At 42.1% G+C, this 144,179-nt stretch overlaps 1 protein-coding gene and 1 pseudogene across 5 annotated transcripts; both read left to right on the top strand.

Annotated features, from left to right (window-relative positions):
* The first annotated feature begins 11,427 nt into the window (after positions 1-11,427).
* Positions 11,428-120,208, top strand: LOC148011501 (histone acetyltransferase GCN5-like). Of its 5 annotated transcripts, none has more exons than XR_015689301.1 (16): positions 11,428-12,355; positions 36,274-36,338; positions 36,422-36,502; positions 37,789-37,860; positions 39,229-39,397; positions 59,365-59,408; positions 61,683-61,782; positions 87,579-87,647; positions 89,289-89,477; positions 115,522-115,576; positions 115,693-115,811; positions 115,897-115,990; positions 116,556-116,697; positions 116,784-119,028; positions 119,291-119,454; positions 119,556-120,207. XR_015689301.1 is itself a non-coding variant. In XM_087670174.1 (14 exons), exons 1-14 carry the CDS (start codon positions 11,579-11,581, stop codon positions 116,842-116,844), a joined length of 2,037 nt encoding a protein of 678 aa, XP_087526300.1. In that variant the 5' UTR covers positions 11,428-11,578; the 3' UTR covers positions 116,845-120,208. The 5 variants fall into 5 exon arrangements, 1 of the variants encoding a protein (XP_087526300.1); XR_015689302.1 differs by having other exon boundaries at positions 119,334-119,454; XR_015689300.1 differs by having other exon boundaries at positions 116,784-119,454; positions 119,556-120,208.
* Positions 66,561-69,014, top strand: LOC148011502 (uncharacterized; annotated as a pseudogene).
* Positions 120,209-144,179: the final 23,971 nt, after the last annotated feature.

Genomic DNA, 144,179 nt, shown 5'->3' on the forward strand with positions numbered 1-144,179 from the left:
AAGTAAGGAATGTATGGTACAACCCATCGATTATCTAGGATATTACTCTTCACATTAAGTTTATTTCCATCATCTCATCGTTTATACATAGGATAACCAATATTATCAATTGTAGTTGAATAGACATATTTCTTTGGATATGCTTTTGTACATTGACCATCCCTCATGCATGGACTTTTTCCATTAAATACCCCACATGGACCATGTATGTTGCATTTAGTGATAGTTTGATATAAAGATGAAAATTTGTCTTTGTTTGGAAGCTCAACACATTCTAATCTATCATAGTACTTTGGTTTTGTGGGCTTAAAGTGTGGCTCTAATATCAATAGTGTGTGTGAATGAGGTAATCCCCTCTTTTGGAACTCTATCACAAAAGCATATCTAGCAATCTTGCCAAAGAGTTGCTTTTTCATTATTAATTACATCATATCTTTATGTTTATCATGGAAAACCCAAGTAGTAAGATCCGAGCAATCGTATGCAATTTTGTAAAAGGAAGGAGTCTAAGAGGGAGAGAATGAGGGGAAGAAGAGGAGAGAGAAATGCTAGGAGAAGAGAGAGAAATATAGGAAGAAGAGAGAGAATGCCAAGAAGAGGAGAGAGAAGGGAGAGGAAGTCATGAAAGCTAAAGCAAAAGAAGATGAAGATGAAAGGGTAATTGTATTAACTTATGGTGTAAAAATGAAACCCCATACACCTTATATACTTGGCTGTGTAGCCAATATTTTTCCCTTTTACATTTTATCTCGACTCCAAAGGTGTTTGCCCTCAAAAACAAAAAGATGACTTATTGGTGTGGCTCACATGGGGGTTGTAAAGTACTACTCTATTCAACATTTCAAAGGATAATATATGTGTGGGGAAGTATGATCTCATGTGGAATTGGAGTGTACATATGTATAAAGGATGTATATAACATGTGCAAGCTGAGTGTATGAGTTTGGCCACCAATTCTTAACAATTAGGGGCTAACAAACTAGCAACAACATGCTATCCAAAACATGCATGTTGGAGAAAACCAGCCATAACTTTCTATGGGTAGCTCTGATTGAGGCATGTGACATGTCAAATTGAAGTCATGAAGCATACTTTTAGCCCATATAAGTGATACTTGACTATCATTAATGTATCGTAACAAAATTTCTAAAATAATGTGCTATCTACAAGCAATTTGCAATCCAAACTAGGGTAAAGTTAGCTAATCCTTAGTCAAAATTGCATCCTTGAAGTAGGGGGATGCACTGGTGAAATGCTGATTGAGGTAGGGCTTTTCCAAACATTCCTTTCCCCAGGATCAAATGGATGACCTACATGGTAGGCATTAGGGGCATAGAGATCATCCAGACAAATGTGGGTGTCTACATTGCCACCAGGGTCAAAAGGATAATTGTGATCCAATACACCCATTGTATCATAGAAGTGATCCATGGTGCCATTCTCAAGCACTAATTGTGGTGCAAGAACCTTAATGACCAACATGGTAGCATGCACTGGCTCTTCCATAAACTCATCAGGAACCACTATGCCATGTAGGATTGGAGTAGATGAGGCTACAATCACCACTACATTTATTGCATCAACCCCTACGTGTTGCATATTCATGACCACTACATTCTTGGCTACTACTGAACATTCAAAGTCGAGAGCCTTGGACTAAAGGGTCTCCTTCTCATGAAGAGTGAGATGCTCTCATCACATGGCATCACCCACGAGGCTCATAAGGCTACTCATTGGTCATAGTAATGATTAAGTGGCTAATGATATTGATCACTCCATTGTTGATAATGATGTTGCTTACAGTGTACATTCTCATGATGCTGCCCATGTAAATAAGGCTCCTGGATGGTTGTCCATGCTCCATGCTCATGACCATAATGCATCTCATAAGAACATGCATAGTTATTAGCTGCAGGCTGCTCATAATATGCAAAATCATCATATGCATGTTGACCATAAGTCAGTTGGTAGCATTAATAGCCACTTCTGGCTAATTGAATCATTGCATTGGAATCAAGCTTAATTGGCATCAACAAGATGCTCTACGTGAGAAAAAGACTTGAGTCTAGATACAAGAGTTGCTACAAGGCATCCAATGGCTAGAGAATCTAGGCTTTAAATGACCAAAGGTGGATTGCACCTGTCCCAATCGTGTCTACAACTTATCTAGATCAAAAACCTCTACTAGAGGACAAGTTTAAAGCCTTTTGGAAAAAAAAATGTCATTCACTAAAGAAGCTCAAGGAAAGAGTGTTGGCTACAGGTAGGGGTACATACATAGCTTTACTATCTGGCCAAACCACACAGCTTACTATTTGAACCAAGGGCTAATGATCATAGGGCACAAGAGTTAAGTCTACATCATATGACTTCTGTGACTGCACAACTTCTTTCCAATCTATTTCATCGCAACCCAATTGCAGCATATGTCATGTCAAAAATCTATCAATCAATTAGACCAAATGAAACTTCTACACGTAGTCTTCTAATCTTGCTTGTTAATGTGAAATTCGAGGCTGCAGCTCTCCCAACAATGCTCTTGCTTTCCAAGTTCCATATCTTCACAAAATGGGTTTAATATGTTGCCAAACAACACATTCACCAGAATGGACATCCATGGAGTGTGCATTATCCTTAGATCACCTTATTCTCAGAGTTTTATTCACATTTGATACATAAGGGGGTTGCAAGATAGTTGTTTGCATATATGGAAGGGATGCACAAGGTCCATGAAGCTACAAGTGCAAATCTGCCTCTACTCTAAGCTTGGCACAAAGTTTGTTGTACAATACTAATGGTATCAAATCATGATTTACTAAGAACCTGCAAGAAACTCTTTGAGCTTTCTCAAGCAAGTTGGAGCAGCCCCCCATAGCACTCACCCTGTTGGTGTAGCATCACATTAGAGAGAGAGAGAGAGAGAGAGAGAGAGAGAGAGAGAGAGAGAGAGAGAGAGAGAGAGAGAGAGAGAGAGAGAGGCTAATTGCAACAAAGCTTCGTCATGTCAATAGTAGAGAGACTTCTACACGGATCGTTGTGTGTCTTGAGGAATTCCCAAGTCATATTCTTATGCAAGGATTCTATCTCAGACTGCATAGCCCTCTCCCAGGAGTGATTGTCACCCTTGCGCATAGCCTTATCATAGGTGAGAGGCTCTCCTACATTTGCAACTAAGACATAGGGCATGGAGGGCTCAAATCTCTTGGGTGGGCGTCTATCTCTTGTAGAATGCCATAGTGTAGGTTGGTAAATAGTATGAAGGCAGCTACACATCCAGATCCATGCAAAATACTTGTATGGAGAACTCTATAGGGATGCTATTGGTCCCTACGATAATGATATTGGTCTTTGAAAATATGCAACCTTAGTGTCTAGAGCTCCAACTAGGAAAATGGCTATGGTAGCCATCACAATATCTCAGAGCTAAGGCTAGCTTAGCTACCACAGCTCAATGATTGCTTGGGGAGCACTAACCAACTATAGAAAGTATCCTAGAGATGAGCAAAATATAACTAGCTAATTGAATGATTCTGTCCATCGGCTATTGTATCAATAGATACCTTTACATTGCAACCTTAGTAATCCCAAGCTTAAGGTGGGAGATGCGTTATAAGCCATCCTCTGATCATGAGCTCATAGACATTAGCTGGGAGTGAATCAATGGTGTGTGCAATGAAACCAAGATGGGTTCGATTGTTGATCAAAAGCATATGAAATTAAATAGAGAGGATGTTAATAGAGACTAGTCTTCTTCATTAGCGGCCCAACAACCCTCAAGAATGAGTATGTGCATGTGAACAGAAAGTAGATCCCTCAAATTGTGGTGGGGGTTGGTTATACTTCAAAGATAAAGTAGATAGCTTCCACTCAACCTTAAAGGGTAGCTACCATGTCTAATTCTTGTTGGGTTTTAGAGGAAATGGATGTAACAATTGGAGAATAAGTTGATTACAATATCCATTTTGAAAACTACAGCAGCTCTGAGATAGTCCTAGAGTATTTGACTAATGGGATGCTCTTGCGGGAAGCAATGATGGACCCCTTTCTCCACTACATCTTCATCATGATCTAGCAGGCCTTCTCTGCCTTTCACGAGCCTACGCATACCACTTCTTGGCCTTCTCGTTGACATTCATGCTCTTTCCTTTAGCTTTACATATAGAGGGTTAGAGGAAACAAGGCAAGTGATTGGTGCTAGAGGAAACAAGGCAAGGCCATTAGAAAAGGCCAAGCATGCCTCCTATGGGTGTGTATAGAGTCCATGCATGGACATAGAAACAATGAGAGATTTCTTGTTGTAGCTTCCATGGAAGCTCTCAAGAATGAAGGAGGAGAACCTTTTTCTTTTTCTTTTTTGAAAAAGTAACTATAGTTAAAACTCTCTCCAAGTCCTATACCCCTAAAACTTTACCTCAAAGTTGAAAACGAGCTACTAAATTTGACGTGAGTACATCCCAATTTGGCCATTGCTCTTGTGAGATCTCCAAAAAAGGCTACTAGCATCCTGTGGTACCCCATCTTGCTCTTACAGCTCTTGTCCTCGTTGTACCTATCTAAACTAGGGTTTTTTTTGTAAAATGTAAATGGATATGAGGAAAGAGAAAGAAGAGAAGATCAAAGACTGAGGCTCTGATACCAACTGTAATGAAGGAGACTGAGAGGAGAGAGAATGAGGAGAAGAGAGAATGAGGGGAAGAAGAGGAGAGAGAAATACTAAGAGAAGAGAGAGAAATACAAGAAGCATGAGAATGCCAAGAAGAGGAGAGTCTAAGGGAGAGGAAGCCATGAAAGCTGAAGAAGAAGATTATGAAGATGAAAGGGTAACTGTATTACTTGATGGTGCAAAAATGAAACCCCATACATCTTATATACTTGGTCATGTACCCGATATTTTTCCCTTTTACAAGTTTGACCAAGTAACAAAGCATCTATGATTTCTGTCCACTTAGGATTACATGACATGATTACAAATAGATCTGGTTTTTCCTTGCTCCATACAAGGGCCATAACATCTTGATATAGTTGGTGCATGAAGCTTGGTCCATCTGTAAAGGAAGATGATAATACTATTATTTTTCCTACGATAGTCCCACTAACATGATTTTCTCATGTATCCATTGCCTTGACCATATCTATCAATCCTCTATATAATTCAGTTTGCAAACTTGCTTGATTATGACGACACCAGGCTAATTCGCATTGCTCAATGCTACAATAAGCATCAACAATGTATTTTTGTAGCAAACGGCCACCATGCAAGAGACATGTGTTAGTATCATCACGAACTTGAAGTCGAAAAGCATAAAACTATAACTAAGTAACACAATCCTTGTTTTGAAGCTAATTGGGATTTATATCTAACATGCCATCCATCCTCTCCATTTGGAAAGAGAGAAGAACATATAGCATAGGCATACATGCTTGATGTAAGTTAGATATGGTAACACAATGTCCTTGGCGAGTGTAAACATGAATATTACGATGATTGATTGTATAATTACCTTGCCCATATATGATTGTAGCAACCTCACTTGTAGTTGGAACAAAATATTGTCTAGAGTGGCCCAACTCTCAAAAATAGCCATTCTTAAATCCATAGATGGATTGGCTTGCAAACATGCAACCACTTATCCAAATGCTCTTGCATAAACATTCAATATCATCAATATAAAACTGTGCAAAATTTGGCCTTTCATTTTCAATCACATTCAGTAAGAGAGAACCGGTGCGATGACATATTGATTCATGAACTTGAAAAGTATAACCACTTCCATACTAAGGTAAAATCTCATCTATTCTTGCACCCATTGAAACTAATGTTAAAGCACTATTGTAAGCACGTATGTTTTTTCTGAAATCTCTATTGTGTGGATTTAATCCACCTAATAAATCACATAAAGGTTGTGGTGGTAGCTATAAAGATGGTAAAAGTACCTTTCCACATCTACAAGAATGTTTTCCTATCAAAACAAAGTGTACACTCTTTGTTTTTTAGTGCCACATCTTAGCCATGCAAAGCTCACAAACCTCACATAGTATTCCAATATTATGTATGGTTGGTTTTTGATATAGAAGATGGTTGCTCATGGATGGAATTCCAAGCTTGGCAATTCATGAAGAATATTACAAAATCCACCATTTTCAAGAAGAAACACAACATAGTTATTTCTACATTGCTCATCCATCACATCAACATCAATATTACTTGTATTTACATAAGTCCTTTGACCAGTGTCAAGTGCATTGTATTCATCGACAAGAGCTGGATGCACTTCTAAAGCTAGCATTTCATGGACAATAGAAGAAAATCCTCCATTTTGAAAAACAACTAAAAGATTAGCTTCACACAGTACATCTACCCTTTGAACATCCAAAGCATTCACATTCACAGTGTCTTCTTGATTGATATCATGTCCATTATCTCCATTGATAGTTGACAATGCATGATAATTTGCATTTTACTAAGAAGTTTCATTCATGGTCCCAATCGCAACTTGTAAGTTGAAATTTATTGTGCAACCACCATGCTTTGATCATAAACCAAGCCCATGCTTGTACCCAAAGGTAATAAAGACATAGAATGACCTTGTATATTGAGGATGGCATTGTATTTATGTCTATCTCTTGCAAGTATAGATACATGCATATTCTATATGCAAGAATTAGCTACATGTAGCTAGCACAATTGTGTTCTTAATCTTGCATTGTGTCTGTGTCTACATCTAGTAAGATTGAGAATGTGTCTATGCACATTTAAGGCACAATCCATATGTAAAGCATGTACTTGGAGCACCATTGTTGTGGAGGAAAACCTAAGAGAATATATGGTACAAACCAAATCAGGATGATAATTTATCACCTTATCCTAATAAAAGAAAAAAAAAAGCAAACAAAAAAACATGTGTATGAATGGGAGCCATATTATGACTTATCAAGGTATGAAACTACAAACAAAAAACATGATTGGAATATCAAGAGTTTGTATGAACAAAAGCTAAGAAAATACATTAAGCAAAACATAACATATTGAGAGCATTATACATCAAATCTAAGAGAAAACATGAAGAGAATACATATTATAATATTTTTGCAATATGAGGTGTATTAATCTCACTACTGTATCAAGCTATGCTAAAGACAAAATTAGTTGAACATATTAACAAATTTCAAAATTCAATTAGAGTTTTAAATCCTTCTGCATGATTGTTCATGAAAATGAAGAGGAAGATTAAAAATGACTGCTAAATTATGGCCTTGAGGATGAAGCCATGTTATGATTCATCTGGGTTAACATGACTGAAAATCTATTGAGATAAACCTTTAATAATGCAACTTATGTATCAAGGGAAACACTCTCTAATCCAAGCAAGTTGACATATGTGTGAGCAAGCAACTCACATATTCCATCCTTGATACAGATAATCCTTATGGCTAGTGGAAATAGCTTCTCCTCATGATCTCCAAAAGTTTCTCTTGGCTAGTTTTTAAATGTGCTTACACATTTCTCCTATGTGCCCCATTATTTCTTCCATCCCACTATATAAACATGCTACATCAGCTAACTTGCCATAATCTTTCTCTTGCAATATTTTTCCAACTTGCCACAAATGATCATCAAAGTATTTAAAAAAATAGATTAAAGCACTTTGATTTTTGGACAATTTATTTAATCCATTTTTTATGACACTCAAGCAATGTAAGATCCTTAAGGATCCAACATTATTGTGATGTCCTCTAACATGTTTGACAACATGACTACTTGATTTATTCCTTGCCATATCCTTCATTTTATGCACATTAATCCAAGCATTAGTAGTGCGAAGTACAATATCTGGGTTAAAGCCATGGTCTCTCACATCAGATGACTCATTGTGCTCCGTAGTGCGTAAAATATATGTTAGAAATAGTAAAATACATATCAACTTAACACAATTCAAAAAATGATAGACAATTTATCACATGTCTATTCAAATCATCCTTATCTCACTATAAGATACATACCTCATATTGACGTTCAAAGCGACATAAATATTCATCAAAAGCCCTCGCCATTACTAAAAGCATCGGTATAAGTGTCTCTACAAATTCATTGCAGAAGACATTACTATTTGTGCTACTCATACCGATGCATGCAATAAATTAGCGATGCAAATAACAATGATTACACAGGGAAAACAAATTGTGGCAAGGAAGCAACCTGCCTTGCCACCCATAGCACGTGCTGTATAATATTCTGCAAAGCAATTACACATTGGATATGCAATCGTTGTCAAGATAGGTGTAAAAACTACTTAAAAATCACAAGATTGATAACTCATAGAATAAGTATGAGACTAGCAATGCCAACTCGTGAAATTACATGGAACCATGGAGAGGAGAGCCAAAACAAATATGAAATCTATATGTAAATATCGCAAAGTGTGATTTTATACAAAGGATAATAAGTGCATCAAAGGAATGCTACACGGGAGAGGCCTGCACATATCACAAGACCAAAAAAGAAGATGATTTGCATTCCATGAATCCAAGCGCATGCTATAGATCCTCGCCATTTGAAAGCTCATCTTCCCGATACAAAGGAGCGTGAACGGACTCTACAAAATGAACAAAAAGACATTAGTCCACTATATACAATGCATCATAAAAAAACCGGTGACTACCAACAAGAAAGAGGATTGACTTACTGGGTCACCATGTGCATACAATCTATCAATAAGTGTAGTGAGACTATGTCTCTCCACATATCGAGTCTCCAAACCTATGGGATCACAGTTTGTGATGGAGTTTGTGATGTAGTGCTGCAAAGAAAATAGAATAGCATTGTTAGAAACACGATTGTTAGTATAAGTGATATTTCAAATAAGAAAGTGAGAATAACCAAAATAAAACTTACAAAATCCTCCAAATAAGTCCTGTGGCTATCGCTCCCCAGATGATGCATGACCCTTGCCTCTAATCATGCCCTTGCTGCTTCTTGTTGCTTCTACCATCGTCCTGGAGAATTTGTAGCCTCCTCCCTAAGTCTCTACAAATCCTTTGCGTCTAGCCACTCGGGCTCTGAGGCACCATTCTTATTGCCTTGCATGCGTCTAATTGTTTGTGTGACATGTATGCAAGCATACACTCCATCATCCACCTAGTGGAAAACCTCTTTGCAGGTACCGGAAACTCCTCATGCAAAGATACCACTAAATAGTCCTTGCTCCCCTCGGGTATATTCTTCCTATGGTCTAGAACGTTGTGCCTAAATACTTTTTGACACAAATCCCTCGTGCAAGACATCACCCTCCTTCGCTCATCATTCATGATTACAACGCATATCCTGTCATCTATGAGGTAGCCGTATCCTACTAAGCTATGTCTAAGGTGTGTTTTCTCCCACCTGCGACCACGCTCCTGGGTATAACTAAGAGAGCCGTGTATGCCTGGCATGCTTGTAGGGGTAGTATCTCTCGGAGTAGCATCCATAGGGGTGCCACTTGTGGACGATTGAGCAAAACCCAAAGTCACGAGTGTAAATGTCCCTACAGGCATGACAAATCCTAGAGGTGACAAATATCCCCACCAAATCGACGAGACAAAAACACTGCATTGGTGCCTCCACATCACCCACTTGAGCCACCCTCTCTCTGGAACTAGGAACTAGTGTGAGAGCAAGGAGTAGCAATCCTTCTGGAATCAACCGCAAGCTCATAGCATCCACATCTCTGTGCACCCTTGAGAACTGTTTCCTCCATCTGGGGCTAGTCTAAAGCATCGACCTCGTCTATTGGAAATCAAAGTTGATGAGTGTGCCGAAGTAAACCTCACACAATGGCATGATGATGCCTTGACAACTCCTGGTTTGCCATATCTTTAAATCAAGCCATTTGATTTGGAGACATATATGTGAATATCTCTTACAACTCCTCATCAGTCATCCCTCAACTCATCCTACTCCATGGGTATTGTCAAAGGTAACCTGCATAGATAGAAAATGATATTTAGATAAAGCACGATAATATAACTCTAAAAAAATGATGCTAATCATAACGCATATACTAAAGTACCCTTAAAAGCGAATCAGCAACAAATTAAGCAAGAGGATGAAAATATGACCTGGCCTATGGCCCCATGTCAATTTCCTGGAACAACTCGGCATACACATTGGAAGGTCTATAGATAGGTCACCATAGAAAGAGGAGTCCACTTCATTCTCAAATAATAATTGGCCTCTTGTCTTTTCGTCCATGTTACTCGTGCATGTCTCCTCTGCATGCTCCAAGCCCTTTTTGCCCTCCACCCTTTGCAATATCAACCCCTCCACATGTATACTCTCCTTGTCTATGTTGGGAATATTGCTTTCATCATACATTCATGTACTCTGAGGAGTTGACAACACAACATACCACCATCAAGGTTGTTGAGGATTTGAATGGAAGATTACCTGTTCAATATCACATATGAGAGTGAATTAATATTTGTGATTGTTTCGTGTTGTGGAAATTTTTTAAAAATAGGTCATGCACTTGTTCACAATGACTTGACAAAACAAATGTGTTACGCAGATTCGTCCATCTTTTCCTGGAATCTATTTCCATAAATCCAGATGGACCTTGCCAAATAGCTGTCCCATCTTCTTCCAACACCACTTTAAACCACTATACGCCAAATATGGAAATGTTGCCTTTGCCATTCATAATAATTAGACCTTCACCTTTGGCCCTTTGTATAATAATTAAAGCTTTTCTTTTCTTTATTTTCAAAATGTTATTTTATTTGACATATGAATATTTGTGTGTCTTTTTAGGTTCGGACGGAGGTTTGGCAGTTTGGTTGGGGGCCGCCAATCCAAACCCTTTGATAATATACATAAAAGAATTTGAGATTTATATTCCAGCTTGGCAGTTGCCCTTTGGAGTTATCAAAATTCAAGTTCTTGCTAGGAAACGTCACATTTGCCCTTTACAATAATTAGACCTTCATCCCTGGCTCTTTGTATAATAATTAAAGCTTTTCGTTTCTTTATTTTCAAGTATTATTTTATTTGACATATGAATATTTGTGAGTGTCTTTTTAGGTTCGGGCGAAGGTTAGGCCGTTTGGTTGGGGACCACCAAACCAAACCCTTTAATAATATACTGAAAAGAATTGGAGATTTATATTCCAACTTGGTGGTGGCCCTTTGGAATTATCAAAATTCAAGATCTTGCTAAGAGACGTCACCCTTGGCCCTTTGTACAATAATTAAATATTCATGATAAAGAAAAGACATTTATTCTCTTTATTTCCAAACGGTATATTATTTGACATATGAATATTTGTGAGCGTATTTTCAGGTTCGGGCGGAGGTTGCGGTTTGCTTGCGACCACCAAACCAAACCCTTATTCGGTGACCCTGCCCGTGTCTTGTACATATAAGATCTCCCCCCCTTTTTCTCTCTTTCTCTCTCTCTCTCTCGCACACATGAACGTTGAACATCGAATCGGCTACTGAACTGAACCGAAGCTCTAGTCTTGCCTTGCGGGCATCGGGGAGATCAAATCAGACACCGGAGGGGCTGTGTTGAACGCAATTCTGGGCAAGATAGGCAAGAAAATGGAGGGCTTCTCAGGCCCTCCAGCCCCTGCCAGCTTGGGCCCTGGCTTCTCCATCAGCTCGCAGTCCCCCACGCCTTCCCCGTCTCCCTCCCACTCCCACTCCGCCTCCGCATCCCTCACCGGCTCTGGCCAGAAGCGCAAGCGCGGCGATGACCACGCATCCTCCCTAGGGTTTGCAGGAAACCACTCGGCCCCAGGAGCTCACCACCCGCACACCTTCTCCAACCTCCACCCCTCTGCCGCGCACTCCTCCCTCCCCTCGTCCGTCTCCCATGAGAGCCGCGACGGGCCTGCCACCTCCTTGGAGGAAGACGAGGAGAATGCCACCGGCGGCGATGAGAGCGGTGGAGGGCCAAACCATTCACAGCTCGACAGCATCAGTGCTGGCGACCCCGACGGCCGTGAGGAGTACGAGGAGGAGGAGGAGGATGACGATGGTGGCAATGAGGATGACGGTGAACAGGACGATGAGGATGCTGAGGAGGATGGCGATGATGATGAAGAGGATGCAATGCGGACATTTACTGCAGCCCGCTTGGATGCCAATAGTGCTCGGCCGGTTGTTGTGAAGACGGAAGGCCTTCAAACTATGTCCAATGTGAAAGTAGAGGCAACGGGTGATGCAACAAAGGATTCCGCCCCTGCACAGTTAGCTTCTAATGCTCTGCAATCGGGTGCTGGTGCAGTGAAGGATGAACCTAACAAACTTGCCACAGCTGATACCATTCAGACCAGTGGTGCTTATTGTTCAAGGGAAGAGAATTTTAAACGAGAGGTACCAGTGATTTTGTAATGGAAAAAGCTGTTATAGAAACACATGCTGCAAAGTATAACTGGGAAATTTGTCAGTTACACCCATGTGTTGGGTGGGCTTTAATGGTTTGTAGTGAATGGCTGGTGATTCTTTTGCATTGATCATGGCCAGCTTGTCATTTTCCGTTGAACCTGGAATCCAAAATCCCCTAATTTTGGACTGTGAACTCAACAATCACATCCAAATTTGAGAATGAGAGCAAACAGATGTAAATATGAGCATTTGAGGTCCAATGTTTTGGTTGTAAAACCGAGTCTGGGAAGAAAATCATCGTGATGAAGGTAAATACTGTAAATGACACACCTCATACCCTCAAGCAATGACACTTTTGTGCTGCTCTGTTTCTCCTTGGGTATCCAAGTGCTTAGAAGGTGCTTTTCACATCCATTTGATAAATCGGCTAACCATGGGATGTAAGAGCTTATACTAGGTGGATAGTAGTCATGTGAGTGAATGGAGCAAATGTCTCAATGTACTGCAGCATGCTTCATGTAGAAAGAAGACCCTCCGTTCTTTCAGGCAGAAATTTGGTTTGGAGTGTCGAGGACCACCTTAGACTGAACAAGCTGAGTGTTGTTGGAGTCTTTGTGTGTGCTCTCATAACCCACAGAGATAGAGCTCATTGAGGGAGGGAGGGATGGATGGATTAATGAGGTGTGGGTGTAGTAGAAGTTGGTGTGGTAGGTTGGACTAAATGAACAGGGGAGAAATGTTGTGTGAGGAGAGGACCACCTTGTCTTGTGAGGATGTTGGAGGAGTGGAGGTTGCAAGTTAGCCCCCTTTGGAGGGTGCTTACTGAAAATGACACCTATTTATAACAAATATGAAAAATATGCAATATGAGAGGGAAGGTGTAGCCGGCTTGTTCACTGGGAAGGGCGGTAGTGTACAATCAAAATACATAAATGCTTTCACCCAATTTACAGTCGTCCACTTTACTTGAACTTAAAGACATAGAATCAAGAAGAAAAACAGGAAGCTAAAATGCTCCCGTTGCAACACAGACACCCTGTTGGCCCCTAAGCTAGGCTCCCCTTGCGGTATTTCTTTATTTTTAAAAAGAGAGAGAGAGTACAATGGGCTGTCTTTCACCTATTCTGGGTAAAATTTGGTAGCATAACAGTACAATTACTGACCCAAAACAAACCGACCAGGAGGGGAAACTCTGCCCAAGTCTGAATCTTCTGGTTGGAGTGCAGAATTGACCAGTTCAGTTTGCTGTAATTACTGTTTCAGACCTGTTCTGAGACCTGTTTACAACACATACTGTTCCCTGTACTGTTCTACCCACTGTAATTACTGGTTCAGACCTGTTCTGACAACTGTTCTCAGCTCATATTGTTCCCTATACTGTCCTGCATCATCTGGGCCCAGTGCCCCTTGCTTCTGACATCAATTGGGCTCTGAAATGACCTTTGAACAGTCCAGAATCAGTACTGATTTAGTGTTGTTACGGACACTTGCTTGGTGAGGTTACCACCCTCATCTGTTCCTGCTTGTGGGCAGCAAACAACTGCTCCTGTTCCTGAAGAAAGGAGGCTCTTGTCTCATGCAAAATCAACATATTCCACACAGCTGTACCTGAATCAAAAGAAAGACCCTTGATTCTGCAGCATAACCATACTGTCAGGGAGAGAAAGAGAGAGAGTAGGAAGTAAGCTCAGCCCTCTGTGCATCATAGACAAGGTAGACCAGCTCTCGAGCTCTCCATCTGCAGCAATCCATCTCCCTTTCACAAAAATGAGCCCCCCATGCATTGAAACTCGTTTTTGTGCTGCCCTCTCTCTCTCTTTTGGGAATTTATGTCCAAATTGTGACACATGGCATACATGTAACAATTTTCCTGTTTAAACCTTTCGGTCTAAAATTCTCTCTTCTCGATTCAAAATTTGACCTCGGCACAAACCAGAGGATTAATCCTAGTACAAAAACGAAGATAATGACGCGAACAGATTTTGGGGTCCAAAAATAGTAACTCCCAAAATTTTAGGAGTCCATTGCATCCCCACTAGTCTTCTGACCATCTTTGCAGACTATGGCTACATCCAAATTTGTAATGTAGCTCAACTGAAAGTGAATTTCCATTGATGACCCCACATGGACTAATCTCTCGAAGATTTGTCCATCTTCACTTTGAACTAGTCTCTTCCAGGCTAGTTTTTCAACACACTTGTCCATATACACTTTCACAAGTCTCTTCCAGGCTTGTCAATCTACAGTGCCATCAGTCTCTTCCAGACTTGTACTGGACCTTAACTGTCCAGTCTTGACTCACTGAACATTCTTGTCCGTTTCACATACTGGCCATGCAACTCGGGCGTTTAGATTTTAAGAGGGATCCTTCCAAAAAGAAAAACCAAATAAAATATGTAATAAAGAAATCAACAAAAAGGTAATAGTTGTCACAGTCTTGTGACAGAAGGCAATATAGTTATATGGATGGATTGATGTTCATTGAGGTGGGAGTAGGATTGGGGTGTTGAGCTGTACTACAATGGCAATAAGCATTGTCAATAATGATTGCTAAACTTGTCTCATGCAACCTAGGTCGAGCCACCTTGACCACTATTTACTTTTTTTGCTCAACAACTTTGTTTTTTTCACAACCATATGAAACAAAGAACTAATGTCTGTTGCCTCTCTCCTTGCGTAATGATCAGAAATGGTGCTTGATGAGTTGGTTGCGCTAGATCTACCGAACCTATTTGTCCATATTGGTCTCAAGACAAGGATACCTCTTAATGCCCTATGATGAGACACTTCTTAAGAGAGGATCCTTGTCCTCTTCATTGATTGTTGGTGCAATCATTAGGAAGCTTGAGCATAGTACTAGACATAGTCATGCTGACTTCTTAGAGTTGATATTGGTTATATACAATTGCTGATAGTGTATGGATAATCATTCGTTTGCTCATGCTTTTCAGATATATTTGTAGTCTATTTTGTGTTTTGTGATGTTATGTGTGCCCACTAGCACTTGGCCCATGTGAACATGCCTAGATAGGTGGAGTGCCAAAGGCATTATTGCTCATCCTTCTAGATAGACTAGCCCCATTGTTCTCAAGGGAAGGGTATCTCTTAATGCACCATGATGAGGCACTTGTCCTTTTCCTCTTCATTGATTGTTGGCACAATCATTAGGAAGCTTGAACATAGTGCTAGACATAGTCATGGTGACTTCTTAGAGTTGACATTGGTTATATACATTTGCTGATAGTATATGTATAATCATTCATTTGCTCATGCTTTTCAAACATATTTGTAGGCTATTTTGTGCTTTGTGATGTTATGTGCGCCCATTGGCACTTGGCCCATGTGAACATGTCTAGATAGGTGGAGTGCTAAAGGCCTTACTGCTCATCCTTCTAGGTAGACTAGCCCCATTGTTCATTCTGCTGGCAAGCTATTTGATTTGTACAAAGAAAAAATACCAGTATGGTCCTTGCTTGTTCTTTACGATGCTCAATACAATAAATATACTATGAAGAGTGAATACCAAACCTCAAACGCCTGTGTCTTTGAAAGAATGTTGGCAAAGAGATGAATTGGAGTGTGTCATACTCTGAATGGATCTCGAAATGCAAGAGGAAGCCTTGAAATAGTGACCAGCTGCAGTAAATGGCGAAGAATAGCTATGCAGGTTTCACTGTCCCAAAACATAGGGCTGAGGATGTGGACAACTGATTTGGCAGTGAGTATAGCAGCTTATGAACAACTGATAGCCCCTGGAGACATTGGGCAGGTAGGGCAGCAGCTGTACACTGAAAATGCAGCAGAGGTAGCGCCAGCTGGTTGATGACATGGCAGTAGTGTGAGTAGCCTGGCGACAAACATAGCTTGTCTTTATGGAAACAGGCTGCAAAGAGGCTGGCAATGACTGAAGAGGCTGGCAATGACTGATCAATAGCAAACATAGGCTGGATGAAGGTTGGATGTAGGTGCTTGGCTGGTGGACAGCAGCATGAACTGAAGTATCTGCATGGGAAGGGGTCTAGAGAGCAGTAGACAAGGCGCCGACAACAAGATGGGCTGAGTGGAAGTGCAGCCTTCTAATTATACATGTGTGGATCCTCCCAAATCGGGGTTTGGTTCATGGAACACAGTTTCCGGGAAAGTTTGGTAATCTAATGAAAAGTTTGATAATAACATGTTGTGGTGCTGTTTTAAAGAGCTAATTGAATGTTTTAAGTTTGGAATGCATTTTTTTGCTAAACATCTCCTTTTAGGCGCAAAACTAGAACCCAGAAGGGATTGCTATGCATAGCTCAGCCTATAGTACCTTGAGACATCCCACTTGAAAGCAGCCAAGCCATTGGATCAAGGGTGTAGGAGGTTGGAGAGACCATTTTGGGCAGTGTGGGAGAGGAGGAGAGTAGGTCAGCTGCTGTACCCAGCCAATTTGGAGCAACTGCACCCAACTGAATCCTCCAAGACAAGGGGCGACTTGATTAGGAGCCCTATTTACTGCAGGTGACAGCTTGGAGATGCTGCCTACAGCTGGGCAACAGCATTTTGAGCAAGCAACATCATTTTGGGTCCTCTGTAGTAGGTGACATCATTTATGGCTGTTATTGATTAGTGCATCTGCTGACTTGATCAGATTTTAGCATTAGACATCAGATTTTTCTCTATCTTCGGCACTCATGCAAATTCTAAGCCATTTTCAGACCATGGTGAAGAGTAGCTGCGTGTTTGTTACTACAAATCCTATTCCATAGTAAAATTTAGGGTTTACTAGTCACCTTGGGTCCCATGCCAAAGAATTAAAGGCCTAGGACTTGAAATCGGTAGCTAGAAATTGGGCATTTTTAGAGATTTTGAGAGGCCAGCCCATTCTAATTGAACTTGGGGTTAGATTTGATTAGGCAAGGGTCAGTTGATGGCCAATCCCTTGTCAAATCAAGGGGTAAATTTGTTTGAAGGTTCGCTCATCATATATGACAGTAACGTGCATTGTATTTCAAAGGAGATTGGAGCCATCTCAATGTGCTCTTTCTATTATAAGTTAAAAAAATACCGCAAGGGGCACCAATTCTGGGGCCAATGGGTAGTGTACTAACTAGGATTAATCGGTAACATTTGTATTTCAGTTTGCGTGAATTTTTGGCTTGCTGTAATTAGTGTATAATAAGATCATTCACCACCCTTTTGGAGAAGGAAGACTGATTTCACATATGAATAAGTACACTTAATATATCTCAACACGTGAAAACAAGCAATCCAACGAGACATTTTTGATGCATTGAAAGACATAAGAGAGCTAACGATCATTTCAAAGGTAAAGTAGAGTCTGGCCTTTATATTTGCAATGGTCGCAGAATTTGAGCCTATCAATGAATCATCAATGCATATATAGTTAACCCCCTCTGAAGTTTATTCTACATATAAGTTTGGGTCATAAAGGGTGAAACGGTAATCATGAGTTTGAAGGAACTCATCCATCTTGTGGAACTTGGATCACAGTGCTTACTTCAGCCTATAAAGGGCTTTTTGTAAGTGAAAGACCTTATCTTTGTAGTCAAGAAGAGAAAATCCAAGAGACTACTCCATTTAAACTCTTCTCTAAATAACAATTTAAGAAGGCACTTTTGACTTCATTTGATAGATTGGTCAGCCATGATGAGTAGCTAGTATGACCAACAAATGAAATGATGTCAATTGTGTAGTTGGAGCAAAAGTTTCTTCATAGTCAATACCTTGCTTCTATTGAAACCCTTGTACCACAAGGCGAGCCTTGTACTTATTGAAGGTCCCATATGCTTTCATTTTGGTCCTAAAAATCCATTTTGTCCCAAACTCCAATGACCTTGTGACTTGGATGATACACCAAAATTAGGTTTCATTTTGGTCAATGCTCTCAAGCTTCTTTTCCATGGCCTCTCGCCATTGGGGATGCTTTAGAGCGTCTTGCCAAGTGTGTAGCTCAGAGTGCGCTATGTAATTTGTCATAAAAACAAATACTAATGTGGTAGTAGGTGTGAGCCTAGAAATCTTTTGGTTCTCTAGGATAGAATCTGGTGGAAGGATCCTTGAGTCTTACATGGATGATGATGGTCTACTGGTATCAATAAGATAATGGGTCCTTGGGAGGGGGCCTAGGAGTTGAAGTCTCCATCGATGGGTTGACTAGGCTCACATGACACAATCTTAAGTAATGTAGGTTGAGGAATTGGCTTGAAAGTCGATGTAGAGGGTTGCATGATATCCCTCTCATCAAATATAACATCTCTCGGAGTAATAGCATGCCTGGTTCTAGGTCAAACAACTGGGTGGTATGCTTTAGCCTTAAAAGAGTAGCCCACAAAAATCAAGAGCTATGCTTAGGGTATGAGCTTTGCTATTTTGTCGTCAAGAGAGTATGTGTATATGCATGACTCCCAAAGTTTCTAAGATGAGAGAGAATAAGTCGAGAGCCAAAGAGTTCATCCTGGAGATTCTATAAGGGACAGTTGTTGTCAAGCACTGGTTGAGGATGTATACTAAAGTGTTAAAATCCGTAGTACATAGGCACTTTGGAAGCTTTGTTTGAACAACATAGAGCTTGTCATGTTGATCATTGCTCATTGTCTCTATATGGACACCCATTTGACTTTGCACAAGATGCACTTGTGTGGAGATCTATGTGAAGGCATTGGTTTATTCTTTAAGAAATAGACCCACATATATATCGAGAAGTCAATGCACTAGTAGAAAGATGCAAAGCAAACCATTAATGATTGTTGTGGATGGTGGCTCACAAAGATCAATGTGACTCAACCTAAGAGGCTCCTCAATTGTATGTGTTGCTTCCGACCATCCATTGGCATAACAACTTGTAAAGAGAGTCATACCCAAGGTGTTGAAAGCCGAAATACCGGAGACACTCGTTGCTCATAGGTGTAAAGAAATACTTGTCTATAGATAGCAAACACAATCATACGACAAAGTACAAATTGATAAAGAACATAGTTGGGGTTAGGCTACCTTATAGACAACGAACATTGAATATGACTAATGAATGTTGAATATATACAATGCTCAATGCAGCAGATACACTATGCAAAGTGAAGATACCCCTGAACTCCAATGTCTCCAGGATTGGGACAAAGAGTATGAGCTATAGAGAGTGTCATCCTTTGTACAAATTCCAAAATGGAGCAGGTAGCCTTGAGGGTCCAAATGCAATCAACAACTGCAAATGTAGATTTGTAGAGTTTGGATAAGGCTCAACTCACAATGGCAACATGGAATAGTGTCAAGGAAATGAATTCTATTGCTGTAGAAAGCAAACATAATTGTTAGAATGCTCTAGAAGGGGTGGTGTCAGCTGTATGCTACAAACGTAGATGGTAGATGGTTAAGTTCAATAAACACAAATAGCTGAAGGGTCACAGGTTGTAGGCAATGGTTGGGAATAGGTGTTTGCAATTTGGAAACTATTGCCAACATCAAACACAATGTCTGGAAGGTTGTAGATTGATTGCCAAGTCTTGATGGAAGGCCATCACCACAAATTGAGATATCCACCATGGAGGGTTTTAGACAACAGTGGAGATGTCGGTGCTAGGTGGTGGAGGACCTGCAATGGCGAGATCGGGGGTTGAGAGAGGGGAAACTTGTCTTTTTATAGAAGTGTGGATTCTTTGAAATTAGGGTTTGGCTTTTGGGACACAAATACTCTCTGGAAATGTGCACCATCTAATGAAGCCTTAGTAATAATTGTGTTTTAGAGTTGTAATAAAGAGCTAATTTATACTCCTCCTCAGGCTTAAAATTGAAACTAGGAATTGAGTGTCGAGATAGCTCAAGCCCATTTTTACCCCAAGGCGTCCTACGAGTGATGATTATCTGAGCAAGGGAGCCTAATTAGTCACCCTAGAGGGGTCGAGGCTTCAGACAAAGGGTGTTCATCGGTGTGCCCACACCTACAAAGGTAGATCGAACCACTTTGAATCCTTTTTTTCCCATTTTTTGAAGTAATGGTTTGCGTCCTATTTAAGTAATTGTGCCCTTGGGAAGAGTGAAAATGGATGGTTAGATCCAACACAATACAAAATAGACAAGCTATCTTGATCATCCTTTGGTGTTGATGAAGAGGAAAAATATGGGGCGTATGTGTAGAAGCTGATAAGAAAGACTGCGACTATGGTGGATTTAGAGGTGACCAATATGTGATTGAAAAGGGATAAATGTACACAATTGCATGTTAATAAGAATAAAATATCAATGTATGGGGTAAAACAAAGAACAGTGCAAGATGTCATGCTCATGTAAAATGCCATGCAATGGTGTCACTTGGATAGTGCCCTTGCAAGGGAATTGTTCACTTGTCCAAGCACCCTTATACAATCATGATTATCATGAGGATATGGATAATGAAACAAAGTACGATAATGATAATGTCTCTAAGGTAATCAAAATCCTATAGACACCAAGAGAAAAAGACCGCCCCTTCTCATGGTTGGATGGTGGAAGGAGACATAAGTACCCTCCCTATCATGAGGATGTGAAATTTGATTGCTTTGCTTAGCATTTGATCAAAAGCTAATCAAATGTATAAATGTGACTTGCATATGTGTGATATGAATAATGATACAAAGTACAATAATGATAATGTCTCTAAGGTAATCAAAATCCTGTAGACACCAAGAGAAAAAGACCGCCCCTTCTCATGGTTGGATGGTGGAAGGAGACGTAAGTACCCTCCCTATCATGAGGATGTGAAATTTGATTGCTTTGCTTAGCATTTGATCAAAAGCTAATCAAATGTACAAATGTGACTTGCATATGTGAGGTGCACATCAATTATTTCATAGCATGGGACCCAAGACCTTGAGTTATTAGTTTGCTGCTAGAGGCAAAAGTTGTAATAAGTGATGCTTGATAGGTACTAGGTGGTACTTGATGTCAAATTTGAACCTAGCCCAATTTATTGGCCATTAATATTGATTGTGATATTGGTGACTAGGCATTAATTAATTAATTAATACCAATCTAAGTGTCAATAACTGCTCAAGGATATTTTGGAGGCAAATTGACCTAGCCAATTTAATTATTGGTTGGTGAAATTAATTTTGTGAGCTTTAGATTAATTATTAAATTAAATTTTAAAATATAATAATTAATTTTTAGAGTTAATACTTTGAAAATTTATTTAATAAGTTGGATAATGCTGAAAAATGAAATTGGAAGGCTGCCACATGGCAAAACTTACCCATGTAAGTGGGAAAAATGCTTTTAGGGGCTGATGAAAGTTTGAATTTTTCTCTCTCTTCAGCATTCTCTCGCATCCTCCAACCATCTCGCAAGTTATCTTAGCAAAATCTAGTCATTTGAGTCATTGGAGGTGGAGATTTTGGTTAATTTGTGTTGAAAACCCTCATTTATAATACAAATTAGGGTTTGACAGCTGCTGTAGAATGCATTCAGAAAATTGAGGGTCTAGAACTTGAATTTCAGAAGTTGAAATTAAAGAATTTTAAGGACATTCAATAGGCTAGTCAGCTAGTCTCAATTTGGAGTTAAATTTGTCTCACAAGGAGTAGGGTGAAGGCCAATTTCCCAAGCAAACCAAGGGAGAAATTGACTTAAAGGCTTGCTCGTCATTAATGGTAGGAAATAGCACTTGGATTAACGGAGGAGATCGATAAATCTCGATTGTACTCCATCCATTTGCAATAAAAGTTAAATAAATATTAAAAGGGGGACTTTAGTTTTGGGACCAATAGGTTGTGCATTGTTCAAGATTCTAGTGGCAAGTATGCATCTTCAATTTATGTGAACTAATTACTTGTAGTTGCTAATAAATCAGGTTCTTACCACCCTATTTGAGGAGGAAGGTTGATTTCACCTCCTCTCTCAAGATGTCGATGTTGATGGGGAAAAGGAGTTGCCAAAGAAGAAGAGTGAACTCTTTTTCAAGTTGAAAACTTGTGAAATGAATAGTCTCCAAGGTTCCGTTAAGGAAAGCAAGAATTCGGCCACGGGAGGAAAAGACTCCTTGTTAGTCTAGAGTGCAAAGCCAGTGCCAACCTAAAAAGACAAGTTAGGAGCAAAACTACCACATAAGACCATAAAACATGCATATCTCAACTTCAATGAAAAAGTGCTTATGAGTGCAATGTGTTGGGTTTGGAGATGGTCTTGTTGAGAACCCTTCACCCTTCACTCGTAGTTTGCATTTTTACGTTTTGCGTTTAGGGTTGTAGTCCCAAGAAGGGGTGCCGTCCTTGCTAGACTAACTGTGCCTATTTATAGGCTACTCTCTCATTCATTCCTCACGGCTTATTCATTCAGTCCGTCACCTCCCACTACCCTCACATCCCTTTAGGAGAACCTTGTTCCCTTGTATCACATTCACTCCATGATTCAAAACTTCATCATTCCATTCTTCAGAGTTTCTTTTCATGTTTTCCACTGTGTTCACTCCGTGTGGCATGCTAAAGAGGTAGGAAAGTGAGAGAAAAAAAAAAGTAATGGAAGAGAGAAGCTAGACTAGAGCATGCCTTGCAAGAATCAACAAATATGCCGGTAGGAGATGTGGTAGGTTTGTGGTTAGTATTGCTAACATTTGAACTGAAAGAAGGCTTGATGATCCATTGTATTAGTTGATAGCTAGGAAAAGTGAGCTCAATTCTTGCTAGTTGTGTATTTGATGTAGAGGGCAACTTAGAAAGAGATAGGGAATCATCAAGTCTATCCTCAAGGGAGATGAGGAGTGCTTGAGAACCAACGTTCGAAGTAGTGGCATTGGCAGACCAATTAGATAAGCCCTTTGGTGAAGTGGGGGTAGATGGTTCGATTGCCATGTGAGTAGTGGATTTATCTTGTTGAGGTGGAGGATGAGCCCCTCACGGTTGTGGAGGTTGTGCTAAAGTGCCCTTGCTTGATGGACTTGAGTTCTTAGGTGGGAATTCGTTGGACTGCCTTTGGCCTTGGAGCGACACTTGCTGTCAAAATGGTTGGCCTTTTGCCAATGCTAATAGCACCTTTTTTTTAGGGGACATTTTGCCAAGCCGTTTTCAATCTTGGAGGGGAGTTACTTTGCTCCTCGTTACCAAACTTAGTCATGGTATTGTTCTTTCCACCACCTTGCTTCACCTTTTGGGAAGTCAAGGCCTCCTTTGAATATTGGGGTTATTGAAGGATGAGCCCCTCTCGACTGTGGAGGTTGTACTAAAGTGCCCTTGCCTGATGGGCTTGAGTTCCTAGGTGGGAATTTGGTGGACTGCCCTTGGCCTTGGAGCGACACTTGTCAAAATGGTCGGCCTTTTGGCAAATGCTAATAGCACCTTTTTTTTGGGGGACATTTTGCCAAGTTTTCAATCTTGGAGGGGAGTTACTTTGCTCCTCGTTACCGAACTCAATCTTGGCACTGTTCTTTCCACCACCTTGCTTCGCCTTTTGGGAAGTCAAGGCCCCCTTTGAATATTGGGGTTTCTTATGAAATTGATCAAATAGCCGAGCGCAATGCAATAACTAAGACTCAAATTCATAGAAGGTGGGTAACTTGGGTTGTGAGATGACTTGTTGAATGAAATTGAAATATCTCAGTGGCAAATTTATTGATGAATAAAGTGACTTATCATTAGTTGACTTGGGTAAGCTAGTGGTGGCAAATTCAGCGAGAGCAATCATCTCTCTTAGGGATTTTGAACTCTTGGAGCTCATGATTAAGGTTGATATGTTAGTCTAGTTGTTGTGTCCAAGTTTAGAGGCAAGGTCAAAGTGTTGGAGTGAGAGTGAAATTCAGGTATAATGCCTTGCATCAACTCGACTATAGCTATGGCATGTTTGCTCTTCCAAGGGCGAACCACCTCATATGAGAACCAATGGGGGTTAGGTTGGGTTTTGTGCTCCCAAACAAGTTCCCACAAGCCTTGGGAACCCAAGACATGCCACATGAGATTTGACCAAGCGGTAAAGTTAAGACCTGTTGAAATGAGATTTATTAGTTATGCATTCTTGGTTGATGGAGATGGATGGATGGCTTGATGAGGAGGGGAATAGGTGGGTAGCATAGGATAGAAATGAGGGTAACTAGGTGCTACACGAAGCATTGAAGTGCTTGGAATGGTGAATCTAGAGTTGTGCCCCAAAGGAGGTGACTGACTTTCTAGGTGGTCGACATGCTGAAAAGGTATAGGAAGGCCCACTAGGTATTGCCATGTTGACAAATTGTTTGGCCACTCGAGAGATGGGAGAATAGGGTGGGCTTGAGACACGTGGGGAGGATACCCATGTGTATAGGTCCCCATGGATGGTTGGGTTGGGGGATAAACCCCCACCACCGGTGCATCACCACCTAGTTGTGCAAAAGCAAAGGACCTAAATGGATAGGATGTGCCAATGTTTGAAGATCCCCCCAATGTGGTGTGTGGTTGTATAGGTGGAATGGTGAATGGTGTATGAAAACTGGTGTAAATGTTGATGTGGGTGCAACGGAAAAAAAGGGTGGGATGGATGGGATTGGAAATTTTGGTGTTGATAGAATAGAAGTGAATGGAAATTCATTTTTAGGAAAATGAAAATTAGATGATGATGCGCTGGCTTCATTATGACTTTGAGAAACAAAATGTGAAGAAGGAAAATTTGAGTTTTTCTCATATGTAGCTCTTCTTGAAGTAGAAACATTAAAAGTGAGATTAGAAGAAAACAGTTGTGCACTTGGCACTTGAGTGGAAGGAGGGGAAGAATATAAAGGTTTGTACCCTGTGTTTGCTTCTCCAACAAGATGGCCAGTCCCATATGGAGGTTCCACCCTTCTTGCCAAATCATTAGACCCATGTGTGAAATCTAAGGGTGAATAAACAATATAACCTTCCAGTTGTTGTTCAGCTTGATGCATGATCAAGTCGTAGTTTGTTTGTGAGATCTCATAGGGTCTATAGACACCATGATAGTTAGATGCCTTTCCAGAAGTGTCAGAACCTCATTGGGCAAGCTATGAAGCCCACTCTTGCTTGGTTCTTGGCATAGGACTTTTTGGAGACATCGACAGACTACTTCGATGGAATTTGACACTCTTGTTTCTCTTGGATCCATTCTGTCCTCTTTGGCCTTTAGCCACATCCAGGATTTGAGAGGGGGGTGTTAGTAGACATTTTTATCATGCACAATCTCCTATATGTGGGCTTGAGTCTGAGTTAGATGAGGACATGAGGTCATTTCATGTGTTTTGATGAAGGCGAGATGTCCTTTCATTAGTATGCATTTTAGTCCATTTTAGTTTTTGTGTCTTCACATTGGCTGTTTAGTGGTCCAGCTCAGCACATTTCTATTTTAGGTCTTTACATTGGCTGTTTAGTGATCCAGCGCAGCATGTTTCTATTTTAGGTTGCTAGAGGCTGTGTTCACTCTGCGTCGCTTTGTCATGGTCTGGCAATCAGCATTTTGCCTAGTCTAGCTGCATTAAATTCAGTGCTTGATGCTGGTCAGCCATATTTTTGGCATATTTTGTCAGCAGTTAGTGAGTTTGTGGGCATATGAAGTCTAATTTTCAGCTTATTACCATAAAGCAACTCAAGGACTATAAAAAGCGCTCTCAGATCTTCATATTACACATGAATAAAGAGGCAGCCAGTTCAAGAATTCAGTTGTTAATTCAACATTGGAAGCTCTTCTTGAGGAGTACGGTGATTTGTTTCAGGTGCCTATAACACCGCCTCCCAAGAGAGCAGTTGATCATTCTATTGATTTGGAGCCTCACTCCCAGCTAGTCAATAAGTCGCCCTATAGATTATCAAAATAGGAGTGTAAGAGAGTTGCCAAGCATATCAAGGAGCTATTAGAGATGGGTTTCATCGAGCCTAGTTCTTCATCATACGCTTCATTGGCCTTGTTAGTAAAGAAGAACTCTTCCCTATTTATAGCAGCCCCTTCCTACAATGTCAGCCATTTTATTTTGCAGATCTTTAGCATTCTTTACCAGTGATTTCCTTTGTCATTCAGTGCTTTTTGCTTCATCATCCTCATCTAGTGGCCTTGCTGATGCTTTGGATTGCATGCAGGGAGGGCTGATCAGTCCGCTTTGTTTTCAACATTCTTTTGAGTTTAGTGCAGATTTTTTCTTTCACTCTTTGCTTTCATTTCAGTCTCTCTCTTCCCCTCTCTCCATGTGTTTGTGTCCTTCCATTGTGCACTCTCACAACCTCTATATTTGACAAAGCCTCAACCGTTTCTATTCAATCATTCTCTTTAATGATGATTAAAAACCTTTCAAGTATGCTTTTTAAAGTTTATTTAAAAAAATAATAGAAATGTATTTGGAATTAGACATTGGCCATGTTGATGTATGCGTTAAGACCTTTTCAAATATATGAAATGTGTAGGACATTTTGCCAGGGTTTTTATTTGAAAAGATTTGTATCTTTTATTCTTTATGATTCTATTAGAAGTTATATTTTAGTGGGGTTTGGAACCACTTTTTTCATGGCCTGTGGGTGGAGTGTGAGAGCCATGTCTAAATATCGGGCCCCCAATAATGTGCACAATGCCTCTTAGCCAGGTTGGCTTTTGATGTGGCCTCTCAAGTATGCATATGCACCAACCATGCTTTACTTTGGATCCTTGAGCTTATTACTAGACCATGTCATGATCTAGCTCTAGTCGCATCTTTCTCACTTATGTATGTCGTCTCTAGAATCTCTTGTATGAGATTAGACATTGCCTCTATTGAGATAAGACCTAACCATGATCTTTTTTTAATGTTTTGTGTCATAGGTTCAATCACCCATGATTTGAAGGGTGGTTTCTTAGTTATTCTTATTCGTTACCTTTGTGTATGTATTGCTATGTGCTAGCATGTGAACACGCCTCAATACTTGTAAGTTTAGGGTTGGGGTTTGGGGAATCTCAAGGCTATAAAGTGAACCCCAAAGCTTGTAGTTTTATATAAATCAACTATCACCTCAATCTATTCAGCTTGATGTTCGTGCAGAATGTTAAGCTTAAAAAGGTTCATTACACATTAATCCTTCATTATCTCATCAAACAACCCCAAAACTCAAATGCACTTAGTGTGTTTTAGTGTCCCATAATTAAACTTCCCACTTTTTAGTTGGTTTCTCATCTATAAATAGTGTGCGCTAGGTCACTTGCATCCCAACCTATCCCTAGTTTATCATGTGGCTGCCACCTTCTCTTGTTGCTGCTGTCCACTCATTCATCATCACCTCTTGTTGCCATCAACACCACCCTATGCTTTTGCTGTTTGAGTGATACTTGAGTGCCGACAATCATAAACCCGCAAGTCGTTTTTGTGTTTTCAATTGGTGGTTACTACACTTGGGATCTATCCTCGAAGGACAACACACATCGACACCTCCCTCAACTTGCTCCCACGAGAGCCACTAGCTATTGGACAGCTCCCCTTAGGCATTTCATAAATTTTCATTCATTATTTAGTTCTCTTCATTTTGTGTTTTTGGATTTTTGTATTTTTTGCATTGCTATTTGGGATCATTGTGTTTAGTTGTGGTTGTACACTTTTTGTTTTCTTCTTTTGAAAACCCTAGCATTTCTTCACACATAGTGCTATCTCTCTCTCTCTCTTTTCTCTGTTCTCCATGGAGCTACATTCACCATAGCTCCTCTCGTCTTGTGGTGCGCAACCCAACAATTCCAAGGTCGAGGGTATTTTACCTTCCCAAAATCCTTTTAGAAATCCTTTTCAAAAGCCTTCTCAGCCCTTGAGTATACCAAGGGATAATCAAGCCAATCTTCTTAGAAATGTAGCTCCTGGACAACTCTGCCAACCAAGACCTTTTGGGACTCTTAAGGGCTTGTTTGATTGATCTACTAGTTCTTCTATGGGCTTTGATGTATTCTTCTTTTAATCAAATTTCCACTTATATTCTATTATATCAAAATCAAACTTTGTTGGGTCTATATTGGATCTACAAGAACTTGCAAAGAGCTTGGAGGGCAATTATGACATGAAAGATGAGAGTGTCCAAGATTCTTTCTCATTTACTTCCTACTCCAGAGAGGAGGCCTTGATTTGAACTTTGAAGGGCAATTAGGAGGTGTTTTTGAGCAATCAAAGTCATTATTTGCATCAGCAAATAATTGTACTAAATTAATTTCTAATTTTGTTAATAGCCCCAGAAACACTTTATTTGTATCATTTGGTATTTATTGTGCAAGGTAAGTCGAATTCCCAAAATTTGCCTATAAAATTATTTATTTTCATCGTACCATCGGGGGGTTAACCATTATCTTTTTCTCCCTTCTATGTTCCCTTTTCAAGTTTGACACTTTGGTGCTATGCCTTCACCAAAGGTAGAAGCTTGAACCATGGGGTGCATCTATTGCAGCAAGAATGTGTTAGAAGTGGTTATATCATAGGTTCACGGGCTCACGTGGCCTAATTTATGGGCATTCTCTTTATTATTATTTATTTGGTGATTGACTAGCCTATTTTGTGGCAAGACATGTCATGAGGACATGTATTTTTGAAACCTCACTTAATATGCGAATTAATTTTTAATCACATGATTAAGTAAATGTTGTGCATGTGAGATGCAATCAGGGTTAGAGTAAATTTACAAGCCTGGGACCCGAGAAAATCACAAGATGTTAAAGGCAAAAGTTGCTATAAGTTATGTTGTATATGTACTTGGTGGTATTTGGTGTCAATTGTTGGCCTAGGTCATTCATTTAGCCATAAGTGTGAGTTGATGACACTACAGATGTGGCGTTTAATGGTACCTAATGCCAATCTAATGGTCAAAGATGGTACAGAGAGACTTGGGAGTAGAAGATGCCTAGCAAATTTAATTATTGGCCAGTCAAATTATTATTTTTGGGTATCGAAATAATTATTAGATTAATTTTCAGCAATTAAAGACTGAATATTAATATTTAATGATGTATAATGTTGGAAAAACCATTTGGGAAGGCTGCCACTTGGCAAACTCGCCCATACAGGCTGGTAAAAAGCTGAAGAAGAGGAAAAACGAGATCATTCTTGTTGTAGCAAATGTGGGAGAGCTATGAGTAGCCATGGCCAGCCTATTTTCAGCCAGCCACAAGTGAGTTTTGAGGAGGTGATTGCAGATCCGGATCCTCCATAGCTAGGCGAGTGCATCCAGATACAAGGTGACAACTAATTTGGATGTTTTAGCTGTAGGCAACATCATTTAACGCTGTTGTGGCAGGGCAGCAGCTGCATTTGATTGATTTTCAGTCATTCACTGCGTTTTCAGCATTCAAGTGTGAGTAGGTGGGCTATGCATCAGCGCATCAGAACAAGGCTGAGGTGAGTGTGGGCGTGCGAGAAAAGAGAAGATTTGCTGAAGATGTTGGTGTTTTTTTGTTGTTAGAGAAGGAAGAAGATAGTGTTTTTGGCCTTCAAGTGCAGATTTTACCTTTTCATCGCCTCTGGCGGCTGAAGAAGGTTCAGGACATAGAGACAAGAGCCCTAGTAGGTTGCGTTTTCACAGTCAGAGGGGGTTTCTTTTGTGTTTGTGCAGGCATTGTAGGAGAAGATGTCTACAGAGACTAACGTGGAGTTCCAAGCGATCATGGACCGGAAGGTGCGTGTCTTATCGGCTCTTCCATCAGATCAAAAGCTTGATGGTGGCAATTGTTGAGCTAAAACATGCATTACTTGCTGATTAGCCTCTTAAACAACCCCAAAACACACTAAAAAATGCTCTTTTAGAGTAAGAACCCTAAAACGGGGAGTGGTTCGAGAGAGTTTAGTGGGAGGCTCTAATCCACATCTATGAATAGACAGGCTGCTCACCATTTAGTCTTATCCTTGTTTGTAGGTTACACTAGCCCACACACCCTTTGCTACTGTTGGTGCCCGATTTCCAGCTTGCAGCCCGCCTCCATCTGTTGTCCAGCCATCGTCGATTGTAGCCACATTATCTTCAGTGGCAATAGCTCCCAGCTTCTGGCGGTTCCTTCAGATTGCTGTTCAGCCTGCTGTCCATCATCGCCAGGGTCAGCCAGCTTGCATTTTCAGCATTGCAGGCCATGATATTCTTTGACACACCTTCTCCGTCTGTCGCCTTGCTGTTTACAGCGCCTCTGCACAGTTTCCAGCATCCGATCGGTGGTACACTGTTGCGTTCACCAGTTTCCAGCATCCGATTGGTGGTACACTGTTGCGTTCACCAGTTTCCAGCCTCCACACTACTGCATTTTGGTGACCAGCCTAGTACCATTCACTATTCAACGCTCGTACAGCTTCGATTGGTGGTTTAAGCACTCGGGATCCGCCTCCGATGGATGTCACTCTCTAACACTTTTCAGCTCTGCTCTTGAGCACACTGTACACTCTTACATTCATTTACAGCATTCATTCAATTCAGAGTTGTGTTCTCTCTCTCCCTTCTTCTGTTTGTGTTTGCGTTTTAAGTTTGGCGTTTAGGGTTTGAGTTTTGCTCTCTGTGTCTACGTTTGTCTCTTGTGTTTCTGTCATGGTCGTACACTCTGTGTCCTCAGTGCAAACCCTAGCAGTTTTCTTCACAACAATTACCACATATGGCATGTGATGATGTTGGCCATATTGGAGTCTTATTATTTGGTGGAGCTTGTGATGGAGAAGATAAACCGGCCTTCGGTGAGAGATAAGTCCAAACTCTCTTCCAGTGCTCGTGCGGAGTTGACCAAAGCCCATTCTCATTGGGACAAACTAAATGCCAGGATTCGTTCTTTTCTTTTATGTCTTGTATAACAGCCATGATAGCCCATATAGAGCACTCGATAGTTGCTTGAGAGATATGGTTGGAACTTGACCAGATGTACAATTGGATGACTCTTATGAAGAGGTTTTCATTGGAGGTGCAAATGCGGATCTTGTTCGTGAATAAGTCTTCTTCGCTTCAGGAATATATAAATAAGCTTTGATAGCTTTAGATGTAGGTTTAAAATGCGGGGAAGTCCATTTCTTCCGAAGACATGTCAATCACTTTATTGTCCCAATTGCTGCCACGGTTCAATACTTTTTATTCCGCGCTTATTGCTTTAGGACGGGAGTTGACTCTTCGATGGGAAGAGTTGGTTTCTATGGTCTTGGATCAAGGGGAACAATTGAAGGGATAGAATGCTTCCAAATCGGAGGCATCGATTGGTCAAGCCTCTCAGAAGAAGGGGAAGGACCAAAAGAAGAAGGAGGACAACAAATCCAAGAAGGATAAAGAGAAAGAATTGATATGCCATATTTGTGGTAAGATGGCCATTGGAAGAAGGATTGCCCCGACAAGGACAAGAAGGACACTAAGAAGAAGAACACGAAGGATTCTAGAGCGGTGGTTGCATCCTCGTCAACTGCTTTCCTACACTTAGCGGTCATTGAGGACTCTTCACTAAAAATTTCTGATACTGCGATGATAGCTCCCTAGGCTTGAGAGTGGATCGTGGACAGTGGTGCCTCCCAGCACATGACTCCTTCAACAGTTGGTGTTACCCATTTGCGACCCCCGTGTGGGCAGATTCTCATAGGAGACAACTCTTTAATGTCTATTGCAGCACGGGGTGAGATGCAATTGAGTCCAGATGGAAGTGGTGGTACTCACACTTTCGAGGTGTTGCATGTGCCAGGTTTAGGTTATCTTTTGCTTTCGGTCCATAAGATTTGTTCTCTTGGTCTCTTGGTGGAGTTTGACAGTGAGGTTGTTTGAGTTCTTGATCGTGGATCAAGGAAGGTTCTCTCTTTAGGGTATGAGGAGAATGATATCTACAAATTGAAGTCTTCTTCCACTCTTACCTCTCTTCTTTTTACCTCTCAGACACAGTCCGAGCTATGGCATGATCGGTTTAGCCACCTAAACTATGAGTACCTTCGGAAGGCTTCGCGCAGATTGCTTGTTCGAGGTTTGCCGGACATAGTGGTGGGCCAACAGCCATGTGTCTCTTGCATTTGTGGGAAGTAGCATAAGGATGCGATTCCCACCAAAGCTTTGAGGTGGTCTACTTCACCTATGGAGCTTGTATCTAAAGATCTTTGTTACCCGATGAGGAATGAGTCCTTGAAGGGGAGCTTGTACTTCATGTTGATCGTAGATGACTACATTAGGATGACGTGGGTCTACTTCTTGACGTTTAAGTCGGAGGCTTTCTCCCACTTCAAGGATTGGCTTCTCTTTGAGGAGAATCGATTAGGTCGGCGATTGAAGACCTTGCGATCAGACAAGGGTGGTGAATTCGTTTCTAATGAGTTTGCTCCTTTTTGTGCAGATAGGGGCATTCACTAGGAATTTGCTAACACCAACACTCCTCAAGAGAATGACATTTTGGAGCGGAAGAACCGAAGCGTGATCGAGATGGTGCACACCATGATGGAGCACTGACAGACACCTCAGTTTTTGTGGGCCGAGGCAGTGGCTACGGCAGTCCATATCCTAAACTGATCTCCCGCTTTGGCTATTGACAGGATGACACCTTTTGAGGCTTACTTGGGGTCTAAGCCTGATGTCTCTTATTTTAGGATATTTGGATGTGACAAGTTTGAGGCGGCTTTCCGACGTCAGGTCTTTGTTGGCTACAGCTCCTAGTCCCAAGGTTATCACTTGTATGATCCCGTAAAGCGGGATGTCTACATGAGCCAAGATGTGCAGTTCGTGGAAGTTCTGGCCACAAAGGGGGGTGAGGAGCATCCCGTACTCGGAGATCCAGGGGAGAGTTGGGCTCCCGAGACAATTCCTTTGGAGCCAGAGCCTCTTGATGGAGATTCTTCTTCAGATTCTGAGTCTTCTCTTCCATCGGCCCCCCCAATGGAGATCTCGCTAGTGGATGTACCCAAGTCTATAATAGATGGAGAACTTGGAGGAGAGGTCCAGTCTCCTCCTCGTTGGGCCTGTGACACCCTCCGTGATTCAGGGATCGAGGGACTCCCTGAGGAGTGGGAATTGCAGGATGGACCGCGGAGGTCATGACAACACCAGACACATACTATGGAGCTTGTTTGCTCTAACTACTATTTGATGTCCCGTGTTATGCAGAATAGAGAGCCTACATTAGTGAAGGAGACTTTATAGTCTGATCATTGGCAGAAGGCGATCGAAGCTCAGTTGGAGAATATTGAGCGGAATGGCACTTGGTTCCTTGTGCCTCGTCCCTCTCATAAGAAGGTGATTGTTGTCAAATGGGTCTTCAAGACCAAGTACCATAGTGATGGCTCTTTGGACAAGCCCAAGGCTCCCCTTGTTGCTAAAGGTTTTGCACTACGTCCAAGTGTTGACTTTCATGATACTTTTGCCCCCACAGCTCTCATGGCGACTATTTGTGCTATTCTTGCCTTGACTGGTCATCGGAGATGGCCCGTTTTTCAGTTGGATGTGAAGTCAGCCTTCTTGAATGGTGATTTGAAGGAGGAGATCTATGTAGAGCAGCCTCTTGGTTTTGGTTCCTCAGATGGGCAGGTTTATAGGTTAAAGAAGACCTTGTATGGCCTAAAGCAAGCTCCGTGTGCTTGGAACGAGAAGATCTACTCGTTTCTCCGGACCAAGTTGGGATATCGGCGTTCTAGGACCGATCCATGGCTTTATGTGCACACTTTCGAGGGTGGTTGTGTGCTATTTGTTTTGTATGTTGATGACTTGATTATTGTAGGTGCTTATACCTAGAAGGTCGAAGAGATGAAGGCAGCCCTTCACCAGAAGTTCGAGATGATGGATTTACGACTTCTCCACTTCTTTTTGGGCCATGAGGTTTATCAGTCTCAGAGGGGGATTTTCATCTCTCAGTAGAGATATGTACAGGAGCTCTTGGTGACTTTTGAGATCGAGGATTGTCGGTTAATTTCTACTCCTATAGATCTGAACTGGAAGGCCACTTCACACACAGATTCTCCGTTGGTGGATGCTACTTGCTACTATTAGCTGGTTGGCTCATTGATTTGGCTCCTCAACACACGAGTTGATCTATGTTTTGCTGTAGGACTCTTGGCTAGGTTCATGAGTGCGCCTCAATAGGTGCATTGGCAGGCTACTCAGAGGATATTACAGTATGTGAGGGGGACCTCCAACTTAGGGATTCATTATCCAGTAGGTACATGTGCTTCTGATCTTATTCTTGCAAGTTGGAGTGATTTAGATTGGGTTGGTGATGTGGATCACATGTGGTCTTCTATAGGTTATTTTTTTACCTTGGGTGCTGGTGCTATCTCTTGGAGTAGCAAGAAGCAGCCCACGGTAGCCCTATCTTCGACTAAGGCAGAGTATTGGGCTGTGTCTTCTACCACGTCTGAGGCTGTGCAGCTTCGGCGGTTGTTGGAGGAGCTTGACTGCTCCTAGACTCATCCTACTATCTTGCGGTGCGACAATGAGAGTTGCATTGCCTTGGCACAAAATCCCGTATTCCATACTCGAACAAAGCACATTAGGGAGAAGCTTCTGGATGTGACCATTGATGTGAAGTAATGTAAGATTGAGACAATCTTGTAGATTTGTTTATGAAGGCACTTCCCTAGGCTTTACTTCATCGACATTCCAGATCCCTTAGTCTACTGCCTTGTCTAGGATCTGAGAGGGGGTGTTGAGTGTCACCTCTTGCCATGTCAGCAGTGCCACGTGGCAGTAGTCGGACTGTCCGACTGCAGTCGGCTGCATGCCGGCCTGCCTATTTTGGACATTCTTTAGGCATTCTTTCCAGCCTTTTTAAGGCTGAGTTTTAAGCAGATTCTCTATACAAGTTTCTAGCTGTAATGTTTCTTCTACCCCTTCATTAGGTCCTTGAACCACAACAGACTTTTGCTCCTCCACCATCAACTTGATGGTTTGAGAGGAGCTTGCTTTCCCTTAATCCAACTAAGTAGCCTTCCAAGTGATACCCTTGCATTGTGCAGCATGCTTTTCCTCTTTATCTCATGGAGTGAAGACTTGTGTGTGCATTGCTCATGGTCACCGTATAGCTTTCATTTCTTACCTCATCATTCTTCATAGACATCCTTTGGGGGTGGTTTAGCACTATGGTTCCCCTTATACAAGGTTAAGAAAACATAAATATGAGTCAAGTTTTTTTTTTTTTTTGGGGGGGGGGGGGAGTAGTAGTAGTAAGGTATGCAAAAGAGGATATTCATTGCCTCTGTGATCATGGCAGACACTTGGGCAGTCCTTTGGGGCACCCATGGTCAAATGCACGGTCTCTTTCGGGTGGAACCATTTGGGTCAGGCAAAGAGCTTGCTTCCTACCTCCTTGGAATTCTGTTTTGGGCTTGAGAGGGGTGCCATACATTCCTAGAACAATTGGCTCAAAAGTTTTCTTAAAGGGATCCATTGGGTGACCACTCTTTCCACCCTATATTGTTCCATTTATCACCAACATGCATTACTGGTCATCATATTTCAGTTCTAGGTGTCATATTTCTGTCCAAGTTGTCACCTTCCTCGACTAGGTGTCATCTAGACTGCCCATGTTTTGGATGGCTGCTGCTGCATTTTTGCTCTGGCCTAGTCCTTTGTCAGAGAGCTGCTATATTTTGCTCATCTGACTGCACTTGCTCAATGCTTAGCATAGGCGACATCCACACAGTATGGAACTGCTGCATTGAGCAGTTGGTTGTGTTCAGGATCCTCAGACTTTGGTACACTCCTCCAAGCTCCTTCAGCTCTTTGTCACTAGAGAGAGCGGTTGTTGGACAGCACTCTGCTCCATAAGCATTCCTTCTACCATATGCAGCTTGTTCCTGATGCTTATTCTTGCACTCATCATTCATTCTCTCATTCTTCATTTGCATTTTCTGAGTCCTTTTGTTAGTTGTGTTCATGCACCTATCAAACCCTAGTGTATCCTCGCAACATTGCCTATTCTTGTAATGCCAAATTGGTCTTGTATCATTTAAACTGTTGACATGATTAGAAGTATAGGCTGATACAGGTCTATTTGAGATTCTATAGATGACAATGTTCACAATAAGATTGATTCTTTTTGGTGTTTTTGCTCAACAGGAAGATGCAGGCCGGTTGAAGTTCGTTTGTTACTCTAATGATGGTATTGATCAACATATGATTTGGTAAGTCCTGACTCCTTAGACTTCCATTGTATTATTTTCTAGTAATTGCAATCATTAACATTATGCTTGTTTATTCTTTACAGGTTGATAGGTTTGAAGAATATTTTTGCAAGACAACTTCCAAACATGCCAAAGGAGTACATTGTTCGCCTTGTGATGGATAGGTTGTAATGTGCATACCCAGTGCTCACTTAGGCACCAAAAATCCTTAAATTTTTTTCCTGAATGATATTGAGTGGATGGCTAGCAAACATTTAGGATGGTACCTGAAGTATTGTGTTCAAGGTGACAGTAGCATAGAACTGGGTGAGTTTTATAGCAATACTGTAATGCTTAATTTGGATCAGGAGTGAACTTTTAAGGTCAGTGTATAAATATCACACAGGGTAAAAATCGAGTGAGAGCTCTAAGGAATTTATAGTTTCCTAGTAGTTGTAGTGGAAGTGTCACCTTGTAAACGCATTGCAGACCATATATATTTAACAATTAAAGGTAAGCAATGAACAAGAAATTTTCAGAAATAGTATTGACATAGCCAATCCATGATCATGACTTGAAATGAAACTAGTCTAGTCTTCTAAAGTTATTGCCCCAAAAAGGATAAAAAATAGGTATTGATGTACACTTCTTGGTAGACTTACCCTAGCGGATGAGTCAATTTGACGATCAAGTGTTTGTAGCTACTCCAAGTATAATATACAGGGGTTCTGCCCATGTCAAGGTACTCATTTCTTGTGCAAGCCCAGGATCTAGGAAAGGCACTGTCTCCACTTGGTGGATATTTGAAAATGATGTTTTCAAGAATCCTATGTACTCGGGTCATTTTGGTTTCTTCAGGAGCCTATTTACGTTCCTCCCTACGTGTTGAAGGATAAGTTCCATAAATACTTCTTGATTCAGTTATTGAAAATAAGGGTGATTTGTTCACAGAGAACACAAGATTCAAGATTGGATTTTGAATCTTTCTTCCTTGTACAAAGCATGCTACATAGGATGGAGGATTCCCCCCCTTAATAAAATTTTTTCTTATAGCCATCCCCTTAGCCATGATCTTGTACATTACATTTAACGTAGTTAGGGGCCAGCATTGTGACATTTTTATATTTCCACTCCCTTGAGAATGAGTTTGATTAAGTCCCTGTTGCGATTTGAACCCAAACTTCTTATACTATTCAAAAGGCTACAAAAAAACATTGGAGCACACTTCCTATAATGTTTGAAATGGCTTCACAAGCAAACAATAAAGTCTAGGTGACTTACTGACTTTCATCTTGCTAACCTCATACTAGAGCTTCTCTATTGAGAAGGTTCTTTCCAAATAACACCACCATGTCTATAGATATCTCAAAATCAAAAACCATGTCCTGTGTTGCTTTATTTGAGAAGTATGTAACCAATCAATGGAGAAGTTTTTGTAATGATTTGCTAACTGTTTGCAACAATCATGCAGGAGTCACAAGTCAATGATGATAATAAAGCTGAATCAAGTTGTTGGTGGGATAACGTATCGTCCTTATCCAAGGTACTAAAGAACAAGGTGAAATGGAAATCACTCTGATTGCTATCTCTTGAGTCGTCTTGGGATTTGGTAATCTTGATATAGGTATGGTGGTAGGTCTGAAATCATGTATGTTTTAGTGCAAATGCTTTGTAAACCTCACCTGGAAGCTGTCAAAACATCTAGTAGTTGTATAGGAGGAGTGGTGCTTGCTGCCCTTGTATAGTCTGCTGTGGGCTTGTAATAGGAGAATAAATCAACCATTGGTGCTAGAATCACTAGCAGTCCTATAGTCTTGCTGCTCTTATATATAGTCTGCTGTGGACTTTGGATAGGAGACTACATCAGTGGTAGGGTGATAGTCAGTGCTCTTGGCCACTGTAGACTTCAGAGGCAGCTTGTGCAAACTTTTAAAATCTGCCACATTTTGTGTGGTTGCTATACAGCAGTCAACCATCTTGTCATCTGCCTTTGGATAACGAGTATCCATTTCATTTTACATGATTGATACAGAATACTTCTGTGCTCAACACTCGAACCCCAACAACATCAGAAAATAAATATGACACGAGTTCTTTGTAATATACTTGTTCACGCAAAATTGCATTGATTGAAGTCAGTCTAACATTTGCTACGTGAAGTATACAACTTCAACTTGTGCACATATTGTGAGCTGCAGAATCATGTGAATTACAAAGGGAGCTTGAGATGGATCTGTAGAAATATGTGAATTTTGTGCACCTTTTTGGAGCATTTTTATCCAGCGGCATGTTGAGATGGATCTGTAGAAATATGTGAATTTTGTGCACCTTTTTGGAGCATTTTTATCCAGCGGCATGGCAACCTGGTCTTGTGCATCTGATACTCATAAATATGAGAGGGTCAAGTGGGAGTGGCTTTGCCTGTCATTCTCCATGTTGACTGGTTGTATACCTTCCACGGCAGCCAGGAGGTCTTGAATAGATCAATGTGCTGCCTCAACTTAACGCTGTAGTTTTTCTCTCTATTTAACGAGAAAATGCATAAGTCTCTCCATCTCTAGCAAATAGAAGCAGTGTGCTGCAAAGCGATAATGCTGCAACAATGGTGGAAATTATTGTTTACAGTGTACATGCACCGTTGGGTGGTCTGACCTTGAAAGTGGGATTATGATTTCAATCTTGGAGGATAAAACATGCATGCATGCCTGGATGTGCTATAGTAAACATCGTCAGAAAAAATGGTAATGCGTGCTATTTACACTTATTGAGACTTCAGAGTGGAAGTAGAAGTTTCTCCCAACAATGAATGCACAGTGGTTGTTTAATATGCATATGGATGGTTTACAAATTCAAGTTTGCTTTGCTTAGAAGATACTTGATGATGTTTCCTTGTGTGCCATGTGTAATGCAGTCAAAAATTTGGGGAAATTGCATTTTGTGCCATAACAGCTGATGAACAAGTTAAAGGCTATGGAACACGCCTGATGAACCATTTGAAGCAGCATGCGCGAGATGTTGATGGCTTGACTCACTTTCTTACTTATGCTGACAACAATGCTGTTGGCTATTTCATCAAACAAGTAAGTTTTCTCAAGTTGTCGCAGCCTTTCAACCGTGTACTTTATGCATATACTGATCATTTAGCAATCTCTTAGGGGAACTATCTTGAAAACACAGAATAATATCATTCCTATTGGTCTTTGGTTTTTCCCCTAGCTAATTCTTTGCTCCTGTAGCAGCAATCCATGCTATATCTTTCTGTCAGAATGAAGCTCTTTCCAAGTATGGGAAGTTACAAAAGAACCTGCTAAAGTATGAGGTTTTTATCAGAATCGTGGTAGAATACTGTGATATATAGAAGTGGACATCTGTCAGCATAGAAGTGCTATTCAAGGAAGCAGCTGCTATCAGGGTTTTCAGTCTTTGTCCCAATTTATAGATAGTGTCTTGGTTCCTTGAATTTCCACAGGCTGTAATTGAAAATGGCTGCATTGCTGCTGATGCAAGGAATTATCAGCTTGGGCAAGTCACATCAGTTTGAGTGCAACAATGAACATACCAGCTTGGGAAGTTACATTAGGATTGACTGAGTCTTTGTCCCACTTTAGAGAAAGAAAGAAAGACATACTAATGTCTTCTGAGGCCAAAATGGGCCGATGAGACAAAACCATGTATAGTGCTGATCATCACTAGACATCCAAGCGTGATGCCCTAAAAGATGATCAGTCATATACCGTGGAAAGAAACTAAGGCAATGTACAAGACTAAATAATGCCCATGTAGGGATGTAACTGGAGGATGAAGCAGTGCATGTCTAGCTGTGTGGCTGAATGATACACAAATATCTAGTTTCACCTAGTCTAGATTGGTGGGTAGAGTATGTCATATATCCCTGATGAAATAGTATGGGGGTAGCATTTGGACTGATCTCTCAGCTCTTTCAGGTGTTGCTCATGTCACTGGTGGCAAATATCTCCCTCATCTCTCTCCAGTGTAGCATTTGCGTCAGGTACCTTGGTATCTATGGTTGGCGTGTTGCTTTGATCTCCTCAGCTCTTTGGACTGTCACCTCTCTTTGTGTAAGTGATGTGCGAGTGTGGTCATTGTTTGAAAGAAATGGGTGAGTTGAGTGATATTCTCTTCTCTGTATGGTGCTTGTCTGTACTAATGATGTGCAGAGCCTTTGAATCTCAACTAGGAACTGGCCCCAGCAATGCTGGTTTGGGGACTCCATGATTGAGGGAGGTGTCTGATCCAAATAGCGTGGGTTCTCTAGCTCAAACTGTGCTATAGGCTCTATATCTATAGATGTAGCGCTCCTCACTCTCCACTTCCTTTTGGCATAGTTTGCAAATCCTCTTAGCTCAAGGAATGTGGGATGCCCTCTTGGTCTTGATCCCAAGCTGATGAGAGGATACCTTGAGTTGGCCAATGACTATCCTCCTTCTCATGTGGCATGTATACATCTAGGTATCCAAGTCTCTCCATGAAACCATCTATGGTAGTCCTCATAAAGTGGCCCCTGTAGCATGATATCTTTAAGAGAAGGGATTGCTAGGGTGAAGTCCATGTATGCTGTATGTGTAGCTGGTAAAGGTCCTGTTATATGACCAAGTTTCTCTCCATGTGGGAGAGGTTTATGAAGGGGAAGGCCTAGATAGTCTATCTGGTTGAAGCTAATGGTTTGAAAAGAGTCTCCATTATCATGGGGGGTGTAGCTATCATGAGCTTGTGAAATTTTGAGATGTTGTAATCTTACAGATAACATTTAATTAAGATATTAATCAAATGTGCAAGGTTGTTTAGTACGTGATACACATGGCAATTATTTCATGGTAACAGGCCAAGGACCTTGAGGATGCAGTGGGTGCCAAAGGCAAAAGTTGTAATAAGTTATGTTTGATAGGTACTAGGTGGTATCCGGTGCCAGATTTGGACCTAGACCAATTTATTGGCCACCAATGTCAGTGGTGACGTGGTGACATTGGAGACTAGGCATTAATTAATTAATTAATGCCAGTCTAAGGGTCAATAATTGCTCGAGGATAGTTGGAAGACAAATTGGCCTAGCCAATTTAGTTATTGGTAGATGAAATTAATTTTTTGAGGATTATAATAATTATTAAATTAAATTAATAAGCTGGGTAATGTTGGAAAATGGAATAAGAAGGTTGACACATGGAAAAACTTGCCCATGCAAGTGGGAAAAACGTTTTTAAGGACTGGTGGAGTCTATTCCAGTCATTGTGAGAGAAGGAGGTTTAGCAAGGAGAGGTTTGCTGACATGATTTATAGCCACCAAGGATCAGTTCTACACCATGTGAGAGTAATTTAGGGCCCCCCACGAGTAGGTGATAGTGGTCCAAGGTCCTTCTGGTGCAAATGACTGTTAGCATGAATGCACAATGAAGTACGCGACAAAAATGGAGCAGTAGTATTGAGAGCGAGAGTGAGAGTGAGAGTGAGAGAATCCCAAGATGAGTGTACCAGTGAGGGTACACAAAGAATAAAATGCATTTATATGTTAGGGTATAAATAAGGATGTGTTTACACCCATACAAGTTTATGCTCACAGGGATTAAGGGGCTTTACATCTGAAAGGACTTTACATCCAACAACCTTCTACTTTAAGGCACGAAGTGGTACCTTTATGGTAGTATGAGACAAAAATGGAGTAGTAGTGTTGAGAGTGAGAGTGAGAGTGAGAGAATCCCAAGATGAGTGTACCAGTGAGGGTACACAAAGAATAAAATGCATTTATATGTTAGGGTATAAATAAGGATGTGGTTACACCCATACAAGTTTATGCACACAGGGATTAAGGGACTTTACATCTGAAAGGACTTTACATCCAACAACCTCCTACTTTAAGGCACGAAGTGGTACCTTTATGGTAGCATACTTTTACTAATTGGATGCAATGCCCATGCTGAGCCTTTGCAAGACTATTAGTGAGAACATTTGTAGGGTTATCTTGGGTTTTGATCTTAGTCAGTGTGACAAGACTATCATCCAAGTCCTATTGTATGAAGTGGTACTAAATATCTATGCGTTTGGTATGCGCATGGAACATGGCATTCTTAGCTAGACGTACAATACTTTGGCTATCACAACCAAGCATTGGAGTACGTGAAGAAAGACCAAAATCCTTGACCAGACAGCCAAGCCAAATAGCTTCCTTAGAAGCTTCGATGGCTGAAATATATTTAGCCTCTGTAGTACTCAGTCTCATAAATTTTTGCAACCTTGAACACCAAGAGATAGCCCCACCAGCCAAAGTAAAGACATACTTACTGGTAGATTTCCTAGTGTCAATATCTCTTGCCATCTCTGAATCATAGAATTCGTGCATCTCTAGTGTACCCTTTCCATAGCATATACATTTTTCTTTTGTACCTTTCAAGTATCTGAAAATACATTTCACTACTTCCCAATGGCTTGCCAGGGTTAGACATGAATCTACTAACAACTCCCATTGCGTGAGCAATGTCAGGGCGAGTTGCAACCATAGCATACATCAAAGATCCACGAGCTGATGCATAAGGTATGCCCTTCATAGAACTAGCAATTGCATCATCCTTTGGGCAATCTGTAAACGCCCCGAACAACGTAGTATGCTTAACAATTATGATATTCGCTCGTTTTCGAGATTTAATATAAAAGAGAATGAACACTTAAAGCTGAAAATAAAAATTACTCACAAAATTACAGCCATGAAAATGTAAAAGTAATGGAGACAAGATTGAGGGTTGAAGATGCAAACCCCCTCCCCCCCTCCCCCCCCGAAGGAATGTATTTCTACTCAACCCAAGTCCCTTAGGGAAGAGCTCAGTTACAATCAACCTGAGAGTGAGGAGAAGTAATTCTCACTCTCACAAGATCATGCAAAGATGTACAAACACACATGCATTATCTATTATGCAATGATAAGAACTTATTTCTTTACAATATGAGAGAAGAAAGAGGGGAAATCAGCCTTTCTCCATCGTTGATCAACAGTACATGGATAGGGCTTGCATCTTGTTGCTAAAATGGAAGAAAGAGCTCGAGAAGGAGATGCTGTAATGAATTTACAGGCTTGCTGTCCTGTAAAACAGCAGTGATAGAAGAGGGAATATGGAGGAATTTGATAATGGAGAAGTGGGGGATGATGATGGGGATGGATGAGGCCAGTTTCTGGCTATTTGTGGGTGCTGTACATGAGTTTACAGCAAAGAAAAATGATGCGGAATGAAGAAAAACGAGCTCTTATTTATAGGAGAGGAAAGAGCTAGTACCAAAAGGGGAAAGTGGAGTAGCACAAGATAAGTGTCCAGCCGCATGTCATGAGATGTGACAAGTGGTGGGACTCTTGGAAACTTGTGTGACACTTGTCTCTTCTCTATGGCCTTCCTTTTTGGGCTGAATATTATCAAGAATAGAAACAACCAAATTTAGTAAGCACAGTCAGAGTACTGAATGTACTATTTTTAGAATGACATCCCTATTTTTTAGGACTAGTATTTTTAGGCTAATTCGAGGCTCCTAAATTTAGGGACCCCCCAATATGGGTGTCATATGAAAGCTTTTTCCGTGTACATCGCAAAAACGGTATCAGAATCTTCATATGACTTTCCTATGCAAAGAAATGTGCATTTCAAGCTTTCAGTCCACACATGCACATTGTAGAAGCATTTCATGATCATGCCATCTTGTTGATTGTAACTGTCTGTTTTGGCGGATCTAGCCCACGCTTCAAGGCATCAATCCTTTCTGTGTGCGAGTCTAATCTTGATATGCGTGAATTCTGGTCATAGACGCCCAATCGGGCCATATAGGTGGAAGTTTGAACTATCTTTTCTCTAACCCACTGTGTGGGTTCACCATAACCTGTGACCACTCATCAGTGGCCAGCTCCAATGCACTTTTCATTATATCTAATTAGTGCAAAGGAAACAAATTTAATAAATCATTATATAGACAAATTAATGAAAAAGGATACAAATTCTGTTTCTATAGAGTTGTGACAGCCCTGTGGCTTTTATTCACTTGTCCTCAGCTGAAAAGCTTCTTGATATGGCTGAAGAATGTCTGGGTAATCCTTCATGAATTTTTCATCTACCCACTGTGCATCTGTTGTAGGTAGATTCTTGAATTTTAGTAAGAATTTTCGTGTCACAAGGCTACTTCTCGTGGTTCGATCCTTATGAAACAAAATCTATTCAGGTTCCAAGAGTTGCTCTGTTTTTTCAACTTCTGGGGGATCTTCAGTAATGGGTTCCTTTGGTTCTAGTCCTATGTAAGGTTTTAGCAAACTTACATGAAAAACATTGTTTATTTTTCAATGAGCAGGAAGCTCAAGTCGATAAGAAACTTCATTTATTTTCTCAATCACTTTGAAGGGTCCAAAGTATCTACTAGAGAGCTTTGGAAAAGATGAATTTTGATCGGAACCTTGTTTGAGCCTACTTTTATCAAACTTTAGCAAGACATGTTGACCTTTTTCAAAAGCCAAAGGTCTTCTTCGTTTATTTGCTTACTTTTTTTGTCGCTCTTGGGCAAGTTTGATAGTGGCTCGAACTTGATCCATTGTTGTTTTTAAATCTAAAGCAAACTCATCAGCAGCAAAAATATTATCTTTAGTGCGAATAATTGGAGGAGGAATCACTTTACCCTGTAGTATTTCATTTGGAGCTTTCCCTGTGGATGAGTGCTCTGTATTGTTGTAAGCAAACTCCAATAATGGAGGATATTTTTCCCATTGTGACTTGTGTTCACTAACATAAGCTTTCAACATATCCAAAAGAGTGAGATTCATCACCTCTGTTTGGCTGTCAGTTTGAGGATAAAAAGCTGAGAAGAACTTTAAAGTGGTACCCAAATTCTCAAATAAAGCAGGCCAAAAGTTACTTGTGAATTTGGAGTCTCTATCTGAAATGATCTCAGAAGGCATACCTTATAATCTGAAGATATGTTGAATGAAAAGTCTTGCAGCTTGTGTGGATTTCAATGTTTTATGACATGGAATAAAATGTGATTGCTTGCTGAATTGATCAATTATGACCCAAATCATATCATGACCTTGAGGTGTTCTTGGAATACCTGAGATGAAATCCATTGTGATAGATTTCCATGGATCTTTGGGCACTGGAAGAGGTTGCAACAATCCTGGAGTCTTCTGCCTATCATACTTGGATTTTTGGCATACTAGACAAGCCTCAATGAAATTATGTGTATCTCTTCGTAATGTTGGCCAATAAAAGTAGCGCTCAATTGCACTTAGAGTGGCTGTCCTCTCTCTATGCCCTGCATAAGGGGGTTCATAACTTTCTTTAAGCACCTTTTGTCGAACAGGAAGAGTGACACAAAGGCGATTGTTCATGAGAAGGTAACCAACTTTGATGGAATAATCTGGATAAGAACCTCCTTGTTGTAAATTTGACCAAATTGTTGCAAAATCAGTATCTTCATCATAAGTATTCTTCATCGTTTGAAAATCTTCATGATGAGCCACTGTAATAGTTGCAATGCGAGGCACTCTAGAAAGTGCATCAGCAACTACATTTTGTTTCCCTGGAGTGTACATAATTTGAAAATGAAACATAGACAAGAAATTTTTTCATCTTGCATGTTTCTCCTGCAAATGCTTTTGAGTCTTGAAATACTTCAAGCTCTGATGATCAGTTTTAACAAGGAATTCATTGCCTAAAAGATAATGTTTCCATATCTTCAAATCATGAACCACTGCTAAGAGCTGCTTTTCATAAATGTCATACATTTTCTCCACATCATTTAGTCGGCGGCTTTCAAAGGCTACGGCATGGCCTTCTTGATTTAGCACTGCACCAATACAATCACCGCAAGCATCTGCTTCCACCACAAATGGTTTTACCAAATCTGGAATGATAAGAATAGGTCCAGAAGTAAGAGCTGTTTTCAGCCTTGTGAAGGTTGCCTTCTCTTTTTCCTTCCATTGGAAAGAGGTCTTCTTCTTTGTAAGGTCATGAAGTGGAGAAGCCATATGTGTAAAATGCTTGATGAAGCGGCGGTAATAAGAGCATAAGCTAAGAAACGATCGCACCTCATGTACATCATTAAGATGAGGCCATTCTTGGATTATCTTGATCTTTCCAGGATCCATCTGAATCCCTTCAGAAGAGATGACATACCCAAGGTAATTTATTTTATGCATGAAAAATTCACTCTTTTTACCATTTACCAAGAGTTGATTTTGTTGAAGTAATTGTAGAACAATCTCCAAGTGCTGTTGATGCTTCTCTTCATTCTTGCTAAAGACAAGAATATCATCAAAGAAAGTACCGACATATTGTTGATGCTCTCTAAAGATGCGCTCCATCATTCGATTAAAGGTGGCTGGCGCATTGGTTAATCCGAAAGGAACCACCAAGAATTCATAAAGACCGTATGAAGTGCGGAAAGCAGTTTTGTGTACATCTTGTGGTATTACCCTAATTTGATGATAATCACTCTTTAGATCAATGCGGTTGAAAACCTTTGAGCCTCCTAGACGATCCAAAATGTTGTCAATTCTGGGAATCGGAAACCGATTCTTCACAATGATTTTGTTGAGAGCTCGATAATCAATGCACATCTTGAATGTGCCATCTTTCTTTTGAACAAGAAGAACCAGTGAACAAAATGGTGAGCTACTTGGCCTAATTAGCCCACGGTTGAGTAGGTCTTCGACTTGCTTTCTGATTTTTTCTTGTTGAGGACGGCTCACACGGTATGGTGCTATATTAGGAGGAGAACTGCCCGGAATAATATCAATATGATGGTCTTCTGGCTTTTCTGGGGGAAGCTGATAAGGAAGATCCTCCGAAAAACAACCTTTATACTTTTCCAAGAGCTAAAGTCGCTCTTGGTTTTCAGCATTTATATTATCTTTTACATCAGTGACATAAAGCAAACAACATTGAACACAATCCTTAATTGCTCTAGAGACTTGCATATGGCTTACCATAGGTATAGTGTCTCCAGAAACTCCAGCTTGGATCTCGTACTTCTTGCCTTTGTTGGTGAGTTCTACCTTCTTTTTCTGAGAGAAGATGGTTGAATCTACTCTATGATTCCAGGGCATGCCAAGAATCACATCGCAACCATTAAGGTCCCCGATACAGAAGGTATCTTCGTCACTGTAGCCTTGAATTTGAAACTTGAGCTTGCCAATGTAGGGTGTCACAGTCTTCACTGTGTCACCTTCATCGGTATTTAAAGCTTGGCGAACTTTTACCGGAGTGTCCATCTCTTCATTCTTTAATCCAAGCTCTTTAGCTAATTGCAAGGAAATAACAATTTCATTCGCCCCAAGATCTATTAAGAATAGTGCTTGCTTACCTTGCAGCTGTCCACAAACTTTTAATAATTTACGCATCTCTGGAGTGTGAGTTGTGTTTGCAACTATATCACTAATAGCATTGATTTTCATTGGCGACTTAGGCTTGTTGTCAGAAGCCTTGCTTTGTCCTTTGTTTGGACATTGCTTCGCTATGTGGCCTATTTGTCCACATTTAAAGCACTTTCCTTCTTTCATGAAGCGCTGCTTTTCTTCTTCGGAAAGTTGCTTTGCTTGTGGGTATAGATTGGAGCGAAATTGAGGAGCATTAGGAGGTGCATAGGGCTTCATCTTCTTTTGATTTGATGGCTGCTTTTGCCGTTGTTTTTGTCCTTCATTTGGGGCTGAATACTCCTCATCATCAGCTACTCTCTTCGTATCATTCTTTTGGAATGATTTGTTGCCATTGTGCTCGATTTCCCATGTCTCAGCATGGTCAATGAGTTCCCTGAGACTAGAACAATGATAATGATTAAGAGCACTACGAAGTTTAAAATGCAAACCTCCTTGAAACTTCCTAAGCTTTTCCGAACTATTGATCTTCTTGAAATGTTGGACCTTCAAAAGTAGCTCCCAAAATCTCTTGGTATAGTCACCAAGTGACTCATTTTTCCTTTGCCAAAGCCTATCCCATTCCATTTTTACATCTCTTTTGAAATGAGCAGGAAGAAATTGACTTTGTATCATGCGAACAAAAGACCGCCATGATTTTGGGGCAGCATGATCATATTCCAACCCCGTCCACCAAGTATGGGCTAAATCGGTCATATGTAAAGCTGCAAACGTAATCTTTTCTTTTTCTTTATACTTGTCACGGCGATACAAAATTTGAAATTGACGAATAAACTTCAAAAGAAGATCAGGATTTCGGAAACCATCATACATACTGAACTTGATCTTCTTTTCAAATTGAGATAGTGACTTAGTCTTCTTCTTCTTCTTATGCCTTCGTCCATGCTCGGATCTTGAGGTTGAAGATGATGAAGTGCTTGATGGGGATGAAGATAGAGACGAGGGTGAAGAATGTCGACGCCTTTGATGATGATGAGGTCTTCCACGAGAAGGGTGTGACTCTTTGTCACTAGAAGAGGGTCCATCAGAGTAGGCACCAGATGACTTTGAAGAAGAGGATGAGCTTCGACGTGATCTCTTTCTTTGTCTTAAAGTAGAATGGGACTGCCTCTTAGAAGTAGTTGGACTTCTTGATTGGCTCCTTTCATTGGTATGGCTTTGTCTCCTTGAAACAGATGGACTTCTTTCCTTGAATTCTTTGGGATTCTCAACTTTTTCTAGTTTGAGAAGTTGCTCACGAATTTGCTGATTCTCCTCTCTTAAGACTTTGAATGGCTTGAAGGATAGCACTCGACTGATCCATTGAGACTCTAAGAAAAATATGCTTAAGCACTCAATGCAAGGGCTGAAAACAAACAGACTTATAATTGTAAGCACTACCAGTGTTGGGGTGAGGACCGAGCCAAAGCTCTGATACCACTGTAAACGCCCCGAACAACGTAGTATGTTTAACAATTATGATATTCGCTTGTTTTCGAGATTTAATATAAAAGAGAATCAACCTGAGTTGCTGATTAGGTGGCTATTGTTTCAGCAGTTTATTACAGTTTATGTTTACGCTTCCATTGCTGCATCACTTCTGACATGGTATTAGATTTCAGGATTTGTGCTCTTGGTGTGTTTTCTTGCTGATTTCAGGACTGTTTTCACCCTTGCTGATTAGGTGGTGGCTATTGTTCCATATAGGCGACCTGTTTTACCTGTGTTTTCTGTTGATTTGCCATCGCCTGCTGATGACTACAATCCCTTTTGCTTGCGTTTTCAGTTTTCAGGCTGCTGCAACAGTTTGTGGCAGTACTTAGCCTGCGTTTTGGTGTTCTTGACTCCATCTTGGCTGGGTGATTGTATTTTCAGGCCGTTTTTACTGTTTTTGGCAGTTTTTGACTAATTTGTTGAATGTTTGCAGCAACCTTTGTTTTCTTTTGGTCAGGTTTTTTTTTATCAAAACAAGCAAAGCGACCAAGCAAGCAAGACAAGCAAAGCAAGCAAGCAAGCAAGAGTAGGGAAACTGCCTTTAGGAGAACTGCGATGTGTTATGCTACGAATATGGTGGATCCTAGAGTCAACTACTCTAAAAGACCGAAAAGGGATAAATGTGGATAGATGCATGTTGACATGAATAAAATGCCAATGCATAGGGTAATGCAAAGGAAGATGCAAGATGCCATGCTCATGCAATATGCTATTGAACGGTGCCATTGGGACAGTGCCCTCGTAGGGAAAGTGTTCACTTGTCCAAGTGCCCTTTTACAATTAGGTCATCCTGATAGTGCGGATGAAGTTACAAATACCCATAACACAATATAAAAGAATAAGTGAATGTAATGTCTAAAAAACTGTAAATATCATCACTGTCACGATCAAGAGTAGGAGCCGCCCCCTCTCAAACTGGAAGGGAAAGCAAGAGGGAAGCACTCTCTCCCCGTCAAGTTGAAGAAGTAGGGGAGGGTATACCCGAGCCGATCCTGGGTAGCAGGTACTGAGGAACCGGCCAGTTGACTGCTTTGGTCAAGATATTTGCAAAATTATCTGATGAAGGTACAAACTCTAGGCGAATAGAGCCTAGCTCAACCTGCTCTTTGGAAAAGTGGAAGTGGACTCCCACATGCCGTGTCCGTGGTGTGATGATCGAATTGCCCGCAAGGGCAATGGCAGTCTGGTTATTGCAGTAGATAACTGTGGGAGAGTCATATGGAAAATGAAGCACCGCCAGTAAACTCCTCAGATAGATGGCCTCAGTGGTGCCATCGAAGAGAGCTTGGTACTCAGCCTCGGCCGTGGAAGCTGCCATCGTCTCTTGCTTACAGCTGGACCAAGAAATGGGAGCCGTGCCCAAGGTAAAGAGGTAGCCGCCATGGGAATGCCGGGTGTCAGGATGTCTTGTCCAATCAGAATCAGTGTACCTCTACAAACATAAACCAGAACCATATGTCAAGGCATAAGAAAAAGTAGACCGCAAATAACATAACACATGAAGACATGCAATCCAATGTGACATCTTAGGTGTTGTGAAATACTGACTGAGTATGCTAACTGAGTAAGCTCCTTGTAACCCCTTGGTTTGTAGATGCATGCACATTTATTTGAACTTGTTATTATAAGCTTTGTTTTTATCAACTGCTAAATCTGGCTTAGTGTGAATTAACCAAAGAAGTTTCTCTACAACAGATCGATAGGTGTGTGCATAGAAGGGCTGTCCTAAGATATCCTTCGACAAGTGGACAGTAGGATCAAGAGGTGTGGCTACTGGCCGTGTGTACGCACCACACGCAAAGACTCTGAAATGGAAAATAATAGGCCGAGAGCCAAAAAATGCCTCATACGGGGTCTTTTGAGGAAGAGCTGTAGTTGGGCATTGGTTGAGAATGTACACCAAAGTGTTAACAGCCTCGACCCAAAGGCACTCAAGAAGCTTTGCTGCGAACAGCATAGAGCGTGCCATTTCCATGACTATGCGGTTTCTAAGCTCTACGACTTCATTCTGAGAGGGAGAGTTGGTAGAGGTGAGCTGGCGAGAAATACCATGCTTCTGTAGAAACTCGGAAAACTTATGGGGGATAAGCTCACCACCCCTATCACTCATGTACCCAACACGATGACCAGTTTGGTTATGAACTAGGAGTACTCAAGCAGAAAAATATGTGAAAGCATCTGACTTATGCTTGAGGAAGTACACCCACATGTATTGAGAATGATCATCCACTATAAAAAAGAAGTACAGCGTGCCGTTCAAAGCAGCAGTGGATGTCGGCCCACAAAGATCAATGTGAATCAGTCCAAGAGGATCCTCAGCCCTACGTGTAGATTGCTGAGGAAATGGGGTACGGTGGTGCTTCCTGAGCTAACAGGCTTACAGACACCTCGAGCTTGATTCAGGCGTGGAAGGCCCTCAACCAGCTCACGGCGTGACAACTCATAAAGTGAGTCATAACCAAGATGCCCTAAGCGAAAATGCCAAAGACGCTCATTGTGCGTAGGCTCCCGAGATGTGGCTAAGGCCTGGAAGCTATGTAACACGGAGCCTTCGACAGTCGGCTCGATCAGAAAGTGTGTCATGTGGTATAGGCCATTAGGCTATGCCTCACCCCGAGCAATCACTAAACCAGTTAGAGAGTCAAGGACCTTGACTGCGGTCGCTGTAAAGAAAATTGCTCGCCCCAACTGACAAAGCTGCTGAACAGATAACAAGTTCACCCCAAGCTGAGGGACATGATACCGTGAGCAATCGCTAAACCAGTTAGAGAGTCAAGGACCTCGACTGCGGTCGCTGTAAAGAAAATTGCTCGCCCCAATTGGCAAAGCTGTTGAACAGATAACAAGTTCACCCCATGCTGAGAGACATGATATACATTGTCCAACGAAGCCAAATCCGGACCCTTGTTAGTGGCAAAACTGATGCAACCTTGAGCTTGAATCTTGACCGAGGAGTTGTTTTCTACACGGACCTGCTCGACTGCAGGGGCTCGGGTACGAAAATGCCCTCTGTAGGAGTCATGTGATGTGTAGCTCCATTGTCCACAATCCAAATTGGAGCTGAAGTGCTTGGTTGTGATGAGTGGGCCTCTGCAGTAACCTCGTCGAGAGGCAACTCACAGATGTGGACGAGACTCGCATTTGATGTCTCTATGGAGACGATATGGGCCTCTGCAGATCAGTCAGACAAGCCCTCTGGAGTTGAGAATGTTGTCGATTGAGATGACTGTGCGGTGGCAGTGCGAGTCTGACCTTTAAGCTGCCCCTTGCCATTACCTTGCCTCCCCTGCTGGGGGTTGCTTGATTGAGGGGTGGGGGTCTGAGACTTAGGTTTTGATGCTGTGCCTCGTGGCTTTGATCGACACTCGTCGTCAAAATGGCGAGCCTTTTGACAATGTTGACAATACCTATTCTTTTTAGGTACATTCTACCACCTAGGTTTGAGTTGTGACTGAGAGTTTCCTTGAGAATCCCCAGATTGATTTAGGTTTTGAGTTTGATTTTGATTTTGAGTGGAGGTTTGGTTTGGTTTGCCCTTCCCTTGTTGCCCTTTTTGAGAATGAGCAAAAGGAGCCCCCTCTGTAGAGGAATTCATATGAAACTGATCAAACAACCGTGCATAACACAACAGCTGACACTCAAATTCATAGAATGTAGGCATGGTAGACTTTGAAACTATTCCTTCCACAAAATTGAAGTATTTCTTGGGGAGTTTATTTAGGAACAATGTGACCTGATCATCAGAGGACTTGGGAGTCCCCGTAGTGGAGAATTCAGCGAGAAGATGTCGATACTCAGCCAACTTGACTATCAAGTCATCCCGGTCAGTGATTTTGAAAAGCTGAAGCTCATGGTTAAGATTAATACGAGGGGTTCTATCTCGAGCCGCATAGCGGTCAGTCAAGTGTGCCCATCGCTCTGACGCTAAGTCAAAATGTTGAAGTTGAGAATTAAACTCTGGCAATAAGCCTTGCATCAGCTCGACAATAGTGGAGGTATTCCTTGCCTTCCAGGAGCAGACGACCTCGTATGGAACAAATGCGGGATTGGGTTGGTGTTGCAACCCCTGCACTGGATTTCATAGGTTTTGTGAATCAAGGACATGTCTCATCAAATTCGACCAAGTAGTAAAGTTTGACCCGTTAAAACGAGTCTTGTCATTAAATGCATTCTTGGCAGAAGATGAGCGAGAACCATGAGGTGTCGGGTGGGTGGAGTAAGATGACGGTGAGAAAGATGGTGGAGGTGAGAGTCTCTGATAAGAGTAAGAAGGAGGGGGAAGAGGTGGATAGGCAAAAGTAGGCTGCGAGTGTCCAATGAGTGCCGCTTGATGCGGAGGCACTGGAATATGAATGTTTCCATAAGGTACCGGTGTAGGTGGAGGCACTGGGACATAGTAGCCTTGTTTAAAGTAAGGCTGGGACATAGCATTATGACTAGAAGGTCCACTAGGCAATGCCATGGAGGCAAACTATGGAGGCAACTAATCCACACTCGGGATAGACTGATTGGGATACCCAGGCTGCGATGATCGTGAAATTGTGTATGAGGTAGGTGGAACACTACCCGGTTGAGGAAAGGATGAGGTCCTAAAGGATGTGCCTATGTTTCCATAACCCCCCTGGTGTGATGTGCGGTGCAACATGAGGTGTTTGAAGTGGAAATGTAAATGGTGTGAATGGAAGTGGTGAAGCAGCGGAAGAATGTGGTGGGATGGGTGGGTTTTGAAAGTGAGGTTTATGAGGTGCAGATTCTTTTTGTTCATTTTTATCATTTAAAGATTGAAAATGAAACTGTGAAGATGATCCCGAATTCATTTTGATTATGTGAAGTAGACGAAAAAGAACGAAGGATAGAAGAAGAGTTACCTGGCTTTTTTTTATAATCCCCGCGACGTATATTAATATACAAGAATTGGTCCTCTAGAGGAGCTTTTCCGTAGTCAACAGTCTGGACTTTTTCTTCCACATAATCTCTACTAGTATATTGCAAAACAAAAGAGGTAAAAGAAGAAGGCACAAAAGACGAATCAAAAGTACCTTGCACCGGAGAGGACGGAAGAGTCTGAAAAAATGGAACCTACTCCGGATCTTACTCTCCAAGAGGGGAGCCCATCCTTGATGGAGGTCTCGATGGCTCTGCAACATCATCAGACTTACGCGCAACATCTGAAGAGTGAAATCCATGCATACCTTCATTTAGAAGCTTTTCTTGAAGGGCAATCCTTCGGTTGAGCTCCTCAATCTTCTTTTGTCGATAGGCTATGATCAGTTTATATTTCTCAGAGGTTAGCTTGCCTATCTTTTCTTCCATGTACTCAGATGTTTCTCCCACCATGTCGGAACTTTGTGGAGCAAGCTGATTGGCCCACTCTCGCTCGGTTCTCGGCATAGGCTGATCTGGAGATTGAATCGGTGTTGATGTGTTCGAAGTCATTTGAACCTACTGTTGTTCTTGCTTCTTGCGAAGAGCTTTCAGATCAAAGGCCTAGGTTTCTCAGAGAGTACCAGGCTATGATACCATGTAAAGAAAAATACCCTAACATAGAAACATAAATAGAAACCGTACGACAAAGCAAAGATTGATAAAAAGAACACAGTTAGGGTTAGGATTAGAGTAACTTAGAGACAATGAACAGAGTGAATAAATGAAATGATACGACTACTAATAATACGATGCTCATGCAGCAAACACACTATGCAGTGAATGAATACTGAATCTCGAACTCCTGTATCTCTAGGATCAGGGTAGGGCTAATGAGCTGGAGAATGTGTCGTGCTGCGAACGGATCCCAAATTGTAGCAAGGCAGCTCCGGATGTTAAACACTAGCAAACACAGCAGTGAGAAGCTGGATTTGATGCAGACAGTAGTGAGGAGAAAGAAAGATTAAAAACGGAGCTTGCAAGAGAGAGAAAGACTGAAAATATAGGCAACAGTGAGAAGAGAGATAGACTAAAAACGCAGGCAAGACAACTTGCAAGAGAGAGAAAGACTAAAAACGGAGCTTGCAGGAGAGAGAAAGACTGCAGCGACTGCAGATAGGAGAGAGAAAATCTTCAGGGCGGTAGCTGGAGCCTGCAAACGCAGCAGTTTGCTGGCGTGGCAGGCTGTACGACAGCAGTGCAGATGAATAGCAGTCAGTTGCTAGGTAGAAACAATAGCAATCAGCGTGTGGAGGGTTGGAAACAGGCGCCAGACTGTAGGGAACAGTGATGGACAGCAAGGGCTGAGATGTCCTCTGTGACCGGGGTGTGGGCAGCAAGCTGGTAACACTTGAAACCTGCAAAAATGGGATTGTAAAAGAGTGGAGGGCTGGCTGCCAATTTGTAGAAACTTAGGGTTCTAGATCCTCTCCCACTTAACTTTCTCGATCCGCTCCCTGTTTGAGGGTTTTGGCTAAAATAAGCCTAAAATAAGCATGTTTTGGGGCTTTTTAAGTGGCTAAGTGCATTTCTTAGCACAACAGACTTCGTACCTCTTAGTTGGAATGGCAAATGGAGAATCAACCATGGGATATGTAGAACGCCCATACTCAATCTTGGGAGAGGGCTCCAATGCCGACCAAGTGGTAAAGGCAAGCTTGAATCTCAAGCTGGAAAACACTAGGATAGTGGTCCATCATGCAAATAGATTGAATGGATGAAGGTGGAAGACATGATCCTCACCAACTGGATGTGCCTCTACTTGATCTTGGGAGAGGGCTCCAACGTTAACCACGTGTCGTAGGCATGTCTAAGACTCGAACTTGAGAGATGGCTCTGATGCCAACCAAGAATGCGGAGGCCTAACCACCGAAGTAGTAAGTCCACTCGTTGTGAAAAGTAAACAAACTAGTAGTGTAGGAAATGATGGTTAAATGATTAGAACACCTCAACTAAAAGGAAAAAAAGATGAATGTCAAGATAAAGGAAAAGGATGCCTGATCTTGAGATACTATCTCAGTTTGGATGTTGATGGAGGCAATATTCGCCATGGTAGGAATTGAATTATCGAACCTTCAGCTCAGATAGAACTAGTAAAATACCTACAATGTTAGTCCTAATTGAAATAAAACACTTGGCATGAAAGGATCGAGAAAGTTGCCTACCAAATGTTTCATATTGAAATGCTTTGGATGCTTTGTTAAATGTAAAAAATAGCTAAATGAGTATTAGATGCAATGGGATGGAAGAAGGAAGTGTGTAGCGGAAGACTTGAAAAGGTGTAGCTAAGCTTAAAAGAAACTAGTCCTAGGTTCCTAAGGATGACTAGGATGCCTAAGAAACTAGCGTGTAGGAAGATAATGACTGAACTAGTTAGAGATGCCATGAGGCACTCATTGAGAGGGAGATCCAAGATCCATTGCCAAAAGGGGGTTGGAGGAACTATGCTACCTCCTTGGGAAAGACCCCTCTCAACCTCCTTGGAATGGCACTACAACCACTGAAAGGGGTTGACATTGCTTCGGTACATAGTTGCCCGAAATGGCGTTTCGGGCTACTTGTAACGGAAACATTTCGGGACAGGTGTTTCAACAGACAAGGATTTTCAGCTAGTTGCAGGTTGAGCACATCATTTCGCCTTCTTGTGCCTTCCTGTGTGAGCATTCTGCTTTTCTTTCCCCTGCTGTCCCCCCTCGTTTTCTCAGCTAATCACTCTTCCTACTTGCTGTTTGCTTTCCCCCTTTTACATCTACTGCTGTCTACAGCCGTGACACTCCCAGCCCTGAAGCTCCACAGTCCTCATCCTTCAGCTGCCCAATCCCTTTCCTTTCCTGTCCATACTATTTCTAGCTGTTTTCCCGTAGATTTCGTGCTGATTTTCACTGTTTTCAGTGAGTGATCCCTCCCCTCTTCGTCCTTTGCTGTCCACAGTGATTTGAGCAAGTTTCCCCCACTTTTGCTATTGGTTTCCCCTATTTCCAGCAAGGTACAACCTCCTCTTGTTCTATTAGCAACACTAGTGCTCCTGCTAGACTGCTGGTAGCCCTAAGGAGGCCAAGATAGAGATGGCTTTGGATGATGCTAAGTGACTCTTATGAGTCATTATGTGATAGATTATGATATGATGATTCCTAGACTTGTACTGTGTAGACTTGCTGTTAGTTGATCATATAGATTCATGTTTATGGTCTAGTGGCATTTGGATGACTCATGAGATACATCATACATCATAGTTGAATTTCTTTTTCATGCAGTGTTTACTGAGTTACGACTCATGAGTATTCTCTTTTTTGAGTCTATATGACATAATATGAGTTTATGACAGTTCACTTTTGAGCCTTCAATCTTGAGTTTACTATCTGTGACAAGTTATAGTGTACCAGCTTAAATTGAATCATAATTCAGGTATACTTTAAACTTGTCAAATCTCGATTCTCTTCTAAGTTCTAATGTTATATTGTTGAGGAATTTAAGTGTTTTGATGTAGAGGTTCAATTAACAGGTGGTGTTGCCCTATCATATATCTATAGTTATATTTAGGACTATATATATATATATATATTTCTATACCTATATTTTTTGGATTTTCGTTTCCCCATTTCGGATTGGGGCCGAAACTTTGTTTCACGACTCCGAAATGTGTTTTTGTTTTGTTGTTTTTGAAACTCTTGGCAACTATGGTTTGGGAGTGTTGTTTTTCGGATTGAGACGATGATGCCTAAATAGAGCCGCCATTGAAGGAGTAGCTTGAGAAAGCATCAAAGGATTTGAAGATGGAGTAGTGTGAGCCATTGTGAATCATCACGTGATGTATAATGTAATCAAGAACAAAGCAAGCAATCCGCGATAGCCTTAGGTAACTCTTTAGAACAGCACTAGCTCTGATACCATATGGAGATATGCTTGCATTTCAAAAGAAACACTGGGTGTAGGACCAGGACTAACATAAAGAGCTCAAACACAACCACAAAAACGCAAAATGAAAAACAAAAAATGCAAAACATAAATACAAACAGAGGAGAAAGACAACTTTGAAGTGAATGAATGAAAGCTGTAAATGAAGGAAAGAGTGTACAAGATGCTCAAGGGCAAAGCTATCCAACCATCCATAACTCTCGCGGGAGCAGGTTAAGGGAGTAGTTGGAGTGTGATGTCCACCGGATATAGACTCCAAGTGCTGCAACCACTAGTTAGAGCTGAGCTGTTGCAGAAAGTGGAAGGGCAGCAGGCTGGAACCAAAATGCAGCAGTCTTTGGGGTTGGAACTGGTAAACACAGCAAGGTATCCACTTGAAGATGATGGCAGCTGATCACCGACAGCAGTGAGAGGGTAGGTGATGGCTGTAGGAGGATGATCTGATGCAGACTGGGCCTGCACTGCAATAAACGCAAGCTGTATGATTCTCAGGAAGAGGTTGGACAATAGGGCGGCAACAATGGACAGGTTGCTAGCGGCTCTGGTGATGGTGTGGGAGCAGTCACGATTGGCTGGACAGCCCGTGCAGTGAGAGCTGATGATTGAAACCCACAAGACAAGGGATGAGATTGAATGATAGCAGCCTGTGTATTTATAGATGAGTGGATCGCCCCAAATTAGGCTTTGGCTAATGGGACACATACATTCTCTAGGTGTGCATTGTTTAATGAAACTTTGGGTAATTTGCAAATCTTGGGGCTGTTTTAAAGGGCTAATTAGTTTATAATGCATTTTAAGATCAACACTGAGGTGCATGCCTTATAGGCCGTGTGTCAATGTCTTGGTTCCTTGAACCTTCTACAAGGCCTAATTGAAAATGGCTGCATTGCTGATGATGCAAAGAATGATCAGCTTGGGAAAGTTACAAGAGTCTAAGTGAAACAATGTTCAACCTCATGCTTCCATCTTTGGGCCAAAGATTAGGATCTCTAAACGTGTGTCAAGGGCACATGGTGGCATTTGTCATCATGGCATAGTGGTACTGCAAAAGTGCTGTTTGTGGTGTCCAGACAAGGTTTCTCTAGCATTTTGCAGATTCTATTTCTACATAGGGTAAGCATGACATTATTGTATTGTGAGTTCATTGGATCAGTAGTCCATTGTGAAGTATATATAGATGTATGCATGCATGCATTTTGTTGTGCATCCCTATTGGATGCTATGTGAGTGGTATAATTGCATTTATCACATGTGTGTTGCACCATTTATGATTTTGTGATTGTTTGCCAATTTAAAATGCCTGTATGCCTTTGTGTGGTCATGTTTCAGGGTTTCACAATGGACATAAGCATGGAAAAGGAGAGATGGCATGGGTATGACCTTGTTCGTTTATGTAAGTTAGATATAGCACACACGTTTCTTGGATCGAATAGATCTGAAGCTTAAACTTATTTGTTCTAGTTAAGACTTCAAAAATTGTTTTCACTATATTTGTTTATCACATTAAATGGCTCCATGTCTGTTCATGAGAATGCTTTGTAAAAGATGTATCCCCAGTATTCTTGCTCAAAGAATTTCTATTGTTGTACTTTGAAAATGATTGCCATATTCCACCAGCTGTACATATGTACAACTGGTTTGTGTACACTTAACTAGGCACATTTCATCAACTGTACACACATACAACAGATTTGTGGGTATGCACAACTGTGCAATTTCTTTTTCAGGAGGTTTGGTACTTGCTGTACAATCACTTTTCCTATGTTTATCATCTACATTGGCTCTTGTGTATAGTAGTAGCCTTTTCTTCAGCTGCTTGTGTGTGTTGACCTTATGATTGTTTGGAGCCCAAATCTTCTGGGCTTGTGCTGTTCACAAAATTCCCGACTGTATGCCTGATTGCAATTTGGTGTGATACGGCACCGTCTTTCAAGTGCTCACATTTGAGGCATGGTGACTGTGGGGAATCGACTGGCATATTAAACAGTGGTACCCTTTCTGAGTGACATTAGAGATTTTTATAATGTGCATGTAGCCATTTCTCTGATCATAAGTCGATTTCAACCCAAAGGTTGTCTGCCTTGTCACAAACATTCTAGCATTACTTGACATGTGGTGCCAGTTGTGAAATGGTAATTGCTTGGTACTGCTCAGCCATAGGTGATACATGGCTTCATGAATATTTCAATGTTAGACCATTTACTGTCTCCTGCAGTAAGGTTTATACCATTACTCTTTCCATGACTACACATTACCCATCTGAGAACATATTTTCTAATTTATACATAGTCAACTTCCAGTTTTCCTGAGGGTTATCCTTTGCTGGAGGAAATCACTTTTGAACTCAATAATACCAGCTAAAGGGTTTGTAAATGCCATGCATGAATAGGCACAATTTCTTCATCACAATCATAGTCTCCAAGACTGCAGTCGCACTATTTTCTTTTTCCAAAATGGTGACTACTATAAATAGAATGAAAGAGTCTGCACTCCATTGAGCAGCTAGAAAAAAATAAAAAAAGACCAACCTATGTTCTCTGAGGTTGGCCACTCTTAAAAAGAATGATGCCCTTGTTACTAAAAGAGAAATCTGCACTGGTACTACAATGATGTTATTTGGGTAGAAACAAAAAGTAAAACTACTGGTACTACAATGATTCTATCTGGGTAGAAACCAAAAGTAAAACGACACAAGCTAGATGTTCCTAGGTCCACTGGGTCTTTTGGAGAGGTGCATGGCCTGTGAAAAAGAAAAGGGGGGGGGGGGGAACTGCTCAGTGTTAATCTCTCATCATTTGGTCTCACATATGGCGTTTCAAACACAGAAGCCTGCAAGTAGTCCTGACTCCTTAGTCTAGAAAGACATTGCATTATAAAATGCACTCTAGATTGGAGACTAGAGCTTTCAAGTCACATTTGGGACACAGACAGTTCTATTTTTAGTATTCAAATGGAGTTCTATCCTTGCTTATTGTGTGGAGCTTTTTTTGTAGATCTATGATGATGATCAAACTTTTATCCTTGGAACACTGCAACCCTCTTAGTGTTGATGTATTTCCGAAGTAGGATTCCCCTTCTTTGTTGGTCATGACTTAGGTTTCCCTGATCCCTTCCATGACTTGGCCTCACGCATAAACTTTGTTTTGGCAACATATCCAATTATTCTGAACCCTGATCATGGTTCTTCGCCATGGATACTTCAACTCTCAGGGTGTGGGGAATGGTTAAGGGTTCTGTTGACTTGCTTCAAAAAGTTGTCCTCAAGGATAGTCATAGTATTGATGAGGTGTGGAGTTTGAATCTTGAAGCAGCAAGCTTAACTTTTTGACATTCCTTAGTTTCTGAAATTGGTGTCTCTGTTTTAAAAGAAAATTGGAAATCCTGCACTCTGTACTTCTCTAAAGATTAGGTAAAAGTGCCAAGAAAACAGTGTTGTTATGAACCTTATTGCCGTTGATATGGGTTTGATAATAAATATTAAAGTAAAGCTGAAAATCACTTACCATTCTCTGTGTGTTTTCAAAATAGGGATATGAGTACTTCAGAAAGTTGCATATTGAGAATTTGTACAATTTCAGTGCTGGTTAACATGGCATGTTTAGGACCATTGGATTTTGGTCCTAAAGGCGATTAAAATTCTTATGCAGTTATATCAAAGATTATGATGGTGGGACCCTTATGGAGTGCAAAATAGATGCTAAGTTACCTTACATAGATCTTCCTGCCATGATACGGTGCCAAAGACAGGTTGTTAGCCTTCCACTTGTTTATATCATGATGTCCATCATTTGCATGTAAAATCCACTTCTTCTAAAAAATTTGATTGGAAAGGAAAGGAAAATTACATTGTAATAATGTGCCATCTACTGATAACATCAGTGTTTTAGTAGACAGATGACTTCCATTCTTAAAACAAGGAAGTATTTGTGGCTGCATCCTCATATCCTGTGGTTTTGCTGCTGTATGAGCTCTTAATTCAAGGTTTCCTAGATCAAAGCCAACTTTCAGAGTTTAGTTATCAATGCTGATGTCCATCCCTCTCTCTCGAACCTTAGGATAACCATGGTCCAAATGATTTAGGAAACTCATTTTCCTCCTAAGACTTGGCACTTGCATGCCTGGCATTGCCTGTAAAGTGTCAAGCCATGATGAAAGACAAAATCAGTTAGGGGTTTGAAAAATTAGTTTTTTGGTTCTATTCTTTTCATGGTCTTTGGGTGCTTGGAGAAGCTATAGCCAGATAACAGTTTGCAGATTTGCAGCCATCTCTAGAGCTGTATTCTCTCTTCCAGCTGAAGTTTTTTATTGCTCAAAGCACGTCTATTATGAGGAATAGAGATAGATCAATCAGCCATCAGACTTAATTGTGTCAAATGGAAGCCCTCAGCTTTCTCTGCCATCCTTGGATTCCTCAGCCATTCCCTCCATTGTGTAGTTGTAGAAAACCCTAAAATCAGACTTGAAAATTGGAATCTCTGAGCTGACAAACCCTAAATTCTGTGTGCGAAAATGACCCAAATGTTGTTGAAGAAGATTTGAACCCTATCAATTCATCATGAATAGATTGAAGGCAATGGCAGACTTGCAGCAAAGACAGGCTGATATCTTTTGGACAGCCACCAGTATGTGTTCTTGATGGGGGTGCCATTCATCTTAACTTTTGGAAGACTCAATGGGACTAGTCCCTTGTGTAAACATAAGCAAAGGGCCATATGTCAGAGTGCTGGGATGTGGAAGTGGATGCTGTCAAGAAAATGGGTATGCTTTGATATACCATGTTAAGAAACTGACAAAGAGACCAGAGAGACAATAGGGTTTGTGGGGAGAACCAGAGAGTGTGTACAGCAAACATTGAGAGAGAAGGAAACTTAAAAACACAAGAACACAATGATGATACATTAAATCATGCTATGAGAAGAAAAGCTGATATAGCGGCACTAAAGCTCAAAAGATAATTGCACTTTCTTGTTTGAATCAGGCAGCAACACTTGTGGGGAATCTGCACAGTGAAGGGAGTGAAAGGTAGTCCTCCCGGCAGTGGTAATGAAGTAATCACTGGAAGGTTAAGGACAGCTTATCGAGGGAGCGAACCGTAGTTCTCTGATGTCATTAGGGATGAAGAAGATGATCACCAGTTGCAAGGGCCCTCTTTGAAGTTGAAGAAGTAGAAGCCTCCACTAAGGGCAAAGAGAGTATATCCCCCTTTGAATCCCCCTTTGTGAGAGAGAGGGAATCTAAAAACTCATAAATCACGAACTCTGAATCAACTGATGATGAGGGAGTGTTGCCACTTGTTCTGAAGAAGGTATTTGGGGTAACGAAGATGTCGAAGAACTCCTAGAGGTGGCCTCTTGAATCTGAGTAGTCGAGGATGGGGAAAGGCGAGGCTCATGTTGAGGCAAGAGTGGGCAATAATCATTGTCTCTCAGTGGAGTGGATGGTGGAGCAAAGTAATGAAAGGTGTCGGACAGCCATGAAGGAGCAAACTATCAAGGAAACGGTGTCCAACAATCACTGTCTCTCGATGGAGTGGATTATAGAACCGCGGGTTATGGAGGTAGCATTTCTGAAACCATAGAAGAAATAGAAGCAATCTCCGTAGCGCATGGTGGTGGTTGTAAGGAGGTTGTGATAATAGTTGATCCTCTTGTGGCTTGAAAGGGCTTAGTGTGCATCAGATGCAGCTTATTGTCTTGAGCATAAAAATATGAAAGCTAATATAGAATACACTTTGTGGCCTAGAAGGGAGGGGTGGCATGAGTGCATGGGGATAGATGCATATACTTCCGGAGGGGGTGATAGGGAGCAAAGGTCCATGTGAGCAAAGCATCGATGGGGGTTCTAGTGATGTTGGAAGAGGAGCACTTAGTGGTTTGTCCACCTGCGTGTGAAGTCATAGCATCGGAGTGTCAACTTATAAAGGGAGGGTGGGTGGAAGAGGAAGAGAAGGGTATCTCTGTCTCCTGATGATGTAGTGGAAATGAAGGGTCTAATTAGTACATGATACTGAGTCCACAACTTGCCTTTGCCTTATGCAGAGGATTGTTGTGGCTCATTAATCACCTTTGGCTCTGACACCATGTGAAGAAAATGGGTATGCTCTGATACCATGTCAAGAAAATAACAGAGAGACCAAAGAGATAGTAGGATTTGTAGGGAGAAACATAGTGTGTGTACGACAAACATTGAGAGAGAAAAGAGACTTAGAAACACAAGAAGAACATTATCATGATACATTAAATCATGCTATGAGAAGAAAAGTTGATATAGTAGAGTTGATGCTCAAAGGGTAACCATACTGTCCCGTCTAAATTAGGCAGTAGCACTTGTGAGGAATCTGCACAGTGAAGGGAGTGAATCGCAGTCCTCTCGGGGTTGTTGCCATAGTTGCATTTGTACTACAATTGGGCTGGTTTGTTTTGTATGGTTTGCACTATAATGTACGGTACATATCCGTACCAATTCGTACAAAAAAAAGATATTTTTTGCCTATGAAGATTGTGTAATGAAATAATCTAACGCAGAAGCACAAATAACAATCGTACGACAAAGCACAGATTGATAAAAGAACATAGTTAGGGTTAGGGTAACTCAGAGACAATGAACTCAGAAAATAAATTAAGTGATATAACTGCTGAATATACAATGCTCATACATCAAACACACTATGCAATGAATGAATATTGAACCTCGAACTCTTGTATCTCAAGGATCAGGGTAGGGGTAATGAGCCGGAGAGTGTGTCGTAATCCGAACGGATCCGGAATTGCAGCAAGGCAGCCTCTGGATGTCGAACACCAACAAACGTAGTAGTGAGAAACTGGATCTAATGCACACGGCAGTGAGTAGAGAGAATGTGCAGTAAATGCAGACTGATGAGAGAGGAAACAACGAAACACAGACAATAGATGCTAGACGATAGCAGCAGAGAGAAAATCTGTCAAATGCAGGTAGGACACCAAGCGACAGCCTATAGGAGACGGTGCCAACTGGAGGAGAGAGAAAATTGTCAGTACAACAGCTGCAGTAGCAAACACAAAGGCAGTGATGATGTGGCAGGTTGTACGACAGCAGGTTGGGGCAGGAACAACAGTCGCCTGGGATTAGCTCAAAGAGGACGGGGCATTGAACAAAAGGTGCACGTCGGCTGCCCAGTGGCCTATCAAGACCTAGAAAGGCGGATGGAATTAGTTATGGACTTTTTTTTTTTGAGGACTTTGAATTTGACAGATTTAGCATTAAGTAGGGATTCGAAACAGTTTTCGTCCTATTGATTATCTGTGCCCCAAACAGGAGAATGATAGAGGATGGTCGACCCAAGACCTTCACAAAACAAGCATACTATCCCTACCAGTATTGGGTGTCAATGAAGAAGAATAAGGGTAAGGTGGGGATATAGCAAATATGCGACGCAAGCAAGAGAAGCAAAGCAAGCAACGAAAAAACTGCCTTGGAGATTGCCATGGCCAATACCACAATTATGGTGGATCCAGAGTCGACCACTCCAGAAGATCGAAAATGGATAAATGCTCACAGATGCATGTTTACATGAAAAAAATACCAATGCATGGGGTAATGCAAAGGGTGATGCAAGATACCATACTCACGTAAGATGCAATGCAATGGCGCCACTTGGACAATGCCCTCGTAGGGGAATTGTTCACTTGCCCAAGCGCCCTTTTACAATCATGTCATCCTGATAGTGCGGATGAAGTTACAAATGCCCATAATACAATAAACATATGAATGCCAAAAAAGCTGTAAGCATCATCACTGTTAGTGGCAGGAGTAGAAGCCGCTCCCTCTCGAACTTGAAGGGAAAGTAAGTGGGAAGCACCCTCTTCCCGTCAAGCTGAAGAAGTAGGGGAGGATGTACCCAAAACGATCCTTGGTAACAGGTACTTAAAATATTTGCAAAATTGTCGGATGTAGGCAAAAACTCTATGGAAAAATGGAAGTGGACTCCCATATGCCGTATCCGTGGTGTAATGATCGGATTGTCCGCAAGGGCAATGGCACTCTGGTTGTCGTAGTAGACAATGGTGGGAGAGTAACATGGGAAGTAAAGTGCTCAGGTAGATAGCCTTGGTGGTGCCATCGAAGAGAGCCTGGTACTCAGCCCACGGCCATGGAAGTTGCCACCGTCTTTTGAAAGGTTGTAGCTGTACGTACATACGGATCGATATGTACCGTACGGATTGTATTGTACGGATCCATACGCATACGGATCAATCCGTACGTTTTTTTTTTTTTTTTTTGAAAATCCCTTTTTGACCTTCAATATACGAATTTGGGCTTATTTTAAAATTTCACATGCAGCGCTTTGTTTCGCTCTGTCTCTGCACAGTGCAGATTGCAATTAGGTAATTCTCATGCTCTTTCGCGCTCATGGCCTTGGTCCCTCATGATGCATCTCTGTCTCGTACTGTACTCTCTCTCTCTCTCTCTCTCTCTCACAACCGCGAGCGGCCAATGTACTACATGATTAATCTCATCTCTCTCTCGCTCCCTCCCGAGTCCCTCTCCCTCTCTCTCTCTCTCTCTTCCTTTGGAGTATGCTCTAAGCTTTGTCTCTCTCTTTCTTTGTCACACAGCTTCCAGGATCCAATATGCTGAAGCCATGCAACCCCTACTGGCAGGAGCACACCAATGTCATCCATGTTATTGATATGCCGATCCAAGTTGGTTCTGACACGCGTCGTGATACACTTGACAAGTATTGGCACCACCGGCAATTGTGGTGGGTGCAAGCAGGTGCCGCAGGATATTAGAGACAAGCTCATTGCTGAGAATTCATCAACAGCGAAGGGTTCAAAGAAGGTAAGGGGCAGCCAATACACTTAAGATGCACTTCATGATGCGCTTGTGGGGGAGATGGGTGATTTTTCCACACAGGATAGCCAGCCTACAGGGGGTAGAAAGAGGGCCTGTGTCATGCAGGAGGTTGATGAGGATGATGATGCACATGTGTTGAGACAAAGCACTTTGCCTTCACGCATGTGATCTCTTTCGTTGGTGAAAGAGAGACAAAAAGTGGCTGAGATGGAGATTGCTCGCACTCTTGTGGAGTGCAACATCTCCTTCAATGTATTGAGGGCTGATCAATGGAAGAGAATGGTGAGGGCCACAACAGAGGTTGGCCACACCAACTCGTGGTCCGGGGTGGAGTATAACAAAATGCGTACCGGGTGCACCATCATATCTGATGGCTGGAGTGATATGCGTAGACGACACATTATCAATATTTTGGTGTCCTCATGTCTTGGCACATACTTCTTGCGGGCTGTGGATGCAGGAAAGGCAGGAGAATCCATCAGTGCTGAGTTTATTTATCACCACATCAGACAGGGCAATTTTGGATGTTGGACCAGAGCATGTGGCCCAAGTGGTGACAGACAATGCTTCAAATTGCAAGCGTATGGGTGAATTGGTAGAGGTAGAGTTTCCTCGCATTGCTTGGACTCCTTGTGCTGCACATTGCTTGGACCTGCTGATGGAGGATATTGGAAAGTTGCCATGGGTGCAACTTCATGTTGTAGATGCCACAAAGATTACTACAGTTTTTCGAAGAAAACATCAAGCTTTGGTCATCTTCAGGAGCCATAGTGCACTTGATATGGTGCGACCCTCGAAGACTAGGTTTTCTTATATATTCGTGGTCTTGCCCATTATTACAGATTGTGGTGGACCCGAAATGGAGTTTTATGCACCATGTGCAGATAGAGGCCACTAGATACATTCAACAGAAAGTGCTTGACAAGGCCTTTTGGATAGAGGTACAGAGCTTGACAGTGGCATTGCAGCCTATCCATGTTCTCCTCCGAGTCGCAGATATGGAGGGCTCTACTCTTAGATTGGTTTATCATCTCTTCATGGAGATGAAGCGCCATATTGCTGTCTGTACAACATTGACGGAGTCTTGGTGAGTGTACACTTGGATATTGTTCTTGGCTGATTATATTAATATTAAATAATATGCAAATTGCAACAATATGTTTAAAGTTATATTATATAATGACTGTTGGAATGTTGGCTTGTAATTTGTAGCTGGGGGGACATCTTGGCTATTGTAGAACGGCGATGGACGTTTATGAGCTGTCCCATTCATGGGATGGTTGCATTGCTTCATCCCTTTAACAAGAAGCTAGAGTTGTTTAGTGAGAGCACTCTACTCTCGCAGAAAGACCAGTACATCAACATAATGTACGACGAGGATGGGCAACTTGAGGTTGATGCATAGATGGTGAGTTTTATGAACAATCTAGGACCATCCTTTGCTAGAACGGTGTTTTTGAGAGAGGAGGTGACGAAATTTCCTCTCACGTGGTGGCGGAGCTATGGAAGACAAGGTCTTCCAAAGCTGACTCATCTTGCTCTTCGAATCCTCTCGCTGATACTCTTGACTCTTTCACAATGACATCCATCTTTAAAGTTTCATTCATTAAGGGTTTTGACTCCAAAATTGTATTGTGATTCGTGATCGTAGGATTGTTATGCTGGTGCTTGTGAGCGCAATCGAAGCGCCTACTCCTTGGAAGATCCGCAATCGACTTAGTACCGCTCAGTTGGAGCAATTAGTGTATTTCTGAGCTAACACGAAGCTCGTGCGAGATTATCATGCTTTGGGGACATCCAAGCAGGTATATTTAACTGTCCGATGCCATACGTCTTTTGACACATTTCAATATAATTAAGTCATTTCTTGTGGTTCTGACTTGTCAGATTTTGCTTTTCCATAGGTAGATCCGACCCGTGTGAAGATGGTGCTAGTCTCCACTGAGGATGATGTGGAGCAGCGTGTCAGAGACAAGCAGACAGATATTATAAGACTCCTTCATAGAGAGTTAGAGAGCATCGATCGCCGTGTCACGAGGTCACGCTCATGGGCTTTGGTGATACCTTCGTGTGAGGGGGCTGCAGATTCAGAGAGCGCTAGATGGAGAAGCATTCGTCGAGGAAAGTTGCTTGTTCGTACGTAGCGGACTCGGGCGAATGAGGCTGTCACTCTCATTCATACTTCGAGAGAGCCATTAGATGATGATGTAGCACATGGATCTCATGATACATCTTTCGCATCATCACATGTGCCCCTGATGGTGTCAGAGCCTGAGTATGACGATGAGGGCAATGTCCTGATGGATTGAGACTTGCTCTCTTTTGGTGCATTGTGATCATCATAATCTGATGAGGAGTTTTGACTCTTAGATCACGTTTCATTGTGGAGTCTAGACTCTGGTCTAGCCCTTATGGACCTTTTGAGGACATTTCCATGATGTAGTGTTGGAGCTTTCTATGTAGTATGTGCATTGTATTCAGTTTGTTTTGATGCATTTGCAGCCTTTTAACATGGATGAGAGTCAAGACTTTTGGTGTGTAAACACTGATTTCATTAATTAAGCAAGTTTTGGGGTTGTTTAAGTAAAGCTAATGCATTTTTAGCTCAACAAATTGGACTATATAATATCTTCCAACTTCCAAGCGTGATGTTTGCTCAAATTGCCAAGTCTCTCAAACACACAGACACAAGAATGAAGAACCTCTTTGTTCATCCACCCTACACTTCACTTTTTTGTATGATGTGTGATGTATTGTGTTTACAATCCCATCTGTCTACTTGTAGCAGAGTGAGCATCTTGGGCATGCAGTTTTGCCTTATTACCCTCATGTATTCATCCTATTAATTGGAGTCACATTGCTATTTTAGCTCTAAACATGTGTTCTATAATTTGTACTTCAAAATAACCAAGTTTTATTTTCCGTACTGATATCATACCGTACCTTATGAAATCTTGAGGCACCAATTAGTAGTGTATTCTATTGTACCTTAGCGAATCATACCTTTGATACTAGCAACCCTACTTGTTGCAAATAAATACGGAAATGATTTGCTATAAATAAGCAGGAAAATGGACCCTTATGGAGTGTGCTATTACTTGGGAGAATCCATAGATTCATGGCCAAAAGATGTTCTTGGAGCAGATGCATTTGAAATAGAAGATGTGTGACTAGCTGAAGTTAGATGGTGGATGTGATACTTGGAAGCTTGATGGTGTCACAAATGCGAGAGTGTTAATTGTTGGTAAAGGTTGTGCTTGCTGAAGAGAAGGCATGTAGCCTTACATCCTTTACCATGAGTGCTCTTTTCCTCTTAAGAGTGACGTTGGAGTAAAATTGCACCTAATATGTAGTAGTACATTGTTTACCACAAGGTTTCCTCCCCTCTCGGGAGTCACATTGAAGAAAATTGCACCTAATATATTTTATGTGCAAGAAGTGTGATGTATCCTTAGATACCTGAATGGATACTAGTAGTGTTGGTCATACTGTTCATGAAGTGACTTAGTGCGAATTTATTGAGGCCCGAGGGCACTTCTAGGGTTAGGGCAACCGTGTCCAAAGATAGTTAATACCCATTTTGCACCTTAGGCATACTCGGAGGGGTTCAGGTGAGCATCTGCAAAGCGAAATATTACCTGAATGGTTTCTAGAATTGCTACTTGCTCCAATCTGCTCCTTGGATTGTAATCATTAATCAAGAAGGCCATGCTATATTTTGAAAGTTTTCATCTAAATGATGTGGAGAAAATGTATGACAATTATAAAAGGTAGCTCTTAGCTGTGGTTCATGCTTTGAAGATATGAAGACACTAACTTTTAGGCAATGAATTTCTTGTAATAAATAATCACCAAAGGTTGAAGTATTTTTAGATTCAAAAGCATTTACAGGAGAAACATGTAAGATTAGAGAAATTCTTGTTTGTGTTTTATGATCAAATTATCTACACCCCTAAAAAACATAATATGGTTGGTGATGTATTTTTTAGAGTGCCTTGTATCACAATTATGACAATGACTCATCATGAAGATTTTCAAGTGACTATGAATATATATGACCAAGATATTGATTCTATAGCAATTTGGGTAAATTTATAGCACGGAGACTCTCATCCAAATTATTTCATCAAAGACGATTGTTTTTTAATGAATAGTTTCCTTTGTGTCACTCTTCTTGTTCGATAGAGGATACTTAAAGAAAGTCATGATCCTCCTTATGTAGGACATAAAGCAAGGACAACCGCTTAAAGTGCAACTAAACGTTTGTTTTATTGACCAACATATCCATTTTCACCTGGCTTTAGATTTGTGTAATCCCCAAAGGGAATCGCTTTGGTGGTGATCCATGTGCGGTCTCTAATCATGAGATGACAAATCTGATTAACTAAAGAGGACTGAAGGCTCAAACACCTTGCAAGATCCTAGTCCTACCAAGGGCAATCTACCAAGGGCAATCAGAATCAACAATGGAGAAAGGTTAATTTTTCCTCCAACTCTTATGTTGTGAAGAAATCTATTGTTTTTATTGCATAGTAGTTGATGCATATGTGCTTGTACACTTTTCATATGATCTTCTGCGAGTGAGAAAAACTTCTCACTCTTAGACTGCTTGTAACTAAGCTCTTCCCTAAGAGACTTGGATTGAGCAAAATTATATTCCTTGGGAGGGGAGGAGACACCTTCAAACTTGAATTTATGTCCATTTCTTTTAAGTGCTCATGATTATACTTTTTTGAGTAGTTGTCATATTCAAGTTTTAAGTTCTCATTTCTTTGCATTTTCTTGAAATGTCAAGTCTCAAAAACAAGCGAAGTATCCACCTCATTCGCCCAAGACCATTCCTTAGATCTTTTACTTCTTCTGCCATGATGACTACCCATGCAAGAGTGGTAGCCTCATGCTCGGGATGTGGTTGCCATGATGATACTAGGCGGCGATTGGTAGAGAGAGAGAGAGAGAGAGAGAGAGAGAGAGAGAGAGATTAATGTCTACATATGGCCAATGTGGCCTATGAGACAAAATCTAGAGCACACCCATGTTTAACGTCATCTCATCAATGAGATAAAGATAACAGTAAAATAAGTGGCCCATGAAACAATGCTGAGAATAAGTGTGCATCAGGACAATACTAGAGTACAATCATGTCTAGTGTTGTCCCATTGATAGAATGAAAAGGAAGAGTAATTTGACTCTACTATCTATACATAGTTACACAAAACAGCATTTCGGGCTGCCTCAAAACGCATTTCAGGACAGCCGTTTCAGGCAATCAGGGGAATACTAGTATTGGGATGGTCTGGTCATTTCACCTTATTGGTGGTCAGTTTTCGGCCTGTTTCCTCTGCTCTCCACCCTCTCTCTCAGCTGATCACTCTTCCTACTGCTGTCTACAACCTTGCAACCCTAACTTCCTCATCTCTCAGCTGCCCAATACTTTTCCTTTCTTGTCCACACTATTTGCAGCACTTCTCCCTCAGTTTTGGAGCCATTTTTTAGTGTTTCCAGCAAGCAATCCCTCTCCTCTTTTTGTTCTATGCTGTCCACACTGGTTGAAGTTGGTTTTCCCCAACTTTGGTGCTGTTTTCCTCTATTTCCAGCAACGAAAAGCCATGGTGAAGGATACATTTTGGAGCCACATGCGCATCATCAGCAACTATGGAGCTAGCGGTTGCTTGAAGCGGTGGGAATGCAACTATTGCCATGTCATATGCACGGAGAGCATTACACAAGTGAAGGATCATCTTGCTCGTGTTAGTTGTAAGGTTATTCATAATTGCCTTGATGTGCTTGATGATGTGTTTGTTGGTTTAGAGCATTGGAGGCGACAATGCCTTGTGGTTAGTGTGGCAAATGAGGATGATACTCCATGATAAAGTGCACGTGCTACATTTCACCTCCTATCATGGGTGGTAGTGCCCAAAAGAGGTGAGTGTGTATAGATGTTGCTGCTTTTGTTAGTACCAATATCTCTCTGGATGCAGATACAAAGGCGACTTAGGCAAGTGTAGGTGCATTTGTTGAGGGTCTAGTTGCTTCACGGATCCCTTTGCCACATCCTAGGGGTATGCAAGGTGGTAGTAGCTTATCAACAGGTGCACGTACTAGTGGGGCAGCAAGGGGATTATTGGAAAGGACAAGTATTACAACAGCCTTTCAAAAGCAAGCAAAGGCGAAGGCTACTCGTCAGATCATGAAATTATTTATACAGTGCGCCATCCTTTTCCATATTGCACGCCCAAAGAGATGGAAACGGACCATCAGGGCCATCAGTAAGATTGGATATGAGTGGGAGGGCCCCGCACATGTGAGCTTGTTGGAGAGAAATAAGTTGTAGAGCTAGAGATGTAGCATTTGACGACTAGGCAAAAATATGGCTGCACTATCTTTTTCAATGGATGGACAAATGCAATGAGGAGGAATGCGTATAACATCTTGATATCCTCTTGCAAAGGGACCATGTTTTTGCATGCCATAGATTGGTACATATAATGTAGTGCAGGTTATCATTGACAATGGTAGTATGTGTGTGGCTATGGGTGCTTTGTGAGAGAGAGAGTTCTCTAAGATCATGTGGTGCGTCACATTGTTTGGATCTAGTTATGGAGGATTTAGAAAAGGTTGGATAGATAGATGACCTCTTCAAGAGAGCTAGAAACATGGTAAAATTTGTCACAAAGAGGCCTAGAGTGCATGCTATATTTTGGAAAAATAGAGATTTGGATATTTTGAAGGTATACCACTCGTTTTGGTGATATATTTATGGTTGTGGAGAGACTTGTTAGACTCTGTCAAAGCCTCATGAGAATGGTTGTCTCTAGAGAGTGGGCTGCATGGGATGAGAGATATTGGTCAAGGCTTTGATATTTATCAGAAATGTCATGGATGAGGCTTATTGGCAAGATGCTATCGCATTGGCGAAATCTGTGACTTCTATTTACACAATGTTGAGGATCATTGACATGGATGGAAGCACTCTAGGCCTTTTATATCAATATATGGATAAGATTGGAGAGGTGTTAGACAGAAACATCTTCTTCTCTTAAGATAAGTAAGTATATGAATAACCATTTATTCTAATTTGTCTTTTTTAATCATATTTAGAATCTATTGTGATTCATAATTTATATCAATATGGGGGTTAACTTTCATAAATGCCATAGGGTCCATGAGATTCATGGTGTGAAACATGAGATGGAATTGGTTTCACAAACCAATCCTTGCTGTTGCCCATTGCTTACATTCCCTTTGGTGTAGCAAGGATCAATGTGCAAGTAAAGAGGGGTTGTTAGATTACTTTAATAAGTGGACTGATGGAGATGTTTCCATTATTACGTGACTTGAGAATGATCTCCTCAAGTTTCGTAATCATACTCTTTCATTTGCATGCCCCACGGTAGAATTATGTGAGACACAGCTCTAGCTCGTGTCTTGGTGGGAGAAGTACGGAAATTGTGCTCTGGCTTTGCTAAGTAAACAAATTTAATGAACAGAAATAAGTATGCTGAATTTCTTCTAGTTTTTTTGTTTTAGGGCTTGAATTTAGCTAATAATTCTTGAATCTTAAATTTTGATTCTAATTTCTAATCTTATTGGAATTTGGCAAAAAAGAATGGCTATGTGTATTCTCTCACAAGATTGTCATAGTGATCCTGTAAAGAAATTGGAGCACATGGGCTTTGTTTCACACAAAAAAGATAAATAAGTTGAAGATTGCCCAGCTTAAGAGACCGGTTTTTCGCCAGTGTAACTTGCGCTCGATTGAAAATTCAAGTCACGCACTTGTGCCAAAGTAGGTAAATGTAGATCAAATTGATATAGAAAAGGTGAAGGACATTCTTACCATTCCAGAGGAGGAGATAGACATCTATATTATGCTTTATGAGGAGATGTTTGCACCTGTGCATCAGACCCAAAGTCTAGTCATGTGTCATCTAGAGCAAGAGGAGCTTGACTTCGACATGCAGCTGCTCCTACCTCCATAGCTCCAATGGCGACGATGAGGAGGATGATATCTTCTCTTTCCCTAGCAGTAGTACTAGTGCTCTTGCTAGTAGCTTTGAGGAGGATGAGGCAGAGGACATGCCTTTGGATGATGTTGAGTGACTTTCATTAGATGATGGATCATGATTCATAGACTTGCACTTTGTAGACGACTTGTTAGTTGATCATGCTTATGGTTCATTGGCATTTTGATGAGATATTGTGATCACTTGAATCTTGATGCTTATCACTTGTGAATGATATATGATCATTGATACATGATACATCATACTTGTATGTATTTTTAATGCAATGTAGTCTGTTTACCTTGTACTTTGTTTCTTGAGTCTATATGATATAATATGAGTCTATGGCTGTTCATTGTTGAGTCTTGAATCTTGACATATATTCATGGGCCATGGCAATGGGCATATTAAAGTCTTTATATTAGGTTCCAAGTTCTCACTACTAAATCTTGATCTTGAAAGTTTTTAAAACTCATAAATTATGATTTAATAGTCTTTTTCGTCTTAAATCTTTCGTAGAATCATGTATAGTTGTCAAATCTCTTTTAAAGTCACATGTATTCTTTACATTGTTGAGGAATTTAAGTGGTTTTATGTAGATGTTCAATATATAAATGGTATTACCCATTTATATATGTTTAATATTAAAATATTCCTAGAAATAGATGTAAAATCTGTTTCCTTGTTTCGCCATTTCAGCCTCGGGTGAAAACTCTGTTTTGCAACTTCGAAATATGTTTTCTGTTTCGTCATTTTCAAAACTTCGGGCAACTATGTATCTATAGAAAGTATGGCAGAGACTACAAGTTGCAAGTAATCCCTCAAGGTTTGTAGATGATGTCAGCGATGATATGTTCCTAATTGCTTAATTGATGTGCTTAGTAGTGAGTCTCTGGTGTCTCAGTATGATGGCTATCGTCCGGTTGTGCTGCGGTCTCCCTAGTCGTGGTCCTAGTAGACAGGGCTGTCGTGCCTGGCGAAGTGAAATGGCTTTGTTTGATGTGTCTTAGACGAACATCAAATGTAGGGTGCGTGGCATTGTGGCTTTGTCTCTGCTAGGCTCGTAGTATCAGTTAGGTTTGATCTATGAAATAAGTTTGTCATTGTTCTTTGTGTGGGTCCCTCTTTGGGTGAGCTGCCCCTTGTCTTGTAGTAGTGCCATGTGGCACCTCTGGAGTTCTAGGGGAAAGAGTATTTTTGGTCTTTGTAGCACAATGAAGAGGTACAAAACCATCACGAAAGAGTCAATGGTACTGCCCTCATATATCATAGTGTATTGTATATCTACACATGTAGTGCTCATTTGTCTCATGCTGTTGGTCACAAAGCTGAGAAATCCTATCCTTTGTTGGAATATTTTTTAATTTTCCTATCTCCATGTGCAACTTGTGAGAGGAGGTGCGAATCTGTCCAATAGTAGGCCGTATGTTGTTGGGAGAGAGATGTGCCCATGTACAGTGGCTGAATAGTAAATTTATCATCAAAGAGATTCATGAAGTGACTCCCGTTGTAGAAGTTAATCTTAGATCCTCTTGGGAGTTGGTTGGATCCATGTCCTCGCAACCACAATCCTCAAGATATGAGCTATGATCACTTGGTTCAAATTTGATTGGCTGATAGTGCAAGGTTGTAGTCAAAATGTGGGAGACGGTAAATATCCAAACCATGTAGGCTCATTCAAATAGCCATCTTTGAAAACCAATAGTTCTTCTTGCTCTCTGTTGCTAGTTGTCTAGATAAACTTGGTGACAATCTAGAGTATTTGTGGTGAGGTAGCTCCCATAGTTTGTGCCAAAAAGTCACTACCTTGAAGAGTATCTCTGTAAGTACAAGCATTGCCCCTAGCTCTACTTTGACAATTGAATATGGAATGGAGGGCTCACTCCCAATCATATGTGCTATTGTCATGATCAATGGCCTTTCCATCCTAACCCAACCATCATAATGATCTCTCTATGCAATGGTTGAGAGAGAGAGAGAGAGAGAGAGAGAGAGAGAGAGAGAGAGAGAGATGGATATAGTCCATAAGAGTCTTGGATGAGTGATAAATTGAATTGATAACAAAGATGAAGACAATGATGAGCAAGCTAGTAGGAATTGCAGGTTGGACTTTGGAGCTATGGGTGTTAGGTGAAACCAATGTTCCTTCTCGAATAGGGTGGTAAATAATCTGATTAAGTACAAATTTTGGCAAGCATAAAATTCACGTAAATTAAAAATGTTGAAAGACAAATTCAGCCCCAAATCTCATATTGACTAGTTGGCCTCTTGGATCTCCCTGAAATTCCTCAATTTCAACTGCTAGAATTCAAGTCCTAGGCCCTCAATTTTGAGCATGCATCCTAAAGTGATTATCAAACCCTAGTTTTTGTTGTAAATTAGGGTTTATAGTAGAGATTGACTAAAGTCTCTTCCTCGGATGGCTCAAATTGCTGGAAAATGTTGAGATAGTTCAAGAGATGGCTAGGAGATGACAAGGTACGTTGCACGAAGAGAAATTTCAGAGTTTCATCTCATGAAATACTGAAAAATTGCTGGTGTCCTATCCAAACAGTCATGGAAGCTGTCACCTACATGTTAGGACCACCCAAAAAATTGCTGGTGTCCTATCCAAACAGTCATGGAAGCTGTCACCTACATGTTAGGACCACCCAAAAGATTGCTGCTCTCTTCTATATATTGTCATCTGTACGAGAAGGGCCTTGGGCTACTATCACCTACTGCAGGAGGACTCTAAACTGTTGTCACATGTTGTAGAATTGATCCGTGGTAGCTAGGAATCACATCAACACCCTCTTCTTGCTCTTTAACAACCTCTTCTCCCACAATGACTGGAAAACAAGTCCCTAAAAACGTTTTTTTTAATTGCATGGGCAAGTTTTGTGAACTGACAGCCTTCTAATCCCATTCTCAAGTATTGTTGAGCTTAGCAAATTAATTTTCAGGATACTAGTCTTGAAAATTAATTTAATAATTATTCTAGTGCTTAAAAAATCAATTTCACCGGTCGATAATTACATTGGCTAGACCAATTTGTCTTCCAATTATCCCTGAGGAGTTATTGATCCTTACATTGACATTAAACAATTAATTAATGCCTAGTCTCTAATGTTACCATTGACGTTAGTGGCTAATAAATTGATCTAAACCCAAATGTGATACCGGGTAACACCTAGTACTTGTTAAACATAACTTATTACAACTTTTGCCTTTGGCACCAACTGATATCTCGGGGTCTTGGGGCATAGAAACAGAGAACGGCCGTTCCGGCCTGTAGGAACGGCCTTACGCGTTCCAAACCCTCCAAGGAGGTGAAACGGCCAGGGAACGTTCCCTGCCGTTCCCCCTGCCGTTCCCTACCGTTCCCTGTCGTTCCCCCTGCCATTCCCTGTTTGGAACGGCCGTTCCAAGCCTGTTTATTGAAAATTGACGTTTTTTCTTGTTTTTTAAAAAAAAACTTGGGTCATAGTCCTTCTACCACATATTCACCCATCTCCATTGTTTAATGTGCACACACTAATCTCTCTCTCTCTCTCTCTCTCTCTCTCTCTCTCTCTCTCGGGTTGAAGATTCAAAGTGTCAAGACAACCCACAATCTAATTAGGAGTCCATGCAAAGTTCAAATTTGATGCATTATCAACTCTTGCAAATCAGAATCAAATTTCAGCCGATCCTCAATTCCAAGGTATTTATCCATTTATATTGTCTAATTTCAAGGGAAATTGGGATAATTGGGGCAATTCAAGGCAATTTGGAGCTATGGGGGTAATCGAGTCAATGTTGGGACATTTGGGTCAATTTCATGCATTGACGGGTATTGGGGCAATTAGAGGGACATTCTTTGGGGCAGTTTGGGTCATGCAGGGCATATTTGCGGCACTTAAGACATGTGCCGTTCCCCCCGTTCCCATTCCCTGACCTTGGACGTTCCCCCCGTTCCAGGGGGTCCCGTTCCCATTCGCGTTCCCCGTTCCAGGTAACTATGTCTTGGGGTCTTGGGTTCCACACTGTAAAACAGTTAACTTGCACCTTTCATGTGCAAGTCACATTAGCATATTTGATTAACTTTTAATCAAATGCTAAGCAAAGGAATAAAATTTCACATCCTTGTGATCAACCCACCCCTTTGAAATCTTTGCAATCATCCTCGATTGCGTTGCATTTTCAAAGGAAAAGCATACTACATTGGAATTTCCATAAGGCATCACAGTCACAACATTGGCCATTGTTGTTGAACCATGCCATAGGCGCCAAATCTACCGAGCATATATATATAACATAAAACTGAAAATTAGTCTAGAATTGTTGCTAGAAACCCATTGGATGCATCCATAACTCATGTTTCTCAAGAGTTTTGACTTTAGAACCACAGTAAAGCATATTCTCAGCATAAACGATGGCTGAAACTGTGAATGGCGTTTAATAACATTCTACTGTCCATGGAATTAGCTGTAAACCATTGAAAATTGAGCATAAACTGATCACTCGCTGATCTTAGAACTGATCACAAACTGTTGCAAATGTGACCCCAAACTAATCACAAACTGATTGCAAAATCTGATTAGAAACTGATGCAAAACTGATCACAAAAGTGACCATAAATGGTTCTCAAATTGAGCCGAAATTGATCAAAATTTGATCTCAAAATGGAGGCAAGAGCTCATACCCAACTGATCATGAGCTAATTCCAAACTAATGCAGAAGTATAGTCTTAGAGCCGTAGTAACAACCATACTGATCTGCATACATCTCATAGTAACTAGTACATTGAGTAGTGACCTCATGGCAAACATACTGCTAGCACAATATCTTGGATGCATGTTGAATGCATCTAAGATCCACCACATACGAGAGTTGTGCACAATTGGTGGAGTGGAAGTGTTAACTTCCCCTTGAGCACTAGGCAATGTTCTAGATTCCTTCTTTGTTGAACCTAACTGAGCTTGAACTGAAGTTGGCTCTAATTGAAAGGCATCTTGGTAAAGTTGCAACTACTGAGCATGGTCTACAGAGTCATCCTCTTCCATCCACTTTGCATCTATTGGTGAAACAATGCTAAAGCTTCACCAAGAAGTATATGGAAACTTTACCTCTAACTTTATCTGTCTCCAACCTCCACTAGATTATAGGCCTTTCTTTCCCTTAAGCATTGCGATGCTTTATACTTTCATATTGTTGCAATTATAACTTATCTAATATGCAACATTGCATCCAGTTGACTAGCCCCTCGTGTGTACCTAATATGCTAGAAATACCAAATGCATTAGGAAACATTTTTGTTTGCATAGTTTGGACCATTGCAATGTGGCTATGTATGGGAATGTGCATTTTACTAGCCATACCAAGATACATTGTCCCATACATTGCATGCATTAATAGTTGCATTTTCCTCATGACCAACACTATATGGGTCATTTGCATGACCACATTAATATCATGAGTCCTAAACACAGTGATTGTATATATGCATTGCCAAACTTGCCACTTTGTGTCCTAGCATGATGCCAACATTACTCTACATGGGATTATACATATTACTAGCCATACTTGGATACATTGGGCCTTATGTACCATATATTGGTTGTTGCATATGATAAGGAGTTGTGCTATACATCATTATATGTGGTCCTTAACCCACCATAGCATGGAAACTAGTGCTTCCACCAACGTATCATGGCTGCCCCATCATTCCATGCATGCTGTGCTGCCCTAAAAGCATTGGATTGACATTTTCAAGTTGGTCTTGCATATGCATTAATTGCCCCATTGGCATCATTTGCTTATGCTCACTACTCACATTTGAAACATCGTGCTATTGTATTGGCTCTTTCTTCAGTACATCTTGCTATCTTGAAGCTCTTGAAGATGATTTTCTCTTCTTGCCCTTATTGCTCTCCTTTAAGGGGTTCAAAAAGCGCATGAACTAAGGATCATTTGACAATTGCACAAACATTTCAGCAGCTGTTCTTAGATTATCTTTATACTAGTCATCAAATTTCTCTTTCTCTTGCTGACCATTAGCTTCTAAAGGGTTAGAAGGACCCACATTTTGGTCTAAACCAACATTATCAGCTTACTGTCCATGCTGCGTGCCTTGTCCAAGATCTCGCATTGCATTTTTCCTAAGACTTTGTGAATTTTCAGATTAAGAGGCATCATTTTGCTTGATCCCATCTCACTATTTGAAGACATTCTTGCTCTAATGCTCATCTGGATACAATTTCAGCACTAGAGCAAAGCTTTGGACCTTCAATTAATTGCCTCGAGCCCACGAAGTCAATGGAATTGATGGTATCTTGGCAATGGAACCTTGGAACCAGTCTTTCTTCTTGGTTAGGGTGGTAAATAACCAAATTAAACACTAATTATAGCGAGTATAAAATTCATGTAAACTTAAAATTGACATTTTATTGCTTAACCTTGGACATTGGGCACATTGTTGCCTCGAAAACCAGCTCCCCTTGTGATATTTCTTTATCTTATATTGCAAATGGAAGGAGTACAATTGAGATCCTTTAATCTCCTTCCCTAATCGAAGTGCCTCTTACTGTCAAACCTGACCAGTAAGTCTTCAAACCAGTTGTCTCTTGGTTTGCTTGGGGATATGCTTTCAACTTACTCCTTGAAATACAAATTCAAGCCCAAATCTCATATTGACTAGCTGGCCTTTTGAATCTCCCTGAAATTCCTTAATTTCAATTGCACGATTTCAAGTTCTAAGCTCTCAATTCTATGCATGCATCTTGATGTGACTGTCAAACCCTAATTTTTGTTGTAAATTAGGGTTTATAGTAGAGATTGACTGAAATCTCTTCTTCTGATGACTAAACTGTTGGAAAATGCTGAGATAATCTGAGAGATGGTTGGGAGATGAAAAAGAATGATGTAGAGAGAGAAATTTAAGAGTTTCATCGTGAGAAACACTAAAAAATTGCTGTTGTCCTGCCCAAGCAGCCATGGAAGTTGTCACCTACAACTTAGGACTACCCGAAAGACCTTTGCCCCCTTCTGTATGCTCACCTATACTAGGACCTTGGGTTGTTGTCACCTACTCTTGGAGGACTCCAAATTGTTGTCACATGTTGTAGGACTGATCCTTGGTGGCTGCAAATCACATCAGCATCCTTTCTTGCCCTCTAACAGTCTCCTCCTCTCTAACAATGGTTGGAATAGACTTTCATCAGTTGCTAAAAACGTTTCTTCCACTCGCATAGGCAAGTTTTGCCAAGTGGCAGCCTTCTAATCCCAATTTCCAGCATTATTTAGCTTATTAAATTAATTTTCAAAATATTAATTTTAAAAATTAATTTAATAATTATTCTAGTGGTTAGAAAATCAATTTCACCAGCTAATAATTAAATAAGCCAGGCTAATTTGTTTTTCAAGTATCCCTGAGCAATTATCGACTCTTAGATTGACATTAATTAATTGATTAATGCCTAGTCTCTAACATCGTCAGTGACACTAGTTGCCAATAAATTGGTCTATGCCCAAATCTAACAGCGGGTGCCCCACCTAGTACCTAGTAGGCATAACTTATTATAGTTTTCGCCTTTGGTACCAATTGATATCTCAAGATCTTGAGTCCCACACTGTGAAACAATTAACTTGCACCTCACATATGTAAGTCACATTAGCACATTTGATTGACTTTTAATCAAATGCTAAGCAAAGCAATAAACTTTCATGTCCTCATGACATTAGGCACGCGCCATAGAGAGTAGAGATGATGTTGAGTAGAGAAATTGTGTCATGACAAATAAGAGATGATCATATGATGAGACTGAAATAGAGGCAATCCAATGAAGAAGAGAAAAGAAACATAACCTTGTCATGTTAGCAATCACATTGTTAAATTACACCAGTTGGTAGTTGGACCCAATCGTCTTGTTCCCTTCGTCAAATATTGTCACACCACAAGCCACGTTCATCACATTTCGCATTGGTGACATCACATTGTGATGAAGACAAAAGTGACATCACACTCTTTTATTGACGTTGCTTGTGATGTTTTCATCATGGGGACAATCTCGTGATTTTTCCTTTGTTGCTGTTGCATTCTTCATGTGCTCTAGCTTCTTTTTGGTTTTCTCTTACTTGTGCCTACTTATCACTGTAGCCTCTAGGTAGTTATCCTCTTCATTATGGATACTTCTCTTTCGTCTGCTCTAGCTTGTTGCCTCTCTTTCTCTTTATTTAAATTTCTCCCTCCTCTTCTCCTTTCCTCTCTCTTTTTTTTTCGTAAAAAGTAATTGTATTAATTACGAAAAAAGGTACAAGTTTACATGATTACAAGATACACGATGGCTCTAAGGCATCGAGTTACAAAAGTCATGGCAAAGACGTAGAGGAAATTGCCATATGTCAGGGAAGTAAGTCCTCCCGAGGGAGTAAGTCAGAGTGGTGAATGAGATCTATGTGCCAATGTAGGAGATCTTTAAGCCTCGCAGTATGTCCGGGAACATTAGAGGTTGAATAAAAAAGAAAGGCATTCTGAGTGGTCCAATTGTGCCAGTAGCCCCAGTATCTAAGAAAGTGAAACAAGATCTTCATATGCGAGTGTGCCCGTGTGGGGTATTTGGGCCGTACAAAAACCCCAATCAAAATGGCTTAGTGAGAAACCAACCACTGCTCGCCAAACCGCTGACAAGAGTGACCAGATATTCTTAGCGAGAGGGCAAGAAATAAATCGATGACGGGCCGATTCCACACTGGCGGTGCAAAATAAACAATTGCCATTAGAGATTCGATGCTTGGAAAGGGCTGAAGCAAGAGGAAGACCACCAATCATCACCCTCCAAAGAAAGACCTTGCATTTGAAAGGTGTCTTGTTCAACCAACCCTCCATCACAGTTGCCTTTCACCATGACTGATATTTACGCAATCCCCATACAATATTAGCTTTAGTAACCAGCCATTGATGATATTTAATCAGAAGATGATACACCTGGTTAGCTGAGGCCTTTTCCAAATTCAACCGACCTGCAAGTCCCAGTCCTGCCAAGGATCCAAAGCAAGGGCAAGAAACGGTTGTCTGCTCTGGAGCATTAGCAAAAGCTGTTTCTATAAATCACAGTATCCACGAGGGGTTCTGAAAAGCCTCTTAGCTGCAGGAAACGATATCAACACATTGCAAATGGCAAGGGTGGCATCTGCACAACTGAAGTCAAGCCCAAACGTGCCATGCGGTTAAATTTTGGTCTGAGCTCATATTTGCCTTCCCAAGAAAGTAATCGTGAGGCTGCCAACAATTCCAGTTGAAAAGAGTTAGTATGTAAGCGGTCCTTCGTTGGATGCCATCGAGCCTTCTGGAGAACCAATTTCCGAGAGCATACCAAATGAGCAAGCAGGAATGAGGAAGGACTAGAAAACCGAGAGTCTGCATTAAGAACATGCCACCAGGAGTTCCGAATTTGAGTATTACCATGCACAAGCCCGTGATCCTCAAGAAAATAACAGGCTATAACGACCCACGGGTGATGATCCAAGCACATGGCACGAAAAAGAGACCAACGAAGTGCCAGCATATGAGTTTCGGCATCCAAAATAGCTCCACCACCTATGCATTTGGGGGTACATGCATGCGACCAAGAAATCCATGAAATGCTCGCATGCAAGGAGTCCTTCCATAACATGAAACGAATGTACTGAGTAGTAAGAGCATTCAAAGTAGTAGTAGTCCAAGGCAGCAATGGCAAGAAATATATAAGCATTGGCAACATAATTGTCTGAGCCACTTTAAGGTGAACATGGAAGGGCCAAGCCTACGACTTCCAATACAGAAACTTGGCTGCCAGTTTTTGTGAAATCCACTATAGTAGTTGCTTTGGCCAAACATCAACTCCCAAAGGGTACCCAAGATGCCTGGCAATGGAACCACGGGGAACAACCAGTCCTTGCCAGCCCAATGACTGTAAATTTGACTCCGTGCAACTGAGAATGGCTGATTTGAAAGGATTGATATGAAGACCAGACACCTGACCAAAGCGCGTCCAAACATCTAATGCTTTGCGAAGATTATCCTTGTCTGCACGCAAAATCATAAAGTTGTCATCAGCCAAAGATTGACTAATGAAGTGCTGTCCAAAAGAAAGAGACAATCCAGTCAACTGAGTCGAAACTGCCATAGAAGATAACATCGAAAGAACTGGATGAGTCACAAGGGCAAAGAAGAGAGGACTCAAAGGGCAACCCTGTCTCACAGAGCGTGCAAGGACAAATGGCTCGGTAACATTGCTATTTAGCATAACTCGCGAAGAAGCCGCATCACTAATGGTATAGATTAAGCGGGACATCCGAGTACCAAAGCCCATAGTAGACATAAGTTCTGCAATGAAAGACTAGTCTAAATAATCAAAAGCCTTTTCCAGGTCCAATTGAATCAATACCACTTCCTGATTAGAGTGCTTTGCATAGTCAATAGCCATTTGCACATTTAAGATATTATGCAAAATGTTTCGGCCCTTAATGAAACCATATTGAAGAGGATGCATAATGGCTAGAATATGCTTGTGGAGCCGATTCGGCATCACTTTGGAAAAAATTTTATACATCGAATCCATTAAAGAAATTGGTCTCCAATGTTTCAACATTGACGGCGAAGGAACTTTTGGAAGCAGTTTGATAAGACCTTCTTTCCATGAGGAAGGCGTGAACCCCGTTTCCCAAACCTGCTGAAACATAGTCGTCAATGGTTTCACCAGTTGAGTAGCAAAAACTCTCTCTCTCTCTCTCTCTCTCTCTCTCTCTCTCTCTCGGGCATGAGGAGACATGAGGTGAGTCACCCAGGATTAGCCACTACCCAGGGGAGAGGAGATATATGAGCGATGGAAGCAGATGGAGAGACTACTAGTATTGATGATTTCACAGATGATTCGGAGTAAGGCCTCAAAGCAACAGAGTTCGGAGCACCACCCATAGTGACGGAGGCCCTTTTCCACACAATGACTTTCTTGCATAGGCTATGAAACTTGCCAATGCACAAGTTTTCTTGGCTTGCACTAGAGTTATCTAGATAGCTAGCATTATAGGGAGATACCAAGTTTTGGTATGCTCGGACTGCGACATGGTTATGAATACACATGGATCACCTCTCACTAGTACAGTATATATCTTGGATTGCTCTCACTTGGAGCTCAGTTGACAGGAGCTGAACCACATCATCAAGATGGACATTATTCAAATACACATAGCTAGGACATGGGTGACACCTATCAAGGATCTGGGGACGAAGATGGCTTTCTATCAGAAGCATTTTCTACACTTATCCTTTGATGGTTTTGTTATTTGCCTGAGACACAAGGATGCACACTTTTCTCACGGTGTACAATGCACCATTGGATAGCTCCATGCATCCTCATACCGACTACGAATCAAGACAGGTAGATACAACACAAGCTCTCCTCCCCCGGAGGAGAGGATTTACCGACTGTGTCAACTCAAGTCAAAGATAGAGGAGCACTACTTATGGAGATGTCTATGGTATTATGAGATCAAAGGGCACTTCCATTGCCTGTTTAAAGAGAGATTTGGGCTACTATCCAAGGTGATGGATTTTCCGAATTAGGGATGTCTCAAGCTCTTCTTACTGGAGCTACAACATCACAGAGAGCATCTTTTATAGACCCAAGGTAGAGGCATGGAGCCACACACTAGCATACACTCATAAGAGTTCTACAAAACATTGACTACTCCCTCCACTTTTATAGACCCAAGGTAGAGGCATGGAGCCACACACTAGCATACACTCATAAGAGTTCTACAGAACATTGACTACTCCCTCCACTATAGAGCCCTCATTTGATAGTTTGGTGGCTCCAGCAGAGAGAACCACCCTAGAAATGTCCACACCCTGAAAGGAGGCACCATTTGTAGATATAGAGAATGCTACATCATTGGGGGAGCATACCTCACTGCTTCAGCTTCTCTATGCTAGGTAGACCCACGAGAGATATCTTGGATGATAGTTCCTCTTAAGGAGTTCCACATCGTATCTGGCTTAGAGATTATTTTGTACTTATCAACTATGTATTGTTTATTGTTTATTTTCCATATAGTTAGTCATAGGATTAGATGAACTATTTTGGGACTTGGTAAAATTCCTTGACTTTTTAGATGTAACATTCTGGTCTCATAGGCTGATTTAGCCTTTTGTAGACGTTAATATAACTTTCTTTCTTTCTTTCTCTCTAATTTCACTTAAAAAAAATTATATTATGTATGTTCTAATGCCGTCTTGGTCCTCCATGCCCCCTCGCCTCCCCCACTTTTGGCCATCCTTGTCACGGTCATCATCTCTTTCACTTGTGATTATTGTGTTCCACACTCATCAATCTTGCCATATCTAGCAGATGTAAGCTTTTTTTGTTGTTGTTTACTGTTCCTAGCAATATGTTTTGGCTTTCTTTTTTTCAAGGCATGCTTTATTGATTCTACTTGGGATTTATATGAGCTCCTTGTGCTTTAGATTTATATATCTTTTTACTCATAGTTCAATTTGGCCTCTTGCAGACTTCAATACACTTCTTTCTTCTTTCTTTTTTCTCTTTGTCCCCATGTTTAAAGACACCCTTCAAAAAAGGTCATGTAGTGTCTTTTGTATTTGCTATTCTTCTGGTTCCTTTATCATTGCTTGAAACTACCTTACAAGTAGACACAATGGGTTTCATTGGTGTGACTTATTTTGATATGTTTATGATGCAGGCAATAGATGAAAAGATTAGAGAACTATCAAACTGTCATGTTGTATATCCGGGACTTGATATTCCTAAGGTGGGTTTTCATGCACATGTGCATACTTTAACTTGCTTTTTAAAAGCTTCAAATTTTGGAAGTCCTTTAATCAAAATTTTGTGTGTGTGCGTGTGTATACACGTAAAGGGATTGTGTTCAAGATGTTTGAGTGAAAACTATGTGTATCAGCAAAGTTACAGTTATCATGAAGAGATTGGTGTGAAATGTGTCATTTAAATATGAACATTAGAAGTTTGGTTAGTAAGAAAAGTGATTTAGTTTTTATTGAGACTGTCCAAATTTCAAAATACCCATGTCTAAAAGTTTGTGTTAATTGAGACAAAGCGTCTGTGCTCATAGTAGCAAAGATCCGTGTTTCTTTGGTTTAGAAACCTTGAAACCTTTCTAAAAGTAAGAAATGTTTACAAGAGTTTAAAAATGTGTGGTTTTTCTTTGTCTTTTTGAAGTGAAGTATGACTTCATTGAAATGCTGTGTGATGCTGGGGGGACTCCTTCTATTGCTCTATACATGCATGGGCAACAGTTTGCTTCAGCCTATCTTCTTCTAAGCTGCAGCCTTCATCTTCCATTCTGCTTTCTCCTCTCTCTTCTTGGCTCTCCTGTAAGTTCTTCACTCTTCATTCCTATGTTTACCCTCTTTTTCCCTCTTGTGCTCTCTCTTAAATCTCTTTTTCCTTCACTTTCTTCTTCTATGAGCTCTCATTCCCGCTTGACCCATTCCACATTCCACGTGATGTTCTGGAATGAGAATGGTGATGTTGTAGGTTGGCCCATTCTGCATTGCACATGGGCTATGTGTCATGTTCATTTCAATTTTCTTTGTGTGATATGTATGAATCATGATGTCTGTGGTCTGAATCATGCTATAGCTTGTCTAAAGACTAAACTTTGACTCATATATTATCACTTATGCTCAATTGGAATTTTTGTGTTTAAGAGAAAGTTCCATTGAGGTTTAAATCCTCTTCCCTAGTCTAAAATTGTAATCAAACCCTTTATAAGAAAGCATGTACTTCTTATTTTACCCCCTCTTGAAAGAAACTTATGAAGCACATTTCTGATGTTTTTAGCTGCCACATCTGTAGTGTTTATGCATCAATCTCAGTGTTTTACCCTAACCTTTGCACAACCAATAAACAATGTAAGTTCAGACCTGCACTGTTGCATCAACAAAGTAATATTCAATTCATGCTTGAAACCAAGGGGGCAGGCGGAGAGAGAGAGAGGTGCCACTTCCCTGCCGTCGTGTGGACCTGCACGAGACAGAGAGAGTACTGTCCGCTGCTCGTTGTTTTGCTCCACTCAGTTTGTTCGTTGGTGCTCCTGTGTAGGTTGTCAGACAGCTGGCACTGTGGCGCCAATCTCTTGGCACATATCGTTTTTGCACATTGCAGACACAGATTCAGGATGTAGACCAGATTCTGAGCAGGGTGTTTGTACAGTGATGGCGCTCTGCTCTTCTTCTGCTGTGTACAGTGAGAGTGACCTGTTTCTGACCTAGGGTGTATGTATAGACAATGTGTTACTCACAGTTTGACCTTCATATTTGAGCTCCAATCTAGTGGAGATCTGCAGCCATTACTTCAGGCAGTGCTTGTCATGTCTACTATTTTGCGCAGAACTCACAAAGGTTGGGCTTTCATTATGGCTAATGTGCAGGCATCAATTGGTATGGATGTGGCTTTTCTTGACCAGCATATTGGGCATGGGGATGAGAAAGAATCGGTTGGATCAGATGGTGAATCTTTGGCTGAGGATTTTGGTCAGTTGATGGAAGGGGATGAGATGGAAAAACGCCGTAAGATATCAGTTGATGAACGGAGTGTGCTGCGGATTTGCCTCAGCAAGGTATTTTCTTGCTCGTAAGCTGATGAGTCTTTCCAGTTCATGCCTGCCACTGCCAACAATCTTATGTCTGATTATGTTCATGCTAATGAGGGTAAAGCGAGCTCTTTATTGGAAGGGGATCATGTGGTTGCTATCATGGGAACTGACTAATTTTACAGCAGATTGCTGCCTTTCATGAGAGGGCAGCCGCCATCCTTTATTTTACGGGCACGACTGCTTTGATTGCTCAGATTCATGTTTGGCTGCAATCCATGCTTGTGAGTGAGGATGCGTGTCATGATGTTCTTGGGCAAGTGCAAGCTCCTCTCGTGGAAGAGATTTATGATGAACCGAAGTGGTCTTTTGAGGTTCTTTTTCATACTCCGGATGTGTGTGCTCGCATTATGCAATGCATTCCTTTGTTTTTGCATGGTCAGTTGGTCCATATGGTCCCATGGAGGCCTATGGCTGAGTTTCAAGAGTTTCTTAGACAGGCATGCCCAATTTGGGTGGAGGTGGTTAGTGTTCCTGTACATATTTGGAGACTTTTTCCTTTGGTTTTGAGATCCCTCGATGAGATGTTGGTGGAGCCTCATTTGGCCTCCCGTAATAGGAACATGCCTTGTATGCTTTGGGACATTGGGAAACCTCGGCCTACTAAAATTCGTTTTGAGGTCAAATGGGGGACATTTGTTGGACACTACTTTTGATGTGGCCAATTGGGCCATTTTATTTTTGAATGTGATAGTAGCCCCTGAGGATTTGTAGTATTCTTTGGACCTTGACATGGATATGCAAGAGTGTGATCCCTAGCCTTTGACTCAGTAGCAAGATGTTGCTCTTCTTGTGCCTCTTGCCCTGCATGGACATGAAAATGGAAATAAGGATGTTTCCCAAGTTGGTATTGAGCGCGAGTTGCATTCAACTAGTCGAGATCTACCTCCTTAGGATGATTCTTGGGTCACTGTGGTTAGACGCAATGCCCGACAAGAATCTCGTTCCACTCTTATTCACCTATCTCCTCAATCTATTACTCAGACTTTTCAACACAGAGGTAGAGGTTTTTACATGTGAAATCTTAATCTTCGCATGTACCTGCAGTTGGTATGGTTAATAAAAGTGCTTCTCATTTTGCTTTGCGCTTTGATGCCTGTGGGAGGCTTTTGCCCCCTCGGGATATGTTCCATTCTCAGCAAGAGCAATTCCCTTTTTGTGCTTCCATTGCTAGTTTGCAGAGGGCGGATCTTGTGGATGTGATCCGAAGTGAGATGGAGAGATTTCAAGCTGCGAAAGCTATGGATATTAAAGGAAAAGTGGTGATTCAATAGTTCTCTTTCTTTTTGTTTATCATGAGACTTTCTTTATGGAATGTTAAAGGCATTTCTTATGGTAGTAAGCAATATTGGTTGCAGAGAATTGTTTTTGCTAGTAATTGGGATATTTTTTGTGCCGTGGAGCACAAACAACATGCTTTGGCAAGTTCTTCTTATGCATATAAGAATAATACAATGTTTTTTAGTGGACAATTTCCACATAAATCTAGAGTTATGTTGGTTGTTCTATCTTCCTTCCAACCATTCCTTGGTTTCTAAGTATGCTTGTGGCAAATTTTTGATGCTGGAAATCATATATGAGGGAAAGGTTTTGTGGCTGGTGGACATGGATGCTTCTTCTACTACTCGGGAACATTATCAACTTTGGGATGACTTGCTCTGCTTTTCCACAACTCGTCAAGGTTTTGTTAAGGGTGATTTTAATGCATGCGTATTAGCGGATCATGCAACTTCACCTCACTCGGTAATGGATGGTCTTGAGTGTCAGGCTTGGGGTGCATTGATAGTTGTGTCTTTGAAACAAGACAAGTGGACTTGGATGCATCCTTCACAATTTGGATATACTTATTGCTCTCTTCAACATCCAGATACTTGGGCCAGGCTTGATAGGATATACATTTGTCAGAGCGATTCTTTTCTTCTAGCAATGATTGATATGTAGGTGGAGCGACAACATGTCCTGTCAGACTACTATCCTTTGGTTTTCGAATTGACTCATAGGCCGGTTCATGCCAAAGGCTTTGCTTACCCGTTTGCCTTTGCATTTCAATCAATCTTTTCTCTTGCAAAATCAGTTTTTGGAGTGTATCGAGCAATTGATTGCTTCTTTTAGCTTGAGGATTCTATTTGGGGGTATGGAAGCATGGGTTGTTTTTAGGTATAATGCACGTGCGTTGTCCCAGCAATATGGTATTCAACATGCTTCTTCTTTTTGAGCTGAATTGCAGCATTCACAAACTTTGTTGACTCACTCATTCTCTTTGTATTAGTTAGAGGATACTACTGATGATGACTAGGTTGTGTGCCTTGAATGGTTGAAATGTAGAGTTCAATCTCTTCAAGAGGAGGAATGTGTCAAATACAAATTGTTGGCCCGAGCGAAAGCTTTGCATGATCATAACTGTGAATCTCATCAGTTCTTTGCTCGTTTACACTAGAAATACATTCGGGAAAATATTATGTATTTGTTGGATGAGCAAGGTGATATGGTTACTGAACCTATTTCCATCATTCAAATATGCATCGACTATTATAAAGGAGATTTTTCTGATGTTCTCTTTGCTTATCGATACATTTGTGACTTAGTTAGTAATCATTCTTGAATGGATTGATTTGATGGAGATTGATATCATGGAGGTTGAAGTTGAGGATGTGCTATCCCATTTACCATGTAGGAAAAGCCCTAGTTGGGATGGGCTATTTTCAGCCCATGTTGAGTTGCTTAAGGACCCATTAACTCGCCTGTGTCAGCAAGTCCGAAATTCTGGTTTGATGCCTTTATATTGGAAGATTGCAGTGATTCGGTTGTTGCCCAAGGTTCCTTCTCCGACTACTTTGAAACAGTGGAGACCCATTTCTGTTATTGGTTCTTTGTATAAAATCTTTTTTAAAATCATTGCCAATAGATTGTAGAAAGTATTCCTGCACTTGGTTCATCCACATCAATATGGTTTCATTAAGGAATGGAATATCATGCATAACATTTTGAATGTTCAAATGGGGATTGATTATGCCGAAGCCTTTGGCCAGCAAGTTGTTATGCTTTAGCTTGATCTTAAAAAGGCATTTGATCATGTTAGTTGGTCTTTCTTGCCACATCTGATATCTGCCATGAGCTTTGGTCCTTGCATGACTTCTCTTGTTGATACCATAAGTCAGGGTGTTGTGGCACGTTATGTACTTAATGGGGGGAATCGTTGATGAAATTGCCTTGTCTTGTTATATTCAACAAGGCTGTCCTCTTAGTCCTTTTCCATTTACCTTAGTCACTCGCCCAATGCTCTGTTTGTTGGATAAGCTAGTTGATCAAGGCGAGATTATTGGTTTGTCTCTTCCTAGTGGTGCCCAACTTTTGGGTCAATCTTTGGCTGATGATTTCTTTATGTTTCTCAAGGCTGATTGGACTAATGTGAATCGGGCAATGGTTACTTGGAATCTCTTTGCTTTAGCTTTGGGACTTTATATTAATGCTCAAAATCTACATCGATTACTTGTACGGAGAGTGATTTGCAAGCTTTGGGTTAGCAAGGAACTGTGGTTTCTAAAGGAGATATTACTGGACACTTCGGTTATCCTATTGGTGTGGATGTAGCTCCTTCCGCCTTGCTTGATCGGATATCATCCTATATACATGATCGGTTTATGTACTGGAATTATCAAGGCTAGCCTCTTCATATGAGACTTAAAGTTGCTCATTTCTCATTTGATTGCATCCTAGCAAGAGATTTTGCAAAGTTGCCCTGTCTCAACTGTCGACTGCATCGGTTCTCTCTTCCGCTCACCTGCGCTAGCGTCTTCCCTCCCCGGTCGGCTGGTCCGCCCTCTCCCTAACTAACCCTTCGCCCTTCCGCGCTGAGCATTGGCACAACGCTGATTGTGGAGGCAGTCCTCATGGCCCGAGAGATCTTCATGGTTCGACTCACCTCTACGGGTGCAGCTTGTGAGTTAGTGGAGAGCTTGCCCTATGTCTCCACAAAGGGGGTCATCTACATGGTTCCCTGGTATAGCGGCTTTTTACTGGAGTCATTTGCGCCCCACAACAGACTTCTCAGACACCCAGTCACTTTTCTCCTGACTAACCCTTCGCCTGTCCGCGCTGCACATTGGCACAACGCAGATTGTGGAGGCAGTCCTCATGGGCCGAGGGATCTTCATGGTTCGACTCACCTCTGCGGGTGCAGCTCGTGAGTTAGTGGAGAGCTTGCCCTATGCCTCCACAAAGGGGGTCATCTACATGGTTCCCTGGTATAGCGGCTTTACTGTGGAGTCATTTGTGCCCCACAACAGACTTCTCAGACACCCAGCCACTTTACTTTTCCCCGAACTGGCGGTAGAGTACATCCAGTTAGTGGAGGAATTCGGACGACTCTTTGGGAGAGTTCTCCCTACCTCCTTCGCAGATGCAGTGACAACTACAGGAGTCCCAAAGCTACGAGTGGCTGTGAAAGACACAAAGAGTATCCCAAAGTTCCTGGAGATCGAGGCAGGAGGTCATTTCTTTAGGCAGTAGGTCATTGTGACTAGACAGCCAGGGCAATGCCTGTGCTGCCATGACTTTGGGCATCATGCAGCAGATTGTACACGTTTCGGAGCCTAGGGGGCTCCGTCGACAGTCCGGTAGGTGGGCGCTAACGGCTTCACACAGATCAGAGACAACAGAGAGGGCAACGGCAGGGGGGCCACAGCCATCTTCTCAATCGCAGCTCCAAAAGCAAGGAGCAGGAGGACGAGCGACGCCCCCTCGGCAATGCACTCCGCAGCCCCTCCTTGTCCATCCCACCAAGCAAGACCGCAATCCCCCACAGCCACCACCCACGCCACAGACTACCCACCTGAGATTCCACAGTCCCCATACCCTCCCAAGCTCCCCCCACTGACCCTGGCCCACAACACTCCTCTTCTAGGGCCACCAGCCCCCTTTCCGCGCCACTCGCCACGTACCTCCGACCATCCCTCGATCCTCTTGCCCCCCACCACCTCCTACAAAGCACCCCGCTGATCCGCACCCATTTCGGGTGATCCCTTAAAACCCCCCCCCCCCCCCCCCCCCCCCCCCCCCGTAGGTGGGCGCTAACGGCTTCACACGGATCAGAGACAACAGAGAGGGCAACGGCAGGGGGGCCACAGCCATCTTCTCAATCGTAGCTCCAAAAGCAAGGAGCAGGAGGACGAGCGACGCCCCCTTGGCAATGCACTCCGCAGCCCCTCCTTGTCCATCCCACCAAGCAAGACCGCAATCCCCCACAGCCACCACCCACGCCACAGACTACCCACCTGAGATTCCACAGTCCCCATACCCTCCCAAGCTCCCCCCATTGACCCTGGCCCACAACACTCCTCTTCTAGGGCCACTAGCCCCCTTTCCGCGCCACTCGCCACGTACCTCCTACCATCCCTCGATCCTCTTGCCTCCCACCACCTCCTACAAAGCACCCTGCTGATCCGCACCCATTTCGGGTGATCCCTTAAAAAACACACCCCCCCCCCCCCCCCCCCCCTCCCCCAGGTAGCGATGAGCCACAGACGTCCATATCCTCCTCGCACCAATAGTGTTTCTCCTCCCATACTACCACTAGCTCATTTGCCCTTGCCATCCGTCACACTTTCCTGAGACAGGCATAGTTGTTCCCACATGAGTTCTTCCGCAGTGGCCCATGGTTCTACTTGAGAGTTGCGGAGCACGGAGAGTTTCCACTAGCTCTAGAGGAGGGAATCTTTGTGGTTCGTAAGTCAAGGAGAGGTAAGGTCCATCTACTAGCACCACTAGATGGACCACACTACACTTTTTTCCTTCAGTCCTCTCACTTAGGGGATTGGACAATGACACAGATTGAGGAGTGGAAGAGTCAGGTGGCGGACCACATCTCCCAGTGGATGGGAGAAGAAGGACTAGCATTGTTTGCACAGCAGTGGCTTGGTTGCATGATGGACATTAACTAGTGGGTTGGAGCCGAGGTACCACACTTGAGCATGATCTTTTGAGCCTCCCCACAGTGGAGAGCTCCAAGGGATATGATCGAGTGGCCCCTAGCATAGGCGGCCCATTTCTACCGGTGTATAGAGTCACAACTCTCAGCATCTATCACCCCTTTGGTTCGACTGAGGGCCATGATCAAGGATTGGAGTTCGCCGTCTAGACTTGTGGCAAAGTGTACTTGCATGCCCCATAGTTTTTCCTCCTCATTAGCAGCCTCCACACCGAACAGATGCCTGTTCAGTCAGTCGCAGGTTTTCCCATGAGCTTACACCTTGCATCCTTGAATGTGAATAGTCTCCACCATAGTGGAGCACGTGGTTCCAAGAAGTTGATTGTTCTGCACTAGCTATAGCCTAACCTTGTCGGACAGATTGACATCTTACTTCTAAAGGAGCACAAGCTTACTCCCACCGAGGCCCAGCGGGTAGGGAAGGTACTCTCGAGCAGCTTGCGCATCTATTGGGAGCACGCCATAGGTGCCCACGGCAGGAGTGGAGGCGTATGCACCTCTATTGGCTCGAGTCTCACCGCTTGTGTACGAGACCACGGGACGACAGTGGGACAGAGGGTTCTATGGATCAGATTGGATATGGGGGACTCGTGCCTTGGAGTCCTCAATGTCTATGCCCCTATGGAGGTTAGGGTACGCAGCAGGTTCTGGGTGGAGATCTCAGATAGACTCCCAGAGGTGGACTCCTGGATCGTTGGAGGAGACTTCAACAACTTGGAAGCTTTGAAGGACCAGTAGGGAAGAGGCAGAAACTACCACAACATGGTTGGGGAGGAGTAGGAGGCATGGAAGGTCTTTCTACTAGTAGTAGGAGAACACCATGCCTCGAAAGAGCCTGCCTTCCATAGGAGGCAGAGGTTGCTGGACTTCTCTTGGAAATACAAGCGTCTAGGTGGAGTCTTGTTGGAGTGGTTGGACATGTTTTATGTGGAGAGTGGGGAGGTTCTCGTGGAGGCCAGATTGGCCAGTTGGCAGGCACCACGTCCGATCATTGCGTGGTTCTCCTCACACTAGATCCCCCAGCATCTGCCCTAGACACAGGATTCTTTCGGATCCCTGACTCCATCTATAGGAGGGAGGAGGTGATGGGACAGATAGAGCAGTTTTGGACCAAGGATTGGGGCAAGAAGGATCGGATCACAAAGAGGTTGTAGAGGGCCTAGCTGAGTTGAGCATAATCTGCCAAGAGGCAGCCATACAGGCTAGGTAGCAAAGCTGGGAGGAGGAGAGAGCACTGCGGCGGGACCTTGCAGCCGCGCAGAGATTATTACAGGAGGCACCACGGGATCCCACCCTCCACGCATAGAAGGTTTGTGTGCGGGCAGCGATTGCTAGCCTAGAGGACAAGCACTCGCAATTCTCTTTCCGCACCTCAGCAGCTTTCTGGGCACGGAAGGGAGATACGATATGCATGGAGTTTTTCCAGGTGCAGTAGTCTCACTTCTCAAGAGAGCAGATACACAACCTTCGAGATTAGTTGGGGAGGACTTGTTCTAGCCCAGACAAGGTGATGAAAATCACCACCAACTACTACAGTCGCTTGTTCTAGTAGGAGACAGCCTCAGCTAGAGAGCAGCGATGTAGACAGCAGGTCTAGGATCACATCCTGTCCCTCGTCTCAGAGGATGGCTCCCTCCTAGCCCCCTTTACAAAGAAGGAACTAGAGGACGCTTTCCATACATAGGACGAACAGAAATGCCTGGGTGAGGATGGCCTCTCTAAGGCCTTCTTCACTACCTACTGGGAAGTGGTGAAGGACCCCCTACTGATAGCCTTCCAGGAGATCTTCACTTCAGGACAGATGCTTGGGAGTCTTTTGACAGGCCTTATCAGCCTTCTCCCCAAAGGGAGAGACCGGTTGGAGCTTTCCTAGTGGTTAAACATGTCCTATAAGATACTGATGAAGGTGGAGACCGAGCCCTAGTGGCTAAACAGGTCCTCTTAGCGACGGCTTGGTACATCGCCTCATGTTGGTGCTTCTCCTCATCCTGCGTAGTACAGCTTCGCCGCCTAGTGCGGAACTTCCTTTGGTCAGGGTCAGATGGCTCTAGGGATTCCAGGGCCAAGGTGGTGTGGGTGACGATCATACAAGATCGGTTAGAGGAAGGGATTGGGATTATAGACCTAGAGTATCAGAGTATTGCCCTCTTGGGCAAGCTAGTTGTTCGCGGCCTCACACCAAGCGCATAGACCTAGTAGGTTTTAGTGCAAGAGGGTCTTCACGATTGTAGACCAAGGCTTGGCGGTGAGTGGAGGTCGTCCTTGAGATGGATCTTCACGTTAGCCTAGATCACCTCCATCCCCCCCCAGATCACCTTTCCTACGCAGCTTACTCCACGTGTGGTAGGGTCTCCGTAAGGCCCTAATCTAAACCTGTGAGGCTGCCAGGAGGACATCAGTCAGTGATCTGGAACCCTAAGGTCAAAGATCTGGAAGGGGCACAGATTGGCGAGTGCCCCCACATCCAGTGGGTCAGGTGGGAGGCTGATGCGGCTCATATCATTAGGGCATGGCGAGAGGTGTACAGGATGGCGGATGAGGATTGCATTGAGATAAGTTTAATCGGATGGCTGGCTTCGGGTTGCAAACAGTCTGTGATGGTGTCATTCTTGGGCAAACTCATCTTTATTCATTTCGGCGCATTCGTTAGTACTTTTGGGTGCCTCATGGCTTTCATGACATTTGGTCACTCTTATAGGAGCAGCTTCTGAGGTACTATCCATTGCGTGCTTTACAGCCCTTGTCTTCTTGGCAGGATTGGATGTTTGTGCTACATGATGATTTCGAGAAAAGTTAACTAATCAGAGATGGGTCATTGAAAAGGCCAACAAAATATGGCATATTGGGGACAACAAAAAGAAGTGGCAGGTAAGATTTCTCTAACTCTAGAAGTCTATGATTCCTTATTAGAGTAAAGTTTGTGAGAGTGCGCAACAGAAGAAGGAACTTGAACACAGAGGAAGAGAGAGACAATCTGCAAGAGAAGAAGAAAAGAAACCTGCACTCAACAAGGAACAAATGCTGAATACAGGAGGATTTATAAGTCCATGCGCCCAGCCCACAACGTCAGTGAGGGCACCAAATCAGACCAATGATGATGGCAGTACCAAAGACGGGAAGACAGAGGAAGATGACGGAGTTGGAGTGTGCACATGCCAAGGAAGAAGGGAAGACTAAATTCTAATTGCCTGCCAAGTGGGAAATGGCTAAAAATAGCCAAAAATTCCAAAAAACTAGCTGACTTGAAATTTGGGCCAAAAATATGGCCAGCCAGAATTTAATGCTAGTGAAAATGCCAGAAAGGCTTAGAAAAATCTTGAAAAGGGTGCACAATGTCCGGCATGTGAGGCAGGCTAAAGAATGCAGAAATTGCCCTAGGAAATGCACTTAAAATCTTGACTGGAGGAGAAAATGCACCGAAATGCAATAAACTAAGTGCTCTAGAATGAGCTACCTCCTGCGTTAAAACAGGTGATGGACAGGTCAGAGCTTCTAGAGTCCTTGTCTGACTCAGATTGAGGCTCACAGGCAAGAGATGACAAGGCATGACAAACATGACTACTAACACCCCCTCTCAGATCTTGGATGTGCCAGAAGGCCAAGGGAGAAATGGATATTGGGGTGACAAGAGAAATGTGAATGTCGATGAAGTCTGTCGATGAAGATTGCCGATGAAGAAGCTCCTCATGATTGTGCAAAACCCCCTTTGAAATACTAGGGGCCAAGAAATCCACAACTGCATCATCGAGATCATCCCCCTCTGAAAGGGAAGGGGGGTACGAGGGAACCACTGAAGGAGAGGGTGGGGGAACTGAAGGAACCTATGGAAAAGAGGGTGCAGAAGCAGGAACGGGTGTAGCAATAGACAATTGCCTCGGAGGACCCTGTATAACAGAAGGGGAATCAAGCCTATAAAGCCCGCTCTCTTGCCAACCTATCCCAATAACAGCCCCTATAGAAGAATTATCGAAACAAACGTCTTGCTCGGTGAAGACAACTTGGGTAAAAAGCCTTGTAAGGCCATAAACTAAGAGGAGTGGAAAGCCAAGGTCTAGAACATAAAGAGCTTGTGAAAGGGAGCTCAACGCACAGTCAGGAAATAAAGGCAAAGTGCCAACACCACAAATAGGCACCGAAACAATGTCACCAATAGTGATTGAACCCTTAGAAGGGCATAGATCTTGCAACAAATCACCTCATGGAGTCACATGACTAGAAGCTCCACTATCAGCCAACCAAGGCCTCAGAAGATGAGGCAACCGTAATAGAAGGCTCCTCCAAGTCAACAATATGAAAGAACACTGACTCATGCGTAATTGTCGGAGTAGAGGTAGAAGGCTTGGATGTTTTAGCTCCATCCGTTGCTCCCGGATGAAGGTGAGGGTACTTCTTCCAACATTTCTTCTCTTGATGTGTTTCCTTCCCACAATATGGGCATCTAGACTTCTGTGAGTCGGAGTTAGAATCTAAAGAACTCACTTGTCTTTTAGCGTGTGACTTCCCTTTCTTTTGCGTCCCCCTCCCGAACCTGCAACAAATGCTTTGGTGGAGGTGGATCCACTTGCTACCTCTTTGGCATGCTCATCATGCTCCAAAACAAGTAGGACAAGCGTCTCCCATAGAAGCTTCTCATGGGTCCTCGATGTAAGAAGGCTAGTGTAGAAGGCATCAAACTAGGGAGATGGCAGCTGAGTCAAAAGAATCATGGCCATATCCTCTGAAGATATCATCCTGCCAAGGGATGCAAGCTCATTTCTCATGTCGTCCAACCTGTTGATATGATCCTTCATGGAAGAAGAATCATCAACATAGAGCATTCGTAATTGCTTCTCGAGAGTAATATGATGGGCAAATGTCTTTTGATGGTACAAAGAAGCAAGCTTTGTCCACACTTCCGCTGCTTTACGCAACTTGCGCACATGCACTAGGACATAATCTTATAAGCTCATATAGAGGAAAAATCGAGCTCTTGAGTTGAGCCAATCCCATAAGGCCGCACAATCCATTGATGTTCCAATGATGGGATCCTCCACTGGACGAGAAATAGGGTGGGTAACAAACTCCCAAAGATCAAACATATCAAGGATACTCTTCATCTTACACGACCAAAGCAAGTAGTTGGAACCATCAAGCCAATTTTCTTTGGGCAAAAAAAGGAATATGGGCACGTGTATAGAGGGCGCCATGGAAGGCATATGAAGGCCCAAAGAACGAGCCTTCTATGAAACATGGAGAGAGCAGGGAGGAGAGGGATCTCATACAAATGAGCTAGGTGACCTTTGATCGTCACATGAACTAGCACGAAAATCTCTCCGTCTCTCAAAGTAAGGAAGGGAGACCTTATCCTTTAGAGTCAGCGAAGAACTGGTGGTAAGACATCTTCGTATATATCTGCAAAACTCCCACAGAAAGTTGTGTTTGGCTATGGACAACCCCAAGATAGGAGGAATTGGCTACAGGATACATAGATCTCGATGTAGAAGGTCCACCTCAGGCAAAAAATAGTGTCGATTGCTCATGAAGGATGCAGAAGCACCAAAACGCTGTTGTGAATGCTGTCACTTGCTCCTCAAAGATTGCTTTTGATTGTAGAAGGTAGTCGCCTAGCCAACAAACAGTCACCTCCACCCAATAGGCTCTTGATGATGATGCTTGAGCACCAGATGCAGTCACTAGCTACTAGTAGCTTGCGTTCTCAGCAAATGCAGATATGGATGGCCTCACGAAGTTTGTGTTGTTGTCAAGTACCATGCTCTTATACCATGTGAGAGTGCGCAATGGAAGAAGGAACTTGAAGACAAAGGAAGAGAGAGACAATCTACAAGAGAAGAAGAAAAGAAACTTGCATTGAACAAGGAACGTATGTTGAATACAAAAGGAGGACTGATTAGTCTTTGCACGCAGCCCACTGCATTAGTGAGGGCACCAAATCGGGCTAATGATAATGGCAGCACCGAAGACGGAGGAAGATGATGGAGTTGGAGTGTGCACTTGCCAAGGAATGAGGGAAGATTATATTCTAATTGACCGCCAAGTGGGAAATGGCTATTAATTGCGAAAAATCTCAAAAACATGACAACTTGAATTTTGGGGCCAAAAATATGGATGACCAGCATTTAATGCTGGTAAAATGCCTAAAAAGCTCCAAATAATCGTGGAAAGGGTGGACAATGTTCGAAGGTGAGGCAGGTTGAAGAATGCAGAAACTGCCCCAGGAAATGCACATAAAATCGCGATTGGAGAAGGAAATGCAATCAATCGAGTGCTCTAGAATAAGCTACCTTCTCTGTCAAAAGAAGTGATAGACAAGTCACAGCTCCTAAAGTTCTCGTCTGACTTAGACTGAGGCTCACAGGGAGGAGACAAGGCATGACAAACATGACTGCTAATAAAGTTTTCATATGGAGGTTGGTTATTGGGGGTCTTTCGACTGGGATTGTTTTGCGTGCTTGCATGGTTGTGTATTTTGCACTACATGTGATGAGACATTGCTTCTTCTCTTCGTCTCTAGCCCTATTGCCCAATAGATTTTGAGTTTCGTTTCTTGCATGTGGTTCTTAGTGACTCAGCAGCGGATGTCAGCTCGTTTGTGGATTATGGGAAGGATGCCTTCTATGTTCGCCTTGCATCAAATCATTCCTCCCTTTTCCATTTCCTTAGTTGGATAGCTCTGTGGCATATTTGATGTGCTCGAAATGCCTTCATTTTTTACTCTACCTCCAGTATCCATGGTCATGTGGCCCATGTTTGTGGTTTATCGTTATGGCATATCTCCTCTATAGTTTCAGTTGATCTAGTTCTTCTTGACATTGCTACTCGTTGGTTGGATATTGTTTGTTTCACTCCAGCTGTCCTTTTTGTGTGATATTTGTGTGTTATGGTCTTAGAGGCCTTTCGGCTTGGTTTCTATTTGTTTTATGTTTTTCTTGGCTGACCTAATGACTTGATGTAAATATTGCCATTTAATTTAATTATCTTCACGAGAGAGAGAGAGAGAGAGAGAGAGAGAGAGAGAGAGAGAGAGAGAGAGAGAGAGAGAGAGAGAGAGAGAGAGAGAATATATGAGAGAGTGGAGAGAGAACGATGGAGAAAGCCGAAGGTTGCTGTCGCCTATGCACGGTCTCCTAGCGTCGCCTGTCTGTTCTGCGAGTCCCTGTTGTCGTGAGGACCTCCCTATCGTTGCGTGGACCTATGTGGTCTATTGGAAAGACCTGCGACTTCAGGCACTGATCTCCAGCCCCGTAACATTCGGCCATGCTGCAGACGTCCTCCACATTTGACCGTCCTCGTGCTCGTGCTCGCTCAGATCCGGAGAGGAGCCTCGCTGCAGTGACCTCGCCTGCTACTGTCATTGCCGAATAAAAGGTGCGCCTGATCTAATTGATCACGTGTTGCTGTGCTTTTGCTTGGTCCAGCCTTCTGCAAGCCCTGCCCCTGCACGCCTGTCCTCTGTTGCAACAATTTCTGCTATGGGATCAAAGTTTCGTTTGGAGCCCACATCTGCTCCTCAGGCACAATCCTTGCGTAGGAGAAGGGACAGCTCTGCCTCGCCTCGGCGGGGTCAGCCTTCATGCACCCATGTAGTAACTGACCTGTTGTCCAAGCAATCAACTGCGCATCCTCTGAGTGCCCTTATCCAGGGCCTGTGGACTAGACATTATTACACGTGCAATCTGCCTCTGTGCACTGACAAAGAGAGCAGACCTGCCCCTGTACAGTGAAACAGTGTGCGAGAGAGCGAGAGAGAATTTTGTGTTCAGAATCTGGTTCTGCTATGGCAAATGTGCAAGAATCGAATGGCATCCATATGGCCTTTCTCAATCAGCAGATTGGGCAAGGGAATGACAGACTTTGCCGATCTAGATGGTGATTCCTCGGCTGATGAACTCGGGCCGTTGCAGGATAGTGAAGAGATGCAAAAACGTCATAGGATGACGGAACCGGTCTTGGGCCTGAATTCGTCTCAGCTAGAGGTTCATAATTTGTGTTCACAGCCGGATGGATCTTTACAATTCATGTTGGTCACTGCCAATCATCTTATGTTAGATTATGTCCATTGTAATGAGGATAAAGCTAACGCAATACCGGATGGGAATCGAGTAGCTGCAGTCATAGGAACCGACCTGGTTTTACAACAGATAGCTACTTTCCATGAGGGGGCAATCATATTTTATTTTACTGGAAGGACTAATTTGATCACCAGAATTCGTGCTTGGCTGCAGTCTATGCTTCAATTTTGAACAGTGCTGCGAAGATGTTTTAGGGCGTATGTAGGTTCCCCTTGTGGAAGAGATTTATGATGGCCCAAAGGGGTTTTTTGAGGTTCTTTTTCGCTCTACAGGAGTATGGGCTCCGTTTATGCAACGCATTCCTTTGTTTATGGATGGGCAACTAGTTCATGTGCTCTCTTGGAGGCCCATGGCCGAGTTTCAGGAGGTCTTGAGACAGGCATGTCCAATTTGGGTAGAGGTGGTGGATTTCCTTGCGCATCTTTGGCGTCTCCTCCCTTTGGTTTTGAGAACCATTGGGGAGGTTTTGGTGGAAGAACCCCGACTCACTTCCCGCAATCGGAATAGGGCATGTATGCTTTGGAATACAGGAAAACCTCGCCCGACGAAGATTCGTTTTGAGGTTCTAAGGTTACAAACATTGGTGTATTAGTTGAAATGGGGTACTTTTGCAGTTCACTATTTCAGATGTGGCGAGTTGGGCCATTTCATTTCGGAATGTGACAAAAATATGGAGGTAGGGAATTGCCCTATAGACCCAGATATGGAAATGCAAGACCACCTCCCTCAGCAGACGAATCAAAATCCCGTGGCGGATTTTGAGCAGTTTTCCCAACATGCTCGCAATGAAGGCAAGAAGGACATTTCTCATGGTGATGGGGAATGTGCTTCACTTGCGGGTGGGCAGAATTTGCCTCTTCAGGAGGATTCTTGGGTCACTGTGGTTCATCGTAATGCAAGACAAGATTCTCACTCCACTCTTGTCCATCCTCCGTCGCCCCCAATCACTCTTGTCCATCCTCCGTCGCCCCCAATCACTCAAACCTTTCAACGTAGAGGAAGGGGGTTTTATATGAAACCCCAATCTTCGCATGCTCCGGCAGTAGAAGATAAAAGGCCTTTTGATTCTGCTCTGCGCTTCAATGTGCATGGGAGGCTTGTGCCCCCTCGGGATGTTTTTTGCTCCCCGCAACAGCACTTCCCTTCCCATGCTTCCATTGCCGGCTTGCAGAGGGCAGATCTTGTTGATGTTATTCGAGGTGAAATGGAGAGATTCTAGGCTGCCAAGGCTATTGATGTAAAAGGGAAAGGGAAAGCTGCGGCTCAGTAATTCTTCTCATCTGTGATTCCTCATGAAAATTGCTTTGTGGAATGTAAAAGGTATTTCTTCAGGCAAAAAGCAGTATCGATTGTGGAAAGTGGTGCTAGTTGGAAAATGGAATGTTTTTTGTGCTGTGGAGCATAAACAGCACGCTTTGGCCGGATCTTCATATGTATATAAGGATTATGCAGTTTTCTTTAGTGGTCGTCCTCGCTCAGATCGGGAGTTATGTTGGCTGTCAAATTCTCCCTATAACCATTATTGGTGTCTTAGGACCCTCGTGGCCGATTTTTTATTCTTGAAATCATTAATGAGGGTGAGGTTTTGTGGATAGTGGGTGTATATGCTCCTTCTAATGCAAGGAAACGTCGTCAGCTTTGGGAAGACCTGCAATGCCTTGCCATGGCTCGTCAAGGTTTTATTATGGGCGATTTTAATGCATGTGTTTCTGCAAATTTGGCAACCTCTCCGCATTCAGTTATGGATGGCCCTAAGAGACAGGCTTGGGACGCTCTTGGAGTGGCATCTTTGGAATAGACATGTGGTCGTGGATGCATCCATCACAAGCTGGATACACTTACTGTTCTTTTCAGCATCTAAATACTTGGGCCAAATCGGATAAGATATGTATCTGTCAAAATGACTCTTTTCTTCCTGCAGTCATCGATATGCGCATGGAACAACATGTTTTGTCAAATCATTACCCTTTCGTCCTAGAAATGAGCCACAGACCTGTTGATGCATTTAAGGCTCTCCTAGCCCACTTGCCACTTCGGTTAAATCAATCTTTTTTGCAGCAAAATCAGTTTTTGGAAGGCGTTCAGCAATTGATAGTCTCTTTTAGCTCAAGGGTTCTATCTATAGGGATGGAAGCATGGGCAGTCTTTAGGGATAATGCGTGTGCGTTATCCCAACAATATGGTATTCAGCATGCTTCCTCATTTCGAGCTGAATTGCAGCATGCTCAATCTTTATTAGCTCATTCCTTGTCTCTGTGTCAAACTGGGGATTTCAATGATGGCTTGCTCACATGCATTGAATGGCTCAAAGGCGGGATCCAATCTCTTCAAGAAGAGGAATATGCAAAATTCAAACTGTTGTCCAGAGCTGAAGCTTTATATGATAATAACTGTCAAACTCATCAATTTTTTGCTCGTCCACATCAGAAATATGCCCGGGAAAATATTGTGCGCTTAAAGGATGGGCAAGGTGATATGGTGACCAATCTTGCCTCTATTATTAAGATGACTATTGACTTTTATAGGGCCCTGTTGGGTCCGCAAGAGATTCTTTCCGATGCTATTCTCTCTACTCGAACATGTATTTGTGACTTGGTTAGTAATCAGGTCAAACCAAAATTGGTTAATTTAATGGAGGCTGATATTTCTGAAGGTGAAGTGGAAGAAGTGTTGTTTTCCGCCCATGCGCAGTTGCTTAAGGACCCATTGACTCACTTGCGTCAGCAGGTGTGGAACTCTGGTATGATGCCTTCGGATTGGAAGATTGCTGTCATCAAGTTGTTGCCCAAGGTTCCTTCTCCGACCTCTTTGAAACAATGGAGACCCATTTTTGTTATGGGATCGCTATATAAAAGCTTCTCTAAAATTATTGCCAACAAATTGCAGAAAGTTTTTCTGCATCTCATTCATCCACGTCAATATGGTTTTATTAAAGGTCGGAATATAATGCACAACATTTTGAATGTTCAGCTCGGAATTGATTATGCCAAAGCTTCTAGCCAGCACGTTGTTATGCTTCAGCTGGATATTGAGAAGGTATTTGATCATGTCAACTGGTCTTTTTTGCGGCAATTGATGTCTACAATGGGTTTTGGGCCCCGTATGGATTTTTTAGTTGATACCATTAGTCAGGGTGTTGTGGCCCGTATTGCTCGTAATGGAGGGATTACAGAGGAAATTGCCTTGTCTTGGTCCCTTTGGCAAGGCTATCCTCTTAGCCCTTTGCTGTTTGCTTTGGTAACTCACCCCATGCTCTCATTATTGGATAAGATGGCAGTTGAAGGTGAGTTAGTTTGCCTATCTCTTCCTAGCGGTGACCAACTGGTGGGCAATCTTTGGCAGATGATTCTTTTATGTTCCTTAAGGCAGATCGTATTAATGTTAATCGGACAATGGTGGCCTGGAATCTTTTTGCTTTGGTATCCGGTCTTCACATTAATACTCAGAAATCCACCCTTCTCTCTCGTACGGAGGATGATCTACAGGCCTTGGGCTGGAATGGAATTGTGATCACAAGGGATAATATAACCAGACACTCGGGATATTCTATTGGTGTGGAGGTTGCTCCTTTGCCTTGCTGGATTGGATGGCCTCTCGAATTCATGACAGGTTCAGGTATTGGAAATCTCAGAGTTGGCCACTACATGTTAGACTAAAAGTGGCTCAATGCATTATGATCAGTATGATCTCATTCTTTTTGCCATTGCTTCCTTGGACTAAGAAGTCCATTTTGGATTTGGTTCAGCCTATCAGATTTATGCTTTAGAAAAAGAAAGGCAATCGTTTGGGGCAGGTATGGATCTCATGGCAGCATGTGACCACTCCGAAAAGGATGGGGGGTACAACTTTGCTAGATGTTAATTTGCATATGGCCGCTTTGAGACTATCCCTGTTGCAGAGTCTATGTATTCAGTGTCATCCTTGGTCAGATATTGCCAAATTCTTCATAGAAAAGATTGGCATCTCTCATGGTAGCATGGTTATTTATGCTTCCTGGTGGCATGTGCTTAATTCTACGAGGCCTTTGAAGGTCTCCCAGTCTTCTCTTCTTTCTCACTTGATAGCTTCCTGGCAGGAGATGCTTCGTTTTGCAGTTTGGCGTCCCCCGGATATTCGTAAAGAGGAAAACTCGCTACAAGGAGGAATACTGGCTTTCTCAAGGTTATTGGATTGGCCACAAAAAGATTTGCAGCGAGACAAGTTCAATCGGAAAGCTAGGTTGGGTTTGAAGATAGTCAGTGATGGGTTAGTCCTAGGCAGCTCCGTCTTTATTCCTTTAGGCATATTCGTTAGTACTTTAGGGTGCCTTGTGGATATAGGGACATTTGGTTGTCTGTACAGGACAGTCTTTAGAGGTTCTTTCCTTTGCGTGTGTTACAACCATTGGATCCTTTGTGTGACTGGATGTTTGTGCTTCCTAATGATTTTGAGAAAAGGTCAGCTAAACATATATATCATTAGATGGTGGACGCCAAGAGATGGGTTATGGGAAAAGTGAATAGGTTATGGCATCGTAGGGATAGTAAAAAGAAGTGGCCGGAAAGGTTTATCCAGCTTTGGAAGTCTAAAGTCCGGTATCAAGGAAAAGTGTTCATGTGGCACTTGCTCATTCGGGGCCTTCCAACAGGAGAAGTGCTTCATGCTCGAAAGATCTCTACTGGGCATTGTGTTTTCTGCACTGTGTGATGAGACATTGCTTCACCTCTTTGTTTCCTGCCCTGTTGCACGGCAGATTTAGAATTTCATTTCCCGTGTGTGGTCCTCGGTGACTCAGCACTGCCTATCGGTTCGTTCGTGGATTATGGGAAATATGTCCTCCATGTCCTCTTTGAGTTCAGATTGTTCCTCCCTATTTCATTTCCTTAGATGGACAGCCCTGTGGCATACATGGCGTACTCGCAATGCCTTTATTTTTTATTCAACAACGGGCATCCATGGCCATGTGACCCGTGTGTGTGGACTAGCGTTATGGGAAATCTCCTCTATGATGTCAGCAGACCTGGTTCTTCCAGATATTGCTGCTCCCTGGCTAGCGATTGTTCGCTCTACTCCAGTTGTTCCTTCTGTGATCTATTAGTACCGTTCATGTAATAGGTGGTTCTAGTTGTTCTATGAGCTTGTAGGCCTCATGTTAATATTAGTTATAGAGAGAGTGAGAGAGACAGAGTATGCTGAGAGAGTTTCTCTGATGACCTGATGGTTTGATGTAATGGAAAGTAAGAGATATATAGAGAATGCTGACCTGATGGTCTGATGTAAATATTTACTACTTAATCAAAAAAAAAAAGAAGAGAGAAAGAAGATAGAAAGATATATTAACATCTACGTAAGAGTAAGTGGCCTATGACACAATGTTGAGAATAACTATACGATGGGGATATGCTAGCATAGAACAATGTCTAGTATTGTCCAAATTGGTAGAAAGTAAAGGAAAACCTAATTTGACAGAACTATTTGCAGAAATTGTAATGGAGACTATAAGCTATGGCTGATCTCAAGATCTGCACATGATCTTAGCTATAATGTGGTCCCTAACTGCTCCACTGATATGGCTGGTGGTGTGCCTTGTAATAATGACTCTGATCCGGCTACAGTGCAGTCTCCTTGGACATGGTCTTGGTAGATGGGGCGGTCATGCTCAAGGAATTGAAATGGTCAGTGTTGCTAGCATGAAGAATCCATGTGTTGGCCCAAGCGCATTATGTTCAGATGGTGGAAGCTAGTAGTTCCACACATTGTCAGGCCCTAAACATCAGATTGTAACCATCGTGTCAATCCCATCGAGATTGCACTCTGCCTTTAGATAGGTCGGTTTCATCGCGACAAATTGTTAGGAGACAATTATCACCACCTCTGTTTCTTCTCATTGATCGTTATAGAATGTAGCCTGTCACCGCCCATCCATATATTCTCTCTCTCTCTCTCTCTCTCTCTCTCTCTCCCCCTCCCAATAACATGCCACCCACCTCTTTCTCTCTCCCCATCACAATATTCTCTCTCCATGTCATGACATTTTCTCCCCCTGACATCACCACCATCCTAGGTTCTCAACATCAATGTTTAACATCAGTATTCATATTGATATTAACGTTAATAGTTACGCCAACATTAAGACTAGCAACACCACTGATGCTAATCCGAGCTAGAAGGCTTCAATCATCGACAATGGTCTACCATAGCCTCAAAGTGGCGATTCCTTGGGTTTCAATTGTCACCACCAACAAAGATGCTTGTACACAAGCAATACCTTAACACCAACCTAGACATGTGCCCCTATGTAGGCTCCTCTTGCTATGGTGTTCCATACCGCCCTCAACAAGAGGAAAGTAGAGTTGTTAGGCATGAACCATCATTGTTCCATGAGCGAACATTTCATTTGTTCACGTCATCAAATCTTCCAGCAGACAATAGGTTAATACTTTGATGCCAATGAAACATCCCACCTAAGATTCAACTTGCACATGAGGCACAACACAAGGTATATCCACGAACATATGGGTAATGGATATTAGACTCATCTCCTAGCCATAGAACCAAATGGGCTCACCCCCAAGCTCAAGAGCTAGTAGCAACCAAGATTACGACCATGTTTCAAGAGTTGGTGTCCCGTACCATTGGTCCACACCATCCCAGTGTGTAGACATATTGGCCTATGTACCAAGAGTCCAAGAGTAGTGATCACACAATGATGTGTTCATTAGGACTTTGAATCCTATAAATAGAACTTGGCTACCTTAAGCATAAAGTGCCCTTAGTACATTTGCACTAAGTAACCTCATGACCATTGTGACCAAGGATGTAACACACGAGTAGTGGAGGATTTGTTGCATGACTTGCATATTGTCTCTGTATGGGACTATCAAAGTTTGTGCTTGGTTCTTGCATATTCATGTGTATGAGGTGCAATTCTTCTTCCTAGTCTAATAGTGTAGCCAAAAATCCATATGGCGGATCAAGGAATGGGTCCCTCAATAATTACTCTCTTGAATCCCATTGTAGGCTCTAGAGAGCCCTCCTAAGATAATCCCTAGCAGATTTAAGCCTAGACCTTTTCGACCCCCAACGGCGTTCACCATGCCCATGCCCACACTTGGATCCATTGTGCACACTTCCAGCATGCATGGTGGGTACTTTCGGATTAATTTTCAAGTGTACTTCACTCCTCCACTCTACCCACCCTATCCCCCCTACCCACATCATCCTTCTTACAGCACTACCACTCTTGTTGCTACGGTCAAGAATGCCTTCACCGATAAGGCTCATTTCAACGGCTCAAATTTCACCACTTGGTAGAACTTCATACAACAAGTGCTAGAATCTCGGGGATTTTGGGACCTAGAAGTTGTGGTCTTGAGCCTATGCTAGATCCTTGACTTTGTTATCCTCAATACATTTGTCAATGGAGAGCTCAATGCCACAGCCAATGTTGATTTAATGTAGGGGTCGCTTCTTGAGTTGCACTCTCAGTTACAACATCTCCCCCTCACATCTGAGCATTGGAGTCATCTCATTGACCGCTATGCAACGTGAGATCACACTCATTTAATTGTAGGGGTCACTGCTTAAGTTGCACTCTCAGTTACAACATCTCCCCCTCACATTTGAGCATTGGAGTCATCTCATCGACCCCTATGCAACGTGAGATCACACTCGTTGTATTAATCTTGACTTTGAGCTTCAAGAGCTTTGCATTAAGGAAGGGGATGATTTGAAAGTCAAGTTGGTCGAATATAGTTGGTTGTATTGAATTTGCCACTACTCGCTCTTCAAAGTCAAATGATGATTAGGTTACATTCTTATTAAACAAGTTGCTTGAAAAATACTTCCGCTTCATTCAACACATTTTCTTGTTGCCTTGATTGCCGACCTTCAATGAGTTTGAGTGCTAGTTCTTGTATTACACAAGGCTGTATGATCAAGTCCACCAAAAGTCTTCCACATACTCTTTTTCAAAGAGGGGTTTGGTTGCCTTTTCTTCAGAAGGGAAAACTGGCGGTGGCAAGAACTCACAAGATGCGAAGGCAAGCCATAACAAGGGTGACACCCTTCCTTCAATGGAAACAAAGAAACAAAACCCATTTGGCAACAACTCCCTTAGAAAAATAGGTTTTGCACACACTGCTAAAGATTGGGCCATGTGATGTCGTACCAAGGCCTAGGGTATTTCTTCTAAGAAACCTTAGTAGACCACTATGACTGCCTCCACTCTTGCTGGACAGTCCAGTGGGGCTATGCCCCCCACTACTGTCCCATCTGCTCCTGTCCTAGTGGCCGCTAGACGTCGTATGTGGATAATTTCCACAACCTATATCTTTTAGTACTCTTGAAGGATTCGATGACTAGTCTACTAGTTCCTTACCCATAGCATTGTTTGCATCCATTCTTAGGACATCCTCTGCATCTCCATCTTCATTTCTCCACCTCATCAAGCATTTCATTGGTAGTGATTTGTTGATGGATGTATGTGATGGTGGCTTGGGCAAGTGAACAATTTTCCCACAAGTGAACAATTTTCCCACAAGTAATCTTTGTAAAGGTTACTTGGGCAAGTGAACAATTTTCCCACAAGTGACATTGTCAAAATGGCACTTGCTATATGCGCATTCTCATCATGTAGTGCACTACTCTATGCATCTCATTGTGAAGAGCACACTTGCACAGATCCTGAACTGTCTCCATTGGCAGTTCTTTATCACCACACTACCATCCTTCTTCACCCGTTTTTCTCATCATCAACACCCTCGAGTGGTTAAGTTAGCTTGTTTGTTTTGTGATGTGTTGGATTTAACCATCCCTTTTCAATTTCCTCATGATTCATAGTTACTTGAGAGGTTGCAAACCATATCTATTCTCTTAAAAAAAAGTTCAATGTAGTTCCATTCACCTTTGTAGAACTTGGTAGGCCATTGGGCAGCCGATGTATATCCTTAGTGTGATGCCCTAGCTGCTTGGGGGGTGGGACGCCTTGGCGCAAAACAAAATGGGGCTTGAGTTTTTCTTCTAGTCCCTTTTTTGTTCCAATTTTGGGCTTGAGAGAGGGTGTTGAGCTAACATTGATTAGCCCTTTGGAACAACCCCAAAACAGTAAATTACCAAAAGTTTCATTAACCCCACGTGAAAACCTAATTTGGGAGGATCCTTCTGCATCTATAAATAGACAGGTTGTCCCCCCATTCAGACCTATCCTTTTCTTGCATATTTCAGCTATCATCCCTCTTCCACTAGCTGTTCAGCCCCTAACGACTGCCACTACATGGTCTACATTGTCACCCAGCCTTCTACTGTTGCCGATGATCAGTTGTGATAATCTTTAGCAGGTCCTTTTTGTGTTTTCAGCACTTTTCTTCATCAGCCTCCATTTCGATTGGTGGTTACTGCACTCAAGATTTGCCTTCAATGGATGACACACATCGACATCTCCCTCAGCCGGCTCCCAGGAGAGCCATCGGTTGTTGGACAGCTTTGCCCTTGAGCATTCTGTATGTTCTCGCATTCATTTGCAACCTTGATCCATTCACTTTAGAGTTCTCTTTCTTCTATGTTTGTGTTTGTGTTTTTGCATTTTGCGTTTAGGTTTGAGTATTGCATGTCATTGTTTGAGTTTTTGTGTTTTAGTCGTGGGCATGTGTTTCCTTACTGCAAACCCTAGCATATCTTCACATCCATTGCTTGGAGGACTATGTTTCGCTCCATCCATAGAGCAGCTCTTTCCCTAGTCATTGACATCTCTACCCGAAGGCATGCGTTTCACTCCCTTCACAGCGCAGAATTCCTCTAGGTGCTACCGCTTGATAAGCTAGGACAGTGTAGTCATCTTCCAGCTTTTTCTCCATTGTATTAGCATGATTTATTCTGCATGATTTAGTGCTCATCATTCTTCACTTTTTTATAGAGTTTTATTCTCTTAGTGTTTGCTGTAGACTCTGTGTTTCTCCCTGCAAACCCTACACTCCCTCTGATATGGTATGAGTGCATACTGTGCTATCACTTTTCTTGAGAGTTTTCTCTTCGGATATAGCGAGTTGTAGCTGATGGAGGCCAGATGGAAGAAAAGTTGGGATAGGTAAATGGATGCCTTTCATACATGTGGATCTGTCTGTCCAGAAAGGGCATAGGGCCTCTGCCACAAATAGGAACAAGAAGGGAGCTAATGGAAAGCTTCGTCTCGCTGATCTTTGGATTCTGAATCCTTTTGCTTTGGCCCCACCAGTCATAACCTAGCTGTGTTAAGGGATAAAGAGCTGCAACTCCTTGACCCGCTGTTCTTGGAATCGTTTCCTTAGCATCATGCCCTCTTGCCAAACACATATGATATGAGCTAGCTTGTAGCGTTCGTAACTCCAAATGCTTGCATCAATTTCAGGAGCTCCCAATCCACATCATGTCTAACCTTCTCAAAGCTGAGAAGAAGCACTAAAGCTTGCTGTTCTTGGAGTGAGCAAGAGCAATATACTCCCAAAAATTGAAGATATTGTTCAAGATGTTGCGCTCTCAGGCAAAACCTGTTTGGGTGAGTGGACAATGTTTGGCATCAATGGGGCTAGTTTGAGACTGATCACCTTTGCAAGGATCTTGTAGGAAGTTCTGAAAGAGTGATTTGCCTCCACTATGAGGCTTGGGCTGATAAGATCCCAGTAGCTTGAAAACGAGTTATCCAGTCCATCTTCTCCTAGATACTTGCTTGAGGGCTGTGCCAAAAGTGCCTTTTCCAGCTCCTTTGTAAAGAGGGCCATCATATGCCTGCTGAGCCTATCTGTGACCATCCTCCTGGCGCTCTGCCATACTGTCTCTTTGTCTTTCTCATAGCCCGTGGGTCTCATCATACATCCTAGCAAAGCTGTGCAATACTTTGCAGCTACTTAAATCTGCCTTTAGAGAATCCTGTGGAAAGGCTCCATCAGCTCTCTTGAATCCCCATAAACCTTGTCTAGAGTATTTTGGCCCTGTGATGCGAAAGAATCTGTTAACCCTGTCTTCAGATTGAGTTTAGAAGGAAGCTCTGGAATGAAAACTGTAGTCAGATCTAACTTCTTGGCATCAATCTCTACTGTGGCAATCTGCATCCTCTCAGCCACACATCTGCAACTTGGACGTCTCGCCTCCTCCCTTTGTAGTGCAGCCACTAATACCCTAGTGGTTCTCTCCCTCTCTAGAAGGCCTTTCTCCTTGGGGCCTCCTCCTTGAAGAAGGAATTAATCTCCTGTTGGCTCTCATCCAAGTCTCTAGCTGCCTGTCAACTTATACAACCCCTTCACAAATACAGAAATTTATTTTTTCTGAGATTGAGAACTTGCTTTGGACCATTTAAGTATCATCACCTATCATAAGTACCTTTTCCCATACTTGTATCTTAGGTTCTTCCCCCTGGTTTTGTGCTTTGTATGTAACTTGTGCCAAATGCAAAAGAATAACTTGGCATGCGGCACCATACCATTTTTGATGCAATCCAGCAATGGGATGCTTCTCTATGATGCAATAGAAAGCTGTTCAATTTATTTTGGTGGTCTGAGGTGTCTGGTTTTGGATTTGGCTTTTCACTGGATCTGCATTTAATGAAGAATCTGTGGAGAAGAAGAATGCCCAATTTCAATGTTTAGCCATGTGCCTGAAGATCCATGCAAAATCTTCAGCCGGAACTATAATGGGAGTATTCTATCGAGTTGAAAATTTTGTTTCTCTGTATATGCTGTGCCCATATAAAGCTAAAGACCTACTGAAGTATCTCCAAGTAGACAACACTTCCATAACACTAATCATCATTGAGTAATGCCTGAATGTTTTTACCTAAAGAAAATAGCATTCAAAAACAACTCAACAATGCTAATAGTGATGATAATGTCAATGGTTTGTGATGCTTATATCAGTTCCATGGTGCGACTGTAGGTGTTAACCCTAATGATAATATGGGATTCAGGCTAAAGAAACATTGAGTGCTTATGTAGGTTTTGTCTTGCAGAAGGAGGCTGGTATACCACGACGACCTTTACGAGTTGAGGATATCCCGGGACTTAGTATGAATTTCTGCACTTAATGTTGGAATTTATGAGCATTGATTTCTTATATGTGTAGTTAGTGGCTCTACAACTAAAATACTTGCTTGTTACTTCCCCAACGTTTTACTGTAAAGAGGATGCTGGGTGGTCACCGGAGCAATGGTGTAATAGTCGAATCCGTCTCATAAACTCCATGACAGAGGGCCCTCCAAGTAGATTGGCTTTGCATGGTTTTATGCGTGCTTTACTTAAGGTAAGACAGTCAAAATGATGTTACTTTGCTTCCTTGAAATACTTCTCCTTTAGCTTTACTATCATGCTCGACTTCCTATGGTCAGGCTGTGGTAGAGCATGCAGATGCGTGGCCGTTCAAAGAGCCAGTAGATCCACGTGAAGTACCTGACTACTATGACATTATCAAAGATCCTATAGGTATTGCATTCTCAGTTGAAATCTTCTGTTTCTTTGCCATTTGTTCGCAAATGTGAAAGGGAGAAACACCCGCCCGGGAAGGGGGAGAGGGGTGTGTGGTTGGGACAGTTGTATCAACATCCAGAAAAGGTGGACATGGCCCACGAGTTCTGAAATGTCTATAGCATGACCAATTAAGTAGATGATCATGGGGACTAAAAAGCACCAACAGAAATCATCTTTAGACAGTATGAATGCGTTGAAAGGTGCAACGTACTGCACAATACACTCTCGTACAAATTGGAACAGCTAGTGATTTTACAGCTAGGTGCAGAGAAAGCTTACGATCTTGAAATACATATCGATGTTTAAATATGCCCCTAAATCCTGCTGAGTCTCTTTCAAATTGACATCAATCCTTATTTCTAAGTAGTTTGTGCAAAATTTACTGCTTGTCCTCCAGTCTTTTCGTTATGAATGGGATTGTTTTTACATCAGTGAAATTTAAGATACAATAATTGTAAAATCTAAGCCATGCCATCTTATTCTCGTTCTGAAAATACGTGTTCTAATGGATGCTATGTAGATTTGAAGACCATTTCTAAAAGGCTGGACAGTGAAATATACTACCTTACTCTAGACATGTTTGCTGCTGACATGAGGAGAATGTTTGCAAATGCACGGACTTATAATTCACCAGACACTATCTATTTTAAGTGTGCTAACAGGTGATTCTCATGTTTACTTTTATACTAGAAGAACTATGAGTGATTTGTTTCACTGCTAGTCTATTGACAACTCTCAAATGATGCAGGCTGGAGGCATTTTTCAGTAACAAATTACAGGCAGGGATTCACACGAGTACCCGAACATAACTTACCTGTTTTGATTGTGAATCTGTTTGAGACATGATTTTTGGAAAAAGCAGACAGAATGTAGCAGCAGTTGTGGGAGGCAGAAAACTTTGAAAGTAAGATATATGATATCTTTGGGGGAAATGTAAGAAAATCGAGTTATCTTTTTTACCTTGGTGCCCGTTTTCCAGGCAGTTCTATATGAAATTGACCTTATAACATTATGATTCTTCCAAGTATCTCAGTTCAGCAATGTCTTTTGCTGCAATACCTACTGTGATAGTTGTGGAGGTGCTAGCTTGTTTGCCCTTGAAGAGGCGGTGTGAGCCTCCTACATGCTTTTAGCATACTGGGGACATAGCTCATGCAGTCAAGGGCAAATTCATTTGAGTTAAATTGCAAGACCGGTTGCTGCACAAATGAACATTGAAAGTTTACATGTTTGCAGAGCATCAGAGAATTTTTTTAATGGAGGTGTTGACTTCTGTTTTGTGTAGTTTAACATTATCTTGCAATATGCTCTTGGTTTGAGTTCAACCAGTAAATTATAGCAGATGACTCATCATACCTGAGCAAAGGGTAAAATTTAAAGCTTCCTGGCTATTTTCTAACCAATTTAAAGTAGCTTAACCTTCCACACTGTGTTTGTAAGGCTCTTTTTACACTTACGACACTGAAGATGTTGTGCCTAGTTTACATTGAAGAGGAGATCTCAGTATTCATCGAATAGGTGAGTAATTTCATGCTTTGATGGGAGACCACGGCTTATAGTTCTAAGAATGATGCTTGGTGCCAGGCTTGACATCACCTGGCCTTGCATGTCTTCGTGGATTTGTCAACCCACCTTGGGTTTTGTGGTAGTGATTTGTGGAATGGTTGAGTAGGTGTCCTATTGGGGTTGAAGGGTTCGTTGAGCTAGTACCACAGTGGTGCCTTTAAAAGATTGCAAGTGCTAGATCTCTTCGCTTGTGCATTAGCTGTGCTGCTTTTGTGTCAAGACCAGTCAATGGATTTCACAGTCAGTCAATCATGATTGAAAAAGGAGTGGAGGCATACCAGGCATTTTATTTCTCACTAGTTGCCTTTATTATGATGTTAAGTCTTCCTTTCAGCTTGTTACAAGGTGGTGGCCGGGGCCAACCAAACTTTATGCTGACTGATAGAGATCATCCTGGCCAGACGAAATGCTTGATCTTATTGCATGGATGTGGAAATGCCATGACCCCCACTGGTTTTGATCCATGGCATGGTGAGACACACTGAAGTGGGGACATGGAAGAAGGCAGTGATGGTCTGCTGTGAATGCTGACTGGTAGAGATCATCTGGCCAGACGAAATGCTTGATCTTATTGCATGGATGTGGAAATGCCATGACCCCCACTGGTTTTGATCCATGGTATGGTGAGACACACTGAAGTGGGGACATGGAAGAAGGCAGTGATGTTCTGCTGTGAATGCGAACTGTGTTCCTTCTCTCTCAAACTCTGATGCTGATTATGAGGCAAGCTTAATCCCAATGTGTTGCTGATCTGCTTGCTGGTGTTTTAGATGATCATCAGAAAGTGTGCATGGAAGGTGAAGAGAAGGATTTTGTACTTGATGTTGACAAAGTTTGCAAAAATGTTCTGTGCTCATGGTAACCCTGAAACACCTTTCACTAAGTGTGAAACACGAAACACGTTTCACCAATGAAACATTACAATATGCAATATTTTGCATACCCATTTCACTCCAAGGGGAAAAAGCAATTTCTATCAAAAGCCTGCTGAATGTGTGTATTCTAAGTGTGTTATTTTGGTGTTTCATGTGGTGTTTCACTTATGATCCACCCAAAGGTGAAATATTTCATGCTGAAATGAACTCTTCAGGGGTGAAACATTTCTTTCACAGTGGCATTGTTTATGATCAGATATACTGTGGAGGCAAGGTTCTTTTCAAGATATGACCTTCAACTAAAGAAATCACTCTAGTATCCTGGGAAAAGCTCTGTTTTGGGTGCTGGATTTGGTGTATGTTATGCCTTGGAAGTCTGTGGAGTTGGGAAGGGACTCTCACAAAAGCTTATAGTTCACAGGCTTTGTTTTGTAGGTTGAGTCCAATAAACTTATCCTTGATGTCTTACTGGGGTGGAGGCTTCTCAAAACCCGAAATGGATGTTCTTTGATAATCCAGGTCGTGTCTTGATCATTCGAATAGATTGGCCAGGTATTCAAATGGACATTTGTAGAATTCATAGCCAAACTAAAAGTAGTGAAAGAATCATAATATGGAAGACCGTTGCAGAGCCTGATATTTAAGAGGCCAAAGTAGACAGTGATCTTAACACGATTGAAGAGCAAAACAATGCCTCTTCCTGTTTAGCTGTCATTCATGGCAAAGTGAAGACGTTTGGTCAGAAGCTTTTGTGCTGTTGAATTTGGTAGATGTGCACTGTCTTATTGATAAGCAGTCTTTTAATTGCTTGAAGGACCAGCTAAATTGGGCCAATTAGATCATCTCTCTTTCTCCAGACATGCATGATGGGATCAGATGGATGCTTCATAAAATGTCCATGCACATTGACTTCCACGCAAATTTTCAGAGCATCTTCCTGTGCTTTTGGTTTTGGATTGCAGGCTGTCAAGGCAAGTGGTGAGAATAAGTCCTTTTTTCCTGGGTTTCAAAAGGTTTAACAATCCTGATATCAATAATCTATCCCAGGCTCACGACATTGTTCACCAAAATTTTTACAGGGAATATAGAAGTTTCTATTGCCACACATAACTGACAACACTCGGTTTGATGATCCTGGCGAAATTGATAGATATGTCACCTCCATTTCATGGATCTGTATGCATCAGATGATGTCAAATGTATGAGGCTATTCTCTTTTGCACCACAAAAGTGATCCCTGAAGATGTGGCTATTCAGCTGGAGGTTCAATTTCCCGAGGAAGGACTGCGTACTGCTGTAAAGAATGTTGATAAAAACAAAAGCCCTGTTCTGATGGGATGTTGGTTGAGCTCATGTTACACAATTGGCAGCCTTCCAAGCATCTGGTTTTGCAATTGTTAATCAGACTTGATCTACTGGTTCTTTGCCCTCTTCATGGACAAAAGAGTTCTGCTGTTAGTCTAAAGAAAACTGCATGCATTTCATTTATCATTGGCCTTTATACAAGATTTTTGCAAAGGTGGTCAATAGGATCACCATCGCATTGTAAACACATCTAAACAGGCACTAATATGGCTTTGTGAAGGGCAGGTCCTGTGTTCGAAATGTGATGATGGCCATTGATTGGGTAAATTCTTCTGAGCAAGAATCGGTCCTGCTGTACCTAGATGTGGAAAAAGTTTTTGATAAGGTCAGACCTAAGTTCAGAGATTTATGGAGGTCATGTGGTTTACTAACAAATTGGTCAGTACTGTTTGATTGTTCTTGGTGGTTCAATTTCTCAAGCTTTTCCAAGTTGTTCAGTTTTAGCTCCCTTTCCTTAAGAGTGCTTAACTAGGGAAGGCACTAATATGACTTTGTGAAGGGCAGGTCCTTGCCAGATAGTGTTCCAAATGTGATGACGGCCATTGATTGGGCAAAGTCTTCTAGGCAAGAATCAGTCCTCTGCTGTACCTAGATGTGGAAAAAGTTTTTGATAAGGTCAGACCGATGTTTAGAGATTTATGGAGGTCATGTGATTTAGTAACAAATTGGACAGTACTGTTTGATTGCTCTTGGGTGGTTCAATTTCTCAAGCTTTTCCAAGTTGTTCTCTTTTAGCTCCCTTTCCTTAGAGTGCTTAACTAGGCAAGGTTGCCCACTGATCCTCTTTTTGCCATGCTAGATTCTCTTGCTCAGATTAGCTCAATAGGGGGGGGAATTAATAAGCAAGCAGTTGATTGGTCAGACACATTTTGTTTATGTTTTTGAAGGCCAACAGTACAAAATTGAGCAAAGCTCCTCGCTGTGGATCTTCATAAAATATTCCAAATTCCAAAAAAAAACTGAGAATGCGCTCCTAAAAATCTGCTCTCAACTGAGGCAAATGATTGTGGATTAGCCCTACTATGAAAAGATATCAAGGGTCTGGAAAGATAGCTGGAAGAGGACAGGTCTTAAAGAATTTAGGCCTTCCTTTGGGAGTAGACACCTTGGCTAAAGACAGATCTGATTGGGCCTTGTACAAGTTCAAAAGAATTTTTAAAGGTATTAGACCACCACTTTGTGGCTCGCACATATTTGGATTCAAAAAATTGACTTAAAGTAATCAAGAATATGATACTTCAATTTCTGAAAGCCTATTGAGCAGATTTTGTGTGCTAATAAGATAGAAAGAAGATTTGTAGCTCCTCTCTCTCTGGATTAACTGAAATCTTTGCTTGTGGGGGATGGACTAGAATTCCCGAAGGTGACGATTGAACTTATGGCCTTGATGGGCAGATTGCTTCTTTCTAGCAACTTGAGCCCTGAGATGAGTTAACCATTAGATTCTACGGAATGAGAATATGATCTTCTGTTCTTTGAAGACAATACTTGTTGAATTGAGGGGCAGTTGCTTCTTATTTCTGGAAGCAGTCTGAGCCTGGGTTGTAGAGGTAGAGTGTGACCTGTTCACCAATGGGACCTTTCAAAGTAGCATTTGATTCTCTCATGCTCTTATTGCCTGCAGAAAATAGGCTTTGTAAAAGATTTGTGTCTGGGGCTCACCTTTGGCAAGTGCCAATCCATTTGGTTCAGATGGATTGGATAACATTTGTTAGTGATTGGGTAAGCTCTTGTCAAATCAGGTATCTGTTTTGTCCTGCAGTTAATAAATAGTGGTGGGAATCTTTCACCTTCTGAAAGTTTGAGGGCTATTATGAGGATATCTAACTATGCTAGGACTGCTTGGAACAATCTTTGTAAGTCTTCCAACAAGCTGCTCCATCTAATCCTTCAAATTTGAGTACTCGATATGGGAGCTCAAATAAAAAAGAATTACAATCCAGGGTGATCGAGCAGCACTTGCATAAGCTTTGCAAAGCCAGAGCTAGAATCTTAAACTGCGGAATTCAGATTTCAGATGAGGTTATCAGATAGAGAGTCTGTTGCTTATGGTCTGTAAGGTTCCCTCTCTGAAAGACATGTTTGGAGTTTCAGATGCTAGGGAACTCCTTGCTGAAAGCAAATTAGCTGATGGGTGGGGGGTGTGTGTGGTGAGCAAGAGAGTTTGAAATATGTACTGTGGGAAAGGGCAAATTGGACACTGCAGAGCTAAGCTTTTTATAGCTTTCATTTGTGACGACTTTGTTTTGTTATTTAGTTGTCTGTTCAAAAATTAAGACTTCAAATTTAGTATATCTAGACTTGGCAGTTAGATTTAGGCTGATAGAAAGATCATGCCTCAATATGAAGGCTTTTATCTCTTAATCTGCTTTTTAGGCTCTTTGGAGCTCGAATATCACTTTTCAAATAACTTATTACTTCGCATCCAATGGGTTTCACTGCCTGTGGAGGTGTAGAAGGTAAGTGATTGATCCTTAATGACTGAATACAGGTTAGTAAAAGCTGCATGGAGGATGCATCCAGGCATTGGTGGTGCATCAACAGATGTATTATAGCAATTAGTGCATCCACATCTGTAGGTCTTTTCTTGAAACCATTTATTGGTATGTGCATACTGCATGCATGCTTTTGTTTTTCCAAAAAACTGAAGAGTCTACAAATAATACTTTAGGGGAAATCCCCACAAGGCAAAATACAAAGTGCAAAGAACCTTGTAAAGAGTAGCAAAGCACATGATGCCATGGTTATATGAATAATCAGTCTTGTGGGCTATAATGCCATATCATTTGAGTGGCTGTGTGAAAAATGTGCTGGAGTCCTAGGTCCTTGGAGATGTATAGCATAGCTGCACCTCGTAGTCCAAAATGTACCAGTCCAAAATGTACCAAGCAAGATTACTAGCAATCAACTCCCATCATCGCGATTTTCTTGGGTAAATTGTGCTTGCAAGTAATCTAGGATTGTCTTTCCGAGGATACTTTTGTGTGGTTGTCTTTTGTAATATATGGGTGTATATGATTGATTGGAACTGAAGAGTTTGACGAAATGTAGAATTTGCATTATGCATCATTCTAGTTGCTTACATCATGCATCTCTAAAGGGTCCCATAAATTATGGATGGAGTGAACAGCATGAATAAAGTCCTTGTTTGAATATGTTACTCCTCTCTAGGATAGACAAGGTGAAAAATACAGTAAGGTGATCCTTGCTAGCATTAAGACTCTTACAAGTGGTGCTTTAAGTATACATCTTGGTTACGCAATCAAACATCTTGAGGTGGTCACCTTTCAAAGGGCAAGTTGATTGTTCTTTAAAAAACACACATGCAAATAAAACCTTGAAGTGAATGAACTAGTGTTGTAAAATAATGAGAAGATATAGAATGTTGAAGATTGGAATTGTCCAATAGTTGGTGGTGCTCATGGGAGTAGTGAGTTGAGGGAGGTGTTGATGTGTGTGATCCATAGATGGTGGATTTGGAGTGCATTGACTACTAGTTAGGGCAAAGGTTGATAAAGAAAACTTTCAAAAACATAAAAACTTATAAGATGCAAATACAAATTAGGCTCACAGTGGAAATGGAAGTGTAGTAGATTGGAAATTGAAACACATTAGTCTTTGGTGATGAAATTGGTAGACACATTAGTAGACAACATAGCAAGAATCCATTGATGCTTGACAGCTAGTGAAAGAGGGCTAATGGTTGAAATATCCAAGACAAGAATAATCTAAATGGTAGGCGGATTGTCTATTTATAAAGGTAGAAAAATCATGCTAAATTATCGTTTTGCTCATGGAATATAGAAACTCTTTAGGATTGTGCATTGTTTCATGAAACTTTTAGTAATTTGTATGTTTTTGGTTTATTTTAACGAGCTAATCGATTTGTAATGCATTTTTAGCTCAATATTCTCTTTCAAGCCCAAAACTAGAATAAAAAAGGGATTGAAAGAAAAGATTTAAGCCCACTTTTCTCCATAGGTGTCCTATCGTAAAGCAACCATGGCATCTAATATAAGTTTGCACATTGATTGCCCAGTGGCGTGTCAAGTCTATGAGTTGATGGTTATCTTACTAAGGGAGTTGAAGTGATCACCCTAGAAATGCCAAGATATCAAAGAGTGTTCATCACTTATCCAATGGCCTATTGGGATTTGCAAAGGTAGATGTATCTATATTGAACTTTGTTTTCTTTTTTAGAAGGTATAGTTTGTGGTTTGTTAATAATTCTGCCTCATAGAGAAAGAAAAGAGATAGTTATATTCATCACATAACAAATAAGACGAGCTATCCTAACCATTTGTTGATGTTGAAAACGAAGAAAAAGAAAGAAAAAGTACATAGATGTGGTGGTAAAATGGTGAAAGAACCATTGGTGGAAACAACTTAGAATCCACTTAAAGGTGCTATACAGAATGAGTTGCATAGAGTAATGCTACATGATGAGAATGCACATGCAACAAGTGCTTCTTGAACAATGTCTCTTGTTGGAAAATTGTTCACTTGTCCAAGTGTTCTTTTACAAAGGTAATGATCATGCAACGCAAAGGAAAGAGAATATGAAATGGAGCCCTTTTGTCCATGACAAATGTTGAAACCTATATAGAATACTATGAAGGATAGGAACCTCCTCTCAACCATGGATATCGATGGTAAAGGAGGAAGAGGAACTTGATGTTGGTCTTTATATGGTGCCACGAACCATGATGAATTGGATTACAAAGATGAAGGTAGACTTGCTATCCATAAGCTAAAGGAGAATTAACCATCTAGGCATTGAAACATGCCCATACTCAATCTTGAGAAAGTGCTCCAATGCTAGTTAAGAAGCACCAAAATAGTGGTCTACTATGCAAATGGATATAATGGATAAAGACGAAAGACTTGACCCTCTCCTACTCAAAGGGCGGGGGAAATTCATACACCAAGGCAACTCGGACCATACTTGATCTCGGGAGAAAGATCCAATCGTAATGGACCATTGCAGGCATGCTTAAAACTCGACCTTAGAAGAGCTTTGATACTAGCAAAGATTTCAAAGATACAAACACCAAAATGGCACTCAATTTGTCATGAAAAGTAATATAGAGGTGTAGATAATGGTGGCTAAATAACACAAACATCTCAACTAAAAGGAAAGAAAAGGTTATTGCCAAGAGAAAAAGGATGCCCAATACTCAATCTTGGGGGAAGAAGACATTTTCTTTGATTCCACGTCGATGGTGATAATACTCACTAAGGTAATGTTAGTCATAATTGAAATACAAACCCCTATATGAAAAGCTCAATAAAAACATTAGCATGCCAACTGTTTCCTATTGAGAAGCTTTAGATGTCATGAGAGATGTATCCAAAGTAAATGAAAGAAGAATGTGCATTGTGGAAGACTTGAAAAAGTATGGCTAAGCTTAAATGAAGCTAGCCTAAGGTTTCTAAGGATGACCTAGGACTCGACTCTTAGACAATTTGCTTGGGAAAAGGTCATGACCAAATCAATCAAAGGTTTATGAGGCACTAATTGAGGGGGGGATCCAAGATCCACTACATACGTGTGGATAGCCACTAATGAGAACGAATAGTAGGGGACGGAGAAATGTTGCTACATCCTTGAAAAGTATCCCCTCTTAGCCTCCTTGGAGTAGCACTACCACTACTAAAAGGGACTAAGGTTGATTTAAGAATGGGGATAGGATTCAGCTTTGGTGTGGGGAGAAGACCCTTAGTTGGAGATGGGGTGATTTTGAGTGTGGGTTTGTGACCCTTGCTCTTTGAGCGAAAATTGTCATTTACATAGCCTAGTTTTTGGCAAAATGTAGAAAACCTAATTTTTTAAGGCAAGAAGTGGGACGATGTTTTTGAGGGTATGCATGTACTTCACCCTTTTTCTTTCAAAGGAGATTGATTTTTGACATCAAAACATGGTTTGTGTTTAGGATCAATCGAGAAAGGCGGAATTGGGTCCACATATGGACATGAATTCTTTTCATTTTTTGTTTCATTCAAAGGAGGTGACTCATTAGCATAAGATGGCGATTCATATGTTTTGAGCAACCAAGGAGGGTGGTACAGTGTGCAAGAGGGAGATTTCCCACACAAGACTAGAGGATAGAGAGCAACACACTTGAGGGGTGTGTGTAAGGCACAATGTTAAACTTTAGCATTCCCACTAACAATATATCAAGGTGTAGATTGGTATACCTTTGAGTGTCTAGTGACGACCTAAAACCTTGATGTGCATCAAAGACAATTTGTGCTAATAGTGGACAAGCTATTGTAGGTCTAAAGGATCTTGATTGAAAGAAGAGAAACCTAATAGTGAAGTGAATGTGGGAGGAAAGGGTAGAAAATGTGGTGAATAGGAACCACCAAACTCATACTCAAATTAAATAGAGGATGAAGTATTACCTCGTGGAACATCTCTTAACATAGAGTTTTCTACAATGTAGCTTTGTATGGTTGTTTTTGTCTCTTCCATGTCTACACTTAGCAAGGTTCTACTCACAACAGCCTCTATATACTCAGTGTCTTTTATGGTTGTGATTGAGGAGGGGTGTTGAGAAATGTGCAATCACATCCACCATAGCCTCTTTGTATGGGACAAACAAGGCAAAGAAACAAACTGCAAATAAAGCCTTAGACTAGGTCATGTATGCACAGTTTATTAAAACCACAATTGTTGAATACCATGATCCCTTTCCACCTATCTCCACCTAACAATACTACCTATTGTAAGCCTATAAAAGGCACTCATCCCCACACTCATTCAGTCAGTCATTATCAATCAGTTGTACTTGTATTATGCTTGGATAATATTAGTTGTTTTTTCTTGTCAATGCTTTTGCATCATTATGATTGTCTATTTGCTCATCAGTGATCCTCCATAGCATGCATTCTCAGTATTTTAACATGGTATTAGAGCGGATTTGAAGCCACTGAGTCATCGGCCCACAAATTGAGTCATTCCAGTTTTAATTTCTAGCTCCCTTCACTTTTCCATGAATCTCTCACCTACCTCCATACCTACCCATCTTCAGTGTAGGGCTTGAATCTCTGAAACCGGGCCATTTCAACTCGTGCTTTCTTTTGGAAAACTCTTTCTTTGCTCTAGGAGCTCCTCCCTATCACTTCAAAGCCCAACATTGCTGGCTCTCTGCTCCAAGATTGCGCTTGCAACAACACGATGTCTAGATTGCGTGTTCTGTTGTTCGTACGTCGAATTCCACCCACACACGTCACGATGCTGAGGAGCATCATAGGGCTTTGATAGCCTACTTTCTAAGCTTCATTTCTATCAAAAAAGTTTTGGAAATGATCAAGTATTCTGCTCATAGGAGGTGAAAAACCAGGCTGTCCGCTGAAACCCTAATGCAGACTCCATAGTTGTCAAGATTCAAGATCTTGTTTTACTTCCTTCTCTCACTCCTGTGGCTCGAGTCAAGTCACTGACTCTCTAATATGCTCCAGCACTCAGTCTTCATCAAGCATTCAAGCTATTTATCAGCAAGGAGAGAAGATCTTAACAAGATTCTCAAGCATTTCAAGAAACAATGTCCATTGACACTCGTCTAGTGCTTTTAGAACTAATGTCAGTTAACACAATCAGCTTTGCCTCTAATCTAAACTTATTTTTTTTGCAATTCCAGCATAAAATCAAGGAGGGGAAGACTCGGACTTGCATCAGATCTTGAAGATTTCAACTTTAAGGGCATCATGGTCACTAAATTGCCTAGTATCTCTTGAGACTAATCACCTAGTGATTCTTAGCACTTGTGCTCAACTGAAACTGGAATTGTTTGGAGCTAATTTATTGTTGATCTTACAAATCTCAAAATGGGCAAGGATTCACCGACATCCCGATTCAATGGCATTGGATTCCATACATGGCAAACTAGGATCAAATTGATCCTAATGAAAAAAGGCTTGTGGTCAATCACAAGTGGTCAAGAGAAGAAACCAAGGAAAGCTGCACTTTCAGTTGTCTGGGATAAGAAAAATGATAAGGCTCAAGCTATTATCAAGCTTGAACTTGATGGCAGCTACATTCATCATGTTGATGATTGTGAAACCTCTTACGCGACATGGGATAGATTAGAAACCTTATTTGGAGCTCATTCCAAATCCTAAAAGTATGGTTTACTTATTGAAAATTTTTAGGCTTGACATGCAAAGTAATACCTCACTTGCAACTCATTTGAATTATATGGAAAGCTTGTTGACACAACTTGCAGGAATCAACTTGAAGATGGATGAAGACATTAGCATTGGAGTGCTTCTCAAAAGTCTTCCACCTGAATTTGATAATGTGTCTACCACATTAATCAACATGCCAAAGTTGAAGCTTGTGGACATCAAAGCCTCTCTTCTGGAAGAGGAAAAGAAGGTCAAGAACAAAGGAGAAACAAGCATCCCAAGAGGATACCAACAACTCCTCTATGTGAAAGGGAAGAAGAGCATAGTCTGTGACTTTTGTAAGAAACCTGGGCATATTGAGAAATTTTGCTATGCTAAGAAAAAGCCTCAAAGAGCATATCTTGCTACAGTCAAAGAAGATGAAGACAACATTGAAGAAGAAGGAGAATAAGAAATCCAAGATCAAAAGGATAAGACTCACGAGTCCCTCTTTTGTAGCTCATTTTCTGATGATAGACCGTTTTAAAGTTCAACCTGTGGACTTGCCTTATGTTCCCATCATAAGCTCCTAAACTCCTCATATAGCCTCTGCACATTGCAACCTCTACACACTTAGTGAGACCTTGTAACAGCCTGTAGCTTTGTATGGTTGTTTTTGTCTCTTCCATGTCTACACTTAGCAAGGTTCTACTCACGACAGCCTCTGTATACTTAGTGTCCTTTACGGTTGTGATTGAGGAGGGGTGTTGAGAAATGTGCAATCACATCCACCATAGCCTCTTTGTATGGGACAAACAAGGCAAAGAAACAAATTGCAAATAAAGCCTTAGACTAGGTCATGTATGCACAGTTTATTAAAACCGCAGTTGTTGAATACCATGACCCCTTTCCGCCTATCTCCACCTACCAATACCACCTATTGTAAGCATGTAAAAGGCACTCATCCCCACACTCATTGAGTCAGTCATTATCAATCAGTTGTACTTGCATTATGCTTGGATAATATTAGATGTTCTTCCTTTTCAATGCTTTTGCATCATTATGATTATCTATTTGCTCATCAGTGATCCTCCATAGCATACATTCTCAATATTTTAACAATTGCAGTCCAAGTCTTCTTTATCTCATAGTCCTTTGCAACGTGCATTCCAATTGGAGCACGGGACACACTCCAAAGTTCAAACTCTTCATATCAAGCCCAATGGTGGTTGGTAGGTTCATACAATCCATTTTTGTGTGATTGTGATTTTGTTTATACTATTCCTTTTGCTATGCATGAAGCAACTATACGTCACCATAGAGGCCCAAATTAGTATCAATATGGTTACAAGGTCTCACTAAGCGTATAGAGGTTGTAGTGTGTAGAGGCTACATGAGGAGTTTAGGAGCTTATGGTGGGAACATAAGGCAAGTCCACAGGTTGAACTTTAAAACAGTCTATCATCAGAAAATGAGCTACAAAAGAGGGACTCGTGAGTCTTATCCTTTTGATCTTGGATTTCTTCTTCTCCTTCTTCTTCAATGTTGTCTTCATCTTCTTTGACTGTAGCAAGATATGCTCTTTGAGACTTTTTCTTAGCATAGCAGAATTTCTCAATATGCCCAGTTTTCTTACAAAAGTCACAGACTACGCTCTTCTTCCCTTTCACATAGAGGAGTTGTTGGTCTCCTCTTGGGATGCTTGTTTCTCCTTTGTTCTTAACCTTCTTTTCCTCTTCCAGAAGAGAGGCTTTGATGTCCGCAAGCTTCGGCTTTGGCATGTTGATTAATGTGGTAGACACATTATCAAATTCAGGTGGAAGACTTTTGAGAAGCACTCCAATGCAAATGTCTTCATCCATCTTCAAGTTGATTTCTGCAAAAGTTGTCAACAAGCTTTCCATATAATTCAAATGAGTTGCAAGTGAGGTATTACTTTTCATGTCGAGCCTAAAAATTTCAATTAGTAAACCGTATTTTGAGGATTTGGAATGAGCTCCAAATAAGGTTTCTAATCGATCCCATGTCGCGTAAGAGGTTTCACAATCAACAACATGATGAATGTAGATGTCATCAATTTTGAGCTTGATAATAGCTTGAGCCTTATCATTTTTCTTATCCCATACAACTTAAAGTGTAGCTTCCCTTGGTTTCTTCTCTTGACCACTTGTGATTGACCACAAGCCTTTCTTCATTAGGATCAATTTGATCCTAGTTTGCCATGTATGGAATCCAATGCCATTGAATCAGGATGTCAGTGAATCCCTGCCCATTTTGAGATTTGTAAGAACAACAACAAATCAGCTCCAAACAATTCCAGTTTCAGTTGAGCACAAGTGCTAAGAATCACTAGCTGAGTAATATCAAGAGATACTAGGCAATTTAGTGACTATGATGCCCTTGAAGTTGAAATCTTCAAGATTTGATGCAAGTCTAAGTCTTCCCCTCCTTGATTTGATGCTGGAATTGCAAAAAAAAAGAGTTTTGGTTAAAGGCAAAGCTGATTGTGTTAACTGACATTAGTGCTAAAAGCACTAGATGAGTGTCGATGGACACTGTTTCTTGAAATGCTTGAGAATCTTGTTAAGATCTTCTCTCCTTGCTGGTAAATAGCTTGATGAAGACTGAGTGTTGGAGTAGATTAGAGAGTCAGTGACTTGACTTGAGCCACAGGAGTGAGAGAAGGAAGTAAAACAAGATCTTGAAGCTTGACAACTATGGAGTCTGCGTTAGGGTTTTAGGGGGCAGCCTCGTTTTTTCGCCTCGTGTGAGTTGAATACTTGAGCATTCCCAAAACTTTTTTGATAAAAATGAAGCTTAGGAAGTAGGCTATCAAACCCGTATGACGCTCCTCAGCATGGTGATGTGTACATGTGGAATTTGACGTATGAACAACAGAACGTGCAATCTAGACATCGTGCTATTGCAGGCGCAATGCTGGAGTAGAGAACCAGCAATGTTGGGCTTTGAAGTGATAGGGAGGAGATCCTAAAGCAAAGAAAGAGTTCTCCAAAAGAAAGTACGAGCTAAAATGGCCCGGTTTGAGAGATTCAAGCCCTCCACTGAAGATGGGTAGGTATGCAGGTAGGTGAGAGATTCATGGAAAAGTGAAGGGAGCTAGAAATTAAAACTAGAATGACTCAATTTGTGGGCCGATGACTCAATGACTTCAAATCAGCTATGATACCATGTTAAAATACGGAGAATGCATGCTATGGAGGATCATTGATAAGCAAATAGACAATCATAATGATGCAAAAGCATTGACAAGTGTTGAGTGTTGAAATGACTTGTTTTTTGGCTGATTTTTGTTATTTTTGAGAACGGAATGGTTGATTTTATGAGATGATTGATTGGTTTGGAAGTGGTTTGAGAGTGTTTTGGATGATATTGATTGTGTTTTAGAAGTTCATGATGTTTATCAGTGGAGATATGAGGTTCTGTGATGTTCTGATAGGTTATGATTGGTTCTGTATACCTTCTGTATAGCTTCTGTTTTATTCTGTTTTGTTCTGATTGTCTTCTGTAAGGAGTGATGGATTGATGATTGATGAAGATTGAGATATTGTGAATGCTTATTGAATAGTTTTTTAGAGTTTGGAATGGTTTGAGTATGAGTTATGTGGTTTTGATGACCTTCTGTAACCTTCTGTAGGTCTTCTGTAGAGCTTCTGTCTCTGTTCTGTTCTGTACTGTACCTGTTCTAGTACTGTTCTGTATGCTTCTGTATGTGTTCTGTTGGATGAGAGTGTAGTTTGGGAAAGTTTTCTAGCCTTGGAAAGAGGTGAATACAAGTGCAAAAGAGCTAAAAGAAGTGAAAGAAGTAGCTGTTGAAGACTCAAGTAAAGACTAGAGTGAAGTGACAGTAGTGAGCTATGAAAGGACACTGTAGTGGCTCTGGTGACTCTTCATATTAGACATACCTCTTGGGAGGGGTATCCACGACCTAAGAAGGATTATTATGAGTGATTATGAGAGATTGTAGTGAGGATATGATGTATTATTGATGGAGACAAAGAGAGAGAGAGAGAGTCAGAGATAGTCAATTCTACTAAAACAGAGTGATTGTGTGTGAGAGATTGAGAGAGAAGACTATGAAGATATTGAAGATGAATACTATGTGATGTATTTCCATTCAAAGATGGTGTATTCCTTTGCTTTATTTGTTCTATTGATGGATTTTGTGAAGATATTGAAGAATATGGTTGATTCTATCAAATCCGTGGGAGATCTACATGATGCTGTATGAAGATTTGTTGTGCTTGGTGTTCTTTTCTTCATTGTGATCATATGAAATATAATAAACAAGCTTGTTGGTGTTACAAGATAGATTTTCTTGCAAGAGAATTCCCTTTTCTTTGGTGTTCCTCTTGGGGCTCCATGTTTTTGGTGCGCAGCCAGGGAAATTTGCCATCAACAAGCACCAAGAGAGGCTGAAAATGAAGGAAATGGCATTGCCAAGAAGAGAAGAATTTAATGGATGTTTGTAAAGTTTCTTCTTCCACTGAAGAGTTGGAGTTTCTCATAATCAAAGCCACTTTCCATAAGAAGTTCATCTCACAATGTCGGAAACACATCACCATCATGATGCATGCTCTATGTAGTGGACAGTTTCCTCTTCCTGTTGAAGCAACAGAAACTTGCATCTTGGTGGCAAACTGTTTGGGAACAAACTAAAGAGCATAAACAGAGAGAATGACCATCCATGGAAGATTTGACATTCATTGAGAAGTTTTCAGACATCATCAAGTGGGAGATTGTGAAGAAGCTTCAGGAGCCTTGGTCTGTAGAGGTTCACAAAGACAAGAAGAAAAAGAGTTGGAATTTGTTCGTGGATGCTCAATAGCAAGATACATGGAATACTTGGTGCACTAATAATCTTCTGTTTGTTCAATTAGCAACCCACTGGAAGTTGGTAGACAGAGTGTTCTTTACAACATACACTGTTGAAACCATCAGAAGCTGGCATTATGATGATGGCACCACCATAATACTCAGACGTATGCATTTTGACACCTTCAGAACCGAATATCTTTCTCTGTGCAGCGGCATGAAAGCAAAATTCAGAGACGTTGAAAAGGAAGAAGTAGAAGAAATGTTGGCAAGACAGTTCTCTAGAGACTGAAGCCTTCTGTTATCCCTCTGTGGAGCACTAACAATATAGTGGAGCCAACCCCCTGATGAATGACGCAATAAAGAGGCAAGCGTTAGAACGAGTCCAGAGGTACATGAAAAGAGAGAAAGCAAAAATCAGGGCTGAGAACGAGCTCGCAGCAGAAGCCGCCTTTGACGCCCTTGCAAACTCTTTACATAATTCCCAATGGCACATCAAGCCCTTCCTCCTCCTGCTGGAGGTCCACTTCCAAGCCAAATCTGTCCTGGAAATATTGATGATAGGCCAGCGAATGTAGTTCCATTGCCAATTTTTAAGGGAGTACAATGAAGACCCCGATCTTCATGTAGCAGAGTTTATGGTAGCATGTGTGGCTAACAATGCCAAAACCCCTGAGCATTGGTTAGCAATATTCCCCGCCACTTTCAAGCGTGCAGCGTTACAATGGTATGAGAGACAAGCAGCAGGAACATTTGGTACATGGGATGACCTGAAGTTGGCCTTCCTCACTAAATTCAGGCATGAAGGTTTTGAAGAGCGGATGCGAGAGGAATTTATGAATTTAAGTCAGTCCTTTGGAGAAAGAGTAGAAGCTTATGTCTCACGAATGGAATCCATCCTGAAGAGATGGACTAACCATAATCTAGATGATGGCATTCAAAAGGGGGTGTTTCTCAGAGGATTACAATCAGAAGGGGGTGTTTCTCATAGGATTACAATCATAAGTCCGTAAGTTTGTGGAGCTGCAAAGACCAGCTACATTACAAGCTGCAAACAGAAGGTGTAAGACTGTACGATGAAGTGGAAGCTAGATTGGTGATGAATCCAGGAAGAGGAGTCCTACCTCCTCTGATGCCAGGAATGATGTACCCACCAAATGCAGTTCTAGGGACAGTCCCCTACCCTTACCTACAAATGCTCCCAGTATCACAGTACAGTGCACCAAATCCACAGTGGCCACAATCAATGCCTCAAATGATGGTTCAACCACAACAACAATGGTCCCAACCAATTTTCCCAAGGCCAAATCAGTAGCAACAGTGGAACCCTACCAACTGGAGCCAACAGCCAATAGTTCAAACAGGAGCTCTGAATCAGAATCAGAGCAGAGACCCCTCTGCACCAGTCCAACCTGTTTATGCAGTGATTATAGAGACTCCTCAAAACCCTACTACCAATACCTCATGAGAAGAAAGCTTGAAGGATTACTTATCCAACTCAGTTGCAAATATCAAAAAAGAGTTGATGGATGTGATTACAGAGCAGTTACAGACGCTGAAAGTAAATACCGCTAGCATATCCAACGTTGCAGGAGCAGGAAGAGATGTGATACGATCAAATACTTGGTGTGGTAAGTGTCATCAAGCAGGCCATTTAGCCACTGAATGTACATGAAAACCAAACATTCCTGGAGCTTTATGTTCCTATTGTTTGCGGAAGAACCATACAGAGGACATTTGCTCTCTGAAAGAGATGCATGATAGGAGAAGGAAGGAATAAGACGCACGATTCAACTTGCTGGAATCCAAAATGACAACACAGGATATTGGACCCAAGCCTAGGGAGTTTGGTCCTAATTTCGGACCCAGAAGATTTCCATCCCAAAGTTACAGAGGAAGACAGTCTGAGATCAAAAGTAGAGTGTTACAGATGCAGAGAAAAGGGACACATCTCACCAAATTGTCCAAATCCTAGAAGGTCAATGGATTACAAGCCCTTATGCAGTCATTGCAAAGGCAAAGGCCACACTGCAAAAGACTGTCCAAGCCCAGCCCCAATGAAAAACAGTGCTACTGATAATTCGGCCAAGGCCCAAGAGCCGACCTCCAATTTAGTGGAATTGGAAGTTGCTGCCATCACGCGTACAAAGAAGAAGGAACCACCTATCCAGAAAGAAAACAATCCTCCTGCCAGAACAGTGAAGTTCAATCTTCCACCAGAAGAACAGAACAGAACAGAGCCTGACAGTTCTGTACAGAGCACTACAGTGCCACAGAGAGTTACAGAGACAGTTCCAGAGAAAGAGGGAAAATGAAAATGGGTGTTTCCCCATTCCCTAACCGGTTAGAGAAGCCAGTGGATCCTATTAAGGAATACGATCTGGTCAGAGATCTAGATACCTTTAAACCAAACCTCACATTCCGACAATTATTGGTGTTGTCTCCCAGTTGCCGAAAACGGTTCAAAAGTATACTGACAAGAAGACGTGGATTAAGGATTGCTCCCTCAACATCAATAAAGTCCAATAAAGCTCCAGAGCCTGTCAAAGAAGTGAACGTGGCTAACGCCTTCCTAGATCCGGGTACCTGAGAGACTGTCATGTGGATAGAAGGCTGCTTCATTGCAAATGCACTGATTGATGGAGGTTCATCAGTGAACATTATGATGGATGTGATAATAAAGGATCTAGGTCTACAAGGTGTTCAACCAACCCAATGGCTCATCAGATTGGCGAATCAGAGCAGAATCAAGCCTTTGGGCATTCTCCCATATGTGAAGACTACAGTGGCTGGAAAAGATTATTGGCTAACCTATCTGGTGGTGAAGCCAAACTCTTATGGTACATCCTACTCTCTGTTACTAGGTAGACCATGGATTTTTGAAGCCAGAGCAAGGACAGATTGGTTACAAGGAACCTTGACCTTGGGTAGAGGACCCAATAAAGTGGTGTTGAAGCTATATGGTTCTCAAAAAGGGCATGATCCACCTCCTTGGAATTATCTCCTGACTCGCCTAACGAGGCTACAAACTGAACATCAACAGACGAAGATGCTGTCAAACATATCCTTCCCAAGAAAACAGTGGCACGTTCCTTAACAGTGGATACTGTAAGCCAACTCTCAAAAGATGCAAAGCCATTATCAATGGGTGAATACTTCCTGCCTGAACCAAGAACGATTTCCGAAATCACTTCTAACAGTGAGATAGAAGCATGGATGTACTGCTCTCCCTGTTACATGGCCATAGCAGAGCCAGAGACAGAGGCAGAAGATGGAACATAGAACCTGTTCTTCTCTTACAGAGCTCCTATAGAGACAGAAGCAGAGCCAGAGCCAGAGACAGAGGTTGAAGATGAAACAGAGAACCTATTCTTCTCTTACAGAGCTCCTACAGAGACAGAAGCAGAGCCAGAGCCAGAGACAGAAACAGAGACAGAAGAGGATGAATATGATATGGAAAAAGAAGGTTATGAAAGCGAGATGGAAGAGTCTATCCCACCCGAAGAGGATACATATGAAGAAGAGGTTCCAGAAGCATCAGAAGCAGACGAGCTCATGCTGTGGGACAGAATGGCGATGGTACCATTTGGTCTGGTAAATGGATCTTCTCATATGCAAAATCTTTATAAGAAATGGATTAAGAAGACTAAGCTGTCTTTCAGCAGTGGCTCATGCCGTCCTCAACCATCCTTGCCAAAGGAAGATGATGATGATGCACCGTGCCAACAAGCACTAGTTCCAGAAACCCAACAGAAATCAGTGGGTCCCTGTTATGTGACATTCCTAGACGTGTCATCAGAAGATGAGTCTTCAAACCAAGAAGTAATTAATCTTGAAACCAAACCCGAAACGGCCCTAATCCCATTTCAACATCTTAAGGAGCAACCTAAGTCTCCATCAACAGAAGAAGTTGGGTCTAGTGGGACATCCGAAGAGGACACCACTCCCTTGAAGGAGTCGAATCTGTACCCAGAAGCAGTCCGCGGGACCTTTATCCGTGAAGTAGAAGGTGAAAGGCAGTTAAGTTTTGTAGATGCAGATGGCACTGAACGCCATTTGAAGGTGGGTAGCAGCCTCCCAGAAGAGGAGTTGTCAACCTTGTACAACTTGTTGAAAGACAATTTGGACGTGTTTGCTTGGTTCTACAAAGATCTAAAGGGGATTGATCCCACAATATGTCAGCATCATATTGACTTGGAGCCTGATGCCAAGCCAGTACGGCAATGACAGAGGCGAATGAACTCGAATTATTCCACATTGGTAAAAGCAGAGCTGCTGAAGCTTCTGGCAGCCGAGTTCATCTATCCAGTGGCAAATAGTGAATGGGTTTCACCCATCGTGGTTGTACCCAAGAAGAATGGCAAGCTTTGAATATGTGTTGACTTCCGAAAGCTTAATTCCAAGACGAAGAAGGATCATTTTCCTATTCCTTTCACAGACCAACTGTTGGACACAGTGGCAGGACATGAGCTCTATTCCCTTCTGGATGGATTCAATGGATATAACCAAGTGCAGATAGCAGAAGAAGACCAATCCAAAACAACCTTCACCACAGAATGGGGGACCTACGCTTACCGAGTGATGCCGTTTGGGCTCTACAATGCCCCTGCTACCTTCCAGCGAGTCATGATGGCCGCATTCCAAAATCATCTGCACGATTTTATTGAGATATATTTGGATGACTTCTGTGTCTATAGTTTGATTCATGAATACTGGGGACACCTGGAACAATGCTTTGATCGATGGCGGGAGTATGGGATTTCCCTTAACCCCGACAAATGCATCTTTGGGATCTCTTCTAGAGTTCTGTTGGGCCACATTGTCTCTGCACAAGGGATATCAACAGACCTTGCAAAGATCGAAAAGATTGCAGCTCTGACAGCACCCACCAACTTCAAACAGTTGAGGGGATTCCTGTCCACTCCTTATTACCCTAGAGCCAACGGTCAAGTCGAAGTCACGAATCACATCCTGTGCTCGATTCTGACAAGAACGATTGCCGCACATCGTCGTGATTGGGATGATCGACTTACAGAGGCCCTCTGGGCATACAGAACCTCCCATAAAGCAGCAACAAGACAGACACCCTTCCAGCTGGTGTATGGTACAGAAGCTATTTTCCCTGTTGAACTGGAATTACCCTCTTTGAGAGCGGCTATCAAAGAGCGTTTGGGGGACGATAATTCACTGCAACGCCGTCTCCTACACCTCGAATGTTTGGACAAAATTCGCAGGATGGCTCTATAGTGCATGGAAGCCACGCGAGCTCGATGCAAGGCTTACCATGGCAGCTTCATCAAGCACAAGGAGTTCAAAGAAGGTGATTTGGTCCTAGCCTATGATTCACGATTTGGCAAGTTTCCGGGCAAGCTCCAACAGCGGTGGATGGGCCCATATAAGGTACTTGCAGTCAACCCTAATGGCTCTGTCCAAGTGCAGACCGTAGATGCCTCTGATGATCCCTTCCTGATCAATGGATATCGCCTGAAGAAGTACTTCCCTCCTTGGGGATCCTGACAATCATGGTCACCTGATCCTTTCCCTCGTTGGCGTGGCACTATAACTCTTATGATGCTAATTCTGATAGCCTTTCTTCAACCACTTCTGATGAGGTGGACGCAACCCTCAGTCCCCTCAGGCCCACCTTCTAGCCCTAATCTTCTATCCTCTATTTTCCACCAGCAACAGTGGCGAGGTTGGTTCTGATAAGTGGTATTTCTACCATTCCCTTGCTTAAATCGAAAAAAAAATAAAAAGAAAAAAATACATATCGGTCATGGGAGAAAAGGACTTAGGTCCCTGTCATGTCGACCTATTCTTCGAGAAAATGTGGAAACACCCTCGGGAGTAGGAGAACAAGAAAAAAAAAACAAATCTGTTATGGGAGAAGAGGAAGCAATTCCCTGTCATAGCAGGCCTCGTTCCAAGAAAAGGTGGCAAACACCCTTGGGCGAGAAGCTGGTTGTGGAAGAGGTGGAAACACCCAGCAGTCCAGAAAGTAAAATTATCAATTGATATCCCCAGGATCCAGTTCCGAAGCTGCCTCCCTTGGTACGCTGTGTCCTGGGTCTCTCTGCAAGAGCATCTAACTGTCCTCTAGCAGATGACATGTCCTATCTAACACAACGTTCGATTTGATGGCTACCTCCCTGGGTGTGCCTCATCTTCAACATCTTGATGACAACAATTGATGACGCAATCTTCATCGACAAACAATCGAGTGATGTGAGCTTTCATCCTAACCGGATGGGGAAGTGAGTATGGGTTGCCCTCTGTAACTATCAATAACGAGTGAGACAGAGGGTGGGGTGAGTGACTAGTCTTTTCTCTTTAAATCAAATGAGAGGTGATAGTGTGAATGAAGTGTTGCACGCACGGGACGGGCCTCTCAATGCACAAAGCACAATTTGTTTCTGTGCACTGCACTATAAGGCTCCTTGGCCTTCCTTCTCGCACCGTATGCCGGCACAGGGCGGGATGCACAGTTGCACCATCCAATGCACACAAGGCATACAACCTTTGCACAAGTGATCCTGAGGATTACATTAATGGGTTTTCAGGAAAGGGCTGCCCTCCTGTATCTATCAGCAGAGTGTGAGACAAAGGGTGGGCTGAGTGTGACTGGAGTTTCTTCAATCAATTATCGAGAGGTGAGATTGAGGGACGTTACGACACTTGGAATCAGGTATGTTCCCGTCTCTCTATGCACCCATAGGATGGGTCTCTGTCGTCATCACATGACACGTCACCCTATTCTATACACTTCACTGTAAGGCTCCCTTGCCTTCCTCCTTGCACTTATGCCAGATGGATTGGACGCACTAATGCACCATCAACTGTGCGCCCTGGCATACTCTCCCTGCACCATTCCCCCCTGTTGATTTCTAAACCGGGTATGCGATATGGGTTTCAATCATTTTTCCTTGAGTGATATTAGTCCTAGGGCGAGTGACTGTTCTTTCATTCCATTTGAGTGACTGTGAGTTGATTGTAATATCCTTTGATATCGAATTTCTTGCGATTCCTTCAACCAGCTACCTCCCTGGGTGCTGCTGCGTGGTCCCTGCCATGAAGGATGTGTGGGTAGAAGATGCCTTGGTACCTCCAGTAGCCGACAACAACACAGGAAGTGCCATCGACAATCAACCTTGATTCTCTACAACATGGGCCAAGTTTTTCTAACCCTACACCTTTTGTTTCTCAGTGACGATCATGTCTTAAGTGTGGGGACGTTAGTGGATGGTCTGCTGTGTGGTCCTAGGTCCCTGTTGCTCGGTTAACCCTATCTGTTAAGGTCTTAAGTGTGGGGACGCGTCCCTGCGCGTCTACATTGCATAGCCTTCTGTATATGCCTCAACCTGCTAATGCCTCTATGCCATGACTTGCTTTTACCTTGATGGGGTCCCTTTCCACCCAAGCGTTCATTTTCCACCCACACTTGGGGCTGTTCCCTTGCAGTTTTCCTTAATTCCCTATTTTTGTTGTCCTACTATGTGAACGCACCCTACGTTCACCGCAATCCAAATCCAACCTTATAGCCCTGTTCCTCCCTCCGAACTAACCATTTTTCCTTTTTACCTACCCTGTTCCCGTACACGGTTTTCAAGTTATTGATTTTTGACGCATTTTGCACAAATTAGCCGATTTTCCATGTAAACACGGTTTTCTTGCTTCGGAACCGTGATCTGACGTCATAGCCCTGACAACCACTTTTCCCTTGACATTTTTCCTTTTTACTCCGAGTCATTCCGATGCACGGTTTGTCCAATATTAATTTTTCGGTTTTTTAAAGACTTTTTCGTGCGTCTTTTTGACATTTTTCCATGTGAACCTGCCCTGTTTGCATCGGAATTCCAATTTGATTTGACAGTTGTGTCCTTCGTGCCTTCCCCTACCTTTTTCCTTTTCCCTCCACCCTCTTTCGCCTTCTGGATTATTAATTATTAATTTTTACATGTGTTTTTGGGTGTATTTTTGGTGTTTTTTGCATGTGAACCCCTCCTACTTCCACCGGAACTGCATTTTAACATGACAATCCTATGCCATCCCTTCTTGTGGACATTTTTCCTTCTTACTGCATGTCCTTTCGGTGACCAGTTTGTCCAATATTAATTTCCGATCCCATTTTCAGGTTTATTTTTTGGGTTTTTTCCACGTGAACGCGTCTTATCTTAGTCGGAACTATGTTTTGATGTGATAGATTCTCGGACACGTCTTTCTGCACATTTTTCCTTTTTCCTACATCTCGTTTCGATGCACGGATCTTCCAATATTAATTTTTAATTGTGTTTTTATTCTTTTTTTTGTGTTTTTGCACGTGACCGCCCTTTATTCCCCCGCCCCCCCCCCCCGAAACCTTCGTTGTGTATTTTCCCTGTCTTCCCCCTGCCGTCCTGCCCACTTTTTGTTTTTACACCATTTTGTTTTGATGATCGGATTGGGAGATATTAATTTTTCTTTATTTTTATGTGTTTTCACGCGCCTCGTCCCGTGCGTGAACGCACCCGTTTTCAATTTTACGTGCCTCCACGTGCCCCGATCGCGTCCGCGTGCCCCGTACCACCATCCCGACACTATTTCGATCTCGTCACGACAAATTTTTTTACCCCGCCCCGCGCACGCATGCGAGACAGGGGTACGCCTCCTTTTTGGGTCTCTAATCCCTACCCCGCCCACTACCACTAACCCTAATCCCTACCCCGCCCACTACCAACTGACCCCTACCCCTACCGCGCCCACTAACCCTACCCCACCCCTTGGGCACCTACCCTATGGCCTACCCTACCCCTAACCCCTACCCCTACCCTACCCATTGCCCTTCCCACCCCTACCTTTCCCTATCCCCCCCTCCCCTCTCACGACCCCTTCCCCTCCAACCGCCTCCCTCTCGTTCTCCCTCTCCCCCATCTTCTTCTCCCTACCTGTCGTGCCCCTCCCCTCCCTCTCCTCCATCTTCTTGTGCCTCCCTCCTCTCCCACCTACCCTCCTCCTTCTCTTTCTCCCCTCCTCCCCTGCTGTCCGCCGTGTGGCCTTGCCGCCCACCAAGTCCCCCGCCAGGTCGCCCCCGCCCTCTGCTCCCTTGCCTCCCGCTATGTGGCTAGCGCCGCACCGCCCTCCAAGACGCCTTCGCCTTCGACGCCCGTGCCGCCCACTCGCGCCGCTGCGGTGACGCCCTACGCCACCACGTGGCCTGCGCCGCGGCCCTACCCCACCACGACACCCTGTGGGCCGCCGCCACATCGCCAGTGCCCACCTCGTCGCCACATCGCTAGCCCCTCGCCCGCCGACGATGCCAGCCCTGTCCCACGCCACCCGCGCTGTGCCTGCAGCCCTGCTCGAGTCGCCCCTCGTCCTCGACGTCGCTCCTGCTGGCGCCGTCTGCGCGCCCTCCAGGCCGACTTCGGCAGTGCCGCCCACGTCTCCTGCGCCCACTCCACCTGTCGTGGCCAGCCGCCCGAGTTCGCCGTCCCACCCGCCTCGACAATGCCTCCCACCCTCCCACCTCCTTGCCACGTGTCCCCCACTAACACATACCACCCACTAACCCCCCTTTCCCACCTTCCCACCATCCCACACCCACTAACCCACTTACCCCTTCTCAATCCCCATTCCTCCCTTCCCACACCCACTAATACACTTACCCCCTTTCTAAACCCCCATCACCTACATTCCCCCCCACTAACACACCCTCCCACACAAGTCCCCCAGTTCCACCACTCCGACACACATAACCCTACCCTCCCCGAAGCACCCCCTTCGCACTAAACCCCACCCTACCCCGCTGTAAACCCCTGTTTCCCCCCCCACAGGCACACCCACCCAACCCCTCCATAACCCCTGTTCACCCGTCGAACCCCACACCCGCCGCTAACCCACCACACCTTACCCACGCTCTTGTTCCTCTGCAGAACAGCAACGGCCCCACCACCGAAACCCTTCCATCAGTCATGGTCCCACCCGCAGCACCCGCAGGTCCTTTTCTCGTCATTTGACATGCACGAGTGGGTGTGGGTGATTGTTCGTGATTGATTGTGTGATTGATCGTGCGCGGGTGCGGGCGATAGTTAGTCCGTTGCTGCCACGCAGCTTATTTCTGGGTATTTTCCCAGATTTTTAATTCAAAAACCCGCAACCTTTTTTTAAACAAAAACAAAAAACATTTAAAAGTTAACACAAAATCATTAAAACACACTTAAAATTCAAACCTTTTTTTTATAAAAAAAATCCTCACTATTTCTGCAACAACTTGCCATATTTTTCTACACTAAAATTTCGAGAATAAAACACATTCAGACCATTTTAAAATTCAAAATTCTTTTAAAAATACCCAAAAATTTGAAAAAAATCATTAAAAATGCTAAAAAATTCCAAATTAATTTCTGAAAAATTCCTCACACTTCCATTAATATTTTTACTTATTTTTGGCATATTTTTCTAAGCTGTCACAATATTTCATTTCACACTTAAATTCCTCAAAAATACAACAAAAAAAATCATCAAACAAAAACCTTTTTCATCCAAACACAAACTAAACGTCTAGAAAAAAAATCCATATATTTTTGGATTGTGGAAAGCGCATTCTTTGCATTTACATACATCCATTACCAGGTATTTTCCCTTTTATTTGTTATTTTTTTAGCTACCCCAACACCCACGGTTAATTCAAACATTAAAAATATTTTTTTTAAAAAAACCACAACTAAAAAAAAACAAACAAAAAATACTAAAATAAATGAACCTAAACACCACCATGATACGCGCATTCGTGCTAAACACACCTTTTTTTAAAATAAAAATAAACCCACCGTTCACTTAGCATGCGCTAAGTGCGCTAAAGAGACACTTTTTTTATTAAAATGAACCAGTCGTCACAAGAGCACGCACTAGCAAAAAAGCGCTCCACATCACCTTAATTTATAATCAATGAACTTGCATTTAGGGACCCAGTCTGGGTATCGAAGTCCGGGATTCGAATTAACGCACCGCTTTCACCTAATAATTGGTAATTAAATTTTTAAGAAGGAACCGTCGTTTTCTTGCTAAGGTTTATCACTTAATAAAACTTCACACATTTCTTAATAATTTATTAAAATGAACATTTCATTAAATTAATTCCCCCTCACTACACTTACTTCCTTTTTTTAATGAACCCGGTTTCGTGGGATGGATATGCGCAATCTTTTGGAGTTATTTCCATGGTCAAACACCGGTTTATCCAAGATGTAGTTTTGATGTGTGTAGGTTGTGGTGATGTTTTGGTTCAGTTTCTTTGTTACGATTAAGGGTACGATGTGTCTTTTTTTTTTCTTTATTGCCTGATACAGGGATTTGGGTGTTTGCATGATGCATAGCATGAAGCTTTCGGTTGCATATGTCTCAAGGTCATGTTGAAATTT

The sequence above is a fragment of the Lygodium microphyllum genome, chromosome 28 (genome assembly GCF_053477565.2).
Source record: "Lygodium microphyllum isolate KBCC chromosome 28, Lygodium_microphyllum_v1.1.10, whole genome shotgun sequence".
Taxonomy (NCBI): domain Eukaryota; kingdom Viridiplantae; phylum Streptophyta; class Polypodiopsida; order Schizaeales; family Lygodiaceae; genus Lygodium; species Lygodium microphyllum.

Bases quoted from the DNA above. Each gene is read 5' to 3' on its own strand.
- LOC148011501 (XM_087670174.1), top strand. From the start codon at position 11,579: ATGGAGGGCTTCTCAGGCCCTCCAGCCCCTGCCAGCTTGGGCCCTGGC. The intron at 37,861-39,228 runs GTACTAAAGAAC...TGTGTAATGCAG, and splicing joins ACGTATCGTCCTTATCCAAG to TCAAAAATTTGGGGAAATTG. The intron at 116,698-116,783 runs GTGATTCTCATG...CAAATGATGCAG, and splicing joins TATTTTAAGTGTGCTAACAG to GCTGGAGGCATTTTTCAGTA.